Raw genomic sequence first — 120,394 nt, 5'->3', positions numbered from 1 at the left:
AAATATATGTGCTTTCCAAAGAGTCCTCTGACCCAGTTTCTGGCACAGTGATTACTGCTTTCACTTTTCTTAAGTACTGTATATGCAATGAGGCTCACTGTGTTGTGCCAGCACTTTGGGTTTATTACCTGAACACAATGTATAATGTTAACTGTACACACTTACTGAATATGTGAGTTCCCAGTGTTAAACTTTAGATCAGTTTTCAGATGCCCATCTGCTTGCAGTTACTGAAGACGTTTGCATCACCATTCAAATAAATACATTGGAAAATGCAGGCAGAATGATTCATGATAATTCTGTCCATTCAAATTAATAGTTCTTTTTTTAGTATCCCAAATAATTTTTCTTAATCCCATGTTTAAACCCTTACGTTAAATAACATGGGGCTGCCAGCACTCTGATTGTGACACATGAAATAAATTCAGACTATCCATTATGTTTTAGCTGGCTTTGTGTCTTCCGAGCTGAACGTTTGCTTAAACAGAATTCTATTCAATTTGTGTGCACTCGTAAAAAATAAATTGCAAACTTTCTGAGAAAGAGGCCAACATTTAATGGTGAAATCAATGCATTTTCAATAATGAGCATTGAAGGTTACGCATGGCTGGTTTGACTTCACAGGAAGGCATCAGTCTTTGCTGTGCAAGCTGATGTAGAACAAAACTGGCAGTGCAGTTCAGCTCTCTGTCAATTAGATGCAGTGTGTATCGGCCAGGGTTCGACCTTGCTTCTAAGAATGAACATTGATGCAATAGTCAAGCTGGCAGCAGAAGTTCAAAGTCATTAGATGAGGTCTAATTAGGACTGCCAGTCTTTCAGTAGTGAGAAAACACAGCTATAGTATTTGTCTTGACATACACGTAGAACCAAACTGGAGTCACCTGATCAAGTTACCTACAAATATGGCATTATTGTTAAATAATGCTTACAGTTGCAGACCTGTTTGCAATCAGGTTATTAGGAAGTTTAGAGTTTATTTGAATGAAAATGTAAGTTATCTCTATTTTTAGCTTGACAATTCTGGTTATTTATTTAACCAAAGCATTAATTGTTTACATAGTAGTTTACGTTATATCTATATCAGAAATTAATCTTAACAGACCTGGATTTAAAAATGCATAACTAATTCACCAGTTTTTGCAAAGTTAATGATTATTCTTAATTTTCCTCACAATATGTAACTGTCGTTATAATCTAATATGATGCAAAACTCTATATGGTGAATACTTCATAACTCACCAGATGTATAATGTGATGTTGCCATCTTCTGGCAGTGACAGTGAAGTATAAGGTACATGGTCTTAGGAGCGGTTGGATATTTGATGGTATGCAAAAAATGTATACGACTAACAATAGCTTGCTTTCTGAGAAGTAAAATAATAAATGTTGCTTTTTCACATTATACAGTATTTGTAGAAGTAATTAGGATTGTGTTTGCAGGCATCTGTTATCTGTGCTTGCTGAGGGGTAAATATGTGTAGAGGTTATAGGTTCTGTTTATGTCTGCACGGGTATTTACCAAACTCTGTAAGATCAGCAACACAGCATTTCTTGACAAAAATGAGCAAAGGTTTTTGAGTTTGTGTGCCTGTGCTTATTAGAACTGTCAGCAAGGGATGTGTGTGTGTGTGTGTTTGAGTGTGGTACTATATGTGTGTGTGTGTGTGTGTGTGTGTGTGTGTGTGTGTGTGTGTGTGTGTGTGTGTGTGTGTGTGTGTGTGTGTGTGTGTGTGTGTGCAGTGTTTGGGGTTAGGGGGTTAAAAATCACCCATAAGTCTCATTGCCAAATCTGCCATCTATCAGGAAGCCTAAAAAGCACCTTGTTACAACAGTTAACTCTAACAGATGACAGCTGACTTTGGTGACTTGGGGCTAATGGAAAGATTAAGTCAATTACAGCTTGGCAGGGGACTTCGGAAATATTTGAGACATTCCCCAGAATATTGGAACAATAGGCATCCACACAGACGCTGTCACTCGGTGGCAGCACAGTGTGTTATGTTGGAGTAAATCCAACAAAATGTACTTGGTACTTTTTCTTAAAAAATAAATCTTGATAGTAATATAACGGTGAAATGTAATCCAGGAGACAGAAGTACTGTGCCCACATGTGCTGTGTGTGCAGCTTTTTCATGAGCATCTAGTGAATGCACTGTTTCATCTCGATGATATTGTTGCTGACTTAGTCCCCAACTTTAGATCAAACACAGCTGAAAGATAATACATTCAGCTCAGCACAAACTCCAAACTCAGAAAGGGTTGAGACGAAAATAATGCAGCAGAGAGTAATGGCCAAAACGGCAGCTGTAAAGTCCACCACACAGGAAGATAAATTCCTCAAATGTATGGAAACATACACACTAGAATTATATTGTTTGTGTGATGTTTGTTGCTGGAGGTTTTTGGAAATAAAAGCAATTTCCTCTGCAAATGGTAGGTTAGGTTACACAGTTGGCAGTTTAGTAGTTTACCATTAATCACATTAAAAACAACTCTTGATTGATTTTTTTTTCTGCAGATGATGTGACAATGAGCAGATTTCACACAGTGACTCCCACAGCTGAATTCTCATTCCACTTTCCTTTTGCGTACTATAAATGAGTTGAGCCCACAGGGTGGGCATACATGTTAAGTGCCTCTCAGCTTTAAAACTCATCAGGAAAAGGAAAGCCTGCAGGGTATCTAGCAGCAATCCGATTAAATGATGTAACCTTTGGCCTGTAGGCGACCAAACCTCCACAGGAAGCCCAGTATTTTGAGTCTTTAATAACATTAACCATTCTGAAGTCAAAGACACAGTTTTCTGTTCTGGATGAATGAATACTTCTGCTGGTTGGCCTTAAAGTATGGCCTTAACTGCCACCGTATCATTTGGCTAAGTTAGAATATAATAAATGCAGTTTTGACAGTGCCCCGGTGCCCCTACAACTGTTAGCACTGTTTGAGGCTTTTGGGCACAGCATTACACATCCTACTTCATTAAAATCTCTCTGTAACCTGGTGTCCTTACAAGAGTGCAGCAAAAACAAGCAGACAGAAACCATGAGTACCAGACTTGAGTGACTTGAGTTACACAACTTGTTAAGTTGCGGCAGACACTAGATTTGTGAAAAACAACACATACTGGATTCAGGCCTAATTAAATCGATATTTCTTTTGTTCTAGAGAACACATGTAAATACGATTTTTGTCAATTTTAAAGCCGGAATGATTGCTTTTAAAAAAAAAGTATATATGCATTATACAGAAACCACTATGGAGAATCCCAGTAATTTATTTTTCCTGTTGTCATCCTTGGATTTGCCTTACCTCCAATATACCTTACCTCCAATTTATTCTGGCAGTTTTGTGGCAGTTCTTGTATAATTCATACTTTCTTTTTATATAAATAAAATTAGTTAAAAGCATTTCGATTTAAAGCCTACTGAAACAATATTGTCTTGCTGGATTTCCACTGTGTTTGGAAACACTATTATTCCAATTATGATTAAAATCTACATTTATAAATTGATTATCACTTGACAATTAGGTATGCATAGTTCTATTATTAACTACACCTGTTAACCATTTAGTTACTGGATTTAAAATTCCATTTCTACCACAAGCAACTGTTTATGAGGTCTGAAATGGGAAGTCAGTTGAATCCTATTCTGCTTAAATGCTAATACATTAGTCACATTAACACCACTTCATTCAGGGGTTTTACTTTCCATTCTGAAGATACGCCTCAAAGTTCCGAGGTTATGCCCTGCTTTAGATCAACACAATCTGGTCAGAGAGCCTTGACATAAACATACTTCTACATTGTATTCACACATAAATATATATAGATAAATACATACATTGTTTTGATTGTATGTGGATTTCATCTATTTTTGTCTTTGTTTTCTGCAGAGCACAACAATGAACGTTAATGTTGAAGGCATGCTGTAATTAAAGCTAACTTGGCTTCTTTTGTAAGCAGTATGATTGCCCAGCCATACGTTAAAGTCATAATATTTGTGTCCATGCACGCCTAGGGAATTTAGGAGCACATATAAATAATATGATAAAACCTAACTGGTTCTGCTGCCTTTCTGGTTCTGTGGAATCCCAATAGTAACATAAATTAGGGAAGATGGATTTGGCTGCCGCTTGGCTGTGCATTGCATTTCTTCATTTTTTTTTAACAGATTTACGTTTGTAGGGAAGGAGAGTAGCTGCTGCCTGCCATCATTCAAGCTTCAAGCATTAAAAGAATTCTCTCTGACAGAGACGTAATGAACCAAAATAGCCTTAATGAGATCAGTGAGGCCTGGGTTTGTATTGTCTCTAGGGAATTACCACCATCAAAAATAGTCCTGATAAGTCCAAGCAATTGTTAGAGTGGAGTCACTTTAGCAACACTGAAACAAACAGTGGGGAGACAGCATACTGGGCAATTATCAAAAGCATTTTTTAGACAGACGGACACTGCTTTCACAATGTAGGGGAGAACGGGGTAAGTAGGCACACTTTTTACTCTAGTGAGAATTGCTCATCACCAAAACATCTGTCAATAGCCATTCCTACATTAAATTGAAGCTTAAGGTGTTGGCTAGAAATGTGTGTCTCTCTTTTTTTCCAACTTATTGTAATGAAGAAGTAATTTACCATCAAAGACACTCTGACACATTGTGACAACCAACCCCATCAAGGGGTCGGTTGTCGCACACTATGGGGTTGTTTGTCACAATGTTATCTTAATGGGAAAAATCTTAAAAAGAAGGCAAGGAGGCAGAACCAAATTTGAATGTTTAATTGCATTGTCAAGTTGACAAATAGGCCTACATAACGTTCTGTAGCCTTGGCAGCTGGTCTAGTTTGGGATGCACTGGGTTGTTTTGATTTTGTTGCCCTTTTTTCTTTTGCTTGCTAGCTGCCTTTTCCTGCTCTATTCTTTCCTTCTCTGGGGTGTCAGTGAGGATACAGCTTGACAATTTCTTTCGTTATTGGGTTCCTTTTCTGGCTGCAGCCTTGAGATAACATGTGACAACCAACCCCCCAAAAAATTTGACGGCCAACCCCAACTTGAATTTCTTGCTAGCATCAAGGCCAACAACCATCTGACAACTAATTAGCTTGCTAACCACAATCTAAACTATAGTTTACCCTTCACACTTTCTGAGGGTAACAAGTGTTTTGTTATAAACCCATTGTGTAAAAGCCCAGAAGAAAAATACTGAGAAGCAAAATATTTTGAATTTGACATGAAAAACACAAAACATCCTCTCACCTGAAATGCAGCTGTCTTCCTCCAAGGAAGTCTATGTATGTGACCTATGATCCCAATTCTGGACCTTTTTTATATCAACATTTCAGAGCTAGCGCGCTCTGGTGGCGAGATATAACGAATGTGACATCCAACCCATGTGACAAATTACCCCGTTCTCCCCTACAGAGAAAACTAAAACAAAAATATTAATATCAACCCTCGGTGAAGCTTTGCATTATGGCTAAAGCATAAATCAGATTCTCCAATTCCCTGACTTTACAAATGTATTAACTTTATTAATTATTGATACATTTACCAGGGACAGTCCACACTGGGGCTACTTTCCAGTGACGATTCCAAAGTGTCATAGTCACCCTTAAATAGTAGAACATACTGAAATACTTTGTGATACAAGCATGCGAGCAATAAAGTAGTTGTTAATGTAAACAAAGACCCTGCATAGATTAGCAAACAAAACAATGATTGTTCAGAGTTTACCAGATTTTGTCTCAAACTGAACACACAGATGGTCCATCCTGCCAGACCTCATTATCCGTGCACCAGGCTGACTCAATGATGTCACGTCTCAGAAGTGAAGGCACCTTACACGATGTGTATCTCTGTTAACATGGTTTCAATAACAGTGGTGTCACTGACAGCAGGGAATGTAAGCCCTCCAGTGTTTGGCCTGTCAGTGTGTGTGTAGTGATGACAAGACGGCATTCAACATTCAGCATTCAGAGGAAATTGAAAGTTAGCCCTGCTGTAAACTAACGTATATGTCTTATTGTTTTCTTCTTAGCAGTCACCAGAGTCATCACAAATCAAACTGACTTTCTGGGTGCTAGCAGCCACAAAGAAAAGCTAGATGAGCTCCTGAACAAGCACATTTCAAACTGCAATTATATTGTTGTTGTTTTTGTTATATTCTCATTTAAAGTTTTCTCCGCAGTGAGAAAACTTTAAATGAAAGAGAAAACAAAAATAATTTATTTTTATCCTTGTGCATATTTATAAATGTCAATTCCAAAAAAGTGAGCTAAACTGCAGTATTTCACCCTACACCCTACCTGCATCATGTACAATAAATCATCTGCACATAGGGATTGTCATCTTTAACTTAAGAGAGTGACAGTTCTATCTACTATGAAGGATTGGTCATTTACAATAAATCTGATATAAATGTGATGTGACAGAATATCATCAAACTTCCCCTTGCCTCAAAAATAAACCTAAAGGTTTTGGTATGATCCAATTCCCTCTTTGCAATTGCTGCTGTCATAAAGTTCTATTCATCTGCTTTTTCATTTTCTCTTGTAACTAGAAGCTGTCAAGGCCTGGGGGCTTTGCCTTGCAGTTTGCTTGGCTGTATTTATAATTGGACCCTGTCAACAGTGTCCAGTGGTACTCAACTGTACGGTTTGTTATGGCAGCTACTGTGTACCGATTTCAACACATCGTTGCTGTGAGATGGTTCGTATGTCATTAATGTGCAACTATGTAGGTGCGGACACAATTGGCTGCACTTACGACTTTGTGGATGGAATGAAAATCCTCTAAAAGGGATCAAAAGGGGCCTGAGCACAGTTGAAGTCAAATTCTTCAGGCAACATAAAGCTCTAGGGATGCTATGCATTGAGAGGGGAGCAGGTATGTGTATACAGCTAATATATACAAAGGCTGTGGGGCAAATCAAACATACAGAACAGCTGTGCCTGTAGCATTGTAATAGATACCACAGTAGTGTTGGGGAAATCAGATTTTCTTTTTTGAAATTTACTAAAATTTAAGTTAATGTGAAAACAGTACAAAAACAATACAGGAGGCACCATCTTCTGTCAACATATCCAGACTTCCCCATAGACTCACATCTTAACCTATTCTAAAATATATGTGACTCTATTAAAGTGGTGCTCACTGTGCCGAAATCAAACTTACTTGTATTATAATAGTCATTTTTGACCTGTTCTTCTGTGCTGCATAATATCTGTGTGGGTGTCATCTTCAGCAACCCTGGCTCTTTAGATGAGTAGTGCAGAGAGAGGCCGGATCATGACAGGACTTGCCAGGAGTCAGACAAGAAAATCCTCTGCCGGGGGAACCCTCAGACACATGGAGGACCTGTGTGATGAGAGCAGCAGCATTACAGGAAATAGTAGGAACAATAACTCTAGTAAATACAACTTTTGACTCTCTCTTTAAGACTGGAGTGTGGGCTATTTTATTTTGCAAGGTGAAATCTTTCAAAAGGATTAGCTGTATTATGGCCACATCGACAGTGGACACAGTCCAATTCTTGCAACCCACCCTTGCAGTTTCTCCTACATCAGCTCTGGTGTGTATGATTACATAGGCTACACACCTACCACCCCACCTATTCAAAAGGACTTTACTCCTTGATTTGTTCCTTGTCAAACAATACACAAAGCACTCACTGCATAGCCCACTGTATAGGCACTGCCCTTGCAAGGCAGAACCTGTTTTACCTGATAGTTTTATGACAGACCTGGTTTTCATTATGGAGGGAAAACGGTGTAAAATGTCCATAGTATCGAACGTAGTTTGATCTCTCTGCTGGTAATCAAAAGGTGTGCAGTGCATCAGCCTCCCTCCTCAACAGCACAACACCGCGAGAGGGAGACAAAGCTTTTTCCTACTCAGATCATCAGTGAAGACTGTTTTATACAACTACTTCTGATTGCTTTCCCCGGCATTAAGGAATAGGATGCGGTGTGTACATTGCTTTGTTTATTGAACAAATGCACATCATTTCAAAACATCTAACATATAGTATATTCGTTCTGCTTTAGGCGTGTACAATTAAGTATTTCGAACATAATATCCCTGTTGTGGTACCCTGCTGCAGATTATACATCGTTCCTTGTGCCCAAACATCGCTTTATTCGTCTAATATGTCTCACCTTCTCCAACCTGATGAGGTCCAGCCCACGCGGGATCGTTTTGTCTGTCCAGAATGACACAAGCCACGTCCATTTAAAAGCTGACAAACGCATTCCAGCTGAGATATTTGCCAATCGGAAGAGAGGAGGGCGTAACTCTCCTTACTCCGGCAAAGCAGGAGTATGAAGTTTAGGTTATCAGTGTGCAGCTGCTGTGAGAGAATGGTGCACCTTTGTGCCCATAGGTGCGTGATATTATCCAACTCCGATTTAATTTTATTGCAACTTTAACCGCCATAGACTTACTTAGTTACTAGAGTGTACGCAAAGTTTAACGTGTGTTCTCTGCTGTTCAACACTACAAATGGCTTGGATTTCCCCCCCGCAGCTGCACGGGACTGGTGCTGCCTTTATTGTGCTTGCGGTGATTCTGACAGGTGATGCAGTAGCGCAGGTTTTTGACAGCTATGGATTATCATATGGCTTAAGGTCGGAGCTGTCGGAGGACACGATATTGGTTGCCAATAATGGGATCCGCGTGCCTTTCGGGAGATCAGTCTTCATTGATCCAATCAACGATTTGGTTATCCAAGTTCAGCCCGAGGATAGATGCAGCATAACAGTTCTGGACAATGACCCCTTGTCTCAAAGACCTGGACACCTGTCTCCGAAAAAGTTTCCGTGTGAATTTGGCCCCAACGACGTGAAGTATTCTCACTTTGGCTCGAGGAGTCCTCCGAGGGATAGAGTGAGATTACAACTCAGGTATGACACCCAAACGGATACCATTATAATACCTTTTATGATGGAGGTTGAAGTCATTTTCACACAGCTAGAAGTGCTTACCAAAAACATGCCACTCACTGTTGAGAGATTGCTCGGCATAAGTAACCCTATCGATAGAAGAATTTTAGAATTCACCTATGATAACAGTGCACAACAATGCAAAATAGCCTCTCTATCCAGTGGCAGCGTTCTGCCCAGGTATGGGAAACTTGTGGATGAGAACAGCCTGGGAACAATGGTAGACTGTGATGAATTTATTAAAATGAATATCCGTTATCAGCACACTTTTGCTTTGAAGTCACCAAACAGAGATTACATCCCAATGCTTGTGGAGTTACATGATAAGGAAGGCAATTTGCTCAAACAGGAATTTTTCCAAATTTTGGTAAGGATTAAAAATGGGGAGGAGAACACAGCTCCTAAACCCAGCTTTGTTGCCATGATGATGATGGAAATAGACCAGTTTGTAATGTCAGCGATAACTATTGACATGCTGGCTGCAGAGGATGTTGAGTCTAATCCTGACGAATTAATTTTCAACATCACATCCACCTTGTCCTTTGAGGAGGGCTACATAGTGAGCACAGATGATAGGAATTTACCAATAACCTCATTCTACCAAGGAGACCTCAAAGACTTGAAAATTGCCTACAAGCCCCCTGCTGTGGATTCAGACACTGAGCGGATTTTCCAGATTGAGTTTGAGGTGGTGGACTCAGAGGGGGCTGTGTCAGACCCTTTTGCTTTCATGATTGTTGTTAAGCCTATGAACACGTTGGCCCCTGTGGTGACAAGAAATACTGGCCAGTTACTGTATGAGGGTCAGTCCAGGCCGCTGTCCAGTTCACAGAATCTGGAAATCAGTGATGAGGACAATTTAGACAAAGTTACAATCACTGTTATTGATGGGCTGAGGCATGGAGAATTAACTGTTCTTGGCTCAAGGAGGACATTTTTCACCCCGACTGACCTCGACACAGGAGTAGTCATTTATCAACATGATGGCAGTGACACATACAGTGACAATATTATTTTCAGGATGACTGATGGCACAAATGAGGTGGAGTTTCTGTTTCCAATTACTGTTGTGCCAACTGATGATGAGGCTCCCATAATCAATGCAAACACTGGCATAGTTTTATTTAAAAACCAAATGATGCCAGTTTCCTCACTAATGCTCAGTGCGGCAGACATTGACTCTGAGGATTCTTCAATAAAATTCACAATAGAGCCTCCCTTTTCCACAATTGGGCAGGTGTTGCTGCGCCAGTCTGAGGCACCGGAGGACCCATCCACATGGAAGTTTAATACAGAGGATGAATTGTATGAGAAAGTAGTTTCTGAATGGCTGCAGCAGGATATTACTGATGGTAAATTGTTTTACAAGCATATTGGACCTCATAGTACCAGCACAGTCATGGATCAGTTTGTGTTCAGAGTTCAAGATGACAATGACCCACCAAACCAATCAGGGGAGAGCTCATTCATTATCAAAATTCTCCCAGTTGATGACCTCCCACCTGAACTGTACCCTGAAACGACTTTGCAAATGACTGTGCATGAGTATCAAATTACATACTTTCGGAGAAAATTCCTCCGTTACACTGACCTGGACTCAGAGGATCGGGATCTCAAATACACTGTCATCCAGCCACCGACAGATACAGACGAGAATAACCCTGTAGTATTAGGAGCTCTGATATTAACTGAAAAGCCAAACACTGAAGTCACAACATTTACTCAGGCACAAATTAACCACCATAAAATAGCTTACAAACCACCTGATCTTGAGCTTGGAATTACCTCTCACATTTTGCAGTTTAGGTACATTGTGGAGGATACTTCTGGAAATATCGTAGAAGGAGATTTCACTATCTTTTTAAAACCTGTGGATAATAAGCCACCACAAATTACGAACTCTGGATTTACCGTGCTTGAACGCGGTACACATTTCATAACTAGTGCTGAGCTGGACACCTCAGACACCGATACAGACAGCAAACAGATATCCTTCACTATTATTCAGCCTCCACTGCATGGCCATATCCAGTTTACATTCATTGAAATGACAAAAGGAGACAGTTTCAGCCTGGAGGATATTGGAAGTGGCAGAATTTCATACATCCATAATGGAGATGAATCAACGGTTGATTCGATACAAGTAGATGTCAGCGATGGGGTTCACGTTGTCTCAATTACTATAAAGATTAGCGTGAAGCCAATTGATGATGAAATTCCAACCATCATTCTCCCAGCTGGTATTATTGGCTCTTACATAGATGTACTGGAAAACGGAGCAACAGAAATCACTAGTAATGTCATTCAGGGAAGAGATGAGGATACGGATGACCTCCGTTTGACCTTCATTGTGGAGGACCCGCCATCATTAGGTGAAATTCTGGTAAGAGGTGTCCCGTCTGGCACATTCACCCAAGCTGATATCATTAATGGACTGGTGGTCTATACTCATACCAGTGGGGAAATAGGCTTGACCACAAAGGATGACTTTTTCAATCTCACATTGACGGACATGTCGGATGAGTGGACTGTTGGAGGAAATAAGATCACAGGTGTCAGAGTTCACGTAACAATTCTTCCCCTGGACAGCCAGGCTCCGGAGGTCTTTGTGGGGCCACAGTTCACTGTTGTTGAGGGAGAGAAGAGTGTCATTCAAATTCTTCATATTAGCACTGATGATGTCGACACCCCCAGCGATGACCTCCTCTGTACAATCATTGTACAGCCGACCTCAGGTTATGTGGAAAATATCTCCCCAGCCCCAGGCTCTGAGAAATCCAGGTCCGGGACAGCTATTAGTGCTTTCACCATAAAGGACATCAGACAGAATCACATTTACTATGTTCAAAGCATTCACAAAGGAGTCGAGCCAGTGGAGGACAGGTTTACGTTCAGGTGCTCTGATGGCATCAATTTCTCTGAAAGGCACTTTTTCCCTATCTCCATAATCCCCTCTAATGATGAAAAGCCTGAGATTTACATGAGAGAGTTTGTAGTTATGGAGGGCATGAACATAGTCATCGACACTCCCATCCTGAATGGTGTGGATGCAGATCTCCCCTCTGATCAGCTCACATTCATTATCACCAATCCCCCCAAGCATGGATTTATTCTCAATCAGCTCACTACCGGCACTGTCCCTGTCTCTAACTTCACCTTGGATCAGATCAGGGAGACCTCCAGCATTGTGTATGAACATGATGACTCAGAGACCACAGAGGACAGCTTTGATATTGTGCTCACAGACGGAAAGTTTAGTGTAGAGAAGACAGTTATAGTTATGATTATCCCTGTGGATGATGAGACCCCGAGGATGGCAATAAATGATGGCCTTGAAATTGAGATTGGTGATGTGAAAGTCATAAACAGCAATGTTTTAAAAGCTACTGATCTAGACTCTGAGGATAAAACACTGACTTACATAATTCGCTATGCCCCTGGTCAGGGGTATTTGCAAAGGACAACCCCCTCTGGGGAGTTGCAAAATATCACCATTGGAATGAACTTTACACAGAATGAAGTGGATTTGGATTTAATTTTATACATCCATAACGGGCAAGAAGGGATTCGTGACCTCATCAAATTTGACGTAACAGATGGCATCAACCCTTTGATCGACAGATACTTTTACGTCACAGTGGGTGGAATTGACATGGTTTTCCCGGATGTGACCAGTAAAGGTGTATCACTTAAAGAGGGTGGCAGGGTTACTCTAACAACAGACCTGCTCAGCACCAGTGACCACAACAGCCCAGATGAACACTTGGTTTTCACAATTACCAGAGCTCCAATGAGAGGACACTTGGAGTGCACAGACACACCGGGGATGCCCATTTCATCCTTCACTCAGCTCCAGCTGGCTGGAAACAAAGTCTACTACATCCACACTGCTGACGATGAAGTAAAAATGGATAGCTTTGAATTTGAAGTAACTGATGGCTATAACCCTGTGTTCCGCACTTTCCGCATCTCCATCACTGATGTGGACAATAAAAAGCCTGTGGTGACAATACACGGGCTGGTGGTGACAGAGGGAGAGAACAAACTCATCACGCCTTTTGAACTAACCGTGGAGGACAGAGACACCGTTGACCGCCTCTTAAAGTTCACAGTTACTCAAATCCCAGTTCATGGTCGCCTGCTCTTTAACAACACCCGGCCTGTCACCTCCTTCACAAAGCAGGACCTGAATGAAAACATGATCAGCTACAAGCATGATGGCACAGAGAGTGCAGAGGACAGCTTCTCCTTCACTGTCACCGATAGCACTCACACAGACTTCTACATCTTCCCTGACACAGTATATGAGACTCGCAGACCCCAAGTGATGAAGATTACTGTCCTCCCAGTGGATAATGGGACACCACAGATTGTGGTGAACAAGGGAGCCCCAACACTGCAGGTTCTGGAGACCGGTCACTTGGGTTTTGTGATCACCAGTAAAACCCTTAAAGCAGAGGACAGAGACAGCATTCAGAATTCTGTGACCTTTACAATAACTGTTGCCCCAGAACATGGATACCTGATCAACATCGGCAAAGGAAATTCCACAATCACTGTCTTCACACAAGGTAAGAGAGCTGTTTCTTTATAACTCTGTGACATTCTGTACGATTTGTAATATACTGCAAAGACACGCAGCGTGGACAGTTTTTAATTCTCTTGAGCTCACTCTCAAACTCATTTTACATTTACTGTCTTCTCACTGCTAAACGTGTTCTCTCTCATGCCTAAATACAAACGCTTTTGGTTTAACTCAAGAGACTGTCTATTTACAGAGATAAAGTATTCCAGTGCCTCAGGCTTACAAGATCTCACCACAGGAGAGTCTTTTTTAAACAGTGCCTAATGCATTTTACTTTGGGAAAGAAATGATGGTGATTTGTAATACCAGACTAATATTTGTCTAACAGAGGACGAGGGGATTACATGGGTGGTGGTTGTTGTAGTCTGTCTCCAGAAAACTGGCTTTGCACACAAGAAGACAGAAGTTGTATTTCAAGCATACCAGAGGGGTGTCTTGGTAAATGCCAAATATCAGGGTAGCGGGTAGCAGCATCAGCATCAAAGTATTGTATTTACTTAGTCACTCTGAGATGCTTTCCCCATGAGGCCTGTTCACTATTTCAAAAGTGCTCACCAGAGTAAACAGGCAGTAAATAAAGACTCAATCTCGTGAGCATTTAGAAAATCTGGCTATGCATTTTATGCCTTGGTCTCGTCTATTGAAGGGAAATCTTTCCTCATCAAATACTGAAGACAGCAAGGATTTTAATTTAAAAAATCATAATGATCCAGGGTTTCAAAGAATCCTGACTGAATCCTGTGAAGTAGCCCTAACAATCAAGCTATTCTTAATATTCTTTGTCATTCAAGAGTCTGATGGCTCTTGTTACAAGAAGTTTATCTTTTCAGATTCCCTCGATACTTTTCAGTGTGCACAATTCATAGCCTCAGCCTCTAATAATACAAGGGCTCAGAAGTTGTTAGTACTGACCAATAAATAGTCCATCAGGAACATATTGGACTTATTTTTTTCACTTGAACTTTAAGCCATGTAACTTATGTTACCTGTTATCAGCAGGATATGATGGACACTTGTGAAATTATTCTCATTATCTTTTTCAGCTGAAATTGATGAGATGAACATTTGCTATGTTCTAAGGAATAGCGACAATGCTACGAATGACATCTTCTATTTTTCCATTGAGGACAATGGTAAGTTACTCTATTTAAACATCCCCTTTTCAAAAATGTGTTCACAATTAAGATTGCAATGATTAATGCCAAATTTCCGAGGATGAAATATGGAATATTTTTTACACTGTCTGAAGGAACATGGTTTTATGTAAGAAAGGACAGTATGAAAAAGCCTGCATGCACTTGATAATGTTCCCAATTTGGCAGAGTAACTTAGCAAAGGCTGGGTGCACAGATGGGAGATATTGCCAGAATAACAGTTTACACGATTTCTTACTTCAGCATAAGACAATACAGTGAATAAGAAGGAAAGGAAAATGTGTTATTTATAGACAACTTTTGTTTATAATATGCTCTATTGATCTGCAGTCTACCAGTAGTTCTGCCAAAAAGTGTGAATTTCACAGCTTTCACACTTATTAAACATTTATCTGAGCATCATTTTTACTGCATGTCTTACTATGTCCCACACATTTATTTTCACGCAAGGGCCTCCTGATTTAGATGGTAAGTATATAGTAGAACAATTAGTGAAGATCTTCCTTCCACTGTAGTTGAATAATCAGGCACAAGCTCTGTGAGTGGTTTGAGGCAATCATGTTGGTGTTGCCGATTAGCAGAAGCAGCGTGCCTGACAGTCTGTCCTTTTTGCTACCCTTCAGCCGTGATAAGTGAGCACAAAGGACCTCTCTAATAGGGGCCCTATTTTCCCACAAGCACCTCAGTGGGCCCCTGTACACATTTTTCTCATCTCTCAACTCAGGACTAGACTGTGGCTTCAGTTGAATAATAGCCAGGTTAACATCAATGCCAACAGGTGGATGATGTGCAAATGAGTGATGACTATAATGCAGGGGACATGACTGAAAGTGATTTACCTGAGCTTTCTGGCATGTACTAAGTATATGCAGAGCTCTTGTGTGGTTAAGTGAAGTTTAGCTTGTCTGTTTGTTCCTTTCTCAATTGGGTTATTTGTCATGGTTTTCTTTGGACTGCTCTGTCTGTCACTTTCTTTCTCTTTTTGGCTTGCTTGATGACATACTTGTATCCAACAGAGGTAGTTTATTTTCCAAAACTGCAAATTATATTCCCCCTTTTTCAGCCCTTTCTACAATATCTGTCTTTACTTTTACACTTGAAAAGAGGATTCAAAACAACATGTCTTTTTCTGTCCTCAATCATAGTTATGAGCTCAAACAAAACAGAACAGAAAAATAACAATGCAATCCAGACACATCACACATCTCTGGGAATTGTGCTTTATAGTTGCACCTAAAGTGCCTGGCAAATTGATGAAGAGTGTTGTATGGATGGACTCAACACTTACTGCACTGCAGCTTGAGAGGCAGTCAGTGAACATTTTTTAATACAATTTAAGCTGTACTGGTGGCTGCCCTAAATCCCCAGACGGAGCCTCCAGCTCTATGAACAGGCGTGTTGGGGAGGAGCTGAATAGTGTACACTTGCACACAGCTGCACTCTGTCATGTTCAGCAGTGTAAAGAAAATATTCTCATCTTTCCAAGTTCATTGGGAAATTAAACAACTGCATTTAGCAATTATTTTAGGCTGAAACATGACTTAAAATACCACAGCTGCTCGTTGGGATTCCAAGATTTGTCTTATAGATGAGTCAAATAAGTATTTCTGCTCTAGCTTTGGCCAATTAAATTACCTGTTGTCCTGTTGTTTACTTTGCTTTTGCTCAAAGATGAATGCCCCACACAACTGATTGTTATAAGATCTGTCGGCTCCATTATCAAAAATACTAACAACTTGCACTCATTACAGGGCAGGGCACTTATTTACTCTTGGCATGTTTTTCTGCAACAGTAGACATATTGGAAAGTATCTAGCCATTTAGGACACTCAATCTAAATACTTAAAGAGGTTTGACATCCGACCACAAAGTGTGTTTTTTTTAGCTGTTGAAACTGAGATGATATTATCTCTGATGATCTATGTATATATGTATATAGGGCAGGGCACAGTCTTCTTGACTTTCTTAAATTGAGCTGCCAGGGGGCTTAGTTCTTGGCATTTAAGCATCTGCTGCTTGATGCGTCATGTAAACATGAATGGAGTATTCTGATCCCAAATTTAAATCTGCGTTAAACATGACCAGCTCTCACACTGAAAAAATTACCTTTGCTTTAAAGGTCGAGCAAGTGATTCTGGAGAACGCTTGTTGTCAAAATCACTTTTTGTCAAAATCAGTGAATACTCTATATCCTCACGACCGCTACCTGTTCGTACTGTCTGTGCGCTGAAAAGTAATCTGGTGTTAATACTTAGGTGGAATAATCTTCCAAATAAAACTGAAATCCAAAAATAAGCACACATTCTTTAAATTCCTTTTAATAGTTTATTACTTTATAATCATCAAACATTTGTGGACTGCATGCAGGGCTGCTGCTACGCTTTTGGGTGCCCTAAGCAGAAATTGTCAGTGATGCCCCCCCCCCCCCCCACCTCCCCAAAAAAAAAAAAAAACCCAGAAGCTCGCGTCCGCAGGGCGCGAGCAAATTTTTTTTGCCCTTGCAAGATCTCTGCGACTGCTTTTTGGCACATTTGCCAGCATTTACTAACAGAAAGAACAGCTTAACTTGTGAAAAAACTGCCTTTGCAAAGGAATTGAGTGATAGGATCATAGACTGATTATGAGATAATGGGCCCCTGGGCTTACACTCTTAAAGGGCCCCCCACTTGTCCCTATCCAGTCAGGTACACTGAATTTTCTACACGGATACATACAATTAATGGCAAAAACATATTAAGGAAGTCAGTGTTTCCCACAGGATTTTGGGGTATTGTTGGGGGGTGGGTGGAATTTTTTTTTACCTTTTGAAAGTAAAATGCATCAATCTGGTGCACTTTGTGAGGAAATTTTAGAGACTAGAGAGATATCAAATCCTGAGATGCAGAAGGAACATTATTTTTCAGATTTTTCTTAAACAGGTAGCACTCTTTACTCTGCAACTGTAAAAACAGTAGATTGGTCTGCAGACCCATGTTCTATGATGGAGGGGCCCATTTCAACAGATAAAGGGTGGATATGAACAATTTAGAATTCACACATATAAAGTTTATTTGTGTATGTGTGAGGGGGCCTTCAACCCCCTTAGACAGAGCTACTAATGCTGTTGTTTTTAACTTTCTTTTGTATTTCTCCCCTACTAGTTGAGGGGCCCATGATGATTTCTATCTTGTTACATTTTAATGAGTATTTATATTTAGGCTATTCCTTTTTGGACCCTGTTATTGACATGAGTGACTGAGCTCTTTGACTATGCAACATGAAAAGTTACTATCAGTATCTCTGGCTAAGGGCCCCCCTGAGCCCTTGGGCCCCTGGGCCTGTGCCCGGTGTGCCTGTGCAGTAATCCACCCCTGGATAGGTTACACAATTAAGAAAAAACAACGATGGGCCTGTTCATAACTAATTTATATATTGTTTGTAATGTAATGATCATGAACTTTAAAAAATAAACTATTTTGGGGGGGCCCCCGGACCATCTCTTTTTCCTTTTTAATTAAAAAAAAAAAAAAAAAAAAAAATTATAATTTTTTTTTTTTTTGGGGTGCCCCTCCCAGGAACTTGGTGCCCTACGCAGTCTGCGTACTCTGCGTATAGGGAGCGGCGGCCCTGACTGCATGTGTCATTTTCTCCTCTGTTTTTAGTTCAGAAAGTTGCCACCATGCCTTCACAGCTGTACCTTGCCAAAAAGGAGATGACAGAGTTTGTTTTCTCATAGCACTTGTGTGTCACGCTATTTGTCAAGCTTTTGAAACCTTTGAATGAATATTCCTAGGACTGAAGTTACAAATATTTAATCTATGGGTTTTTACTTTTTTGGAGAAACATCACACCTGAATAGCAAAATCATAGACAGATGCTTGGGCCAGAAACCTCTTTAATTTCTAGGAAAATGTCTTGTTTTGAACAAGATTGGTATCTGGATGTTTGTTTATCCGTGCGTGTGTTGGGAAGTGGGCTTCTCCTGTCATTCTAAGTCAGCTAATTGCTGTATTTCGGGGGGTTGACTCTAGCCCTCGCCTTGTCTCCTAAGGATTCGAGTGCATTCAGGTGAGCTTACCTGAACACACAAGCCCTGGCATTCCCAAGCTGTTGTTTGTGGAGCTCAATCCCTGTCTCCCTACAGCTAGTTAGTAAGCATCAAGGATGTACCTACTGACAGACACACTGCTATGCCCTTTGTTCTTCCATCCAGGCACTCACAGCCAACACTCGTTTTTTTTCTTTCACATAGATACAAAGAGGCAGAAAAAGATCATCGATTTTTCAGTTTGCAAAAATGTGCTAATTCTTAGTGAGCCGTTTACTATGTAAAGTACGTCGAGTGTGAAAATCAATCATTCAGATATGGAGTGAAATGGATATTCACAGTAGAGCACACAGCAAATACCTGGAGAGAGGAATGTTTTTTTCTTTCCGGTTTTAAGTGCAAGTCTGCAGTGGCCATCTTTTTTTTTCTGCTTCATATGACAAGATGACTTCACAACAGTGTGTGAGTCCAAGGACCTAATATATTCGCTGAACCATTGCGGCCTGCAGTAACAAATGCCGTGTAAATCTTATCGGTGTGTAATCGCTTAAGACACTGAGTGCATACTTGAACACATCTCCCTTGTCTCCTTGCCTGTCTAATCCCAGGTTAGGAGGGATTATCTTTCTCCCCATAGCGTGCTAGAGCGCAACAAAAATAAGGGGGGGAACATGCACTCACATGCAGTTGTGAGGTTAATATAGACTTTGTATTATTCCCATCTCAGTGCAAGTGATGACTCTGCAGTTTCTCTGTGTGTTTCTACCCTGTTATTAATGCAATTGTCTCACCTACTCTTTTCTTGGGGGGTATAACATTCCTTTGTCCTTGGCACCTGTAGTATGAATCGCAGTATGCTGTAAACTTCTTCAAATTACATAGCTGGTCCTGTTGCTGTGTGTTGAAGAGATTTCAGGGTGTTAAGTTTTCCTCACAGTCCATCTGTGCTGTAGCTAATAAAATATTAGGTAGTCATTTATTGTTAAGGAAAACTATTTTGTGAGGAAACATCTGGGAGTTGATTAGAGGAGCTACTCCTGGGTAACATCTGCTTCACTTTTGGGTTTAAAAAAACTGAATTACAGAGATAATTAAGGTTAGATGGAGAGTGAGTTACGTGACTTACTGGTTCCCTTATGTCCCTAACTTTGAGTCTGCATTGCAATTATACAGTATTTGCAATGTTTAATATGCAAGTACCAGTCTCTATTCAACACAACATAACACTATGTATCTGCAAATGTATTTTCCTTCAAAGTGTTTGAAGAACAAAGAAGACTCAAGTAAAAGCACATCAGGATAGTGCTGCAGTGCGTAACCAAACAATTGAAGAACCTGTGCTCATCGGTGCAGAAATGAAACATTCATTTCTAATCAAATAGACTTCAGCCAAGGTAATTATTCAAGCAAGTCAAAACATTTTGATGAGAGGATTCATTCATATATAATGAAGTGTTCATTTAGTCAGCCAATGAAGGCGTTGCTGTCTTTTCCCCTGGGTGTCCTTGGCTCAAGTTAGTTGTCACTAACTTATCACTCACAGCATGATGTTTCTAAGTTTCATGCTTCTTTTTCCTTTTCCATTGTAGCTTATACTCAAACAGTCCATGCTTACTAAGAAAAGCGATTCCTGCTGTCTTAGATGTGTCTGCTGAGACATATAAGAGAGCCCTAGATGCATTAATGATAGACAGTGATTTAGAATAAGGACACAAATGTCTTATAGATGTGATATAAAATCTGACAGTGATTGTATATCACATAGAATTTGGATGAAGCATGGCTAAGGCGTCTAGAGAGCCTCTCACGCTGAGGTGCCCTCATTTTCCCTCTGTAAAATAGAAGGGAAACCCTGCTTGATGATTCCCTTCGTCCGTCTTAATATGCTGCCAAAGTAAATGTGTGGAGCCAAGGTTAACAAAGCACAGGAAAATTCCCTAAAGTATAGAAAGCCCAGGCCCAGGCTTGTTCCCTGGAGGATGATATGTGTCGTCATACCTGCCTTAGGATATCAGTCTAGCAGAACTGGGGTTGTTCAAGCACTACGTTTGTAGAAGATCCTTTTTTCTTTTGTGGAAAAAGCTTGTATGCTGCAGTTTTTGTTATCAGTTTGGGGTTTTGGCAGTCCCACAAGATTCCCATCAACTCTAGAAACCCTGATGTATACAGTACATGTATTGTATACAAACATTTCTACCACTGGCAACAGGAGGAGATAAAAAGAAAATTGTAAAATGGAATAAAAAACTGAAATATTCAGCAGAAATGAAATTGAGTCGTTTCGCAACTATATTGAAATAAAAATGTAATCCAAGACCTTTAGGTTAGCATTCCATTTGTGTCTTCTTTACATTTTGAATTTTAGTCAAATGCTTTGATCAGACTGTTTTGAAAAACAGCGGGACCTCTCAGAGTGACTGGTGCTACCGCCGCTGCTGTGACATCTCTCTTTTCACAGTAGCCAAGCTTTTGTTAAATTCTGCTAAATCATTTTGGATAATGTGTTTTTGGCCCCAGCATCCCAGCAGTGGGCCCGGAGCTGCTCCTCTCAGCTCAGCTGCATGATAAGCCTTTGACAGCTGGGTTAAGGCTGTAGTGACACAGCGCTCTCCATCTGAGCCTGGGTTGCAAGAATGCAGCCTGATGAGGGGTGCACTTCTTTAAAACACACTTTTTATGCAGACACACACACACACACACACACACACACACACACACACACACACACACACACACACACACACACACACACACAAAGGATCCACTATCTATCCATATGGGGGCCAGCTGCCTGATCCCTTAATCAGAGATGAAGCTGGCACTGCTAAAACGTTGCATCAACTTCAGTTTAATTGATATCTGCTCTGTCTTTGATTTCAAGCTGTTGTCTCTTTTGATTGGAGTGCTATGATGTATGCCAGAAGAAAAAAACGCATGCTGCTTTTATTTTGATACAATCAGCATATCAGTGTGCCAAGAAATGATATACAGAAGTGGGGAGTTGAAAATATTACAGTGGGAAGCAGACTCTCTTGAGAAGGTTTGCATTTTATGCCATCCCCAAGAACACTGTGGGAGTGTGTCTTGAGAGTAACGGGGTTCTGATCTAATTAAAGGTTGTGGATGAAACCCTTTTCGCATTCTGTCTGTGGATCAAACTCCCTCTCACAGCCACCTGCTTTTCTCCATAAGTGTAGCCTGATAGGCAGGATGTGAGAAGGCATCTAGTTGAGATGTGGGAGGGACCAGCAGTCAGAGGAGATGAAAGATAGAAGTGCTCTGTTGGTCCCAGCATACGTGGGGGCAAGGCATATAGCTGCTTCCTGTCGCCTGTAGCGATAAGATAGATGTGCTGATGTGCAGTCCACTCTCTTAAGCACCGTCTGTGTTGGCATGTTTTGAGGGCTCTGTTGTAGTAGTTGAGCTCTGCAGGTATGCAGCTTCATCTACATATGAATAGAAATATTTTGACAATCGATTAGTCTGCGGAAAATACTGTATAGATACATCTTCTTCTTTTTTGCTCCATGTTGCCTTGATAAACAAAAAACTCCTTTTATATGTCTGGCATTACCAGGCAATTTCCCAGAGCTCAGAACGACCCTTCCCCCATTAAGAATACTAAGGAATGTCTTGCTGCCTGAAATTTACTAGACCATGCCTGGGCTTAACTTGGTTTTCCAGGCCATGGGCTCGGAGTGAACAGTTACATATTAGCGAGCAAATGGGATGAGGGAAACAAAGAAAGGCCACAGGGTGCAGAGGACATGTGAAATCAGATACAGCGGTAACATTTAGCCCCCTTAAATCCCCAAGTAATTGGCCGAAGCTATTACAATAACCGAAAAATAAATGTCTGTAATACTTTAAAGGTCGTATCACCGGCCAATATGCAAAAACACTTTTGGTCAGCTAACTGATTTAATGTGTACTTAACTTACCTTCTAAAGAGTGTTGATCATTTTTTAAAGGTCATTCAGTGCGCGTGAGTAAAAATGTCACATAGATTATATAGAGCTTCATGCTAAAATGCAAACTTCTTCACCCCTCTCATGTTTATCCCTTGTGGCATTTAGCTGTTGTCCTTGTAATATTGTTCTGTGTCTGAAATAGAACTAACCTTATCTAATTACTTTATTTCATTCTTTTGACGTGCAGGAGTTGTCCTCCTTACACAAGCCATTCATCTTTGTGTTTGCTGTGTTCACACTCCAATATTGTTTTTTAAAGTAGTTATAATTGTGCCATAGTAATATAGTGCATGTACATAATGACGGAAGAAGCCTAGTTCCATATTATTCTTTGTGGTATACTGTGTGTTCATACAATCCCTGCACACAAATATGTTTTAACTGTTTCTACTTTATGCAGAAAGTCCCATAATTCCTCCCTGCAAATACTGGAGTGTCTCTGACTTTGTGTGAAATTTTGCAAGCATTATTAAGTCATCTCTTTTAACAAACCTGCTCATATTTTTGACCCACTTGTTTGTTCCGCTGCACATACTAATCTGCAGTCCAATATTACAGTATAAGAAGGAGACTATAACAACACTTAATCCTTAGACATTTCCTCACCTCTTTTCATGAATGCAGACTAGCAAGCTTATCTTTAACATGCAGGTTTTTACAGTTCTACTTGAAGGCTCCTTTTTACCAGTCATAAACAAACTAGAACTACAGAAAAAGTAGTTCAATACTTCTTTAGGAATTACCATTTCAGCTTTTCAGGGAGCCTTTTCCTCTCACTCTGGCGAAAGCCTTTCAACATGTGAGGATTTGCAAGTAACAACTGTGAAATGCCGCTGAAACATGTTGTTATGAATGAAGCCGTTGAAGGCAGGCCCTAAGAACAGCTCTGACAAACGCCAGACTCAATTAGTATGGAGCTCATGATTCTGTGGGGCTGGAATGGGGTTTTATATTCTATGGCCTCACACTGCTGCTTTCGGCAAACAGTCCACCATTATTCGGTCTGACAAGAGAGCAAACACTGTGCATTGAAGGGTCAAGAAAAAGCACGTCCCCCTCTCTTTGTCAAGTCCCTTCATCCTGCGTCCTTATGTTGCTTTGTTTTTCTCTCACCCATTTTCACACTCGCCCTTGTATCTCTGTGTTATTTCACTACCTTTTTGTTATTTTGTATTCATTCACCAGCTGCAGTGAAGAGTTGAGGACCGAGGTACATTTAACACATGCACTTCTAACAGTGCAAGTCTTTCAGCTCCTGGGAGAGGGCCCTATTTTTGTGCATGAGCTCATCCCTTCTGTCAAGAAGTGTGTCATGTGACTTTTGTGTTTGTTTTCCAAGATTAGCTAAAATGGAGGGTAGCATTTTTTTATTTATTTTGAATTTTTTAAACTTACCATTCAGATTGAGTTCATATGTGGTGGATGCAGTTTTATTATGGTTCACACTATATAGCTTACTTTATCTTTTTCAGCCGGTCACAGATTTGCCAAAGCCACTTTGGTGACTTTGGCCTCTTGGCGGTCAGGGCCTCCGTACTGTACATAATTGACTGGTAATGAGTGAGAAAACTCTTGGGTTTAAATCCACAGTGACCGTGAATGCCGAAGAAAGCCGTGCAGCTGCTAATTCAGCCTTTTGTTGTTATTTCCCCTGCTATTGAGAGTTCAGGCTTAACTGTTAATTAAGACACTCAAGGCTGTGTCCTCTTTGACGGACAGGAATGCCATTCAAGGGCACTCAAGGAAAACGTTGTCTGATCTCACCTTCAAAATAAAACAAAGACCTCAAAGACTGTTATACCTCCCTTTTTTTTAGAATGGATTCCGAAAGCCAATGTTGGTTAATTGATTGTTTTATTATCATATACAAAGATACAGGAGGATTACATTTTTCATTCTTTTCAGTTTTCAGATGCAATACTCAATACCCTGCCAGACAAAAAAAATATCATTAATGCACTTTTGTATTTAACGATGAGTTGAAGATTTGTTTTAAATCCTTTCAAAGCTGATCTTGTTAACGATCGCAGCTTAACCAAAAATGAGGAAAGACTTTTAAATAATTTGTGCCCACCCAAGTCTGGACAGTCTGTTTTTTCTAGCCCTAATGATGTTGCCATGATCAGGGATAAGTCCTGACCTTGGGTGTTTGGCAGAACACCCTGTGCCCTTGGTTTGGAAATAAGCATCCCACGATATTTTGCAAGAGGTGTGCATCCCGAGTTAACCCCTTTGCTAATCTTTTAGGTGGAAAGATTCTGTTTCAAGTAATATTTCCAAGCGAGGCTAATGGGATTATACTTAAGAACGCAAGATGTTTGCACGTATTGGATGCCAGTTATATTTAGACACAGATAACATGTGTCCCTAGCAAATATTCAGCTGAATATTTGAATATTCTCAACAACAACAAAAAATAATCCCAATGTGTAGGTTCATTGTGAAGTGTTTCCTATGACGGTTGAAAAATGACATCATTTGTGGGAGTGCGTGAGGGCAGTAGAGCATTAAGCTGACTCCCAGGACAGGAGTGTCCTCCCACTTCAATCACATTGTACAGTGTTTCCTGGCACATTTCTCCACTGGGCCGCACATAAGCCACATCTGAAATAAGAGCTTGGGGAATTCCTCACTGCCTTTCCACACAGGCAGGCGAGGGTGCTGGTCCTACTCTGTGACCCAGGAAGAAAGTTATTGGGCAGTTTTCACAAGACCCTTATGCTGCAATTTGGACTCAATAACAGAAAGTGTGGGAACATGATGAATGTTGTTTCGCTTGAAAGGTTTCTTGCAGTCAATCATACAACATTTAAAAGAACACTGAAGCAGATTTTTTTCTGATTTACAGACGGCATATTTAAATAAATAAACAAATTACTTAAGTGCTTTACCTTTAATGACTTTCCGTGAATGTTGGTTGACGTTGCAGCGTTTGGAAATCACGCTCTTGTTCAAATCAGCTATTCCATTTCTGTGCTCAGCCAACCATCACCATTATGTACTGACTCTGAACAGCTGAAGTAATAGTTTGTCAATCAAAAGTTTCACGCTTTGACTGCCAAAGCCTGAAACAGGGAAATAATATAAACATTTATGTGATTTACTTCTTCAACCAAAATGTGGTAAATATTTGATTCCAAAAACCCGCTATATTTTTATTTTAGTGTCATTACAGCCAAAATAGCGAGATAACTATGTTCCCATGGAAATGAAGAAAATGTCACGCAGAGATGTTTTACATAAACACTTTTCTTTGCATTTCCAAACACCTTCTGAAGAGCTTTATGACATGTTTATTCATGATATGTTTACTGAGAATTTAAGACAAGAAAGGAATTTTTAAATTTGGAAAGAGCACTACGAGTGGAATCACCTCGAAAGTTTTGGTTCAGATGTTAATCTCAAAGAACTCTCCCTGCTGAGAGCAAAGACTTACTTGCTTTAAGCTTTGCATGGCTCTCTGACCCAACACTTTTGTTCAGATGGTGCCTTTGGCCTTTCTTTCAAATGTCGCCTGAGAGTGACCACTCTGTCAGAGTGGACACAGAGGCAAGCCAGACAGCCACACTATATCTTGCGGACCGGTTAAATTTATGGCAGACCAGTTCCCTGGTGTTGCTTCTTGCAAGGGGTTTGCCTCTGAGCCTGTGAAATAATAGTCCTAAGTCTTTCAAGCAATGGCCAACTCGTTACTGCTGATACAAGGCTTAGGGTGATTAGACCATATCTCTCTCTTGCCTCTGCCATGTGCTTTCTTTCTTTCAACAGGATTATCATATCCCCTTTCCCTTAATTGGACAGATGAAAAGTACACTGGCATAGTCTGGTATACGGCATGGAACACAAAGAAATCTCATTTTATAGAATACATGCAAATTGGGATGATAGAAGATGTTTACTTTCCATCTCAAAAGTGAAGCTTTATCAAATATTTCCTTTTGATGGTATTTTTCTATTGAATATTCAACGACTGTGATGTCAGTTTGACCAGTTTCTCTTTCATTTCATTTCCTGGAAGTAGCACACGAGTTAAAAATGTAAAGCGTAAAGTTTTTGCTGGGGTTGGTGCTAGAGTCATGAATCATGGAGATCTTAACATTATTTTTTGACATACAGTAGGATTAATCCGGATTAATACAAAGCTTTATGGCAGCCTGGTCAGTAATTGGTGCAATATCTTTCTAAGGGTCAAAATGTTTGATAGACAGAACAGTGACTGAATCCCCCTCTTTGGACCCTGGTGCTCAGGTTTAGGAACCAAAACGAGCTAATTATTTTTTGCTAACAAATTACTTTTTGCTCTTTAGTTTTGTTCAAATGTGTGAGAGTAAATGTGCTTGAAGGAATTGCTTGCATCTGCTTCATTACACTGTGTTGTTTCGGGTGCAGGTACAAAAACTCCCTTTTATCCACATTATTCAATATTTGTAGGCGTGTGAAAAAAATGAAGTATAGAGAAATCAATGCTCCTGAAAGGCATATTTTCACCGTTGTGTAAGGATTTAGTATTTATATAATTTAATGAGTAAACTTTCACTTTAAAAGATAATCTTGTTTTGACATTAGAGCCCACTGTTGATCCTAAAAGCACTCTGCTTACAGACTTTAGCTGTGTCTTGATTCAGAGACCACGCACTTGGTAGGACGCAGTCTCGCGGTCTATGAAGGCTATAGCCTATGAAGGCCGATTTTAAGGCCGGTTTTAAGGCCAACGAGCCTTGTTAAACGAGACGGTCTCCGCAGGTCTCCGTTTACGAGCATTTCCGGTTTACGTAACAAGCCGTTACCTTGCGTGACGACTCGCCGCTCCTGTGCTGCCTAGCAACCCTGATTGCTGCCAACGGAGACAGCCCTGTCAGCGGAGGAAAAAAGAAAAATAAGTTGTCTACCAGACGAAAAGAAAAAAAAGTACAAGAAAAAAAGAAAGGAAGATAAAAGTTAAGAAGATGGAGCAACACGTTGCTGTTTTGTTATTTTTTATTTTATTTTATGCACTCTCTGAAAAAAACGCAATGAATCTTGGGATATGTTGGGCCACGAAGGATACATCTGATGCAGCCTTCAAAACTGCTTCAAAACCGTGAAACGAAGGCTGCATTTCACGACTGCATATGAGGAGCCTTGCAAGGAGCCTTGCAAATGGGACAGCCTTTGCGCGCCGCTATGACGCAATCGGTCTTCAAATGCAGCCTACGAGGCCGGTTCCAAGACCGCAACCCCTGAATCAAGACACAGCCTATGTGATTTGCAGCCTTTAAGAGTTTAGCTAACGATAGAATTGGGTTATACTTCACCAGCATTCAGATTCAACACAGTTATCATTAAATAAATACATGGTAAAATAGAAGGCTCCCATGGCTCTTTGCCTTCCTGTTTTAAAAGCAAAATGAAAAACTAAACTAAAACTAAACTCAAATGTCTGGCCTGGGAGCAAATTGCTGGTCCTGTGCATATCTCTGTAGTATGTTTGGCTACTTTTAAATGCTGAAGTAGATTATAGTTTTTGCGGATCATGGACTTTGTTACATGAAATGTGCAGTATTTGATCATTAAGTATTTTTAGAGGATTGTGTCTATTGAACAGGATTCACAGGCTAGTCCCAATTTATCCGGCCTAATCACTGTAGTGTAGGCTCCCTGGGCGAGGGGCCGCCTGTCTGTCTGCCTGGCTGAATGAACAGAAGATGGTCCATGGGGCATCGTGGCCCCACAATGCTTGACGGTGGCCAAATAAGGGCTGTCTACAACATGTATGCAGGGAGGAGACAGGGGCACTAAGTTGGCACAGTTCAGACTCTCACATTCTTTGGCCTCTTTTAAAAGGCTTCTGTCCCTCAACACAAATCCACTGTGTGAGTGGGCAGAACTTGTGTATCAAAGTGCAGCTACGTGAACTCTACAAGGCTTTTGTGAAAAGGTTAATGTACAATGCTGGTTATGATTAAGTGGTTAAAATTGCAGGGTGCTGACAGATTGTTTGTTACCTTATTTGTAAGAGAGACTTGCACAAACTGGATGAAAAAGCTCAAAAAGAATATGACTAGCACTGCAATTACATGGATAATATTACATTTATATAGCATAATTCATACACAAGGCAATTCTAAGAGCTTTACAGGGGCATTAAATACATTAAAATGAAGACAGAAGAACATATTGAGATTGCATTTTAGAGAAAATAAAACAAACGTGAAAAAGGCAGACTTACAGACCATTCACCTGTTATGATGAGTAGCTCATGCGATTCACTCTACATCGCATGACAAGAGACACCAGTATTGTTCACTAGATTCTGTCTCAGTGCTTTGAATTCTGGTTAAAGATTAACTGTGGTGTTTTCCGTGGGGCCTCTTTGAAGTGGACTTATAGTCCAGGCAAAATAGCGTTTTTCATAGAATAAATTGTAAAAGAATTTTTTTCAGCTCAGATAATTTCTATGAGGTGTCCAGAACAACATACTAAAAGTCCTAAGAAATCCTAGTTGGGAAATATGTTTAATTCTCATCAATCCGAGATGTGTGCCAATAAGGCGAGACACCAATAAATCCCAATGGGGCTATTTTTTTCCTTTAGTCCTATCAAAATGAAACTTTACACAATGAAAGTATCCATGAAAATTTAAATGTTTTGTATTACAAGTTTCTTTGAAAATGTATTTTAATGTGCAAATGAGCTATACACTAATCGTACACGCCCAAAATAAACCCAAATAGGCTTAATTTTTTCCTTTACTCCTACCACAATAAAACTTTACATAGTAAAAGTATACTTGAAAAGTAAAACATTTTGTATTACAAGTTTCTTTTTAAATGAATTTGAATATGCACATGAGCTCCACACTTATTGAATATCCAATCATCGTACTGCCAATGGGTGATGGCGATGCTGCTTTTAGACTGGCCTCTATCCTGAAAAACTGGCTTACTTATAACAGGTGCCTCTCATGAATTAGATCCCCCCCCCCCCCCCCCAGCTAGTGTAATTTTTTACTTTTTTCAGTGCCATTCCCTTTCCAATGCCAAATAGACGAGACGTAGAATCACAGCCTGAAATGGCATGGAGAAAGAGGAGATTGTCACACACCTTGGGACCAATTAACTCGCCTTTTGGAATTTTATTTATTTTGACTATCATTAATTAATTTTGATCAATACCAGTATTTTTTATATGAAATAACAGATTTTTGTTTATCAATTCCACATTTTTCTTTACCGGAAATCAATTGTTAAAACTGATAAAAAATAAATTATTTGACAACTTTTGTATGTGCAAAAGTTTGTGAACCCTAAGCTGCATTGCTTAAATGGAGCAGGTAAACACAATCAGATGGGCCAAATTGAGTGATGAAATGGACCAATGTAATGAGAGATCTTTAGGGAAGTAATTGGGCGGCACCAGATAAAACAGAGATAAAACCAGGTCAGTGTAGGCCCACCAAAGTGAACCCATACAGATCAGACTTGCCAAAAGGGAAAGACAATCTCAGAGGATCTCAGGAAGAGAGATGTGATGTTGCACATTTGTCTGGGGACAGCTATACATTAATTTATTTGGTTCTTGTGCCATAAACAGCTTGTGTGCATTCAGATCAGTATGATGCAACAAGAGTACTAACAAGTCTGTGTCATCACCTACTGAGACTGTGTCTTTTGTTCTGGCAGAGGCAATGGCAGTTTGGACAATGAGCACATCTGCATCGTGCTTTGCATGGTTTGTGATACACCATTTTTTGTCTTACAAGTTTCTTTGAAAATGAATTTTAATATGCAAATGAGCTATGCACTAATCAAATATAGGCTACCCAAAATATATCTGCATAGGCTTCATTTTTACCTTTACTCCTACCACATTAAAACTTTACACAATGAAAGTCTAAATGAAAAGTAAAACATTTGTATTAGAAGTTAACTTATAATGGTCAAGGCTTTCCAGAAGGGGTTGGTCGAACGTCAGAACAGGGGTCACATCATACTGCAGAGCTTGAGTTGCCACAAACCTCAATGTTGAGTATATGCAGGATTCATCACTGGGATCAAGATCAATCATTGGAAGGAATGTTACTGAAGCTCTCCCAGGGTGTTCATCTAGAAGATGCAGGATCTGCATCATACCAGACCATGATGGCCTTTGAGAGTGAAGGAGTAGGGATGTCTTCCACAAAACATCCAGCTGTGATGTTTTGTTATCTGCTGGCAACAGAGCCAGTGGCTGATACACAATAGGTTCACGTATAGGAGGAATCATAAAGTACTGAATGTGTATGCAACCAACCGCAGCAATATCTGCAGCAGTCACTTGGATCTTTAAAGGAAAAAATTAAGCCTATGCGGATATATTTTGGGTAGCCTATATTTGATTAGAGTATAGCTAATTTGCATATTAAAATTCATTTTCAAAGAAACTTGTAAGATAAAAATGGTGTATAACAAACCATGCAAAGCACGATGCAGATGTGCTCATTGTCCAAACTGCCATTACCTCTGCCAGAACAAAAGACACAGTCTCAGTAGGTGATGACACAGACTTGCTAGTACTCTTGTTGCATCATGCTGATCTGAATGCACACAAGCTGTTTCTGGCACCAGAACCAAAGAAAGCAACAAAAACAAGACGGATATGGTTCATAAAGTAGACAAAGGAGTTACTTGGTCCCAAGGTGTGTGACAATCTCCTCTTTCTCCATGCCATTTCAGGCTGTGATTCTACATCTCGTCTATTTGGCATAGGAAAGGGAATGGCACTGGCCTGGAACTCCAGACCTGCCACTAGGCGCTGGCAAATTAAATGTGCTGCGCCTGTTGGTCTGGGCACTCTCCATTGAAGCTCATTAAATATGTCAAGAAATCCTGAGCTGCGTTTTAATTGGTTCTATCTGATATGGGCGGGCCAGAGCCCTATGTATGGTGCTCTGGGGCCTCGACCCTTTACAATTTGGAAGACGGCACTCAAATCTTTCATTAGCAAGTAAGAGGAATGTTCTGTTTTGCCGACCGACCACGGCAAAAGTTCAATTTAACAGTTAACCCCGCTGTTCGCTAAACGAACAGGGCTTAATACGTCACATTGTTCATTGCTCTGATTGGATGTAGTGCTATCAAATTGCGTGCAGTGGTATTTGAAGAGACAAATCTAATTCATGAGAGGCACCTGTTATACCCCTGGCAGGTAAGCCAGGCAGTTTTTCAGGTTAGAGGCCAATCTAAAAGCAGCATTGCCATCACCCATTGGCAATAAGTGTGGAGCTCATGTGCATATTCAAATTCATTTAAAAAGAAACTTGTAATACAAAATGTTTTACTTTTCAAGTATACTTTTACTATGTAAAGTTTTATTGTGGTAGGAGTAAAGGAAAAAATTAAGCCTATTTGGGTTTATTTTGGGCGTGTATGATTAGTGTATAGCTCATTTGCATATTAAAATAAATTTTCAAAGAAACTTGTAATACAAAACATTTACATTTTCATGGATACTTTCATTGTGTAAAGTTTCATTTTGATAGGACTAAAGGAAAAAAATGCCCCATTGGGATTTATTGGTGTCTCGCCTTATTGGCACACATCTCGGATTGATGAGAATTAAACATATTTCCCCAACTAGGATTTCTTAGGACTTTTAGTATGTTGTTCTGGACACCTCATAGAAATTATCTGAGCTGAAAAAAATTCTTTTACAATTTATTCTATTTTTGGCCCCAAAATGCCTTACTTTGCCTGGCCTATTACTCAAACCTCTGCTTATCTTAATTAGAAAGAAATCCAGTGGAGTGAAGTGGTCCTCTAGAAATGAGCACCTTGCTGAGGGCTACAATGCAGCTTTACCAGGACTCCTAAACACAATATATGAACTATTACTCATGATGGAATTGTATATAGTAAAATCTGTGAACATAGTTTGTTTGTTGTTGTATCCTCCTCAGACCTGCTGGATATGAACAATGAATAATTGATAGAGCCACTTTATGTTCGTGAGTACTGTTTAAAGGCTAACAGGTATTTAGTGTGATTCATCTTGAAAGGGAGAGCTGCCTCTTTGAGGCTTAGCTGGATGTAGCCAGTGTGCTCACTGTAAACAATTATTCAAAACACATAACCACTTAATGTTGCTATTGAAATGTATGAAGTATACTTGTGATAAATCCTACTGTTAAATGATTCTAGATGTTCCTTGCCAGAGTGTTTGATTATAGAGACAGGCAAGTAGATGCATTTTATCTATATTCACCATTTTCTAGAATTACGCCTGAGATCAAGAGTATCGGCCGTGTCGTAACTACTATATACAAGTCTGTGCCAACTTGTGAAGTCAGACAACATGCCAAGACCTTCTCTGTTTCCATTACCGCAGTGGAGGATGGGCTCCTTCACGACTCAGAGATCACACATGCAGTTTACCGGTGGCATGCGTGCCATGCTGCTGGCTTTAATCCAAATGGAGTAGGGAGGTCCTGTCATACACAGGTCGCCTGTCTCCAGGAGAAGGATGTGGAACACACAGGAAGCCTAAATCCTACACTGTGGGATACCTCAAGAATGTATCAGTGATACAATTTTATTAAAAAAACAAAACAAAACAAAAAACATGTTTTGTCTTTATTAGCAGTTGATGAAATACAATAGTGAGTCAAACTTTACATTTGCAGTATGTGTTGCTGTAATCACACAGTGTTCTATCAAAAGTAAGTTATGCTACAGTAAGAAGTTTTACATTTTATTGTTTTTTATCGCAACAGATATCTTGCCTAAATATATCTTAGGTAAAGTCATGTTTCATTGACTTTTCACTTCTTTCTTAGTTTTTAACAACTTTACTTCCTATCTGGTAGAAAACATTGAAGTTCCTACATGTGTTCATTAGGGATTAATGAACGTTATTCAACTAAGCGATTCAAATGAGTTGTTGGTTTTATATGAGACAGGGAAAAAAGAGCACTTTGGGCTCCTTGTTGTCCTTGTTAGTTGCTCCGTATTTGTCCTCAAGTCCCAGTTATGTCTCCATATTGTCAAAAGGAATTGATGTCAGGGGCATTAAGACCCTATATTTTGCTCTGTGTGAGGAAATATGTACACTATTAGACCAATGGAAAAAGCTCTGAACAGGTGCAGATAACTTTTCACATTTGCACACACACACACACACACACACACACACACACACACACACACACACACACACACACACACACACACACTCACACTCACACTCACACTCAGACACACAAACTCGTAAATGCATGCACCCTCACACATAATAAAACCCCCTGGGGTGGTGTGTATAGGTCTCACCGTGTCCATCCAGGAAGTAAATGGACACAGTGGAGTAGCCAGCAGGACGCACCAGATTTACTGACCATAACACCCAGGGTGGGGTGGGGTAGAGACTCTCAGTCATGCTGAACACAAAGAACAGCAACACTGTGAAACCGGTGAACAATGTCCCTGCCCCCTTCTGGCACTTTCACTTTTATTCCACCACGTTTAGAACTAGCAGATGTTAAATGGCTTGGTCATCTGTAGCTCACCAACCCAATTCCAGAATAGCAGCAGACAGTAGCTCCCACTGTTTGATGCATGCTGATTTTTAGGAACCGGTTGGTAATTATCTAGACTGCTAGTCGCTGCTTTAGAAATTACACCATTAAAGAGTGGTGTGGTTTCTTTGTGAGTGTGCATCTTTGCGTGTGTGTGTGTGTGTGTGTGTGTGTGTGTGTGTGTGTGTGTGTGTGTGTGTGTGTGTGTGTGTGTGTGTGTGTGTGTGTGTGTGTGTGTGTGTGTGTGTGTGCGTGTGTGTGTGTGTGTGTGGTCAAATGTGAGCAGTGATGCCCTCCAGGACTGCAGCATTGGCCTTTGAATCCAACTTCAAAAAGGCAAGGATAAAATAAACCAGTTCAGACAGGAAACACCTTTTATCTTAATTAGAATTGAAGCAATTAAACGGGCATAAATTCTATGCATTTTGCATAAGGGCTGTGCAACACTCATACCACCCACTGAGCGCTGGCTGTAGTAGTTTCAAAGTCAAGTCCTGAAGGTATCCAAGAAATCATTCTAATAAAGGGTATTGGAAATTCAAGTGCCCTCCCAAAACAAATAGCCTGGTTATTTTTCCCAAAAATGTTTTGTATCTAAGTCATTGTCTTTTCTTCCTGTGTTTTTCCTTACTGTTTGATGATTTATATGAAGACATGCTTTTCTTTAACATAGCAATCAACTGTATTCGTTTACAGGAGGCAACAAACTGAAGAACCAGCAGTTCCGTCTGAACTGGGCTTGGATTTCTTTAGAGAAGGAACACTACGTGGTGGATGAAGAGGTCAAGTTCCTCGAGGTGGTGTTGAAACGTCGGGGCTACTTGGGGGAGACCTCCTTCGTTAGTAAGTCACTTCTAATTATCATTTTAACGAAAGTGTCAAAGTATATCAGTGATTATTGAGAAGTGGGACAAAACAGGGTGCAATGTTGAAAAAATACAAACCCTATGTTTCGGGAAATTAAATTACATGTACTGTATGTATCCAACATATACTAAGCTACTGAGCTAAGCTTTGACACAACCTCCCAGCTTTTTTTTTTTTACCGTCATTGGCCTTTCACCACCGCCAAAACATGAATGTGTTGTAGAAAAACTGTTTTTATTGATATGAGAGATTATTTAGTGTTGCTTTTGATGAAAAAAGCTCTTTTTAATCATTAAAGTATATTTTTAATAGGTTTGATTGCATATGAAAGATTGAAACCTTCTCTGAGGACACACTGTTTTGGACGTCGTGAGAAGATAACAAGTGTCATATATTTGACATAATAATGATAAAATTAAATTTAAGGGGATAAATGTGCTCCAGACATTCTATTCTTAATCCCTAATAACATCTACAATTTTAAATATTTTTAGTTTTAAAAGCCACTTTTTACATTTGCTCCTCTCTAAGGGAGCTAAAATGATTTATCACTCAAATTTACACATTTTCCATTAATTCAGGATGTTTCCTAGAAATGGGCATTAGCAGAATTTTTTCAAGACAAAGGGCAGTGAAAATATGATTGTTTTAAAAAAAGTTGTCATGTGGCTCACTTTACCCCAGCTGTGGGGTAAACTGATCCACTTACTTTTTCCACTCTGAAACTACCATAACAACACATATTGTAACAGTAAGAATCCTGAAAGCTAGCCACACATTCCAGAACTAATGTCGGACTAGTAAAATAATGATGGGGTTTGGTCAATTAAGCAAAGCAAATTTTCTAAACACTTGAAAGTAACTCTGAACAAAATCAAATACAACATATTATAATTCAAAAGGTTTTAATAAGATTAAAACGAAAGATAGAACCAGTTAGATTAGAACACAGTCTGGGGGTCAGAACACAGGACCCTTAGAGCCAGCTAGTGTCTGGGGGTCAAAGCATAGGAAAATCAGAACCAGCGAGAACAGCCTGGAACTCAGAACACATGAGAAGACCCAACTGGATTATAACATCAGCCTGTCATACTCTACAACTAGGCCTACTCTACATTCTAGCCCTGAAGGTTACAGGGAAAGATGAGAAGGTGCTCTTTCTGTGTGGTTGCCCCAGGTCGTCTTCCTGGTGTATTTCCTTGGTATGATGGCTTTTCTACAATGTGTATGACACATTTTAAAATAAAACATATGTCATGTAATATTACATTAAAATATGTTTAAGACTAAACTTAACTTGTGCCTCATGGTGGGGGAAAGTGAGACAGTGGCTCACTTTCCCCAACAGCATTTGGCTCACTTTCCCCCACCACCACAATTTGAGAAAAAACTACCTCTCTTAGCATTTCAGGCTAATCTTTAGTTATCAGCATCACATGGTTTCATATGTTGGTAGTTCATCAACACGTATGATAGAAGTTTTTCTACGTGAATACATTTGCTTTGGCACAACAGTTGATTAAGTTGACAGCAAGAAAATTTACTTTTACATGCAAAATACCTATTTTGGTGAAAAAAACATGCTTACCACAGCACCGTGAGGTCCTCTCTTTCAGGGCCATGGGGAAATGAGAGGGGCTTGAAAACACATATCTCACATGACCACACATGTTTTCCGTTGCCTAGATACAGGGGGTGGCTCACATTACCCGATGCCTCAGATTCCCCCGTTCTCCCCTACTTGATATTTCCCAGATCCACACCACAAAATACTCACTTTTTGTTTTACTCAAGGACTAACTTACCACCAAACTTTATAGATACAGCTGATATCTAATATTCAAGCAGATAAGAAAGATATTATTTGGGATTCCTTCAAGAATTTTTTTTCTTCTTTTTAAACACCTACCTAAGGCAGGCCACTGTATTGATTAGCAGGGTTCTCAACTTTTGGAAATTGTTTAGAGTGAGACAGAATTTTTCCATGCGAGCGCGTGATGCGCGCGAGCGAAATTTTATTGTGTTTATTTATTAATTTAAAGCATAATAATGGTTTTTAACACAAGTTCAGTTCAATATAATTTCTTTGTTTTAGTTAAAATATAGCCTATTGTAGTAATTTTATGATGAAAGTATAACTGGATTAATACCAAATGCCAGACTAGTGAGATGGGTGTAGGCCTAGGGTAGTTGTTCGGGGTAGTTATTTCAGTAAAACTCTTAGTTCAGTTCAGCAAATATGGATACTGGATATTACTGATGCTCGCTGTTGTAGCTTCGAGTGGCAGATTTTGAGGCCTTCAGGATAGGGGTTTTCTGGCTCCCACTTGAAGCACTGTGGCTCCACACCAGCCATTTAGACCATCATAATGGAGGACAATGTTCCTTCTAGGGCTAGTCTGTTTCTGGTGCTGGTGAAGACCAACCATGGAGAAGACTCTTTCGGCGTCCGCATTTGAATGTGGGAGCACTAAAACCAACTTGGCCCCTCAACTAGTAGGTGAAAAATCAAAAAGCAAGTGCAAAACAAAAGCATTATTAGCTATGTCTTATGGGCTTCATGAGGGGACTCTAAGGCCCCCACACACATACAGGAATAAACTTTCTACATGTAAATTATATACTGTTCATAAAAAGTAGCTCCATCATATAACATGGGTCTGCAGACCAATCTTCTGAAATGTTTTTACAGTTGCAGAGTAAAGAGTGCTGCCTGTTTAAGAAAAATAATGTTCCTTCTGCAGCTCAAGATTTGATTTAAATCTAAATTTTCCAGATTGATTTTTCAGATTGATGCATTTTACTTTAAAACTGTACCAATTTTCTTCCAGGGGGGCATGCCCCCGGACCCCCCAACAAGGTACAGGATATCTCCCACAGTATCCCAACATCCTGTGGGAAACACTGACTCCCTTAATATGTTTATGCCAGTAAACGTATGTATCTTTGCGGAAAAGTCAATGTAACTGACTGGATAGGGAGGGGGGCGGGGGGGCTTTAAGAGTCTGGGCCTATTATCTCATAATCCGTCTATGAACCAACTAGTTTCCACAATCTTTTTTATTTTTGCGGGGAGCATGCACAAGCATTATTCATAGAAGAAAATAAAAAATAAATGTGGGGGGCCCCACACAGGGTCTTGAAACGGGCCCCGAGATCGTTAGGACCGCCCCTGCACGCTTGTCGTGTAGCCTGACGAAACGCTGCGCCTTCTCTCTGCCCGCTCGGCTCTCGCAGAATGCATTAGTGGGCGCAACAAACGCCACGGCCCGTGTGAAACGGCCTTAACTACTGAACGAAGGAAATCAAATTAGTTTTCCCCCAAAAAAACAAATGAGTTTTTCCCCAAAAAACGGGACAAATTGTGTCCCGGGAGAGATTTTTCTTTCCTCTGGACAGCTGGTGAAAAAATAGAACAATTTCGGGAAAAACGGGACGGGTGGCAACCATAGATAGTATAAATAAGGTGGCAACACTAGGTGATGGTGGTGAAGGCCAGGATTTATCGAAGCTATAGGCTATATATAAAAAAAATTGTTTGGCAGAGTTATAATTTGCGTGAGAAATGCAAGGTGTGGCGTGGAGCGTGTGAATTGCCTGAAATGCGTGTGTCTCACTCTCATTGGGTGAGGGTTGAGAACCCTGGATTAGACTAACACTCACATCACACAGACACTGCTAGGTAGGCACACCGGAGATAGACACACACACACACACACACACACACACACACAAACACACACACACTTTCTTGTTTTATGACCACTCTGAAGCTGGCAGACATTCTTAAGGTTCATACAGGTCATGACCTGTCTCCAGTATTTACGTTGCAATAACACAATAGTACAGGACAATACCTCAGGGACTGCATGCACACTTAAGAGAGCTCACTCAAAGTTGGTGGCAGAGGAAAGGCGCCGCTCCAAATGTTAGTCCAGGCAATTTACCGGCTGGAACCAAACGTACAATAACTTCAAAAAGGATTTATGGTCTCTAAGGATTTATGTGTGCGGGAATTCTTACTGCTGGCACCAATGGCTTTTGTTGATTCAAATGACCTAATGTTAAAGGTCAAATCCAAGGATCATTCACTCTACCATTGTCAGTATCTTTGTATGCCTAAATGCGACAGACTAATGGAACATCTCTGAGGTAATGTGCAAATCCTGCTGACCTTTATAGTGCCTCACACTGCACAGTATGTCAGTTTTTTTAAGGCAGATCATAGTATACTGTACAGATATGCAGTCAGATATAGTAAATGATAATCTACAGTAAGATATGGAGAGAAAACAAGAATAAACTTAAATGTAGTTGTTCACGATGTTAATAATGTAGAAGAAAAAAAGAACAGAACATGAGAAAATGTACTGGAATGCCCCATGGGGACCTTTTTGCAAATTAATATTAAACAACTAAATATATCCTGTATACAGAGCATAGGCAGACAATCAAACAATTGTCCCTTGTTTGGCTTTTCTGGAGCATCACTACTATTTTATTAATGGTTCCATTATAATTTAAAGAAGCGCTATTTTGAACTTTGGATGCACTGTGTTTATTGCCCAGAGAACACAGGCCCTGCATTCTCATATTGTCCAACATTACTGTTGTGTGGTTACAAGTCCCAACCATGTATTTTTCACTATGCAGTTTTCTTATGATTTAACCAGCACATAATGGGATGATAATGCATGATGGAGAATTATTTACTTTTTAAATCAAAATAATTTTGTGTTACAATGCCTCCAAAGTACCAATAGCAATACGTTTCAAAAGAAAACATTTATTTCTGCGTGCATACAGTAGCTGGTGAAACCTTTTATGTTGTCCACTTTTCATTACATGAAGTGATTCTTTAAACATACACCTCTGTACTTTTTCAGTCCTATAAAAAGCCTTGGAAATATTTATTTTCAGGCTAAAAAAATAAAATAAATTAAAAGTGCATGTTAGGCAGCAATAACTAACTTTGATATTGGCACCCAAGAATTATGGTATATGTTTCAAAAGCAGCAATCCATTTAGATTTACGTGCATCAACAGGCCACCAGAGCAGACTGACGATACAAGTCACCCATCTGCCTCAGTGTTGCGATAAGAAAGTGACTGATCCGAGGCCAGTGCCTTCTCATGAAGACTGGGGATATGTATTCTTGCCCAGCCCTGCCTGATTGAACAGTGATCAGAGGAGCCTATTGGTAGGCTAGTGCTTCACTGGTTCTATGTGCACGGTGCAGGTGGCACCAGTTTGGAAGCTTCGGCGAGCCCACCTGCCATGAAGCCTCAGAGTGACTGCTGTGATCAGTGCCACTCACACATGCATTGTGCAGGAGATAGAGTAAGGAGAAAATCCTACTCTCTCCACTCCTAGCTACTCTTTGAAGACTGCTGATTTTTCAAGCTCCATCGAGCTTGACCATTTTATCTCAACACATATGTGCCGGGTCCTTTTCCGTCTGTCTGTACTCGCAAATCAAAGCCCACTTTTTTTATTTTCATCAAAGAACAGAATGGTAATTTTCTAAAAAGCTCGTTCTCATGCATTTCATAATCTGTGGTCTTTTGAAGATCTTGTGTGTAGTCCTGATGCGATATTTCAGTTTTTCTCTTCTCTTTCTTCCTCTCTCACTTGTAAACAAATAGTTTTTTTCTGGTAGTCCAGTGCTCCATTTATCCAGTCATTTCTTGTTTGCTGCATTTTTGGCAGCCTACGGGTTTGTTTGGGCTTTGGGCAATGCAGCCACGTTCTTTCTATTTACTGCAAGACCCCTGCTGTGTGTTGTGTGGCCATTTAACAAAGACAATGGAGAGGCTATGTGACATTTCACCGGCTGCTCAACAGGACTCTCTGCCAGTGTCACAGCACTAGTGGCTACAGGCCTCATCACATGCTGAAGGTCAGACAATGCAAGTTAGCTGTCAGCCACTGCTGCTGGGACCAGGCTGACATAAGGGGTAATTGGCTACATTCCCTCCATGGTCATTTGAAAAAACTGGGGGTGGGAAGCTGTACCCAGCAAGCCAGATATTGTAATGTAAGAGCAACTCGGACATTGTATTGTCCACAGATGAAGAAAAATAATAGTCTAACAGTGTTTTTTTATTTATTGAGAATATCTGCATAAATATAACCATTCATAGTTAAACATATCAGGATTCACACGGTGCACATACATTGACAAGACATTAGTTAATTAAAAAGTAGAAACATTTATATTAAGGGTTGCAGCTCATAACGTCTATCTATTACATGCCTGATGTAAATCGTATTTGCACAGGTTTAGCAGAAGTTACCTAATAACGATAATAATAACCCATTTCTCCATGTCCTTCCTAAGGTATAGGCACAAAGGATGGCACTGCAGAAAAGGACAAAGATTTCCGAGGGAAAGCTCAGAAACAGGTGCAGTTCAACCCGGGCCAGACCACATCCATCTGGAGGGTGAGGATCCTGTCAGATAGCGAGTACGAAGTGTCAGAGACGTTCCAGATTGTTCTGTCTGAGCCGGTGATGGCAGCCCTTGAATTCCCAGAAATTGCTACTGTGGAGATCCTGGACCCGGATGATGGTCAGTAAAGGTTATACTTTCATGGACCGTATATTAATGAAAATGTATACATTTCAGTGGGATTAAATAAGATCCTTCTTAACTATAATTATAAACAAAAAACAAACAATGGCAATGTATGTTGTGTGCCGTGTGTGCCTAACATGACGTGCCTAACAATGCAGTGGAGCTATACGATTGAAAGCAGAACATTTTACTGCCATAGGAAATATCATTAAGTGCTTGATGTCATGTGTCTTCAATCAAAGATCAAAAATCAAAGATATAAGACACATTACACATTGTTTTGCATAGAAGTTATATTTCGAATAAGGTTCACAGCCTCAATGACCGGCACCCCCATGACGAACTAGTTGAATGCTTTGAGTGCAAGCAACAAAATAACACAGTACATGTGCTTTCAGTGTGGGCTAGAAAATAACAATGTAATAACATTTTTTTAAAGATGGCAACACCTTTGCTTATCGTAACAATGAATGATGAACATTTCACTAAAGTTGGCTTAAAAGCATGTAATACACTGAATTTAACACATCAACGTTGGAGTAAATAAAGCAGAGATCACGGTCTAGTTCCAGGAAACCTCAAGCCCTCATCTGAGTTATATTCATAATGCAGGGAAATGCTTCTGTCCATTTGCCTGAGGGCATCAGAGCACACAATACTTTAAATTCAAAATTATTTTGCATGAAGTGAAAGCTGAGAGGAACTAACAACATCCCTGAACCCATACAGACAAAGCCAACAATCTGTAATGAGTAAAAGCAAACTGCATTCATAGTCTTCATAGCCAAGGTCAAAAGGATACAGAGATAACCACACTGGCCTCCCTCACAAGAGGTATGAGCCCTTCATGAACAGATGAACAGTGTTTCTGGAAACAGCTTGACTGTGATAGAGCTGAGATAGAGAGCTGCATATTATGAATATGGATAATGCCTCTTCTCATCACACTGGGCTTGAATTTGTGAAAAGGAAAGAGTTTGCTGTCAACAATTTATGCTAATTACCATGTTTTAGTTAACATTTTGTTTCACACAACATCAGTCTCTGGAGGGCAATCAACACTTGCAGCTGATCTAACTCCGCAAGAATTTAAATTCTATTTGTTTATGCCTTAAACAGACATTGTCTTCTTACGGCCATATGGCCATTATCATATCTATATACTGTTTATAATATTTAATGTATTTTTGCCTCTCAAGGTCAAATTAACTTTAAAGGCTTATAAAAAGGTATTTTATTCTTTGTTGAAAAATGGAATAGCCCAGAGGCTGCCACCATGAGACTTTGAAAAATAGACTATTTTACACCAGACAGGCTGGAGTGGCTCAGAGGGCACACAGCTTGAGTGTTAGAAAGCAGAAATGATGAGTGAACACATCAACTTATGAAACTGTTTGTATGGTCTTCAGCATAGTAAGAGGTAATGTTTTGTTTGCCTCACCTTCTTAGTATGGTTGAAGAATACAAAAGCTTCCCTCTGTGCTCTGTGGATTTCATGGCCGAAACATTGCAAGCTAATCACCTTCCTAAATTATCATGTGCAGCTCAGAGAAGAAGGGAGACAAAGAGATGGAGAGCTGCCAATAAAACGGTTGAGTAAAACAAACAAACACATAGTTTAACGGGTCTCTGCTCGCAAACAGAATGAGCTCACCTCTTTATTCCAGCCAATTAAGGGTGGGTAACCAACAATAGACAATAATTATTTAAAGGATGCCTTAATCATTTACTTTACAGCCTTATTTTATGTATAACAGTTTTCATCATCCATTTGTATCACTTACATGGTAGATAACCAGCGCTGTCTCTCTGTGTTATTCTCCCCGTCAGTGTAAGCAGGCTCTAGGTTGAAATATTTACTGCAGATAAATAAACAGTAAGTGGTGGGTTTTGATTACACATTGTGGAAGCACCTTCAGCTGAGCTGTAATGAGATCTGTCTGTGGTCCCAGTGAGGATGCTGTAAGCCTTTGTGTCAAAGGTTTTTGAAATGTAAATAATGCCTTGTATCAATTCATGTTTTAGCATTTCGTCATCTCCTATCATTCCGTTCCATTCACTTGATTCAATCTATCACATTCCATTTGAAAGAGAACGTACGCAATTGAATCACTCCTATTCAACTCAAATAATACCACACGCTATTTCCTCCCACACACAACAGAGTCAACAGTGTTCATACCGTCAGCTGCATACAACATAGAGGAAGACATTGGTGAGCTGCTTATCCCAGTGCACAGGAGTGGTGATGCCAGTCAGGAGCTCATGGTCATCTGCTACACCCAGCAAGGTAACACAAAAACTATGTGTTGAAAAGATATGATAAAGTGACAATGAGCAACACGTTTTTTGAGTGAACAAATGCTTAGTTAGTCTAGTCGCCCTCCCGCTGAGTTAAACCATAATTTTTTTTCACATCTTGATCTAGTCCTTCCTTAAAAATGGACTGAGGCTTACATACTATAACTGGTTTAACTTTACATCTGTAAAGGCCACTGTGTGTTGAAGCAGTAGATTGCCAAGCATTGACTTTTGCACTAGTTTTAACCTTAAAAAAGGTTTCCTTCTTGCACATCAAGTGTGTAGGTGTAAAGTGTCAGTTAATCAATGTACATATAAAGTAAGAAGCCTGCTTGTTATTTGAGAACAAACTTAGGTAACATATGAAGTGTATATAACTTAAACAAAAGAAAGTAAATAACAGGGTTAGGGAAAGAAAATTATTCGCATATCATCCCTAATTTCCGTGATATAAAAATTGTTTGTGTAAAAACGTTTTCAGGGAAAAGGGTATCGTAGTTATGTATTGATTTTTTTTTATGTGGGAAAAAGTATACTGTCTTGTGGGCGTTTGGAACCTTAACTTTTTTTTGCTTTCTGTGATTTTGTTTTTCTGCCCACTCAGTTTCGGCCACGGGCACCATCCCCACCACAGTGCTGTCCTACTCTGATTACATCTCCAGGCCCGAGGACCATCACAGCATCCTGCGCTTCGACAAGGGAGAGGTGGAGAAGTCCTGCCGGGTCGTGATCATTGATGACTCGCTGTATGAGGACGAGGAAAGCTTCAATGTCATCCTCAGCATGCCCATGGGCGGACGCCTGGGCTCAGACTTCCCCGCGGCCAAAATCACAATCATTCCTGATATGGAGGACGGTAAGAAGATGACATTTCACGGATCTTTAAATTTGAAACGGAATGCAATACAGCGTCAACTAGTCTGGGGAGAAGATACCACATAACAAAAGGGCTTTTGATTATTGAATCACTTTGTGGCATTTAGAGACAAGTTGTTGTGTCCCTTTTCCTTTAACCTTTAAAGGTTTTTCAGCTTTGATTAATGCCTCAAGAAAAGGCAATGTGAATTATTAATTTATACTCATTATGTAATGGATAGGCACGTTGACGGGAGCTGACACATTTGTTGGAAATCATTTTTTGTAAATTTTCGGCTGCATACATTCATCAAAGGAGAGACATCCAAAGCTAGTGGGCAGACAGATGTGCAAGTGAAATGTGTGTTGAATTCAAGTGAAATTTGAATATTTCTTTCTGTGTGTGTTCGTGCTTATCTGACAATATCTCAGACTGAAAGCATTTGAGTGTGTGAGCCTCTTTCCTGGAGGTGAAGTGTTTATCTCATATCTGTGGGCTTAGACTGGAGGGCCCATATCTCCCTGGCACCTCTTTGTTCCCAAACACCTGACGGCCATGTCTCAGTTCCCTATCAGTCTGATAATCTCCGGAAGCACTGCTGTGTGGAGTCAAGACGGTGTGATTGCAGGGAGGGCAGGCAACACTGGAACTGAAAACCCCAGCATGATTGCAGAAAAGTATTTTTTTTCTCATTCAAACAAAACCCATTCGAAGCTGGATAAATGAGATTATTATGCAGGATTTAATTAATAATTCCATCTAATTGCTTGGTTTAGGCAGCCAAAAAACCATGGCCGTTGGTAAATTAGTCATTGTTTTGCACAAAAATTAAGTATGTTAGCTTTACTGTGATTTATTTTAAACTTCTTCAACTGTTCAAATTACTCAAAAATAGGGGTTTTGGTCAGTGACAATTGTCCCACTCTCCGCACCTTTTCCCTCAGCACGACAACTTCTGAGACAGTAACAATCATTAATGTGAGAATGTCAGTGCAACATAGGCATATCCAGACTTTTATTTCCCTCTCTCAAGAAATGTATTCATCGAATTGTAGTTTTTAGATCATTGCCAAAATTAGCTATCGATGTGACTCACCTGTCCGTGAACCTGTGGTGAAGAGGTCTTGTCTTTGAAGCTCCTGCTGCAGTAGTTTTCAGACAGTGTAACAGGTTTTACTCCCCTTTTATTGCCCGAGAGACTTGAGGCAGACACACTTCCAGTAAATATGTGATTTGTTTGACCTGTTCGAGGACGGAGGAGGTTCTGTTGTTGAAGTGTTTTTCTTACTGTAGCAGTATCCGGTGTAACCTGAGAAAGTGAGTACACAGCCTATTGACCTCTGTTTCTCCTCGGTATTGACTCCAGACCGAGGACCAAGGCAGCTGCTGAGACACACACGTTTTTTAATAGAATGTACAACAGTTCGGTCCTCACGGCATTCACGCTGCTTCACAAAGAAGTGTTTTGCCACTAGAGGTATTACATTTCCAAACAGTGTCACGGTCTTTAGGGATGGCTCTGAATCTAACACAGTGAAGCGCGTCTTTACAACTGCCAGAGAGCTTATTTTAATGGAGAGACATTATTGATTCATCTCTCACAATAACTGTCTCACTCATTCACGTACGGTTGCTTGCCATTTACATTCAGTATGAGAGTCAAGGATTTTTTTAAGAAACAGGGAGGCTGATAAATAATGCACATATATTTTAGGAAGTACTAGAAAGAATAATAGGGTAAGCCAACTTGGAGGTTGCTTTGGAAGTGGTCTCAGGAAAACAAAGGCAAAGCATTAATGGCCAAAGAAAGTTCTCCTTTTTAAGAGTTTCCTGTTAATGATAAATAGCATGTTCATGTTTACGCATTAATGCTTTTTGTTGTGGAATGCAAACTCCATTTAAAGTGGCTACGAGGAACTTTCAGTTTGTGTTAACTCTAGCGGTATTGTTTTTATGACACCAGCTGTTGTTTCTGGGTGAGCGTATACCCGGACAAAGGCATTAAATGAAAATATATAAAAATAGCATTGTTTTCACTGATGGTCTCGTTTGCTGTTACATGTCATTTATAATCATCAGAGGAAAAATGTAACTGTTATAAGATAAGATAAGGGGAATTTGTCTTGCACTTTGGAACATAAAAAAAACATATAAGCACAAGCAGCATAAGCACACATACATACAGACTCAGACAATGATAGACAGGATGACAGACTAATAAAAACAGATTCAAACATATTTAAAAGTTCCTCATAGCTACGTTAATGATTGCCCCTGGTTTTTAGAGAGTCATGTGGCGTTTCAATGTTATAAACAATGACCTGTCCAATGGATCTAATTGTTGTAGTTTGAATAGTCACCATACCAAGAAATATTCTCACTCTACAGATTTGAGACTTCCCGGCTTAGCCTCCATTAGAGGTCCTCAGTGTATTATCACACAGAAACAGGAGAGAAATAGGCCTGGTGCATAGTAGGATTTACTTGACTCAAACTGACAAGCAGTGTTAAAAGCCTGTACTCAGGTTCATTCTGGCTAGTTCCTTGCCTCAGATTCATCAGGGTGGCTAATTGACAATCAGAATCTCCCAATGCATACATAATCAGTTGTCAGAAAGAGCCAAACACAAGGCTTCCCTATACAGCATGATTGTAAGGGTCAGACTACAGCCTGCTTTTCGTTTTATTGTTATTCCCAAATTATTTCGTCAAGACTTTCAGTTTGACGTGAAGAGAAACAATGCCTGGAGCTATTGTCTGACTTCTTGGCTGCTCATTATAATGACTGGAGTACCTGACATTAGATCGACTGCCTGCACACACATATACACTCAAAGACAAGAGCGTGCACACACAATGTGTAAAGTTGGCGCAGCAACACATTCAAAGTATAATTTAAATTAGGAGCCGATGGTGTTAAGGTTGCAGGCATCCACTGAATAAATGGAACGCAAAGAGCCGTAAGAAATAAGACGGTGTCAAACCTTCATATCTCCCTGAAGGAGGTGATAATGAAATTGCTTGAGAACTGATGTTGCAATAAATGGTAAATAGCTTTGAGGCAAGCAGAACAAGCAAGCCCCCTGTTTGGAGGAATAGCAAGGCAGCAGGAGAGTCACTCCCATTTAAAGTTTAGCCATCCATGTTTTGTTTTAAATTAAAGTCTATAATCCAGGCTTTTCCGAACTTCACTATTATTTATGGAAGGGAGGCAAATGAGGACATTGCATCCTTCTCTGTCGCCTCACTTTTAGCAGTAGCTTTCCAGTGGGTGTTGTTCATAGGCGGAAGGAATCAGCCTGGACGAGCACCTGTGTCTGCCCATAAAAGGTTTGATTTTCAGCTTCTGCACTAAGTTGTGGGCTCAAATCGTTCTGAGTAACACACACTATTGCTATCAGCAAAAATGTATGTCAGCAATATGTCCTCTTTTCAAATAGCACAATATGATGAAAATTAGAAGCGGCAGGGTACCAATTTATGCACCCCCTGCTTTGTGCAAACTCACAGTCTTGGTCACGTAGTTATCCACATAAGTGCAGTAGGAGGTGGAGCAGGTATTGGCTGCCAAGGGTCTGATGTTAATCTGATAATTTATGGGAATCTAAATTGAGAATGCTTAAAGCTTTTACACCTTAATGAGTTGGAGTTTACTGCACTAATAACCAGGTATGTGGACCTGTGCCATGGAAGAGAAGGCACGTTTTCCTCTCCAACCAAAAAACTAATTTCACTAATTAGCACACCTGCACCCGCAGAGAGAGAGAGAGAGAGAGAGAGAGAGAGAGAGAGAGAGAGAGAAATGAAAATCATCTTTTTTTAGAGTGAAACCCATCAGAGTCTTACATGGCATTGATTACATTTCTGCCTCAAAGGACTGTGTTGGCAACTGAGGTCAGACTGAAAGACCGGAGACCACTTAAAAGTAAAATAATCAGTTGAATATGTTTCGCTGATCAAAATCCAAAAATCATGATCCACACATTGATGCAAAAAACGATTATGCAAATGTATTTATATCACATCCAGCAATAATTGTATATACACCTAGATATTAAAGGAATGTTTTACCTTGGTGTTTATGGTATATTTTCATTTTGGATGGATGACATAGGTGTCTTAATGGCAAATGCTTTGATATCGGCAAACACGATGCAGTTGCTACATTGTCAATGCAAGTGAATACGTAGTTAGCAGCATGTTACTTTTCAAATAGTGGAAGGTTGAAATATTTGCTCACTGTCACAGAGCTGCCTGTAGATTCACCCCCCAGCAGCTGTGCTTCCAGCCCCTCCAGACTGTCCAGCAAACCCAAATGACTGTCTATACGGATGTGACAGTGGTGAGGGATCATTGTCTGCTCTGCTGATCCCAGCTGGTTACTGCAGGTTGTCTGTTCAGCAGGTGCATGTTCCGCTGTATCTTCCACCACGGGAAAAGTCCGTCATTTTTGGGCTTTTAGCTACACCGCCTTACATTCAAACTCTATGACCATATTGACCGGTTCAACCCGCGCCTCTACCAAAGTCCTTTAATATACAACCCCAATTCCGAAAAAGTTTGGACGTTACGTAAAACGTATATAACAAATTCAGAATGTGATCATCTGTTTATCCTTTTTCACATAAAATCAAGATAAATACAATACAAAGGCAATATATTTTATGTTTTACCCTATCTATTTCGTTGTTTATCGACCCAAAGTCCCAGACCTTGAAGGGATTCTGAAAAACTCAGATCCACTATGTGTCACCTGGTTTGTTGGATAAGATGCACCACTATGCCAAACTTTCAAAAGACACGAGAGTGTGTTCCAGCATACACAATGCACTGAAAGTGGGAGGAATGTGTTTGAAAGGCGGTAAGTATGTCACTATTAGCTCTGGGCCCCCTACCAGGTTAATCCAGTCATGATATCAGAGGAGACACATGAAAACCTAGACACTTATATGTAGATGTGGAAAATGGCATAAACAACTACCATGGCAAAGACAAAAAGGTAAAAAAAGGAAGAATAAAATAAAGAAACTCGTAGCCAACAGAAAAACAATAAAGAGGAGTACTCAATTAGAAAAGCTAAACAGAATCCAAAAACTACAAATAACAAGTAATGGCACAACAGCACTGGCAAACACAATTTAAATAACAGAGTAACTCCACTTTGAATGAAACAATAAACAAGAGGAGGTACAAACTGACACGGTCAATAAGAACATAAAAGGGACTGCGATAATTAGAGGGACACTGTGTGTGTATGTGTCCAAAAAGTTGTAACTAGTTTTTGTTTTAGATTGCTTTTGAGAGATCCAAACAAACAGCCCATTAGGCGTTTGTACTCGTGTTTCTGTCTTCTCATTACAACACACAAAGACCAAAGCCTCCAACTAATACACACAGACTGTTTTCTTTTTTTCTGCATGAAGTTAGATCTTGAGAACTTGGGGTTTAAGACTGTAACATTTAGAATATGTCCAGGCGCTTTACTGCAGCAAACCATCTGCACGTAAATAGTCACATCCTTACAGTTTCCACTCTGGCTTTGGGCTGTTATGGGTTTTGAGAACTTGTCCTTTCTTGCAGAGGTAATTGCTGTTTGATTTTGACTTTACATCCGGAAAAATGTTTTGGTGGTTGGGACTGTAAAGACATGAGAGTGCTTGCACAGCAGGACTTGACTCGTGTATTTATAGTCTTGTGTCAGTCGCCTGTAAATTTCACTCTGGTTCTGAAGCTATGATTATGAGCTGTTTTAAAGGAGCGCAGTATATCCTGGACGGGGATGAATCGAGGGGGAACCCACTCACCCTGTCATTACGTCTCACCTGGATTCCCATTCATTCTGATATAAACAGATGTCCAAAGTTCTTAAGCAAAGGAGGTGCTGACTTTAATCAACAGCCTTGAGACCATCAATCCAGATCCTTCTTTGTAAATTCAAGTGTTTCTCACAGTCGTCAACAGTTTAAGTTGTAGATAATTCTGAAGTGAATAGGCGGATGATTTTGTATGCTTTTGACACTGGAGAGAGAGATATGTTGAACACACAGTAGGCAGATGAGCATTTGCAAGGGCTCAATTGAATCTCACCATTAGAGAAGCCACTTAGCGCTGTGGGAATGTCATGCAAAGTTCAAGTGAAATCAAGCAGTCAGTGGGAGTGTAACAGTCCCCTTAGGGAAGCCTGTGTCTCTCCTTGTGTGCCTCTTATGTTATGTTATGTTCAAACATCAGTACCGTAAATATATTCCCTTTGTTTGGCTTTGTTATAGTTGGTTATAATGCACAATATATTGACGGCCATATTGATCAAACGTCACTTCTACTTAGAGACCGAGTGGCTGATTTATTTTTCATGATTTATGGACCAATAGTATTAATGACAATAGTAATAATAATTTCATAAAAGACTCGTAGAAATCAGATAAAAAAATGTATTTGAAAGTCTAGGCTCATCAATTTTACATGATTTGTGGGTTTTAATCCGTCTCATCTCCACTTACATCCAGGTAACCATATACAGTAGGTGCTGGGTGGCATAGAAGGCTGCTGCAGGTTGGTCTGATTGAGCCTATAGGAGCCAGTGGTTTACCTTTCAGTTAATGGGCCGTAACTCTTTGAAGCTCGCTGTGTGCCTGCTTCACAGACCTTATCTGATTACTGGGCCGGTACAACAGGGTCTGAGTTGCTGGCTGCCAACCTCAGGCTAGTAGATCTGATTACTCCTCCTGTTGGGGGACCCAGTGCAGGCAGCCAAAACCATCTTTGTTTAGTTTCTCTGTGGGGAGAGATTCTGGCAGCTGCAAACCTCTCGATACAGCACCCATTGTCCTGGCTATGCTCTCAGGACAGATTAAAGCGTACACGTTTTTCTCTCCTTTTCTTTGCTCTTAGGAGAAATATTATTTCAGCCACAGAGATGGCTCCTCTGCAATCACAAATCCCAAGTTCTGCCTAATTTCCCTTCTAGAACGTGTTTTATCTTGTCCATATAGATCGGATACTGCAAAACCAAAGTTCTTTAGAATATACAATAGCATCTGACACTCAGATTACTTGGAAAAACATGGATGTAGTGCAAAACAATAGGAAATAAATAATTACCACTTTTTTATGAACAGTTATTGTGCCTGGCAGCACAGTTGACTGACAGTTAATCTCTTTTTTTTCTGCTATTGTATTTGGTTTCATTAGATAACATAATCATCCAGCAGTAACAATATTATGGATTTGTTTTTGTTCGATGTATTTATCACTCAGCTCCACATCCCTGCTCTCTTTTTTCTTTGTGCCTCCGACTGTGTGATGAGAAACAGCTAAGTACCGTTTTGTAGGTGCAGACTTCCATTGTCATGGAAACCACAACTCTGCCCATGGCCATTGCAATTCACTTAATTTATTCATTATTTGGTCACAGTTGCTCTGAAAAGCACACTGTTTTTTACTGCTCAGTAGTGGCTTATTCCCGTTATTCATTATTACAATGATGTAGTTGATCAGTGAGGAGAATGTGTGCATTTTGAAAGTGAGAATTGTTTCTTTGGATCTGTTTCAGCTTCAGGCTGCTCTGGTTATTTCTGTTTTGCTCCAAAGGACTATGACTGGCTCCCTGCAGTGTAAGTCCATAAATAGTCCCTTGATGATGGCAATTCTTACAGCGTTACAGTGGATGACTGCGCCAGCCAAAGGAAACGTATTGAGGTCCAAGCCCTTAATCCATAGTTTCATCTCAGCAGCAAGACATGAACATTGTTGAGAGAAAACAGGGTCAGAAAGGGTTAAAAAGAATAATAGTGGGTGAGTTTGGCTGCAGTGGAATCTCAGCTCATAGAAAAACTAATTGCAGTCAGGCAGGCCTGGGCTGGCACATCGAGCTCTACATCCCCCAGACCTCCTGTCAGGCCTCCTGTCTGCCTCTAGACCCATCACTATCAAAGTCAGATCCACGCTCATAGAGAACAAAACAGGGAAATTTACTTCTGCCTTCAGGTTGCTTTTTTATTTTTATATAGTTGTCACAGATAAATCCCCCCCCAAAACATCATTCCAGGAAGTTGGAAATGCTGTTTAAGAGGGCCACAATTACAGTGTCGACTACCTGCTGGTGTTTTTTGATGGAGACATTCCCTCAATTTCTCCTGTAATCAGAAGTAGCTAGCTATTACAGATTCAACGCTGCAATTACAACAAGCCTTTAGGTATCCTGTTGTGAAACCTCTAAAATATGATTATGGATTACATCCTCCTGTGTGTTATTCTTCATGTTCGTCACTCCTTCCTATTTTGTTCTTTCCAGCTCCCATCTTCTACTTTGGCAACACAGACTACCACGTGGATGAGAGTGATAGCTTCCTGGATGTGCAAGTGTGGAGGACGGGGACTGATCTCTCCAAAGGAGGAACTGTCACAGTGCGCTCCAGAAAAACAGATCCTGTCTCAGCCGAGGGTATGTGCACCTGCGAGGCGCCTTTTCTGACAGCTTTAGCTGGTTAGCTCTTAGAGCAATTCAAACCACAGGAAACAATAGAATGAAGTCGTCACCCTGTCACCCTTTGTTTATCTGAGCTCAAGGGAGTCTAGGGATATGTTAACGCTGAATGTGTTGGGTGGATGACCTGGGGAATGTAAACATTGCTTTAGGTTAGGGGGAGAGAAGTCAGGGCTCTCATGTTGGGCCCTTGCCTTGTAGGCATCAGATATACACAGTGTTGGGAGGATAATGGTGGTTTGAGTGAAGACAGAACTTTAGGAATGCATACTGATTATTTTGCACATTGGTAAGTGCTTTGGACTTTTAGGACAGCTTGCTATCTCCTCAAGCCTTCCCTTACAGCCTATATTATCCCTGGGCCCCAGGCAGTCTTCTCTCCCTTGTAAAGATTCTTTACATCCCTGCTATTTCCAACGTTGTAACCGTAAAAATAACAAGCATCTAATCATATGCAGCATGGTAGAAATGCAAGCATGTAACTGGGTCACAAGTACATGAGAAAAGCCTGCAGGTAAAGGGGTGAGCTCTCAATACCCAGGCTCTTCAAAGAATGGCAAATGAATAACCTGTCTGAGCTTGGGGAGGTATCCGGTAAGGTTACCAGCACATCTTCTTCAATCACGGAACTAATTCCAACTGTTCATTGCTATCCAACACAAGATATACATTTTTAATATGTCAGCAATGCAGGTTATATCCTTTCATCTTATTGCGCCCTTCCTGACACTCAAAAAGGAATTGTGTAGGAAAAGAAGAACAGCTGACGAAAGCACTACAGTCCATTTCTGTTATGCCCGTAACGTTGTATCCCATAATCACTCTATTCTTCAAAACATGCCTGACCCACAGTATATTATTGTGTTGTGGAACAGCTGGTGTGGATTACGTTGGGATCAGTCGGAATCTGGACTTTGCACCGGGGGTCAACATGCAGACCTTTCGTGTGACCATCCTGGATGACTTGGGTCAGCCGGTGCTGGAGGGGCCCGAAAAGTTTGAACTGATACTCAGAATGCCTATGAACGGGATCCTCGGGGAGCCCAGCAAAGCTACTATCCTCATCAATGACTCTGTTTCAGACTGTGAGTGGAAAAGCTTGGTTGTAATCAAAATTCTTTCAAGTGGTTACACCTAGTAATTTATGATGTTTATACTCTAATGTTGATTTATGGGTTTAATTATTTTGTTTAGTGCCAAAGGTGCAGTTCCGTGATGCTGTGTATGTGGGCGATGAGAACTCTGGGCAGATCTCGGCTACTGTGTACCGCAGTGGGGATATCAGCTACAAGTCCACTGTCCGCTGTTACAGCAGGCAGGGGACAGCCCAGGTCATGATGGACTTCAATGAGAGACCCAACACAGATGCTTCCATCATCACCTTCTTACCAGGTGGTGTAGGAAAACCGAACATACACTGCTTTGCATGGTTTATGTTTAAAATAAATTACAAGGATATATGAAGTCGCTCGCGCTCAGTATCTCTTTCCTTTTCTTTTATTTCAGGAGAGATAGAAAAGCTTTGTTTACTTGTACTAGTCGATGACATAGAACACGAAGAAGATGAAGAGCTCCGTCTTGTGTTGGGAAGTCCCAAGAGTGACTCTCCATTCGGAGCGTCTATTGGAATCCAGAATGAAACGCTCATCAAGATAAAAGACGATGCTGACAGTAAGAAGGCTTCAGTTTTTTCTAACATGTTGTTTCTTGCAATATTTCTGTTCTAAGCCAAGACGTGCAGAATTAGCTTATGATTTATGACCTATTTTAATCCTGATGGCATAATTGTGTTTGTGGAAATAAGAAGATAATTAGTTTAGTCTGTGTTTTGCTTTAAGCCCATTCATCTCAGTTTGCCTAGTGTCATTTGAAATAAATTCAAATAAATCAGAAATGTATTAATCGGGCTTGAAAATGTCATACAATGTACATTGAGAATAATAGTTAACTATCACGATTGAATGCATTCTCAGAGGCGATCATCAGGTTTGGAGAAACCAAATTCAGTGTGACTGAGCCGAAGGGAAGTGGCCAAGTGTCTGTGGTGAAGATCTCAGTTCTGCGTGTTGGAGACACCTCCAAGGTCTCTATTGTCCGAGTTCACACTAAGGACGGATCTGCTACGTCTGGGGAGGACTACCATCCAATATCGGAGGGTAAATTATTATCCACAGGAACTATTTTTTACCAGGAAAGCATTTGTGTCAAATTGGCCAGTAAAACATTTGTCAAATCTCCCTTTCCTTCTGCAGAGATTGTGTTCAAAGAGGGTGACAGAGAGCACTATGTGGAGGTGGAGATTCTATACGACAGTGTCAGAGAAATGAGGGAGGCGTTCACTGTGCACCTGAAGCCTGATGAGAACATGGTGGCAGAGACAAAGGTACAAATTAAGCCAAATTACCATATCATTTAACTGTCAAGTGTGTACCTCACTGGCTGACTACCGCATTAGAAGGCAGCAGCAATTTGTTTAACATCCTTCTAATTGCCCTCTCTTGTCAATCAACAGATGAGCAAAGCCATAATCTACATCGAGGAGACGGACAGCATGGCGGATGTCACCTTCCCCTCTGTGCCCATAGTGGTTTCTCTGTTGCATTACGATGACATTGACAGGACCACGGACTCTCTCCCTGTGGCCGGATACCCTGTCATTTGTGTCACTGTATGTCCCACTACATACTTAGTCGCATACTTTTCAGTCATTTACTCTTGCTAATGATTTATTTAGTGAGGCCTTTTGTCAGTGCAGTTTTAAACAGGTCAATTCTGTTAATGAAGTGGTACTTAGATGTGCACTCTTTGCTCCATTATCGGCTACCTTGTGGGCTCATCAGGGGTATATATCGTAATGACTTTGGCTGCTGCGTGGAATTTCAAATGCCTTTCACTCACAAGCATAACTTATTTTCCCCTTTTCAGGCCTGTAACGCAAAGTACCCAGACTTTGACAGAACTGGCTCCATCTGTGTGAGTGAGAACATCAACAACACCCTAACTCGTTACCGTTGGCTCGTTAGCGCCCCCACCGGCTCTGATGGCGTCACCAGTTCTATGAGGGAGGTTGATTTTGACACGTTCTTCACTTCGTCCAAACTCATCACTCTGGACTCAGTCTACTTCCAGGCTGGTTCCAGAGTCCAGTGCGCTGCGAGGGGCGTGAACTCTAACGGGGACGAAGGTCTGGAGCTCAGTAGCCCCATTGTGTCCATCAGCGTATACGAGGGTGAGTGCAGTTATTTCCCTATAGCTTGAAACGTTTGGTCTCTATCCAATGGAAATGGCTCAACACGATAAGCAGCTGCTTGGCTGCATTTTGCCATCCCTAGTTTGCAGTACTTGCTGTCCTTTCTCTGATAGAAAGCTGAAACATAAAAATAATTTTCTGTGGGGGATCTTTTAGGGAAAACATAACGTTTGATGTTTGTTTGTTTACTGCACGGTTGCAGGCATGTGCCAGCCTCGTGCTGTAGGCACAGTGGGGGCCGAGCCCTTCTCTGCCAAGCTGCGGTACACTGGAACGGAAGACCCAGATCACCCCAACCTCATCAAACTAACTGTCACCATGCCTCACATTGATGGTGAGAACAGCAGATGGAATGTTGATCACTTAGAAGGTTGCTGATTTGTAACCACTCCTGATCTGGGGATGTCAAATCTTGGTTCCGTATGTCATTCAAACACATTATTTTAACAAGAAACTACTTGAGTTTTTTTTCCTTCATTTTGAGTTCCTATGCTTGCCCTCTCTAACTGCTTTGTGTGTACCCTCCCTCAGGTATGTTGCCTGTAGTGTCCACACGGCCCCTGTCCAACTTTGAGCTGACACTGAGCCCTGACGGAACCCGTGTTGGCAACCATCGCTGCTCCAATTTGTTGGACTACACCGAGGTCAAGACTCGCTACAGCTTCCTTACCGCTGCCACCAAAAATCCAGAAGTGATCGGCGAGACGGCCCCTTACCAATACAGCACTGCCATCAGGGGATCCAGTACACTACGATTCTACAGAAACCTCAACCTGGAGGCCTGTTTGTGGGAATTCAACAGCTACTACGACATGTCTGAGCTGCTCAGTGACTGTGGAGGCACCATCGGGACTGATGGACAGGTAAGCAGTCTTACCTTTGACCTCCAGTTCACCTCTGACCCCTTTATATCATTTCTAGACATGAGGGGCAAAGTGTCCGTTCACCCCAAGCAGCAGACCACCTTTAAGAGAGGAATGTGCACTCAGAAAGTTACTGATCTGTTCATTCTTATAACAAGTCTTGCCCACATTCATTTCAAAGTATTCCTGCATTTTCAATCCTAATTAATAATTTACAGGCATATCAAAACCTTACTTGCCTACTTGGTTTTCCTTTAGAGATCCTAAAGTAAATACTAGCCTGAGAAGTCATCCATTATTGTCTGGAGACCTATGTTAACCTCTGTAGTAATGACTAACCTGACACGCTGCTTCCTTCAACTCCTGGGAAGACCAGTTATTTGAATTGTCAAAGGGGCAAGTCAATATCCAGTGGTCTCTATATAAATCTATATATGTTTGTTTCTGCTAAGTGCACAATGTGCTGTTTGCAGCAGCAGCTGCTGTATGTGGAGATGAAAGGAGCAGGTCTCAAAGACCTCATATGCCTTGCAGCTTTCAACATTTGCATTCACCTTGGAAACCTACTGTTAGTTTACTTGCAGTTAATTAAGGTAGAGTGTTGATAAAGAAGGGCTGAAAGAGTGAAGAGGGCACGTCATGGTATAAAGCTCCACTACACTCCCTACCGGGGAATATTAATTAAATCCCTATAGTAATTGCAAATATATTTTGTCTGTGTATGTGTACTAGAGTGTACTGTATATTGGTTTGTAATTCTAATGGTGGTTTCTCATTTTACATGGCTTCAGGTTTATTTAATAACAAATGAATCACCCTGGTGATAACAGCCTCTGTCAACACGTCGAACTCTGCTGCCTGTGGGCATAATATCTACATGTGAATGTGCTGAAAATAAACATGTCTTGACAAGAAAGCAGGTTCTCTACCTATGATGTATACTTTACCTTGGCCAGCACTAATACTTTAATGTAAGAAATTTAAAATGCACATACTTTGTAGTCAATGGTGAGTAGAGTGGCTTTGTTGATCAGTGATCCAGCAGGTAATCCAGAAATTGATTTTGATTTTGACCCTCATCCTACTTAGACGGATATCTAGCAATCAAAACGCTATTGTTATCCCTATAGTCTTTCCACCAAGGGGGATTATGGTATACTACAGCTCTTGTTCAGCTCTGTATGTAGATTGTGTTGCTATGGTGACCGTTGAACAGAGCAGATGACGTTATTTAGATGCATAGACTGAGGCGTCACAGGTTCAGTTTCAGGATGTGGTGTCAATGGAAAAAAGCAGTGCCTTTGTTTGTGGGTGCCCTGTGACCCGAGTGCTCCTCTAAGTGGTCAGGAAGGCTGAGCTGAGCCAGTGTCATGTCCCAGTGTAGGGCTTAGTGCCCAGCTTAACAGGACCACAGGAGTCTATTAAGGCCCAGCAGGTTGTGTCAGAAGGCCATTCTGCAAATCATTTGCCTGAGCTCTCAGCGCCCAGAGGCGAAGGCACGTCTCCACATGAGCCCAGAGCCAGTGTAGGCAGGTTCCTCTCACAGGTCAAAGGAAAGTGCGGATACCAAAGAGCGCTCACTCTCAGGACTTCAGGACTTGGAACCCTCTGACCGGTTTAGGACAACTCTTTTAGAGAAGGGACATTTGGAGGAATTCAGTATCCTCCAAAAATATTGATATTTTTTTAATGAGTATTTCTTCTTTTTATGGCGAACTAAAATGAGAAATACATTTTGATTTGGACTATTGAGAATACATTCAGCCTTGCAGCTATAGAACATCAAGTGGACTTAATAATGCCAACAGAAAATGAACATTATGCGGGTGATTTCCCAGGAAAGTGTGCTTTAAGTCCCCTGTTATATGTTTTGCCAAGTCCAAATCAATATGTGTACTTAATGGAGCACTATTAACAACAGAACTTGCCAATACTTGCTGTTCTTTATCACCAACGGTATTGTACATGCACTTTATTCAGTGCCTTGATTTTTTCCTCCTGTTATCTCTGTAACAAGGTTAAGTATGAATTATTGTTTTGTTTGTTTTTTACTCTGACACACCATGTTGGTTTAACTGCAGGTGCTGAATCTGGTCCAGTCCTTTGTGACACTACGAGTCCCGCTCCATGTATCATATGTCTTCCACTCCCCTGTGGGAGCAGGAGGATGGCAGCACTTTGACTTACAGTCAGAGCTCAGACTCACATTCGTGTACGACACTGCCATCTTATGGAGGGATGGTATCGGTAGTCCACCAGAGGCTGAACTACAAGGTAGGATTTTACATTGAGGATTACTTAAAAATGTGGTATGTTCGATAGGGAAGGTATTAGTAAAAAATAAATATAAAATTGTTTTTACTGTCTTTGCAGGTGCTCTTTATCCAACCAGTATGCGTATAAATGGCCAAGGACGACTCGTAGTCAACTTCCGCACTGAGGCTCGATACAGAGGCTTATTTGTGTTTGGACACCCAGGTACAGCATGTCTCATAGAAGTGAAGTAGCAACAGTCTAAATTCTATGTAATATATTATACAGCTTTATAGCATGTTAAGATATTTTGCACACAACTTAAGTTAATGGTTAAGGAATATGTCTAGTGTAGAAGAGAATTACCTCAACCTTTTAACTGGTTACCTGTAACAATGCATTGAAAGCTTTACTTTAATTCTCATTTTTATAGCACATTTATTATAGTAAAAATACATTCTATTTGGTTCTGTTTTTTCAGTTCTGTTTTATTCTTGTTTGTTTTTGCAATATTTTAACTGGCAACACATTATGCTGTTTATATTGGGACATAATTTAGTCTATGTAATTCTCATCAGCTTCACCCCTAAGCTCCATGGTCATGTGTCCGGACCACCCTGGTTTGACCTTTAACCTCAGTCTTGTGAGGAATGAGCCAACCTACAACCAGCCCATACAACAGTGGACATTTGTCTCTGACTTTGCTGTAAGTCGACATGTTCTAGTCCAAGGAGCAGTTTAATGGTTTTATATGTTTTTACACCTAATTCTTACTGAACTTAATTTCCCTCTCAGGTGCGTGACTACTCTGGCACTTACACAGTGCGGCTGGTTCCCTGTACAACCCCTCCCGGTCTGGAGTACACCATCCCGCCTGTCTGCAATCCCAGAGAGCCTCTTACCTTCGACATGGACATCCGCTTTCAGCAGGTGACCTCATATTGTGTAAAATTAGATATTGAAAAAATTGGGAAATGTATTGATCCTTGTGGTTGAATTTAGTAAGCAAAACAAGGATTAAAGAAGAACTGGATGATCCGGTAGATAAACACATATAGGTCAAACAAAGCATTATTATATTCTAGAATTAGGACCATCATAGATTTCTTAGTTACAACATATATTATTATAGCTACACTGAAATGATACATTTAACAATAAGTATATTAAGTCACAAGTTGTACTTGAACTCACAACTGCTTGTTTGAATAGAGACCAATACTGTACAATTTTGAAAGTATTGCCTATACACCTTTTTGTGTCTGCCACATTTCTTGGTTGCTATACAGTCATTTATTTACTTGGCCCTCTCTGTTATCCCATCACCTGAATAATGTACGAGGAAACTCCCTCCTGGTTTACTCCATTTTATCAAGTATACATAAAACTGCAACTCTTCTCTCTTTGCCTGACAGGAACACATCTATAATCAACATCCCCTACTAATTGGTATAGCTAAACTTGCAGTATTATTTATTCGGCTCCAACACCAACATCTAAACACCCAGGCGTTAAAAGACCATCCATAGAGATAATCGCAAATTTCAGCAAATTCATTCATTATTTGGCTATAAATTACCAGAAATGATGACACATCCCCATCAAAATGTAGCCATGCTAAAAGGACATGTCTTGACATTGTGTTTGTATGTATACACATTTAAGTATTACACTGAGTATTGAGTATTACATTTACACTATTGAGCATTTTATCATATTTACATTTACAAGTCTACAAACGAACAGACAAACTGTGCTTATATACACATGTACTGTACATCATTGTTCACCTCTTGTTTATATAGTGAACTTTACTTGGCTTTGTCACTGAATATGGAGTTTGTGTTGTTTCTAGGTTAGCGATCCCGTTGCTGCTGAGTTCAGTCTGAACACGCAGATGATCTTACTCTCTAAACGGATGCTCTGGCTCTCAGACGGCTCCATGGGCTTTGGACAGGAAAGTGACACTGCATTCTCACAGGGTAAGGCAATAACATGCAGTGGTGAAATACCAACTGCTCTTGTAAGATTGTTTAAATCCCCCTGATATGAATATTTTGTTGATTTAGCAGAAATATTCCCCTTTATTTCCGGACTTAAAAGAATACAAATTAATAAAACATGGGGCCATCATGAATTGTTATTTTGACCACTTTCATGTGTTTTCCCATACTAAGCCAGTTGAAAGTCTTTGAAAAGCTGCTGTCAAGGGAGTGTGAAAAGTTGTTGTTGCCAAGAGTGAGAGAGTTGTTTCATATGGGCTGTTCTTCTCAATACTGTAGTCTGTGCAAAATAAAACTATTCGGGACAACTGCATCAGTGGATATAACATAACCCTTTTTAGTAAAAATAAATAAATACAATGAAATTAATTTAAAATAAAAATATTAAAACCACTTGTATGTGCTATGTTTTTATCTCACCACAGGGGATACAATTTATGGTCGAGTGATGGTGGATCCAGTGCAGAACTTGGGTGACTCCTTTATTTGTAGCATAGAGAAAGTGTTCCTATGTACTGGAGCTGATGGATACGTCCCTAAATACAACCCCATCGACTTTGAGTTTGGCTGTCTGGCTGATGCTCCGTCACTACTCCACAGATTCAAGATAATTGTAAGCAAAAAAAATATACTTATTTTTTCCTATCTTTTTTTTCATTTCACATGTGCTTTGTTTTGTCTGTTCAAATCTAAGTGTTCCTTTTTTGTGTGTCATATTCTCACACCAGGACAAAGCCCAGCCAGATACCCAGGCCCTGTCATTTGGGAATATAGCGTTCAATGCCTTCTTGGCAGTGGATGACTCAGACGCTTTAGCTTTAGTGAGACAACCTGGGTCAGATGGTTTCAGAATGGATTCCTCAGCTCTTTTCCAGGTGAGTGTAAATGTCAAAGTAAAAGAATCACATTAATTTCACACCCTTGAACAGTCCACCTTTTCATATTTCACCCATCTGTGATGAATTCCAGAGGTTCTTTTGTGCTGGAAGGTACATTTTTGTTACCCAGCTTGGCTTGTAACTTTCAGTGAACAGGTGTGAACTTGCGGCACCCTGCTGTGTAGAGAGCAATTGGAAAGAGTGAGATATAAATAAGCAACACTTTATAATAGTCACAAAGAGTGACCTTTTTAATAGCTTTTTCTTCCGAACAAGCCGAGAGAAAAGATTCAGTGACCTGACACTTCCCGTGTCCTCATGGAAACCTTGTCTTTTAACTGAACAATCTCATCGCTAAGTGGACTGGCCTTTATAGGGTCTCTGATGAAACCATCATGTGTATGACTACGACTGTCAACCTTTCATTGAGTCCAGATTGCTCCTTATGGTCAGGGAGTCTGAAAAGGTCGGTATCAGAATGTCTACAGGCCTAATGAGTATTTTCAAGTCGCTGAAAAACCTTTTTTCCTTTAAAATCTATTGTATGGTAATTGCCCTAGACTTAAGGTACTATATGTTTGAGGTCATATTGTTTACGTTTTTGGCCAGATTAACTGTACACTACAGAAAAAGTACCATAAGAAAAGTAAAATGGGTCCATGAATAAAAGTACAATTCAAAATAGATGTATTTGTTAATTGTATTTGATAGTGGATAGTACAAAGGTACTGGAGTTCTTCAGAATCGGTTCCATAAAAATCACCTACGCACATGTATTGCTTTTTTGAAAAATAATTCCTGTTGCTCTCTCCAGGTGTCTGCGGGGAGAGAGTGGTTCATTCACACCATCTACACCGTCCGCTCTCGGGACAACGCTAACCGCGGCATAGGGAAGAGAAGCCTGGAGTACCACGCCATGAGCAGTCACACACATCATCATCATCATCTGCTTCCAAAGAGTCCACATCGCGGCAGGAGATCGGCCGATGACGAGCCGGACATCATAGAGGAGATCGGTGTGAGCAATAACCGCGGCACCAACATCCTCCACATCTCACTGGACCGCAGCAGCCAGCGCAGGACCAGCCCGGAGAAAGAGATCTTCACCAAAGGGATCGTCCCCCATGAGCTCAACAGCAGAGACAGCAGTGATGACGGACTAGTGTTGATCATTGGTGTCTTTGTGGGACTGCTCCTCACGGTGCTCATAACCATCGTAGTGGTGTTACTGGTCCGGTCCAAGCGAGAGAAGAAAGACATGCCCAAGTGCTCCAGCAGCGCCGAGCATATGATGACACGAGTCGTCAATAACAGTGACAGCTCAGAGGTCTAGCACACACAGAGACGGATGATTGAGATCTTTTTTTTTTAAGTCAATATTTTTCTTTTTTTTTGCAAGTGCCTCACATTAAGATAAAGATTGAAGATTGTGCGTGAAGCAACACAAACTAACTGTACAAGAGCTTTTATTCTATTCATAAATCTACTTGAAATACTACATCATCGCTTCCACGGCCAAGGAGCGGTGGTGACACTGACTCGGAGATGGACGTTGTAAGCGAATGTTGCAAGGCACTTGTCAAGTATTCACTACTTACTTTTAGACTACTGATTTGCTTTTGATGCCACTTGATCCAAAAAAAATGTGTTATTACATTTCCAAAGGTGCTATAGAAGATGCCTCCTGACTTTGAATGGCATTTGGTGTTTTACTGAGTAGGTCAAGAGAAGGTGGATGTTTTCCATAATGTAGTAGTGCGAGCTTTGTTTGATTTGCTGCGTCAAGACACTACCCATGGTCTGCTTACACTGGTTCAACCTGTCTTTCTTATAGAGAATGATTTGTCCTTAGAAATCAGTGCGTGCCTAAGAAATTACAAGATTTTGAGGTTTTATATTGTGTGTTATGTTTGTCCTGTGATCCGTAAGATTTCCACACAAATGAAAACAATGTGCCACATCGTTTCGTGTGCTAATGTTTTTGCATGCATTTATTTTTTTTTTTAAGATGGTTTGGAATTGTAAAAAAGTCTAGATGCTGATTTAAATGGAAATTTTTAGACGTGCGTTTTATCTACTGCATTTCCACTGGTCTGTATTCAACAGCATGTCTCACAAGAAATTATCAGTGGCTAATTGTCACTTGTGAAATTGCTACACATATTTAGTTGTCAAAACATCATGATTGTAAGACATTTGAATTGACACATGGCACCAAATCAAATAAGAGAAGTAAAACTGTTATAGTCTGTAGTAATGAAGTGACAGCTGGTCTGCAATGTACAGTGTAGCATAGTAGTGGTTCCAAGTCCCCCATTTCCATCAGGAACTATCTTCACTCTTGGCACAACTGGTATGTTAAGTTTTTAAGTGGTGACTACTGTAGCTTAGAAGGGGATGGCTTTGACTCCAGATCCCTATCACAACACAGGTGATGTGTTGATTCTGCTGTTCATTTTTAAATATCGTCTAATAAGTCCGACTTCACTTAAAGGGAATGGAATGTGTTACCCTCAACTACTGTACTCTCCCTGATTCATTAGTTTTAAATGTATTTATTTATTTTTCAATGCTTGTTATTTAGTGCCGACCTAAATCATATACCTTTGCTGTCCCTTTTTTATTTTCTTTAAACCTTTCTTTTTTCACTGTAAGATGTATTTTGATTTCAATATACAAAACATATATACTGTATGTATATGTGCCATGTTTGCATTAAAACATTGTGCACATAAGATGAACATCCTTCAAGCTTTTAATGTTTCAGTGTTTTTTTCTCTCTCTTCCAGATCCAGGCACCGGATTGCCATCAATCTGATTACCTCATACTGCTGTATATCGTATGATAGTGTTAGGTTTATTGCAACTTTATTTTGAAATTTTAAACAATTCTATGCAACCTGTGATATCATACCTTCATGAAATGTTTACCCCAAGTATGATTTTTTTTAAGTGCACAATTTGCTTGCTAATCTAGGTTTGACACTGTATCAATGTACTGTGGTTATTTTATTCCACTATAATGCTTTGAGTGCATCAGTCCTGAGCTTTGTTTATGCACATGTATGTATGTATATACATATGTATTACCTATTAATATTCAATTTGGATGTTTTGGGAATGGTTATTGTTTAAAATGCATACTGTATGTGCTGTAAGTATTTGTAACAGACCAGAAGCACAGCATGGTCTGCAAATAAATAATTTTTCAAGAAAATATCATGAAGATATTTGTTTTATAATTCATAAAACATATGCTGTGTCTCTGAACCAAACCTTTCCTTTAAAAAGTTTGATATATTTATATTACAATTCATCCAATCCAATTGAGCTTCAGACCCTTTTTGGTCAAATATTAACCTAGGGCTGTTGAGAGATGCAAGGTGATACATAATTATAAACTTAACTACCACAGATAGTGGTTGCTCTCTTTTAATGTCAGGATTATGAAGATGTGGATCCACTGTGCCAACCTAAATCATAATATCCTTTTTTACTACCGTTCAGTGATTAAGTTTAATGCGCAATGTCGAACTCAGTGCAAGACAAACATAATAATGAGTGACATTAATTCACAACAACTCAGTAAACCATGTGCTTTTATTACCAGTGCGTATTCATAGAGAAAAAAACAATTGTTTATTTAGGTGTGACACAAACAGTGTTGGGTAAAATTCTTTAGTCAAAAGGTGAGCCTTATACTCTATAAATATGTCTGAGCTCCTGTTTGGCATCAAGTCACACAATAGATCAGGTGCATGAAAAACAGCAGCTTCCTGGTTGACTCAACTGGTGAAGTTGGGCCACATCTGGTAGCTACAGCAACTCTACACACTGGGAAGGGTGAATGTTGTATATATATATGTGTCAATAATAGAATATAATTAAGCACAGTACATTGAGTATGTGTGTCAGACCAGGAAGTTGCCTTCTCCCTGCACCGTCTCTCTGGCCGTGGCATCATTACACAGAATAGACACTAGGGGGGGCAAGAGCAGCAATAACTACGGGAATCGGTTTTTTCTTTAAGTAATGATTTGATGTAGTGCTTGAAAAAACTCAGATCTAACAGTGTTTTGTTAGATAGCTTAAAATAGTATTATAGGCAATAGTATTCTAAAGCATGGATGTGTTTGCTGGCAAATGTCTTCTAATAAATGATCGTACAATAATGTTGTAACTGTTCCTATTTGAAAGCCAAATAACCAAAAACCAGCTGTAAAACAGAAGTCATGTTCAATCCCAATACTTTCTGTAATCTTGAATCAAGGCTACGTTTGCAAAAATTCCCACAAAGCTTCCAATGTCCTTCAAAATCTGACACCATCAAAAGAAATACAAATATATAAAGTTGTCCCACTTACATTGTGATCTAATTTGAAAGGATTTCCTGAGATACGTGTAATCTTTTTTGTAACCATTATGACTTCAACCGAAAGAGGTCTTCAATTGTTGAAGGCAAAACAATCATTCTATGTGCTTATTTTATGAAAGAGAAGCTGAGAAAAACTTTATTTGATAGCATCCCAAATGAAAACAAAGATGGGTTTGTAGCTTTGGAAAAGAGTTGCACATGGGCACAAACATTTGTCTAATTTGTGTGGAGGGATACTGAATTCTGCTTTAAGAAGCGATTTGGCTTCAAGAGAAAGGGAAAGCATGAAGCTCCAAAGAAAAGGAAAAAAAATCAATTTAGAAAAATAATTTTTAAATGGTGAGCTAGCGTACAAAATAAATAAATTAGTTTTAATTAATTTAGATTTTTTCCCTTTAAAACAACATATAAACAAAAATGATAATTGTGCTGCTTACATTAGCAATAAATATGACACTCTTCTTTTAAGCATGTGGCAGATGTGTTTAAAAAGCACAATTTCTAACAGCTGCCATACACACATCTTTAAAATCCTGGAATCCTTTTCTGCTGCCGAAAAGCTGTGTGTTTCAAAATCATAGCACATACATACAGAGTGATCTAATATACACAATATACATTTATGTATATACAGTACATACATCAAATCAATGCACAGGTGGTGGCAACATTTTTATGAGAGATGTTTACATTTCATTGCTGGAGAAGCTAAGCACTGCTGAATTTCACTGTAAGCATTAACTATTTCATAAGAAAAGCAACCCATGGGTACACTGTGTTGTTGCCAAGGCATTGATATAAAGTAAGACGTCATGCATTTGGACAAGTTATGGCTCATTCAATCTTTTTCCTACCCTGTCCGGTGTCAAAGAAAGTGTGGCTTTATAATACTATTATTAGCAGGCTCTAAAACCAGTCCATAGCTATACGTCAATTACTTGTCCGAAGGATGCTAACAACAAACTTTAAAAACAACCTTCAATACACATCATAAAGAGGGTAAACTCAGGTTCAGCGCGGAATTATATCCGGGAGATTATCCGATGTGCACATCAAAAGGCTGGAATCAAAAGGTCATTGCACCCTGTGGAATACATTGGTTGTGTCGTTGTCAGTGCTTGCAGTGCTGGAGAATGGCTGTCTCAGGTCTTCTCTACTGCAGGTAGCGGTAGACCTTGAAGCAGTGGTTCCCAGAGTCTGCCACCGCCACATGCCCATCAGACGTTAGGGACAGGCCCTGTGGACCATAGAGGGGGTCCGCTGTTGTGTTGATGTAGGACAGGAAGGACCCTGAGCTGTCGAATACCTGGTAACACAGCACGGAGTAAAAGGTTGTGTAAGTGAGTGATATTCTTACAAATTGGTTATCTGGATTCAATGTTTTTTTTCTCAAGCTGACCTGGATCCGACTGTTGCCCCAATCAGCAACAATGATATTTCCATTGGCATCCACAGCCACGCCTGTTGGAGCATTAAACTGGCCGTTCCCCTCCCCATGGGAACCAAATTTAAACAGGAACTCCCCATCTGCATTGTACACCTGCAGGAAAAGATCCAACAAGAAAAAGAATTGGAGAATGACTCAGCTGTCACACACAACAATAGACATGATAAGCCAGTCAGGCACAACAGTTAACCTTTTATATTGTAAAATGGGATATATTCATTTTTAGTTTTTTTCTGGGGGTTTTTTTGTGTGTGTTTTGGTTGTTTCTGCCTTTTCTTGCATCATTCAAATAGAAGGATTTTAAATGACGATTTATTTGTATAATTTTATATGAAAGACACAAGCAACGTCACTATGAAACGTTTGCGGAAGTGCCGTCAGTATCATTAAAAATGACCTTAAAAAATAATAAGGGTAGCCATTACAAAGCAAAGAAGATTTGGGGATAGTTTTGCTATATATTTGTCAAGTTAAATTGATTCATATACATATATTTATATACAGTATATTCGTTATGTAAGCCAATTATTCCAAATACTTAAAATGGAGATATACTACAAAAAAGAACATACATGCATACTGTAGGCTACTTGCCAGTCTTACCTTGACTGAATGGTTATGGAAGTCTGTTACCACAATTTCATTTTTGTTATTTACGGCCACAAAGTGGGGACCTGTAAGCAGCAGAGGACACAGAGAGGGAAAGAGAGGAAGGATGAGTTCACTACTTTACAACATGGCGAGGAAATTCCACACTATTTTTGGACTTTGAAAACAAGACAAACAGTGGTCACAAAGAGACTCTGGTCACAAAGTTGACGTGGGACAATGCACGAGACATGACAGAGCTGATCCATCAACATTCACATCCACAGGAAATCATTACTTACTGAAAACAGGGCCAGATTTACTAAGCTTTTGCTCCAGTGCAATGTTTGCACCACTTTTTTCTAAAAGGAAAGAAAAGGTCCAAGTGAGAAATTAAATGGGAAGAACGGGTGAGGCTCAACGGTTGTTTCCGTGCAACAACTGGAGTCAAATCAACGAGGGATTTCAGGATGCAAGCCAACTGTATGAACAACAACTGTGTTGGAGTGAGAGGCAAACACAGATATATCGTCATCACATATACATTTCATGCATTAAGGTGCATTGTGCATTTTTGCCTCTGTAGAGCTTTGTCTTGTACTATGATGATGTGCGTTTTACAGTACAAGATTATTAAGGCAACAATAAGAATCATTAACTTTGTGTTAATGTCAATACTTGCACAAGCAGTTAAACATGCTTACCTTAGTTAAAGTGTGCATAGAAACATGCTGATCAATAAAGAAATAAATGGGATTCGTACAAATCAACAAGTATAAAACTAAACAAAATATGCCAATCTGTAAATCTGGCCCAACCGCATGCCCTGACACATGGAAGGAGTGCTCGCTGTGCATCTTGATTTCCCTATAAGAGACATCATTAATGAAATGGTCATAGGCTCTTGTAGCATTGAAGTAGCACACAGTACCTGCAAAGTGTCTGTCTGATGTTCCTCTGGCTCCGAACTTTGTCACCAGCTTCCCATTTGCTTGGAAGATGAAAACACAGCAGGCCTTGTTATCAACCGTGATGATGTGTCCATTCTTATCCACAGCCACACCTTTGGGTCCCATCAATCTTCCAGCACCGATTTTGTTCTGTTGTCAGCCAGAGGGACAGGGGTTTGGTCATTCATTGGACCATTTTGAATTCATGCAGTGAAAATGTTTTTTCCTATATCTGAGAACAATCACCTTGAACTTGCCATCCGATGAGAAGATGCTTATCCATCGGTTGTCATAGTCGGCAACTATTATGTCTCCGTTCACGTCCACTGTGACCCCCGTGGGGCGCTGCAGTTGCCCTGGTGAACGACCTCTGACCCCAAACCTCAGTTTAAACAGGCCGTCATTGGAGAATACCTAGAAAGAGAGACAATTCATTAATTACTACAAAACCTAAACAGCAGAATGATATGCATTGATTTGCAGTTCTAGACAATGACAGACACTGACCTGGATACACTGGTTGTTACTGTCCGCCACCACAATCCGTCCATTGCTTGAGGTCGAGATGCCTTGTAGGTTGGTGAATTCCCCTTTGTCTCGCCCCCTTGTTCCTGTCATTTCAACAAGACATCACACGTTTAAGTACTAAACATAATAAACAAAATGTACAGTTCTTCTGTACTTGGCTTGGAATATTTCTTTAACTGTAAATCTTTCACTAGGCGTTCAACTGTTTAAAGAGACATAGAAAACAATGTTGTTCCAGGAAAAGAGATTTAACAACTGAATGCTCTGCATCATCAGCTGCTCAAATTATCCAGGGAGACAACTGAGTGCGTGCTGGAGAGAGAAAAACATTAAACAGCTCAGTCAGCAGTTACCATCATTAACAGCAGAACTAGCCAGTTATTCACCCACCCACTCTGTAGATCAGATCATCCTCTATTGGGTTTTCCTTCTTCTTGGTGGTGCTGTACATGCTGGAGGGCCTGCGCACCGCCTTCTGTCTGACGTGGCCTCCTCCTCCACTGGGGGACTTGACTCTTCTCTTCACGTCGTCCGGTGACTGCAGGACATCTGACGGCTTGACGGCACGCAAGCGGTACGGACTGCCCCTCACAGGCTGCTCATACAGCAGCAAAGAGAAGGTGAATTCTCCCTCTGAGCGGATCGTATATCCAACCTCGTAGGTACCATTCTTGTTGTCCACCACCTCGGCTTCAGTGCACACTTTATCTCCAGAGAGGATCTCGGCCCTCAGAGCAGCGTTACCAGTCTTCACTAGCTCTCCATCCTTGTCTTTAGTGGTGACTGTGACAGTAGTGTGTTGGCCAACCAGTGCATGTCGCAGGCCTTCACCAGTGGCCACGCTGGTATGGCCCACGGCCCCCGTTGTGATCAGGACTCCCAGGTTCTGGATGGAGCGCCTCAGGCCGTCCGTCTCCACCTGGCATTCCAGATGTCCGTTGTCATGAGGCTGCTCAGGAAAGATATGTCGCGCCAGGGCACTGACCCGCTCACCCATCTGCTTCTGGACTAGCAGGACCTCGGTGGCGCTGCCGTGGCTCAAAGCCTGCTCCGTGAAGTTGCAGCTGCTTTGGATGTTCTCTTTGCCCTGGAGCAAGGAGGTCAGCTGGGTTTGAAGCACCTGAGAAATGTCAAAAGACATAGAGGTAAGACAGTCAGTGTGGTGCTCTTACTAAAATGTGGAACATAATAGCACATTTTCTTTGTCTCGCAATAAAACAAAAAGTCTGAAAGGACTCTGACCTTCTGCTTGGTGCTGCAGATGTTTTCCACCTCAGTAATGAGAGCGGTCTTGCGCTGGTGTAAGGCCTTCTCCAGCTCGTCGAAAGTGTTACTGATTTCAGTCACCGCCCCGTTCTTTCGGTCCGTAAGCTGCTTTGAGATCTCATTCACAAGCTCAATGGCAGCCGTCAACTGAGGAAGTCTGGCAAAAAAAAAAAAAAAAAAAAGGGATTAGCTCATAAACGGACTGTTCCAAGATTTTCCCAAATGCAAATTCCAATAAATCATTATGGATTTAAGCACTAAAATCATACCTGTTGCGCACAACATCCAGCTGATTTTTAAGCGCTGACTTATGCTGTTCCAGCACATCCCTCAGAGGAACCGTCACATGTTCCCGGTGTTCTCCCTCTGTACACTCCAGACACATGGCTGTTTCACATGACTCGCAGTAGAACTCCATCACCTGCAGGTGGTGCAGTGGAGCAGGAGACAACTCAACATCAGATTTTTCTGGGTACAATTTGCTCAACACAACACATGTAAGAGAAAAATCATGAAAATGATATGTTGCTGTGAACTTGTGATGGCTCTGACCCACTATATAACACCCTTGACCACACCCCCCTCCCCTCTCTTTAGCTTACCTTGCCCTCATGGTTGGGGCAGGAGAGGGGCTGACATGCTGTAGCTGCACTGGCTGTCTCCAGAACATTACAGGCCTCTGGTCGGCTGCACTCCGGATCTCGCTGTAACACCTCCATTAGGTTTGTGATGAAGAAGTTGTTCTGCAGGGCTGCCACGCCCTTCTCTGGCAAGATGGAGGTTTGTCTGCACACTGGGCAGGACAGTGTTAAAGACTGGGGGGGGATGTAGTTCTGGAGACATCTGCACAGAGACAGGATGTAAAAGAAATGAATTATAGGGCTGGAATTGCAATTTGGCACCCACATGGTGTAGAAAAATGCACAACATTTGTATGAGACTTCCTCACAAGATTCTGGTTCTTACAGTTAGCTCTTGATTATTAATAACTGTGCTATCTGGCCCACGTGGGAGCAGCAGTGAGAGCTGTGGAAATCAGTGCCATCTGCCAACAATGCATTGCAATGAAGAATGGTGTCTGTTTTTTGTGTGGCCAAGTTCAGAGTTATTGGTGACCTACATCAGAAGCCACAATGATGAGAGAACGGCTGGCATAAGTGGTGTGATTAGTGGCCATTACACATCATTTTGGAATTTCTACTAACATCCCTCTGATGCATCCCAGTTAAAGAAATGACTGCAGGCAGAAGGAATAAAAAAAACATATTATTATGCACTAAACTGTTTATGTGTTCTTTCTGAATTAAGCATAATAAAGCATACATTCCAAGAGCTTGTCTTGAAATGGTTTAAAGCTGTCTCATCTTTGAATTATGCTTAAAATTACATCATTTTTTCTTTGTATAATTTTTCTCTTAGATTGTCTCCCATTGTTTTGCTGTTTGTCGTACCAGTGTCATATAAATCTTGCCAGTGTGACAACTAATGTTTGATTTAATGATTCAGAACTTACTTCTCACAGAAGGTGTGTAGGCAGGGCAGGACCTTGGGGTTGTGATAATGATCCAAACAAATGCTGCAGACCAGGAACTGCTTGTCTATCTGCCTGACCACAGGACTGGTGCTGCCAGTCTCACGCTTCGCCATGGTGATAGACATTCAAAGAGGGCACAGCGACCACTTGACCTGAACACACACAGAGGGGAAACAGCAGGAGAAAGGTCAGGTCAAGAAAGAACGGAGGAAGTGGGGTGACAAAACCTCACCCAAGTCCTGTATTTATTTTTTTTGTTCTCCCTCCTTTATTAAACTGTGTCAGTAGGATGAGCTTTATTTTTTCACAAACACACACACACACACACATAGCCAGAGGTCGTTTGACTTCACAAGTGAAAAATCCAAATCAATCTCAGACAGTTGAAGCAAAATTAACACCGCAGGGAAAGCACTCTAATCTGTTATAACTATGCAGCCGGGGAGCCAACATGTCTGTGTCTACATTGGTGATAGAAGTGTAACATGTGTGAAATATAAAAAGGCTCTTAATAAAAAATGCTTAAATGCATCTTGTGCAATTGGTGGTGATATTTTACTATACATGATGTGCTCTCTTTCATTTTTTAAATTCCAGATGAGTGGATCGCCTTCTGGCTCTTGGTTTGAATGGCAGATGCTGTTACATGAAATAGTATCACTGGGTCACGCAGAGATTATCTCAGTGTCGTGTGCCAGGACATGTTGTACATCTGTCATATTATACATAAGCAAATAAAGGATTACATGAGCACTAACAACACAGGCACGAAACAGCATCAATCTGCATTTTTATGTAATATTAGGAACATTTCAGCCATTGGTCCAGTATTTTTGTCCAATTCAGCTGTAGCCTATTAGCCTGGTGCTACCAGACCATCGTACTTCATTTCATTTGTACAGAAGGTCTGGCAGTGCTGTAATTGGCAAACGTTCACTCATGGAGGCGGGTGTCTGTTAAAGTTTAAAACTATTGGATCTGCCCAGTGCCACTCTGGATTAGCCAACCAATCGCATAACCTTTGGTCGTCACGTGCGTCATGAGCCGGCTTCTGGCAACTGAAACTGGAGCGCGACTTCAACTTCATCGTTCTCAGCCACTCGCTCTGTTCGCTGATTGGACCGGCTGTCAAATCTCCGGCAAAACTGGGAAATGGGCTGTACACCCAGACTGACTACTGAAGGGAAAATAAAATTTGTCCGGAAGTAGGCGGGCGGGCGGAGCCAGGCTAGTAGCCTATACCATTAGAACACATGAAAAGCCCTCTGTTTAGGGGGGCGCCTTTAGCTCAGTTGGTAAGGCGTCCCCCTCCCGGGCCGGGCCCAGCAGCAGACCCGGGTTTGATTCCCACCCGCGGTCGTTCTCTGCATGTCACTCCCCTTTCTGCCCCATTTCACCTCTGTCTCTCTGCACTATCAAATAAAGCATAAAAATGCCCAAAAAAATATCTAATAAGCCCTCCGTTTCAGTTATTCCCCCAGAGATTAACTGTTTTCAAAGACACTTTTTGTATCAGGGAACTGGAACACAGAAACATTATAGGGATCATATCATTAGCCAGTAATGCTTTGTAATTATCACTTCATGATATGTTTGTTTTGGCGGGTTACTCCCTTCGGTCTCCTCTTTAGCAGGTAAAATGCATGCTCTATAGGGTTTAAGTCTGGCTATTGACTTGGCCAGTCTAAAACCTTCCATTTCTTGCCCCTGATGAACTCCTTTGTTGTTTTTGCAGTTTTTTTTTGGATCATTATCTTGCTGCATGATGGAGCATCTTCCAATCAGTTTGGTTGCATCTTTCTTTAAATTGGTAGACCGAATGTTTCTGTAGACTTCTAAGTTCATTTTGCTGTTGCCATCATGTGTTACTGTGTTGTTGTCAAGATGAACCTTTACCAAAGTGATGGAAAGGCTAAAGTTTGGAGAAAGAAAGGATCTACTCATGATCCCAAACATACAGGCTCATCTGTGAGACACGGTGGAGGCAATATCATGGCTTGGGCTTGCATGGCTTCTTCTGGGACGGGCTCATTATTCTTCATTGATGATGTAACACATGATGGCAACAGCAAAATTAACTCAGAAACATTTTGTCTGACAATTTAAGGAACAATTCAACCAAACTGATTGGAAGATCCTCCATCATGCAGCAAGATATTGACCCAAAACACAACAAAGGAGTTAATCAGGGGCAGGTTTTAGACTGGTTAAGTCAATCTCCAGACTTAAACGCTATAGAGCAAGCATTTTACCTGCTAAAGAGGAGACTTAAGAGAGTAACCCCCTAACACAAACAGCAACTGAATGAGGCTGCGGTGAAAGCCTGGAAAAGCATCACAAAAGAAGAATGCACAATTTTGGTGATGTCAATGGGTCACAGGCTTGATGCGGTTATTGCAAGCAAAGTATTTGCGACAAAATATTACGGTTTATTCACTTTAATTTATTTAAAGTCTATCTGTTCCAATACTTTTGCTTGCCTAAAAATGTGGTGTTCCTTTTCAAAAAATGCTATCTTTTCAGTTGTGTATCAGATCCAGATGTGAATACCTGGAAATTAAAGCTGAAATGTTGATCTATTGTCTCATATTCATCTTTTGGTGTCAAACTCAAATGTTTCCAGTCTACAGCAAAAATAAAGGAATTGGCCTCACTGTTCCGATACTTATGGAGTGGACTGTATATGACACTTTTATGCCTGTTTATAAACAACTGTAGGCCTATAGGCTACCGTTCGTCTGTCTCTCTCTCTCCGTCTCCTCCCCTCAGCCAGGCTTCTACATTAAATATATTTAGGAACTACTAGCGCCGAAAGAAAAAAACAAGCAGGCTAAATCTCTCTCACACACACACACACACACACACACACACACACACACACACACACACACACACACACACACACACACACACACACACACACACACACACACACACACACACACACACACACACACACACACACACACACACACACACACACACACACACACACACACACACACACACACACACACACACACACACACACACACACACACACACACACACACACACACACACACACACACACACACACACACACACACACACACACACACACACACACACACACACACACACACACACACACACACACACACACACACACACACACACACACACACACACACACAAAGGAGGAAAAAAGAAAAAAGACAGGCATATGCTAGGAAGAGTGAGAGGGGGCGGGTGTCCGTTGAGACGATCGCAACTAGCAAACAAAAGTGAGACACAAGGAAGATTGAGAGATGGGCCTACTGTTTTGAACCTACATTGTTAATTAGGCACCCACTAAATCAATAATGCACAGACACTGCGAGAATAACTTAAGACGTATTCCTACCTTCATGTTTATTTGCCCGGAGCAGCCCATAACATAGAGCCCTCGGCCCCTTTCCCCTGCTTCTTTTTTTACTCTTTAATCCCGTGCGAGCCGTGTCCGCAAGATATAGGTGCAGCTCCGCTATCATCTCACCTCTTTTGCATCGGGTCAAAGGGCAATATAGAAGTGCGATTAATCTGCGTTAATTTTTCTGTGATTAATTAATCGAAATTAACGCGTTAATTTGACAGCCCTAATTGCAATGTAATACACCTCAAGGACACAGGAATTCTAAATGGCCAGTGTTTACTGGACCCAGGCAACTGATAAATACTCACTATTACAGTAGTTTGAATGTTGCACAACTACAATAGTTAATATTCCAGTTATTAGCCATAGTCTAGATCAGTGGTTTTCAAACTGTGGGGCGCGCGCCCCCCTGGCAGGGGGGGGGGGGGGGGGGGGGGCGCGGATGAATATGTGAAAAAAATAAAATAAAAAAATTGAGTTTGTGTTTTTGATATTAACATCATATTAAGCAAATGTAACTTATCATACAAAAAAAGGAATACAATGCTTTGGTCTAGATAGTTAATAGCCTAATAATTTAATTAGATCATCATTCAGACTCACTGGACAACATAATTCCTTCCTAACTACATGGACCCCATTCCTGGATTACATTAACAATAGACAGTGACCTAGCATATTCCACAGAAAAGAAAAGAGAAGGGAAAAAAAAAATATATATATATATATAATTAAATAAACGAATAGAATAAAAATGGGTAAATAAATAGATAATAATAAAAAAGATTATAATAATGATAAATAAATTCAAGTGGATAAAATCTAGTCATAACTTAAGTGTACATTACTTACATTACTTACGTAATTTTTTCTTTTACTTATTTTCTTTTCATTGGAGTTTTTCTGTTTATTTATTTTTATTTTTTTATTTTTTTTGTATATTGCTAATTGTGTTCATTGTTTAAAGAGGAGGGGAAAGGGAGGGGGGTGGAGGGGAAAGGGAAAAAAAAAAAAAAAAAAAAAGTGTTGCAGGAAATGATACGCACGCATTGGGTAACATGGGGTTGAGTCGATGATTCCGAGAAAGTTTGTTTTCTAGATGTTTTTTTCTTTTTCGGTTGGGATCAGAGAATGTCTTCTTATGACCCAATACCTGTCCATAAGGTGGGTGTACTAAGGGGTTTACTGTTTACATGCCAGTCTGCAGAGCCTTGACCGTGCACTGACATTTGATTTATTATAATCTTTTTTTTTTTAATATATCTTTTGTTTCTTCTATGGAAACAACTACGGTGTGAATCTGTATAATACATTGGGAAGATCTGTATGTATGTGGACATGTGTGGATGTATGTATGTGTGTATATGTATGTATGGGTATATATATATATATGTATGTGTATTTGTATAGGTGTATATGCATGTAGATATGTGTAGACATATACCGATTGTATGCAACGATTCCCGCTTTGGAGGATATAAATTGCCTGTGACAATAAAAATATATAAATGCAAAAAAAAATTAGATCATCTGCCCAACCCAGAGGACCCTGCATAATATTTAATTTTAAATTAATATTTTTATGGAAAATTCATGTGTCTTTCTTCAATAGCTTAATCCGACTCAGTGTCTCCAAATTATTTGTTCACACAAAATTCCTCATATTTAGCCTCTTAATTTTCCTCTCAAAGTGCACCAGATTCATGCATTTCACTTTAAAAAGGTAAAAAAAAAAAGTCTCCCGGGGGGGCATACCCCCGGAACCCCCTAGGAGGGTCTGGTTCTCTGCTGGCTACTATTTTCACCCAGCAGGACATTGGAGGCACTAGCGAAAAAACACTGGGTGTGTGAAGGACATTTAACAATAATCAAATATTTGGGCAAGTCTGCCTATCTTTCTCACTCCGCTGCACACTCAGTCACTACAATCCATGCTTAAAGGAAGCAGGATTAAAACACTGGATTAAGATGTTCAAATGGATTTTAAAAAACAAAAACACACTTAGATAAAGATGTTAAAATTAAAAAAAAAAAAAAAAAAAAAAAAAAAAACGCACAAAGATGTTTAGAATGTTTCAAAAATGTTTAAAATGTGTAAAATAATTAAAAGATCTTTCAAAAACACACAGGGATTAAGACTTTTTTTTTGGGGGGGGGGGGCTCAGCTGAAATTTGTTCTCTGAGGGGGGGCTTACTCTCTCACACTTTGAAAACCCCTGGTCTAGATCTAGCCATGAAATTACACGCAAACCTTTCCTTATAAAGCAAAGCCAACTCACCCATCACCTCTGGATGCCTCACTGCCCTATGACTGCACAATTATTCAGCTTGGCCTTTTCTCTCATCCACTATTCCAACAGCAGGGTTTGTAATTTCCCCTTTGAAGTTGCATTTACACGACTGCTCTCTCAATCTGACCTGGGATAGGGCTAAATATTATGCCTGTACATCAGCTAGCATCAACAGCTAAAGCTTCTCACTCTGCCTTTTCTGCTCTGAGCACTTCTTTGACAAATATAGCTAGGCCTCTTTTCTTTGAGATTAAGGAGAGGGAAGAGGAAGCTTTAAAATGCCACTCCCCAAATTCCTCCTAGTTCCTTACCCTAAATCTCAGCAGGCTGAGTTCAGGCACCGTCTGTCTGTCTGTCTGTCTGTCTGTCTGTCTGTCTGTCTGTCTGTCTGTCTGTCTGTCTGTCTGTCTGTCTGTCTGTCTGTCTGTCTGTCTGTCTGTCTGTCTGTCTGTCTGTCTGTCTGTCTGTCTGTCTGTCTGTCCGTGGGGAGATGTGGGGTAAAATCAGGGTGAACTGGGAAGCCTGCATCACATGAGTAAGCAGCTGTCCCTCTCTGAAACACAGAGCGGCGAGCTCTAACAATGGCATTCCAGCTCTGCTCACAGCTCACCGCCCCACACCACTTCCCCTCCCTTCACCTATTTTCCTTCTCTCTATTGTCCTCTCCTTTTTTTCTCTTCTCTTCCTCATACATACGTGAACTCGTAGCATCAGCAGGCCTGAGCTAAGGATATCTTGCAAATGGGGGTGTTTTTCAGGGACACAGTAACAGACCCCATTGTTGCATTTTGCCAAATGATTACAAGGCCTACTGACTAAGCAGCCCTTTCACCGTACACACAAGCAGCCCCTTCCCCGACCTTCTTTTGCTCTCCCCCTCCCCTTGTCTCCCCTCTCGTGAGCCCTCCCCTGCCTGGGCTGTCTTCCCTTCACATGGTCTCCCATGAATTGCAGCAGCTGAATGATGACATCATGAGGAAGCTTGAGGAGCCAAAGGCCTCGGGCTCCTCCCCTTTCGGCCATAGCTGGTCGCTGCCTTTAGGGTTACAATATTCCCTCCCCGCCTTGCCTTCCATTCCCTTCCTCCCTTGCCTGTGTGTTCTCTCAAGCAGCCCTCCTCTGCTCAGTACCTCCCACTCGCCTCACGACAGCAAAAGGATCTTTCTTTGAAAACGGTCTCTGGGTAGCTGTGCATGTGCATAAAGAAAAGCTACTGGATAATAAACTGGAAAATGCATTAAAAAATAAGCAGAAAAGACAAAAACAACCTAAACTGTAACATTGCAGATGGTTTCAATGTTTTCAAGTATTTGTTGTGAGATATTAAAAATAGCCCTGATTGACAAATCAACAGTAATTGTGACCAGCGATACCAGGGTCTGCTGTACACTGTTTGAGGCTGCTTGTGACTAGATCCTCTTCAAGGCTCTATCACGGGAACTGCATAATCAGCACTTGATGCAATTGAGGTCAGCTATCCAAGTCAGTATGCAACTGTGTTTTCCTGTTGTGCATATTTCAGACTGGAACATGACGCCTGCAGAAAATTCACTGAATGTGAAAATATTTTTTTTTATATATTCAGCTGTTTTACTGCAAAGAATCACTTGCCACTGACTCTCACCCTGCATTACCCTTAAGTAGCTTGATGTCCTCATCCGGGGTTGGGCGCTGTCTGCCATCTGGATTATAGGTCTCCCAGACTGTGATGACACCATTAGCCAAGTCAACTCAAATCTGACTTAAACCCAATGCCTCTCACTTACTTAAATGTCCTTACTACCAGTTACAGTCATTACCTGTCCATTGACCAGTCCATTAGAACGTTCTGCTTGAGGTGAGATCTTTGTGTGCCAAATACTTCCTTCTTGGAGACATTGACGCCTAACATGAATGGTTTAATTGGATTTCAGCAACATGAGAGCACATTAAGAGTAAACATTGCACTCAGCTTAATCAGCTTGGCTCCCATCTGCTGCAGGAAGGCAGGTAGCCATGTCCCGCTCTCACCTGTACCATAAAGGGCTGCTTGTTGTTTTGTGGTTGCGAGTTGTTTTCTTGGACTGGAGAACCGTCATGCTTTCTGCAAGTTTGCCTATCACTTTGAGGCTTTTCTGTCCGCTATAATACAACATGTTATGACTCGTGTCAGCTTCAAATTCATCTCACTACCTAGAAATGGAGGTCTAATAGTGAAATAATTAAAATATACGTATATTATTTTAAGATTTTCTTTTCTTGTACTTTTTTGCCTTGACTTATTTTCCCTTTGGATGAAATAAGTGAAGTCATTCTTTGGGAATGAGAAAATGTTCCAATAAGGATATTGTAAAAAGTCAGACTGAGTAGATTTCCTCATCCCAGTAATCTAATATTTATAAGACCTTTTTTGGAAAGAACCTACAAAATATGACCAAGTGGGTGTGTCAGTCTACTGGTGCTGTGACTGTAAGTCAGTCTTTGCAAAGATCTTGATAACTTGGCCTATAAAACAAAATGTTTAGCTTGATATTGGGCCTGGATATGATAATTGATATCAATATTATAATGCCAAATTGATGTTATAAGCAATTAACTGTATTCTACTGTCATGCACGTCAATGACATAGTTTGATACACTAATTGTTGATAAATGAATAAATAAGTGGGAAATTGGCCCTTTAAACAGCCTGTATATTGTTATCACAATTTCTTGGTGACCACTCACGATCCCAGGATGTTTGCACTTCAAGGGCCATAAAAGTATCTTACCCTTCACTTCCTCTTACCCTGTTTGAGTAAAAGGCAAGCATAATTTCTTCCAACTGGAGCTGGTGTTTTGAGTCTGTGTTTCAGTATCATAGCTTGTGCATGTGTTCAATGAATGCACCATGATTTGGAATTCTATAACTTCCCAGTGATATCAGCTAAATGTGTCACGGCAGAGAGGACTTCAGACTAAAGAGTTTTCCAAGAGTGTGTTTCATCAGTCAGCTGTGTGCTTTACCGGTAAACATGACCAACAGTCTCAGTGACCTGAAGTAGGAAGTGCTGGCCCTCAATGATGTGCTAGTAGTTTATGTTTCCATCCACATCTGTTGTGTCCCTGCGCATGTGTCATTATGCTGTAATTGTTCCTGCGTACACTCGGCCTGAGCAGAAGGAAGCCTTGTTCCTATTTTCTAATAAACTCATCATTAGATTTAATAATTTTTAAGAAAGCTTGTAGATTGTAGTGTAGAAAAAGAAGTAATGTGTTTAAATGAGAGATATAGGAGTAAAGAGAGTAAACATGAGATAGGCAGGTACAGTCATATGAAAAAGTTTGGGAACCCCTCTCAGCCGGCATTATAATTGACTCTGCTTTCACAAAAAAAATATAAAAGTGGTATGTCTTTAATTTACCAGGAACAGCTAAGTACTGGGATGTTTTCCAAACAAAGATTTTTTGAAAAGCAGTATTTGGTTGTATGAAATAAAATAAAATGTGAAAAACTGGCTGTGCAAAAATATGGGAACCCTTGTGGTTTTGTTGATTTTAATGCCTGTAACAGCATGTAAAACTGATGATTTTAAACACAAAGTTGGTTGGATTATGTTGTTAAGCCTTGAACCTCATAGAATTGTCTGTTTAATCATGAGAAAATGTATTTTAGGTGCCTAAATGCAAGTTGCACTTCTCTTTGACTCTCTGCTGAAGTGAGACAGAATGGGATCATCAAAACAGCTCCCAAAAGATCTTAAAAACAAAGATTATTCGTTGTCATGGTTTAGGGGAAGGCTACAAGAAGCTTTCCCAAAGGTTTCAATTGTAAATTTCCACTGTAAGGAACGTTGTCAGGGAATGGAAGGACACAGGCACAGTTGCAGTTAAACCCAGGTCTAGCAGACCAAGAAAAGTACAAGAGCGGCATATGCGGCGGATTGTGAGAATGGTTGCACACAACCCAAAGATCCCCTCCAAAGACCTGCAAGAACATCTAGCTGCAGATTGTGTATCTGTACATGGTTCAACAATTCAGTGCAATTTGCACCAAAACATCTGTATGGCCGGGTGATGAGAAGGAAGCCCTTTCTGCGCCCACGCCACAGATACAGTTGCATGGAGTATGCAAAAGCTCATTTAGACAAGCCAGCTTCATATTGGAAGAAAATGCTTTGGACTGATGAGACAAAAATTAAGTTATTTGGTCTTTATAAAAAGCAGATGTTTTGGTGCAAATTGCGCTGAATTGTTGAACGATGTACCGATACACAACCTGCAGCCAGATGTTCTTGCAGGTCTTTGGAGGTGATCTGTGGGTTGTGTGCAACCATTCTCACAATCCTCCACCTATGCCGCTCCTGTTTTTTTCTTGGTCTGCCATGCCTGGGTTTAACTGCCACTATGCCTGTGTCCTTCCATTTCCTGACAACGTTCCCTACAGTCGAAATTGACAATTGAAACCTTTGGGAGAGCTTCTTGTAGCCTTCCCCTAAACCATGACAATGAACAATCTTTGTTTTTCAGATCTTTTGGGAGCTATTTTGATGATCCCATTCTGTCTCACTTCAGCAGAGAGTCAAAGAGAAGTGCAACTTGCATTTAGGCACCTAAAATACATTTTCTCATGATTGAACAGACAATTATATGAGGTTCAAGGCTTAACAACATAATCCAACCAACTTTGTGTTTAAAGTCATCAGTTTTACATGCTGTTACAGGCATTAAAATCAACAAAACCACAAGGGTACCCATATTTTTGCACAGCCAGTTTTTCACATTTTATTTTATTTCATACAACCAAATACTGCTTTTCAAAAAATCTTTGTTTGGAAAACATCCCAGTACTTAACTGTTCCTGGTAAATTAAAGACATACCACTTTTATATTTTTTTTGTGAAAGCAGAGTCAATTATAATGCCGGCTGAGAGGGGTTCCCAAACTTTTTCATATGACTGTATCTATCTACCATATCTATTTTTTTTTTTTATTCACTTTCCTAATGTGTTTTCTATACTTGATGTTTTTCATGACCCTGTGAAGCTATATAAATAAACTTGCCAAAGATCTGAACATAGTTTCACCACAGGGGCTCGTTACATACAGTAACACATTAAGTTGAACTTTTTTCCACATAACTGTGAATGTCATGTATCATCTGCATTGCTGTAAATATCTGTTTCAAACATATATAGTTTGAATTAGATTATTTGTTCAACAATTTGTTGCTGTCAAGCATGGCTTACTGTTTACAGGCTGATATTAACTTGAGACTGAGAATCCAGAGAATCTCACTTCTGAAAGTACATGTGTTTTGGAGAATGGTAATGGGCTGTTGTGGGGCCACTGGCCAGTGAAGGTCCCTGGTCCTATGATGCCTCATCAATACTTATTCACCCAACACAAACACTTCTGCTTCTCAAACTAACAAGCTCCCCCTTCCCCTTCACTGCATCAGATCAAGGAATCTGTCTCAATGCATCAGTATCTGCCATGTCAGACAGGTAGTGGTGGACATTGGGTTGCACATAATAAGGGGAAAACAGTCAGTGGACATAATGTATGAGGCTATATCCCATAATAAGGCTTTTGAGTGGAGCAGACTCATACGACACAACTAAGTGAACGACTGCTGTTTGTTTCATATTATATTGGTTTAATGGAGCTCTTCTGATCCATAACTGGGCTCACTATTTGCATTTATATGTTATGCCATGCCTTACTTCCTGAGTCAGATACAGTGAATACATTTGTATTTATAACAAATACTTATACAAAATATCCTGCCTATGTTTAAGCGTTAGTCACACATACAAACTGTGGAAATTGACTCTCGATGTAAAGTGAAATGAGTTACTGTGCTTCAAAAGACTGACAGACTGTGTAGCTGTCTTTCATCTGCCTTTGCCTGCAGAAATAAGATTGATAAAATAACAAGAGAAGATAATAGTGACCACAACATGTCAAGCACAGTAGTCAGCAGAATTTATATTCAAGGAAGTCAGGATACATCAGTGTCTCTCCCTGTGAGCCCACCGTCACAAAGGCTAAGATAATGCGGCATGCAGGCAGTGTGTCCGCAGGCCCAACATGCACTGCAGATTTTAGGAAAGGTCGATCAGTGCACAAGGACAGGCCCCCGCTGCGACCCTAACGCGCCCCACACACATCCTGCGTCTACCTCTGGAGCGCGTCGCCTTACCTTACTGCTGCCTCTCTCGGACTTTTCTCGGACACACATGCAACGTCTCAGCAGCTGCTGCTGCTTGTTGGAAGTTTTATTTTGAAGGGGACACACCAGGAAATGGTGAAACTACAGCGAAAGCTGCCAGTATGAAGTCAATATGACTCTCAGCAGAGTATTTCAAAAATCACTTTACTGATTTATACGGGAGAGAGAGAGGGGGGTGTGGTCGGGGAAGAAGAAGGCCGTAGACACAGATAGAGCAACGGAAAACTGTTGCGCTCATCATGATCTTTTTTTATTTCTTCACTATATTGGATCTCTATATGTGTCATTTATCCAAAAATGAAATGCCAGAACTAATTGAAAATTAGGTTTTGAATCCCTCGGATTTTGATTGCACAATTACATCGTGAAATAAAGGGATTATTTGCGTATACGACTGAGGGATGTTTTATTTTGAAATAAACACACCGGGTAAACGTGTAACTAGAGTGAATGCTGCTGGTATGACTGTCAGCAGAGTATTTCTCTATCAGTTAAAGCACAGAGACGTGAGAGAGACGCGCTGCTCTCAGAAAAAAATAGGCGAGCCTCCTGAGGTGAAGGGGAGCAGCGCTGCAGACGTGCCTCCGACGCGCCTCAGCAGTGCGTCTGAGGTTGGATGTGTGCTCGCTCTACGTTGATTTCACAGTCTGTGACCAAAAGTCAGACGCAGACGGGAGGTAGACGCGCAGTAGAGGTAGGATGTGTGTGGGGCGCGTTATGCACCTGCAGTAAGAGCTACAAAGTGACTGTGACGTTTCATACGCTGACTCAGAAGGCCATGTGATGTCTTGTACACGATCAGAGGCAGTGTGCACATTATGAAGAATGAGCTAACATAACAAATGAAAGTTCTGAACTTATGATGAACTTGCTGTAATTTTGGCATGTTGTTTTTCTTAGCAACACATGCTTAGCTGAATCAGTGTTGAGTGATGTCTACCAAGAATCTGCATCATAATAAAGAAAAAAAACTCAAAACTGTATGTGTGAATAGCCTCATTGTGTTAATTTTACTTTTTTGACTTAATAGTCAAGCTTCTATTGTGTTCTTCTGTGTTCTGAGCTTCAACATGGAAATGGTGCTAATGAAAATTAGCCATGAACAACAATCTTTCAGTGTGTATTGCTCTGCATGGGAAGTTTGCTTTCTACAGACCACCTGTTCAAAGATAATAAAGGTTAAGATAGCGGTATAAAGATCTAAAAATATTTACCAAATTAACCATATTTGGTTTGTACCAATTGTTTTCATGTTAAAAAATAACACCAAAAAAAGTCATAGGCCTCATTTAAAAGAGGGGGTGTAACCTGGATTAAGTCATGGACGATGAATGATCTGGGTCAAAGTATCCTGCTTGATCAAAATATCAATCAATCTTTATATCAATCTCTCTCGTCTTTTTTTTGTGTGGTTGCACAGACAGACCATGGATTTTGACAACAAGAGCGTCCAACTACATCTTTAATACTTCCACATGTCTGTATTCAAAAGGTAGTTTGTTACATCTAAGATAAAGATTTCTGACAGCCAACACTTGATCGTTAGCTCAAGATTTACAACGTTTTGAAACAATTCAGAATATATAGTGGTATGGTCAGAATAGCACCCTTGTTTGCAACACAATTTTTTTGCATGGTGCCAGGACCATCTATATAAAGAGCGCTGGACATTATCTGAGACTCCAAGCACATGTGTACAAACTGAATGAACCCTCAGACCTGTGATCTATCCCCTACTAAGTATCTGGCCAACATCCTGGACTATTGCAACCTTCCTATAACCCAGTGGAAGCAGCCAGCAGAGCAAAACCTACACTCATAAATATGTAACTTTTAAGATAGTTCTACACAAAGATTAGCCATTTTCCAGAACAAAAGGTCAATCAGGAACCTCTGAACCATCTGCTCATAGACCATGGGCCTGAAGTATTGAAATGATGCATTGGCGGCTGCTGCTGCTGCCGCTGCAGTACAATGCAACACAAGGACTCGCAGAATGATATAAGCAGAGAACACGCTGATTCAAATGTGGCTTATAAAGCTATACAGTCCATACAAATTTAGATCAGAAAACCAAACAAAAGATCACTAATCCTCTAAACAAAAGAGCATGTGTGCTTGATTACAGAGCCCAGCCCTCAGACTGCAGCAGAGATGCCCACCTGCTACAGAGCCCTAGGAGCTAAAATGGAGAAGTGTGTGGGCTCAGGCTGGTTGAGGAAGCAATAACAAACCAGAGCAGTGTTTTAGTGCAACAGTTGCTCTTTAACAAGGCTACAATAATCGTTTGCTTTATGTTTTTCATGACAAATGAATTCAAAAATAGAATATAACACACAAAAGACAGCATATAGGCTAATGATTAAGAAGTACAGTCCTTCTGTGATTTACCGATGCACATATGCTGGATAGGATGGAGTAATCAATTATTTATCTGTTCTCGTCCATATCTTATATTATTTAGGACCCCAGACAATGGCATAAACAGGATGAGAAAGCAGAAAAACGATACCATAAAAAGAGGTGAATGGCCAGATTGTACTCACATAAATTCCCAGTAGGAGGGAGTGGAGTGTCAGCATTGCAGGCCGTGGAGAAAGCTTCCCATTGTCAATGTCCCAAACCTCCACAACAATATCCACACAGACCGGCGCGACAGAAAGGAAAGGGCAGGGTCTTTCTGGAAGGAGAAGGGGACAGTAAGGAAGAGAGAGAAGCGAAAGGAGGAGATTAAGGGAGTGGTTTAACATGCATCATTGGTCAGATGGCTGATGGGAGGAGCTTAAGAACCCAATGGCAGCTGGAGGGGGGCAGGGAATATGCAAATTAGTTGAAATCTCAGGAACTGAGTGAGGGATTCAGTCTGTCTGGTGCAAAGGGGTTTGGCTTCATGAGATACCACCCAGTTCCCTAAAAAGGACAAAGAATAGCCCACAGTTTATAACCTTTAAGCTTTAAATTAAAAGGGTGCAAAGAATGTGTGTGGTATGAAGACACAATTATTATGCACTGACTAAAAAAGTCAGGCAATAATCCTGAAACCGATTTAAGTTCAATGTTTTACCGGTTTCATAATGCACTTCATGTTATATTTTCATGGATCTTGCCTCTTGAAGGCCTCAGATTCTTGCATTCTTGCATTCCTAAACGTGAACTGGAAAAATAGCTAATTACTACTAAGTGTCTATGACAGCAGTGAAATGAAAGGGTGCGGGGGAAGGCAGAGAGATGGGTGTGTGCAATCAGTGGGGAAGCCCTGCTTGTTCTAGTATGGATGATACAGTTATTTAGGTGGAGTCATGTGGTGGAATGGGGTTTGGGGTCATTGCCCTTAGTTATTCTATTGAAATGTGTCATTTATAGGCTATGTCTAGAAGGGTTAAAATTAGGTTTCCACTTTATAAGTGCAAGAAATGGGCATTTGAAGAACAAAGCAATTTTCTCAAGATTAATCTCATTGGATGCCATATTTTTTCCCCTAAATGTTTATTCTTAGACGAGTGGGGGATGGGTCCATAAATACTCTAGGTAAAGACTAAGGAGACAAGGGGTGACAGAGATGGATGAGAAAACGAAGGCACTGTGTGGTAATATGTATGTAGGCCTACACACTATGTGAGGCTGCTGAGGTGATGCAGGCCGTGTCGAGTCTGCTGGGGGTGGGGCTTGGGCTGAGAGGCAAACACAGTCATCTCTAGGTTTTATTCTGCAACGTGGTGTTGCCATGGAGACTGCTTCCATCGTAGTTTAGTCAAGATGGCTGCTGCAGTCTGGCAGCAGCAGCAGCATTGAACAGGTCACACACTGATCACTGTAGGTAACTCTCACCACAGAGACTGATTGACTCTTGCATCTTGTAACAGTTAAAATGCATTTTTCTTATATTCATCACCTATTTGTACATTTTAACACATGTACTCATTATAACATCATTGCAATATGTAATTTGGTAATTAAAAAAATGTAATTAGATTTTCTCCATTGCTGCATGTACCAACTGATAACTCCCATGTCCAGTTAACTGGTAATAGATACCTAAAGGTGTGTCACGTTTCAAGCAAATGATTTAACAATACAAATAGTCCTCTAACAATATCTTACATAGCCAGAACCAGAGCCATATTATTGCATCGATGATATAAAACAGGTCCACACCTGTAAAGCAAATTATGTAATTATGTTGGACCATTCCTCACATCAATGGTTTCCTTGTATTGTCAATCACTTTTAATGATATTGTATAGGCTTTTGAAAATTAATGTTATGGTCCACAGCAGAATGGAGATGAGAGGACCAACTCCACACTCTGTCCCCTTTCAGCAGGGTGTTTTGTTCTCTCATTTGGAGTTTGAGTAGGAAAATGCACTGTATTTCTATTGTACTATTATTATGCTACGTCATCACATGAGTGGAATGGACAGACAATAGATGACCCTGAGAATGATTGTAAACCTTGAGACCTGGGACCCTTTATTTTTGAGTGTCTTATGTCATCACACATTACACTGTAGAGCTGTTTAAATATGTGCTTAATATTAGTGAATGTGAATTTAAGATGCAAATACTCTTGGAGAGTACATATTCTCTTACATACTAAGCACAGATATTTATTTACATACCACTCTGATCAGAGATTCTGTAACAAAGGACAATTTGACATTGCACAATTTGTTTCTCTGTAATTGTTGTGGCTATCCAACTCAGTCTTGAAAATATTTTACCACAAAGAAATGTATTTAAATAAAAGTAATAACACAGAATGGATCATTTTCATTACATGTCAGTGATGCCAGTAAATCCTTACATTTGAACTTCCACAATTAGCCCAAGCTGTGGAGCCTGTGGAGAAACAGTTTTTTTTGTCTAGCATTGACCGTTCAGTCTTCAGGTATAAAAGCTGAAAAGATGGTTATTTCTATCAATATAGGCCATCAGGAGTTGGGCTCTCAAATCACAGTATCTTTTCTCAAGTTAATTTGAGATCTGCACCCTTCACCCTGCTACTGACTGTCTATGGTTCATCTGTGTACATATATACAGGCTGCCTTTGTAACACTGACCCATTTAAACCCAAAACAATGGGTGAATTGAGTAATGCCTGAAAGCATCCTCAACCTTCTGCTTGTTTTTACGTGAGCAGTGACAACAACAGAGAAAGGTGGAGGAAAATACGAAGATTTTCAACAAACAGAAAAATAACATTGTTGAATTAAAGCATGTACTGAACAAGTTGTAACTTATCAAAGTATCACAAATAATCAAACCAAGACTTTACATACAGTTTGCTTTCCCTACGCTCTCTTACCCTCACACTAAACATTCATTTACTTTCTCAATACATCTTCCAAGGTTGTATATTTTAATCCAGACAAAGGACACACATTCTGAGTAATTAACCAGATATCCAACTGATGAAAACATATCCTTACTGACAAGGGAATATAAATATGCTCCCGTAACAAATTAGGAATTAATGTTTTGTCAGTCAGTGTGCCTATCGTTCTTTTGTTTACTAGAGACATTCCAGATTGCCTGGAAAGCAACAACACCCTTCTTTTCTCAGCTGCACTTTTGCCAACTTACTGTTTCATTCTGCCACCTTGTGGTACAACATTCAAAATGCCCTTTCCTCTTCAAAAACATTCTCCAACCATTTTTCTACCTAGGACCTTCTCTATATTCTTTCACAACCTCTTAAACAATAAACAACCAAATTCAAACATAATACTACATCTCCACCATGATGAGTTTTTGACAAGTAACGCTAAAGCTACAGGTGCTTCCCTGAATTTAAATGTTTATATTTCTTAAAGCCTATACACTAGAATCTGTGCCTTTATGGACAGTTTCCTTGCTGACGGGCTGTTTGCTCATATCTCCGAGCCGTTTGAAAAAGCTAAAAAATAGTCCAGTTGTTTCAGGCTTAATCCATGGACTTTTGGGGGAAATGTTTTCACTGTTTTTCTGCAAGTTGTTCTCTACAGACTCCATTGATTTGTCCTCTTGATTTTGCTCCCCATGCCCTTCTTCTGGAACATTGGTAACAGAAACATCAGTCTTGCTTTTCTTTTCTGTTGAAGGAGTATGCTGGTCCTCAGATGTTTCTAAGTTGTGAGGTGTTTCAGTAAAGTCAAACACCTGTTTTGAAGGATTGGGTCCAGCACCCTCTGCTGGCGTTGTCCCCTTTTGTCTTGCAGCAGATTTAGGGGTTCTAACCGGAGCAAACAGATTATCATCCACTTCCTCTGTTTTAGGGACTTTGGTAGGGACAGTATGGCGGCGGCCAAGGTTCCGTTTTGAGGAAGGTGGGGAATCGAGCAAAAATTTGACTAAGTCCTCGTTGGTTGGGTCTCCAGGATACCTGTCCGTATCTTCATCGATGGTGCGTTGACGACGAAAGTTTTTGCTTGGATCAGGAGATTTCTGATTTTCCAGAGAATGATCCCCACATGAGACACTGCCATGAGTTTTCTGAAAGTTAAACACTTTTTTAGATGCTTCTCGCAACGTGTGTGCCTCCTCCTCATTATTGTCCTGCAGATCTTCCTCCTCCTCATCATCAGTGGTGGCAGAGAAAGATCTGCTGATGGTCACATTTGCTGCGTGTGTAAGACCTTTAGAATCCTCTTTTCCGGAGGTTTTCACCTCGTCTTCGCGAGGAATGTCAACTGTTGCCTCGTTGTCCTTGATATTAGACTGGGCTGTCTCTTGTGAAGACTTCACTGTGAGTTCAACTGCTGAATTCCACTCTTTCCTGCCGATTCCCTCAGCTAAAAGAGAGACTCCTGTTTTTTGATATGCAGTGGGGAGGTTTGTCTGAGAGATAATTTCTGATAGGCTCTCATTGCTGGGGCTGTTTCTTGTGGGACTTGCATGAAGAGATGTGGGCCTTCCAGGTCTATTCCTGGAGACACGTCTGGTAAGGAACTTATTTAGTATGGACTCTAATGCAACTCCAGTCATTTCCTTGTCTCTGCTGGAGCAAGTAGCTGTGGACCTGCGCTTAGCGGCATTTTGCAATCTGTCCCTGTGCCTCCGCTGCACCTCTGCCACCTCTCGAGCCTTGTTTTCCTGCAAGTGATCACAAAGTTAATGGTTAATTGAACATAAGGGTTTTTTTTTACTTGAGCAAGGGAAAACATGCCATTACACAGGCTTACCTGCATGGCCCGCATGAATCTCTCACAAAATGAGTGGAAAATGGAGCAACACTCCTCCAGTTTGAACTTGTTTGGGTCTTCACAGAAGTACTCCGCCACAGAGTGACTCACTGACTGCAATTCCTGAAGATCTGTCTCCATTTCTGCCAAGCAGGCCTCAGTGTCCTGCATGAAGCATAATTAATAAGAAGATTAGAACATGTATTCGCAATTTAAATTGACACAAACTGGGCTGACAATGGCAAAAAAAAATCCTGACCTTTAGGAAAACCTCCATCTGCGCCTTTAAGTCTTTCTGCTTGGATGTGTCTGCTTTGGCCTTTTTTACTCTATTTACCTGTCTTTGAAATTCTGCTTCAATTTCTCCTTTATTTATTCTAAAAGAACAAAAAAATTATACATTTGCATGGTACAGTATACACAAATAAGGTATTATATGCTGAATGTATTTCAAACAAGATTGCTTACCTTGCTGCCGCTTCAATGTGTTTGAGTTGTTCTGCAAATTTAAGCAGGGCCATGTCTGCCTTCTGAGCTTGCTGTGGTGAAAGTTTTCATGAAAATCAAATTCACAAACATATCTAAAGATACAGGAACATGTACACTACAATGCATCAGACCAAAGACATAAAAGCCACTTGCCATCACCACATAATGCATAAGATTCATCCCAGGTTTATTTGATTTAGTGTCTGCTAACTTCAGCAAAGAAGCCATCCGGAAGCCAATGGCACTGCCCGCATAGCCACCCTGTGATACAAATACATAAAATGAGTCTCAGCAATGCACAAACACAAAGTTATGTCATTTAAAAAGCCAATCACATGTTATAAACTCACAGCATTCATGTAATTTCCAGTCTTCAGTACTAGGCGAATGACAGAATGGAGATGATCCGACTCCAACAGCTCTAAAAGAAGACACACATGGTGAATTCAAAGTCTAAATGTGTTCACATCACAACTCTTTTTAAGTTCAACATCTGTTACGAGTCTTCTGTATTTAAAATCAATGAAAATTCAAACGAACAATACCGTTTCCAGCAGCTGTCAAAGTGTCAATGAATTCTTTCATCTCTGCCATGAGGGGGAAGAATTCCTCTTTGAGCACTAGGCAGCTGAGACGCTCTTCATAGCTATCAGACAGAAGGTTCTCATCATTAGTAAACTGCTGAATGATATTTAATATTTTGCAATACATTGAATAACATTAAGGTAGCTCACCTTGGAATCTTGACCAGCTTTAGCATAAACAGATCTGCTTCGGGAAGAGAAAAATGGTCGCCCTTAAAATTGATCAGCTGCTTTACCTGCACACATGGGAGAAACCAAAAATGATCACATATTGGGTTTTTTAGGTAGAATTTACAGGTAACAAGGTTGTAAGATTGACAAAATATATAGACAGTTACAGTCAGAAGTACCTCTGTGTCTTCTGGCAGCAGCTTGCATAGCTCCCTCAGTTTACCAGAGCCAAAACTGAGACCTCTTCCTGATTTAATTTCTTCAATCATTTCTTTTACAGGCCTGTGAAAAGAGAAGGAGAGACAGATAGTGTTCAGGATTTTTTTTAGGATTGGGACTTCTTATGAGCAGTGTGTTTGTGTTCATAGCATACTTGTGTATCTTTGGGAACGTTTAGCTGCTGATTCAAACAAGCCTCTACCTGCTCAAATAGCTTTGCAAAATGGCAACACATCTGTAGAAGCGCTACCCTGCACCCTACACTGTGTCCTTGCATCACTTTTGTGTGTATTTGTGTTTCAGTTGTTGCTCTCTTCACTTGTGTTTTTTTCTTCTTTTATATTGCATTGTTCACAGGCGCCTGAGGCTTAAGAATTTCATTGCCGATTACTGCTGCTGTAATTGTTGTGCATATGACAAATAAACATATTGAATATTGATACAGCAAAGACACTGTATACTGTACGGGACATTAGAATGATGGAGGTTCCTTTGACAGGACACATGTTTGACATTTTGTCAGTATGCCTTTGTTTGAGTTGTAACACTGTTGTGTATCATTTTTTCCATTTCCTGTTAGATCTGTTGCATATGCCAAATAGCTTAAGGTAATACATTTGCTTCTCCAATTGATTTGAGTGTTACCACAGTGAAGTAACCTGTTGGTGCAGTGTAGATCAGACCTGTCAGGACATGCTGGCTTTCTCATGTTTGTGAGCATGAGGCAGCGGTGTTGCAGACTAATCTGCCTTCCTCATCCAGTGTTATTTTACAGGGAAACATAAGTCCATTATTGTGCAAAAACCATCCCGCCTTAAGAAAATACCACTGACTCACCGCTTGAATTGCTTCAGGAAAATTCCTATATTCATGCTCCTCTTGGAGTTGAGGATAGAAACCTGGGAGTGGAAACAGACACAGACTTGGCTATAATAAGCTTGTCATTTGCTAAGATAATTTCTATATTAGCCTGATCAGTGTATTTTGTATCACAGATACCTCAGCTTTTTAAACAGACAGTTGATTCCAAAGGTTATGAATTCCATGAGTTGATTGTACTGAACAATCAGGGAAAAGATACCATTGTGCAATAGTGTTGTTACATTTTCTCAGGCTCTCACTCTTGAAAAATGGGGAATAGGTCAAAGTAAAGGTTTGGCAACTGATTTCAACCCACTTTGAGTTGGACAAACAACCTCGATTGATCTACAAAAGAAAGACGTTCATAAATAGATATGGGTTTTTTTTAAACTTCAACATCTTTGTTTTGGTTATTTCTGACCTGCCTTGACATTAGATGCAACTTATGATATTCTATAGCTTGAATACAGAGGACAACCAAGCTACTATACAGGATAGTGCCGTATGAGAAAAACAATTGTACTTTCCTTTAGCAAACAGAAGTGAATACTGGTTTGACTCCACCCTTGTATTGAGTGATTCTGAATTAACAAAAGTGTTGCTAGGACGGGCATGACGTTATTATATTTCTTATAACTATTCTGTTAATGCATTGTATTGTGTTAATTCAAAGCAATGTATTGCATTAACAGAAATGTTCAAAGATGTATTACATATATACGCGGAATGAGCTCAACAGAGATGATCCTTCTCATCCAGTTTTGCTGCAATGGTAGAAAAAATAAAAATCAATCCAGGTTGGATCACATGTCTCTATGTCCTAACATTACACAACAAAACAAAATACCAAACATTTTACTCTGTTGCCACGACCCCTATGGGTTAAAGGGTGACTGACGGAGCAGAGTCAGATACCTGTATCCTGTGACCGGTGACTCACCATTTCCCCCCCTGAGGCAGAGGTGGGCAGGCTCCTAAAGCTCTGGCGCTTCAGGGCCTTGAGTTGTTGCTGGCCCTGCTTGTGGCTAAACAGCTCCTCCATGCCATCAGTGTCCAGCTCATATTTCCCATGAGTTGTTTTTTCTGCGGTCCAGATGTTGTGCTTGCCTATGACACTGTGTTTGGGAAGGGTCTCCCAGTTGAAATTGCGCATCTTGGAGCTCCGACGCCCCACCTTGGCCAAGAGTCCCATGCCAGGTGGTGGTGGGGGGATGCCAGGGGCTGGGGGTGGAGGTGGGGGAGGAGGGGGAGGAAGTAGAGGTGGAGGTGGAGGTGGAGGTGGAGGTGGAGGTGGGGGAGGAGGGGGTAGCAGAGCGGGAGGACCTTCTGCTTCCATCTTTTTGTCCAGGAGCTCTCAGCAGGTTTGAGATGCGGCCATGGTCCTCGGTCACAGGTACAGGCAGAAATTCGCCTATAAAGAATATAAGCAGAGGGTATGAAATATGTGCAGTTCTAAACGAAGGATGCATTAATGTGGTGCGGCAGTTGCAGGCCTATACTGGAGGGATTAGTCCAACATGTCAATTGGGATGATGCATTCAGACTGAAGGAGACAAAGCAGGGTGGAGACAGACAGAGTTGGAAAAAAAGTAACCCCACTATGACTACACTATGCCTTTTAGTAACCGTGTTTGGCAATGGATAAATCATTCACTTTCTCCACATTATATTAAAAAGAATGACTGTACTGCTGTAAATCATTATAATAGTCTATATATGATACACTTTGGAATCACATGAGCTACTCCAAATCTTTCACAATACTCGCAATAAGGTTGTGGGATTATAGCCTACTTGCACTATAGAAGGTTAGATAAATTGTTATTAAGCATGCTAAATTCGATCCAGTTGCTCTAGAAACGTATTTAGCAAATAGCCCATTGTGTAAATAATAAAGGGTTAATTGTAGCTCATAAAGGCCTAGCGTTTTATTCTGTATCCAGCTATTTTAATCCATAAACAAAAACCATATTTTGTTCCAATGTTCGTTAATGTTCTAACATTATCCAGAAGTTTACAAATCTAAAAAAAAACACATCACTTACCTGTTTTTAATTCCCTAGCTTCTCCTTCGTCATTGTTTCTTTGTTTTTTGTCTTATTCCTCCCGTCGTACAGATGAAACTTCACCATCAAAAGTAGAGCTTGACAACAACCTGGATAGCGCAACACGGGAGTGTCGAAACTACCTGCGTGTATAGGACACGCCCAGGTAAGTCACTCATGTCCCCGGTGGCAGCCCACACCTACAGCGGGAGGAACTGTATCCCTGCTGAACTCATGTTGGCTTGCTGGCTGGAGTTTGTGGCCACGTTGTGTATTTTGTCCAGCTGTCATGTGAACTTGTGTGAGCAGTTCACTGGATTTTTAGACTCCTTTCGTGTTTTGAACGTCACGACTGATAAGGGAAGAAAAAAATCGATGTCTTAAAGCCTTTGGTTTAAAGACAATATCCCAAATATCAAGACAATGATAACGTTAAGAATAGGCCTACACTTGTTATTATCATCCAGGCACTGGTGTGCTGGATTGCATTACTTTTTTTTCTGATTTACCAGTCACAATGTTATCTGTTTAATTGATGCTGTTCTGCTGGTCAGACTGGCCTTAAACTGTTTGGTAGTCAGGCCCTTTGTCCCAGAAATGATAAGCCCCTGAATGATAGATCTATACTCTATAAAGGCTCTCATCAAGACTGACTTATCTAAAGTAAACTTCAAGGAGAACGAGGGATCTCCTACCCAGTTGTACAAATTATCAAAGCTAATTTAGTTTAGGACCCTAATCTTAGAAAGAAAAAAAAAAAGAAAAGAAAAAGGTCAGGAAAAAATCTGCTTTCTTAATTTTCTTAAAATCAGCTTTGTCCCGGGAATTGTAAGGGCAGGCAAATTCAATCTTCATTTGTGCTAAGATTCCCTGTCTTTAATCAACAACTGAAATGAAATTTAACTAATGCCACTGCACCTTTTTCAGGAATGTAATTTTTCACCTTCCCTTTCCCCAGCAAATGGGCCTTGAGACTTGAAATGGGAAGTCTGTTAAAAGCCATTGTTGGTTACTGTGCATCTATTCAAAGAAGACTGGATGTGGTAACAATAAGGAATATATTAACAACCTTGAAAAACTCTTAATGTAACCCACAAGTACATAGGCTATGTGGTTTTCCGTAATCCCCATTCACTGTGCTAGCATTAACATAACTAATGGTACCATGCATATACTAAGTGTGTACATAAAATGCCTGAAACAAACTCAGTTATGGATACAAGATACAAACAACAGTAAAAAAAAATAGACAACACAAGAAAATTCAGTTCAGTGATGAGCGTGCTTCAAAGTGCAGCTTGCTACAGTTACCCGAAGTCAACCTAAATAATGAATATATCAATTGATGATTATGAATTAAGATAATAAGTCAGGAAAGAGTTTTAGAGATATATCACATTGTATTTTCATAAACATAATTACTGGTGTCATACATAATACATACATTGGTAGTTTTCTGTTCATAACCTGTGAGAGCTTCCCATATGCAAACGGCAGATCAGTGTCACCCGCACAGTTAAGTGAAACAACACCTCCAGCAGAAACGCAGAACGAGACAAAGGCAATCAGCTGACTAAAAAGAAATAAAATAAATATACTTAACATTTCATTTTACAAACCTGGAAATAAATAGCAATACAATTTGAAAATGTACTTATACATTCTGTCCTTTAAGAGACACTGAAACTTGTATAGCAATCTAAAATGCATGTGGTATCGCATCAGTTATGCCGTTAAACAGTTTGTGTTTTGATTGAAACCTGCTAAATGTCAATGTAAATGTAACATCTGTTTTTGATGTTTGTTTCCATGTGTAAACCCTAAAGTAAACAAGATGGGTACTTCAAAAAAATAAGGAGATTAAACTACTGATGGATTGTTCATTACGTTAGAGAAGCTTGCTATATTCGTTAAATATATATATATATTGATATTTTTATCCCTTCTATGCATGTAAACTGTAAACTGAACATTCAGGCAGGTTTTCCACAAAGAGCATATGGGGTAATTATTAAAATGATGCTTCTTCCTTGTGTCTTTGATTTTAAGAATATGGTTCAATCATGCATAGCCTACTCAAGAAAAATACATACATTTCAGTGTTTTTATATTATCCCATTCATATGCTAATCTGATTTGTGGAATACCTCCCATGAAAATTTAAATTACATCTCTTAAGACAACATAAAAAACAACAACAACAACAACTAAATAATGCGTGTGCAAAACTGCCAAGGGATATCTCCACAAAAGAAGACTATACTGTACATAAAAATGAAGTGATAACCATGTAAATGATTGTGCTACCTAAAGAATAAGAAAGTAAAAAAGGTAATTTTGTGATTTAACAAAAAATTCTTAATACAACTGAATTGTTGTTCCATCTATGTAATACATGATACTGAAAAACATTACAAAAGAGATTTCTTGTGTTTTCCTTCATCACTGGCAGCTACTGATCCTACAATATACTCCGTTATGCATTTATTTCTTGCCCATCTAACCACAATGTCAAGTTCTTTACTGACCAGTGTTTCACTGTACACTTCAACCCGCTCTTTACTGCTCCTCCAGCCAGGATGGCTTGTCTGATCCTGGGGGCTTTAACTTAACATTGAACTGTATTAGAGTTTGTTCCAACTGCTGCTGGTTGCCAGCAAAGTAAGCAGAGATAGCATTGTGGAAGAGAAGCAGCTGCTTGTGCATCACCTTCACCTAGGAGAAAAGAGAAGAGGGAAGTTGTGCCCTTACAAACACAGTTTCACGCGTTTACAGGAAAGCACAGCCCAAGGACATCTATTTACATGACATTCACTAGCTGCTCAGATTAGTCTTTGGGAAAGCAACCTGAAAACATCTTGCACTTTAAATTCCTCTATGATGTACTCACACGTGTCAAGCAGGCTTTTAAAGATATTTTGTGCATGACAAGTCTTTCAAACTAACACTAATGTTGTTTTTAATCATTCTTATGTTTAAGTAATCAGGCAAAAACAATCTGTGTTTCATTTAACACAATTACGCACTGTAATTATCTCGCCATGAAGTCTGCCTGTTTCTTTTAGTTTGCATTTGTCTGCTATAATAGATGTATAACAGCAAAGCAGAATGTGCATCAATGTGGAAAATCACCTCAAAACTGCTGCTGAATACATTTAACATCGGACTTAGAGCTTTTTGTTAATAAAGCACACCTAAACACCGTCACTGCAGCAAGGTGCAAAGTTAAACCACTAAGGTCTCTCTCTCTCTCTCTCTCTCTCTCACTCCTCATAAATGTGCAGGCATTTAAAAAATAAATTGTGAACTACAAACCTTGTTTTCGTCCAGGAATTTGAGCTTGATGGTGACATCACTACGCAGCCTTTCGTATTTGTCTCTGTGGACATGGTAATCCTGCTGTGCCATCTCAATGCGGACCATGGCAGCTGCGTCCCGAGGGCCCAAACTCAGCTCCTCCAGATCCGAACGATAGGCATCAAACTCAAGTCTGCAGACGAAAACACAGCTCATTTTCCAGGTGATCAGCCTACAGGAATTCAGATCTTTTTCAGCCAACTCCTAACCAGGAGATTTGTTACCTACCTTGCGTTTTCAAAATGCTTAATGGTCATCAGAGAATCCTCCATTGTTTTGTTGACCAGCGTGTTGATACTGGACACGAAGAAGCTGATGGCACCCAAAAGAGCCTCGCCATTCTTACACAACAGCTTCTGTGTTTCTGCATTATACCCAAACTCGTCCTGCATAGAAGACAACAGACATTTTACCCACAAGTTATATTTCCAGCTCATGTCAAACAGGAAGTTCCGGCAATACCGTACCTGCAACTCTGGGGACTTCTGGCTGAGGTCGGCAAAGGTGTCTCCGAGAGCCTGTTGTGTCTGCACCATGTTTTGAAAGTGTTCGATGAGTGCAGTGGCCAGAGTTAGGATGCTTTCATACTTGCTCTTGGTGTCTCTCAACACGTCAATCTGAGCCTCCAGCTCCAAGTCCACTGTCCGCGAACCTCGTCCAAACTTCTCAGAGAACATCTGCTTTGTACACTGCGTAGTGTATATGGACAGAGATTACACTAAAACCAGCATGAAGAAAGTCAAATACATGTAGTGACTCCAATTTTAAAACATGTGTATGTAGTCACACTTTTCGTTTTTTTGATGGAAAATCAAGAAAGATTGTCCATTTTAGTGAATTAGATTATATACATTTGCTAGTAATAAAATACTTAATATCTCATATAGGAACAATATGGATAAGCTTGGTACCAAAGCATATCAAACTTGTTTACATATGTATTTCAGTGTTGTATTATATCTACATAGAGGACACAATACCTTGAATGTGTTTATGCCCCATTTCTTTACACTGTCCAATTTCTCCACTGCCACACCACGGGAAACTTCTTCAGTTGAATTACCAGTGTTATTGTTTGACGAACCTAATATAAAAAAAATAAAAATGTTCACTCAATTGCATGTTATCCTGGCAAAGTTAACACGGAGGAGGTTTACAGAAAGTGCATGGGACAATGAGTGTGGGCGGTGTGGGCGGTGTAGACATGGCGATGAGGCTGGTGATACCTGGAGGCTGGACTGTGTGTTGGGCAAGTCGACTGGCTGTAGATTGGCTGTGAGGCAAGCCCCTGGATTTCATGCGAATGTCTGAAATGAGCATGACGATGAAAGAGAGTGACCATGAGAAGGAGGTATAGAGTGAAATATGTGGAGCTTGGCAGTGAGATATGAAGCTGAACAGCAGGCAACTGAAAGAAAAGTATTAGTCTCTGTGATGGAGGGGGATGCATAAAAATGATAAGTTGTGGTTAAAGGGGTTTTAGAAATATTCCACCATGCAGGGTTCTCATGCAGAATAAAAGGATTTATAAAAAATAAGATGAAACATAGAAACATAGACAAAACCGTCATCCAAAGTGCATTTCACAACATCATTCTTATTAGATGACCATACAAACATTTCAAGTGACAGCCCTGTAATATCAGGTTAGTGCATCACTCAGTTTCAAGGCGCCCAACACATTTCTTGTTGCTAAAGCTGTGAGTTTAAGAGGTACGAGCAAGGTTGCAATCCACTCCCCTTGGTCAAGCAACACCAAAACCTCTTAGAAGTGATTATATAATACAGGTACATCTAAAAAAAATTGAATATCATTGAAAAGTCCATTCAAAAAGTGAAACTTTCATATATGGTAAATTCATTACACAAAGGGAAATATGTCACGCCTTTCTTTTGTTTTAATTTTGATGATTACGGCTTACAGCTCATGGAATAAAAAATACAGTAACTCAAAATATATACAAATACATAAAACCAATCAAAAAATTGATTTATAATACAGAAATGTCAACCTTCTGAAAATTATGTTTATACTAGCTTCATTTCACTGTATGCGTAATTAATCTAGAATATATGAAAGTATCCCTTTTGAATTAAATTACAGAAAAAAATGAACTTTTCATTGATATTCAAATTTTTGTATATGCATCTGTAAAAGGTTAACTCAGAAGCAAATAAAGGGTCTTCAGAATACACAGCCACCTGGTCCTTGCGCAGGGGCTCGTCTTCTGTCCAGATACTGAGGGTTGAAGCGTATTGCAGGCCCTATGGGATATGGATGTTGAAATATGAACCAGGAGCCTAGAGGTCAGCAGCTCTCTTGTGACACATCAAAATACAAGAAAGACAAGCTCTGTGTATGGTTCCTTTAAGCCACATTAAGGGTGTATTCACACATGCCGTGTTTGGTTCGGTTGAAACAAACTCAGGTGCACTTCCGCCTTCGGTGCGCATCTTTCAGGTAGGTGTGAATACAGCAATCGCACTCGGGGGCGGACCAAACAAGCACTCCGAGACCCAGCTGAAGAGGTAGTCTCGGTGCGTTTCCAAACGCACTCTGCAGCAGTTCGTTTGTGGTGTGAATTTGTCCGGACTCGATCCAACCCAAATGCAGGAGGCACTGTGCCTTTTCTTTCTTTTCTTTTTTAATAAATTGCCGTCAGCTTCACATTATGAGAAAGTGTTGTTGCCGCCATTGTTAGGACGATAAGTTGTGGTTTGACCGGGAGCCCAGAACAATACATTACATTTGATCGAGAGGACGCGTAAAAATGCTGAATGTGTTCAGCGATCAGATGAAGGAGAGGGGAGCGTCCCGCACAGTGCCAACAGGTTCACGCTGCGCAAGAAGTGTGTGTTTTTATTTTGCTTCCCATGTACGGGACCGTCAATACTATCCCCGTGTCAGTTTGGAGCGGAACTGCGCCGAACTCACACCCAGCTGATACACAGCTTAATCAGCTGAGTGTCGGCATGAGCCTATTCTTCTCGCGAGCCGCACGTCCAGCAGCAAAAATACAGTAAAAATTATGTTTCACATCGTAGACTACAAGCCACAGAACGTGGCATTGTCATAGGACTTCATTGAAGCAAAAATAATTTGATATTCTTCTTCTTTATTTATAGGCTAAATGTAGGCCTTTTTATTATTTTTAACCCCATGGTTGCGTTCCGAATCGCATACTTTCTACTATATAGTATGTAGAAAAAAGATTTAGGATGTCCCGATTCTTGTGGCCAGATTTAGGATGGTTAGAATACCCGGATGGTCTACTTCATGCGGCCAAGATTGTTAGTGTTGAAAAGTGCATCCTATTTGGGCGATTCTGACCCACAATCCAGTGCGCACGTGAAGTGACGTAACATCGACGAAGCCTATAGGTCCATGTTATGAAAACAAACGGGGATGCGACGGATATAAAAGCAAGAGGCAAGATCAAGGCGCAATGTTATGATGAAATAAGAGAGAAAAGTATGTCCCAATAGTATGTCTACTGCATCCTAACTAGATTCTTTTTATCGTCGGATGTAGTATGTAGAATAGAAAAAAGAAAGAGTATGCGATTCGGAACGCAACCCATATTATATCAATGATATATTTTGCAGTTAATACTTCGTTCTTCCTGCTTCTCTCCACCCCATAATGTCTGTCCAATGAATGAATGACCTCAGATCACGTGTGGTTCACTTACAAAAGGGGCAATATGAAAGTGGACCACACCAAACAAAAAAAATCTAAACTCTATTTGGTCTGGACCAAAGCAAGTGAACTAGCGGACTTTCCCTGTGTGAATGCACCCTAAGTATCAACCTCTTTCAGTGACTTCTGGCCTCCAACAACATTGACAGATCTCTGGCACAGCTGCGACAAAGCAAAACCTGTAAAGGCTGGCAGTCTGGTGGTTTTCTAGCAGTATACCTTTGATGGTGCTGGTAGGAATGATGCCCCCTGCAGGTCCTCCATAACCTCCTGACACAATGCTGGTTTCATTCAGGTTGGGTCCAGACACCATCACCTGCTGCAAATCCTGATGGATTTTGAACACAATATTGTAATAAATATGGTTTGGATGCCAATAAACATGATCTTATTTAAAATAATCTACTATATACAGTCAAAACAGTGTATTTAAAAAACATTATCACACCTTTATAATGTTATGAAAAGATAAAAAATATATTAAAGGTCAAGAAAGCTGTAACTTTGCATTTTTTAATTATCAACTTAGAGTATCTATGGTTATGATGATAACAGGCGTTGTACAATATTCTGAAATTATAATATGAAACAATAATTTAAGTGTGTTTATATGTGAATAAACTGTGAGTTGGTTTGCTTTTTTGTCATATGTTGTCAACTGAAACTGACTGATCCAAGTCAACCTGCACACAGAGTCCATGCCAAGAATTTGCATCTATACTATTTTATTATTCAATATTGAGGCCCCCAGTATTGCTCTCCTCACATAGAAAAACACATTATTCATGTAGGAGTCCTGGCACTGAAGCTTTCTCAACCCTGTTTGGCTGTACCAGAATTAGAAATAAAATAATGCAGTAGGCCTACAGATATGAATCTGATTGAATGCTAGTCATGCAAAAGATTGTAGAGCTAATGCATCATATCCTAAACAAAATCAGAATTAACTCCTCCATATTCACATCATTCCCAGTTGCAGGTTTTGATGATGAAAGTGATATATTGATATAGTTAATGTAAACAGCTGCAGGCCTGTACATGGTTAGATAACCGTTGGCCTATACAGCCTAGAGTCTACTAGACTGTGCTATCATGAAAAAAAAACAGAGAACTGATGCCAATGCCAACACATATTTAATAAGGACATTGTCAGTGACTTACTGACCTGCTCCAAGCTGTCATCCTCTGGCAGCGTCCCTGTGTCTCCATTGCTGTTAATGGGGATCTCCATGGTAGCAGCCTTGCTCATGATACTGTCAGCCATAATGGAATCTCTACAAGACAGCACCAAACATTGACACATAAAGATGGGAGCACATGTGCAGTTTGCAGTTAATCATACAGCATTGTTATCCACGTCGACACCAAATAACAGCTTTATTACACTGATACTAACGCTAATATCAGCAGTGCTGATGATGTGGCTGGCTAGTAGGCTACTACTTGACAGCTAGCTTTCTCACCACTGAAGCGACTGGATATTGGAGCCAACTCCAGTCGTCCGAAGGAGAAACAAGCCGTGGTTGGCACAGAATTGAGATGTGAACTAATTTCAATATCTAATTGAGCTTCAACGCTATATCCATGATTGTTTTTTCTACTTCAACGCTCACGTTATCTGTCTGCTTCCATGTAATACAGACAGAAAATCCCTGCATCCAGGCAAAACAGATTTAGGAGTGTCACTTCGAAATAAAATGTGTGTGATTTTTATTCCATCGTAAATCACATAAATAGGCTTTAAAAGCAAAGCACTTCGAATATAAGGTATATTCTATGCTGTTCAGTCTTTGATCATTTACAAACAAGAGGCCGGAATCTTATAATGTGAATGGACGCTCTTATTTTGAAGGAGAATACCTTAAACGTAGCATCACCGTCAAACCACCTCCCCCGCTCCATCTTCCACGTCGTAAGTGCTGACGTAGCTTTATCCCCAAACTGCAGTACCGTCCTGCTCCTGGAGGTGTCACTAACAGCCCACTGACCAGTAGGCCTATAGAGAAAAAAGTACATGTCAAACTTATACAGTAACTCTACCAGTGACTCCTCTAGGCGCTGGCCTATCAAATGTTGTGAGTATTAATCATTTAAATGAAGGTTGTAGCGTCCTGCTTGTGACATTGATTGCAATATCTCTTGAAATCACACTGTATAAATACAGTCATTTGTTTTGAGATGCGAAAGGCCTCGACATAGACCTAACCCTAGTAAACTGACCACGCTTCCAATTATGTGCCTCATTTGTTTCAATCAGAGATGTAAGGGGATCGCACATGGTCTCCAAATGGGATTTTTTTTTTCTGTAGGCCTAATTATTCCTGAACTGAACAGAGAAACCAACCCTTCACACCCACCAGCAACTTATTCCCCCTGATTTTTTTTTACATTTTTCATTGATGTGCTGACTTTCTTCACATATTTTTCAAAAACATAAAAAAACTTATGTTGAGAAAAAAACATTTCCCAATTGATGCTTCTTTTCATCCTCAACACCCTCCGCCCTCTACTTCCTCCCTGTTCTGAACATGACTGAATTTGACTCCTGCAACCCCAAGATCAAAGACAACAGAATGGCAAATGATGAAGATGTGTTACTGGTTGCAGCCTAGTTTCCCCTCCATCAACAAATCAACATGTCAAAGTGTATTTGTCTGGCATGATATGTGTTCCGCTTTTGATCCGCCTGCCAAAATCGATAGAATGTTTCAAGGTAGTCGCTGCATTATACAAAAAGTACAAGTTTACATGGCATCTCATTTACCAACTTTCCAAACTAACAAACTTAGAAGTACGCCCACTTCTGACTGTAATTGGCTTGGTGTGAGAAGATAATACAGTATTTGTTGCTTTTGTGATGTATGTGGACATTTAATAAGTATTGACCAGAATTATAATTTGATTTTAACAGTTTATGAAAGTGATGCTGCTAGTATGATATTGAACTAACATCCAACCTTGCACATCAGCATGGTTAGTGTTGAATTCTGATCTGAAAATGTTCCTGAACAGGCTGAAGGTCATTGAAATGAATGGACGAATAGTCACATACTTGTAACGTGACAAGACCTTTAACCAGATTATTTATTCATATACTTGTACATGCATGGTCATACATTTTTACATATAAGTAATGTGATAATATAGCCACTTGTCAACATCAAACGTTTGTACCGTATCAACTAATTTTGGTGATCTCTCTTATTCCAACACTTTATGAAACAATGCCCTATTATCTCTACATTTCCTTGCCTCAAGTATGTCTTAATACCTTTTGTTGAGAACACCATCCTCTGTTCACTAAGGGAGCAGATGAGTAAGACAGGTAATATTGTCAAGAGGCGGACCCTGTGAAGAAATATGTTTTGAGTCATAATACATATACAAATATTGTCAATCAATGGCTATAACCTGTTTATGTATATTTACAGTGGGCAGGAAAAGAGGTCGCAGAAACGTAAAGGTAATGAGGCTGTTGCTGTTACCATCTCCTCAAAGCTAAACATCTGTGTGCGTGGCCTTTAGTTCCAGTTTGGTGAGTAAACGTGTTTTGACTTAGCATTTGAAGAGAGTGACTGACTCAACATCCTTTAGCTCTTATACCTTTGACCTCCACATTATTCCTGGACCACAAACTGCCTGCTGTAGAGGTTGAATTTTAGAACCATTTTTGTTTTGTTTTGTTTTTTTTCCAGAGTGGAGGTATACAGGAAATTATGTGCAGGCAGTTTGTTACTGGCATTCTACAAGATTTCAAACTGCGATGACGTACTCAAGGCTTATTAAAGCAGGGTTTAATCACAAATTCTCTCACGTTTTCTGCATGCTAATGTTAAAATCATCACAGATGTAACTTCATCGCAGTCAACAGTTTTGTGTTGTAACAAAGGCAGCAGTGGGGGGGTTTAATGAACGTGTCAAACTCTCTCTACTCACACCCTTGGATTGAAATTTAAAGACATCAATTCTCACACAGGAGAATGTAAATTTAGTGTCGCCTATAAATTTAGAGCAGGGCCAAATTAAATTTTAAAGGTCTCAAGGCGGGGTCTCCTTTGAGACTGTGCTGCATGTCACACAGCCAGCGTATGTATATGTGCGGGGAGCGTGAGACCTAAACCACATTGTACCCCTCCCCCTGTCATTTTAGAGAATCTCGTTTTTAATGATCATTAAGTACGCTTCCAGATGTTGGGAGGGCAATTCATCCTTAAACAGTCCCCCGTGCTCGGCAGCAGCAAACAAGAGTACTGGAGTGAGACAGAGAAATCAAGAAAAACATGGCAGAACAGTGGTGCCTGCATTCTCACTCCATGGGAATTACAAACAGAGCTCAATTTTACATTAAAGAGCTATGGAAGTTCTTTTTTTATTGTGTCTTTTAGAAGCTATTTTCAAACAGTCTGTCAGCCTTGTCAACCTTTTCCCAGTTGGTGATTAAATCAATATTTCTCTCAGAGAAACAGCAATTCATCATCATAATGGATCCTTGGAAGCTGTGAATGTCGATGGTACAATGTCTGAAAAGACCACACATAATCAAGAACATTACATATTTATACGCTTTGCCTTTATTGAATAATGATCAATAAAGTTATGCTTTGAAAAGGCTTATAGCTTGCATAAAAGGTACAGATATCAGTGTTTGTAAATATGCATGATTTCGAGGAGAAAATTTAAAATCTAACGACAAGAAACATTATTTTGATTGACAGATGTGTTTTCAAATGAATCTCTGCTGAAATAAAGACTCTTTGTTCCATTGACAAAGGCTTTTATTTAAGAATAAACACAGAGCTGTCAAGAGAGTTCCTATTATTTGCGTCCGAAACAATTATGGTAATTCAAATCTTAACACACGAAAACAAAAACAAAAACAAACTTGAGCCAATTATCCAGTAAATGTCACTTTCAAAACATTTTAAAAGTATAAATGCTTTTTATATGGAAGTCAAATGTCTTTACATACTTCCTCTGTGGCAGTGAGCAATGTCTTTGGGTATATGGCGTGAGAGCTTGGCCCCTAAAAATACAGACTCTGCTATTGCTCTGATGTTTCCAATTAAATTCACCTGCATAATCAGAGGGACAACCAGTCAGAGGCCACAAATAAACTGAGGGGGCAATTTAAAAATCGTAAAACCTACAAGGGTTTGTTGGCATGTTCACTGAAGTGTTAAAGCAGTTGTTAATTTTGTTTTCATGAACGCTACCTTTGGTAGGCACACAGAGGCTGCGGTCAGGATATGCACGAAAGGGCAGTTGTTTAGTTTCTTTATACTGTTTACTCACTTTGTCATGCAACATTCTGTTTTGAAGGTCTCCAATTTGCAATCTCATTCATTATAGCTTCCTGCATTTTCTCGAACCATGAATTAGCACTGCTATACGAAAAATTAAATCGGCATTTTAAATGTAGCTATGTATATGTATATATACATCGTATGATATAAATATGACTCATTCACAACAACTTTTAAAAGAAGCTGGCATAATGATGACTAGTTATGATGACTATAGACGTATTTCTTGAAATCAACTCTTGAACCATAAAGCACTTCTTGACAGAACTTACCTCAACATCATCAGTTTGTATAAACAGCAAATGGACAAAAAGAAAACCATGTCTGTGTTTTCTGCTAGCTATCATGGTACCAATTTATTGCTGTCTACAGTATCTGTCTGTCCTGATTCTCTGAGACAGACCAAGCATTTGAAACTTTCATAGTTACATAACTGCTGATGAGCCAGACAAACTGGGGTTTACCAGATTCTTCCTCCTCAGTTCAGATTTGTCGAGGCTGCAGAATGCTTCTGTTTCACTGAATCCATGTAGCTTCAACCAGTTTAGACAGCGGTGGCATGCTGAGAAAAAAACACCAAGGCAATACAAGGAAAGTGTGGTTGTTTTAAATTCAATAAACTACTGTGCAAAAAGGGAAAAAGAAATGGTCAGAAATCTGCACAAAGCAGCGTGATTTGTAGACTTGCAACCACATTTTTATTGACTTGAGTGGTAGTTACGAGAACTTTTTATTTTGACAGAATTTACCATCATTTGAAAATGGTCTTTCTTGTATCTTAAACCTAGATAACATGTTATTAACACAAATGATATAGACATTATAAGCCAAACAGTAAAACATGAGCATTGGACCCCAAATGGAGAATCCCCCAAATGTTTTTTCTCCAATCAACCATATTCAGGTCAGGGTTCCTGTGGTACATTATCGGTCCTATTCACCAGGAAAAACTCTTCCTGCTGTGGGATCCCAAGGTATTTCCTGGTCAGCTGATAGATGTATTCTCTCCATCATGTCCTAGTTCTTCAGCAGGTCTGCTACCAGACAACCAATATGGAGGGCACATCAGACAAATACTACTTCCAGCATTCAAATGTTTTGGTAATTATCGGCTCTGAGCATATGGGTTTAGAATGGAGATTGAATTATGGATCCCTTTGCTTTGTGGAGCAGCAACCTTAACCAGCATGTCATGTAAAGTTAATTTAGCTCAGAATCACAGAGAATTTTTCATTGTGCTCTCAGTAGTGGCAATTCAAGAGATTCCTTCTCAACCTCAGACAACTGGGAGTGCAATAGGAGGCACAGTAAGAATAGGCTATTCAAAACTATTAAAAGCAAGATGAAACAGTAACCAATTTTAAATTAAGGTTGATTATTAAAGACCTACTTCACCGGTTGGAATATGAAGGTGTATTGAATTTGGAGATCCTATTTAGTATAAATGTGCAAAAAAAATTGAAATCAGATCATCCTAGCCTGAGAAAAGGCAGAAAGAGTGTTTTATGGTCTCACTGTCTAACCCTAAATTTTCCTTCTTGTGACATCACAGTAAGGGTTAGGATTAACAGGACAGCTGGGCCAAGGGAAGACTTAGGGAAGACTGAGGGACAAAAAACCTCATTCATTATATTATAATAGTGATTGTATAATGATAGAACGCTGGTTCCGTATGGGTGAAGTATTCCTTTAAGTCAATAAAAAAAAAATACCAATGTTATAATTCCAATATCCTTCACTTATGCAGTACATACCTGTACATTATAGCTGACATTTAATGTGCAGTTAAGTTAAAAGTATGTCCTCTTCAACTAAAGTTATAGCACTCTAGGGTGCCTTATAGACTTCAGGTGAATGTTGATATCTTGTCCATTATCCTTGTCTAGATTACAAGAAAAGGATTGGAGACAGAGCATCCATCTGAAATTAAGCTTGGTAAAATGCTCAAGGAACCATCCCAGATCTGATTCTAAATCGAAAGGAACCAGATAGCTCAAGATCCTGCAGTTCTTTGCACAAAATACTTTGGGGAAATTTGGTTGCAAGCTTTATTAAATTCACAAAACACATGTAGAGAGGATCAGCAGACTCTCATGATGCCTCAGTCAGCCAAGAGAATAAAAAGCACACCGTTCTAGAACGAAGAAAGAATTCAAATTATTCGTTCAAATAGTCGTTTGACGAATGGCCAGAGTCCCCCTCCAGCACTTTGCCAGAGGCTTTCCAAGGAAGATGTGAATCCTGCTAAAAGCTTGGTTAAATACGCCAATCCATTTTTATTGAAAGTATGGACACCGACATTTATGTTGGCCAATTTAAGTGTACTGTTTTTAAAGCCTTGTCACTCTGACAAGAGATTTACAACAGGGAACAATATCTAGAGCATCCAGCATTTCAGGTCACCTCTCATCTGTCAGTGTGGGGGGGGTTAATTCGTCAGGGACACCTGCCAAGTATATGTATTCAGACCATCCTGTCCTGTCTCTTGAATAAGCTTGTTATCCTATATGACACCTGAAATAATATGACCCATTCTGGCTTATCCAATGCATCTGTGTCTCCCATGATTGATTGCCTTGCTTCTATTATACACTCTTGCAGACTGATGTTAACAAATTAGGTTTTATTGCATTTATTCTTGAGTAATTCTACAGCAGGTATCACACAAAGAAGCCCCAAGTTGCAGAAAAAGGCGGCGGCCTGCACAGTAGTACATCTGACCTCTGTTATTCTTTCTTTTCCTGATCACATGGGACACGATTCCTCTGGCATGCACTAAGTGGAACAGCACCTGTAGGCTCCTTGCCCACTAAATCACGGCAACAGGCGAGATGTGTTAAAGCAGATGTGGAGCCGAGCGATGTGTGTTGTGATGAAGATCTGTTTTCACCCTCCGTCACCATCAGCACAGACCTGTGAGGCGCTTAAACCCTGGTACCCTTTACATTGCCCTACACACCAAATACTAACCATGTCACTCATTAAGGTACAAGCTGCTTCACAGATGTGCCCTGTGTTGGTTAATGGCTAAACTACAGACCCCATTTGCACTGCATGAACAGTTAAAGTCCAACTTTTTGCCAGGCTTCTACGCTTTTTATGAGGTACAGTACATCCTGACTGGTGTCTTGCAGTGTTCAAAGCGATATGTAAATGTGTTTGAAATTAGGAATCTGAAGCCTCATACATTTAGAAAGAACCTACTGCATAGGAGACACGGCGAAATACCACTGGTACAAAAAGTATAATACACTACTATATATTAAACAGGAGTAGCCTAACAACGTACAGGATTAAGAAATAATGGGTAGAGAAGTACAGGTACTTTGTGTTCATTATTGTCCCCCATGAATACATCGTCTTTGTCTAGACGTGTTTTCAAAAAGTCTTAGAAAAACTTGCAAAACAAAAAAAGTTGCTTGCAGCTCTACTTTATACTTGCATTCTGATTTGTATGCAGGAAAGCCATTTGAATGAGCCAATTGAAACTGCTTGTTATTTGTTTATTTATTTTACCCACACAGTACTTTCGACCAGGACAGAAATATATCTATCTAAAAAATATATATGTTTATTTGTTCTAACTTCCAACTCCATGGTCTGTGGTAGATTACCCCATATGTCCTTCATGTGCTGCTGTCGTGACATAGAAATGTGTAAGCATGTTGCTAGTTCCGAAGTGAAGATGAAAAGCATTCTAATAATACATTACTTATAACTTGGACTAAAGAACAGGTTCAGCTCATCTTTCCTTGTGGTATCATTGAGGCACCATCAATCAGCTGTATCTCTGGAAATGGTTTTCCAAATAACTGTTTTAATCGGCCGAGTGTCCAACCCACATCGCCAGTCATAAAAAGTCAGGAGCTAGGTGGTTTATTCAGTTTCAATTAAAAGTTTCTGACAAGGCAATGGTTTGAAAATGGTCTAAACATTGGTATTGGAAGAATGAGGTTATTCATTTATTCCCTGATGAATTTAAGGGGAGAATAATGGTTCACCTCCACTCTGTGAATACTGAAGGATACTCTTTGAAGTTATAAACCAGAATTGCAAATTTCTCATCAACCTAAGAGAGGACCACTGAGGCCCTTGACGACTTTAGTAAATTCCATCCAATATCCCAGATCAGACAAAGTACAAAATAAACTCTAGTCTTCTAGTCTATCCAGTTTGATTGAGCCTTTAAAAATATAAAAATTTTCAGTGTGTGCCTTCTTTCAAAGCAACCGGGGTCACAGCATGTTTTAAAAAGAGAAATCCAATTTGACAGAAATTACTGTTTTTAAAAGTATGTCAGCCTTTTGCCGTCATAATAAACACAAGTGGAGTGATTCAGATCTAGACTACACAAAGAATAGAAGCAGAGGTAGAAAAGAATAGGTCCATGAAATACAGGGTTTGTGGTATGGTGATATTCCTGCAGCCATTGCACTCCTTTGCCAACTGAGAATGAAAGTGTGCTCTGCAAAGAATGGGAAAACAGCCCAACCTGCACATGGAAAAGATAACTCAAAAGATCTTTTAGCAACATGACATATCTCAACATCGATCGATCACATGATGGCCAGATATAGCTGACAGTGCAGACTACAGTACTTTGCATGGTCAAAGTTCAGACCGGCTCCTCCACCCGTAGCCTGTACAGTAGCTCAGCTGAGGTCTTGAATGTTAATATATGTTCAAAGCTGCCATAATCAAATCTTTATTCCTGTTTTATATTTCATAAAAAAGAACTTTACATTGCATTATTTATAATTGTTTTACCTTCCTTTTCCTGCATATGCTTTTGATCTGTATCCTGTAGCATCTGCGTCTTGGGTGGAACTGCACTAATGCATTGTACTCCTTTTTAGTTTTGCCAAATGGACAACATGAAAATCAAACCTGACCAGCACTCAAATATGTAGGAAGCACCCATCCTACATTTTCCCAGTTGTTGGTGTTGGATGTATCTCAGTGACACATATTTGCAGGCTGTGTTGTTGCTACCATTGATCATTGCTACTTTTGTTTATGACAAAATGGATAATAGAACAAATCTATTGGCATTGATTCTCATTTGACAAATAAGGTTCTATGAAATTGGATGTTGCTACAGTACTGAGGACTAAAACACTTTCCTCTGGGCCAGGTTCATAGGGAAACATGCACTACTGTATTTCTGGGACTTTTTTTCATGGTTCTGTTACTTCTATATTTACGTATCTGTCCTCCAACAGAACTGGAATCATCCAATCAGCTTGCTTGACACTCACAGGTCAACACTATACCTTGTTGAAATCTGGGAGGTGTATCCATTGGCTCCTCTGTGTGACTGGGCAATCTACACTCACAGATACTTCTGTATGTATTTAGGTTAACAGTGCACTGTGACTCTGCTGTGATTTGACTTCCTTTAATTTCCCTGTATATCACAACACATGTTTGAGCCAATCCATTGGCTGTAACTAGATGGCTTTTTAACGGAGGGTGTTGTTTAAGTTTTAAATTAACAAGAGGCTAGAAGGACGGTTTTAGCGGCTTGGTCTCAGGACACTAAATCTTGTATGTAATTCATGCACATTAGCTGTTCAAGAGATCAATGGCTTGAGCTTTAATACCAGCCACTTTAGTACAGACACACAGTCATAGGCAAATGAAATGGTTTAACATTATCCATGTGTATGGGCTTTTTGTCTGAGATTAAGCTTCAGACTTCATGTGGGTTACTTTTCTGGTAATACGAAAGTCTTTTTCACGTAGGGGACTCAAAGGGACAAATAGGCGATTTCTGTGGATATCAATGACATTCTTGTCTGAGTTTAAAGTTTCAAACTTAAAAGTTTCCGAGAGCAGTAAAAAGTTTTGCAATTATGAGCCATAACTTTTATGAGATGCTGAGTGTGTAACTCCAAAATCCAAGCAGGCCCTGCATAGTGAGTAGCTTATGATGATGAGAGAAAATCTCCATAACATCAATATTTTGGAAGTCAATTGCAGTGTAAAACACATAATCGTCCGCACGCTGTAGACACTATCTATTTAGATGGGGAATCAAAGTGAAAGCAGATGGGACTGAAGGCCTAAATACTTTCCACTTGAAGTAGACCGCTCTTGTTCAGAGCTCTCTCAGTAGCTGGGCTGGTTCCAGACGCCCGGCTGGAGAAGTGAAGTTCAAACTACTTGGCTCCCACCACTCTCACCACACTGTCGTTTGGTAGAGCATTGATTTACGACAGAGGTCCTCCTACTAGACTGGACAAACCCCGGGCAGAGATGAAGAATGGCACCCAAGAATCCAGACACAATAGTATATTTTTTGTGGGTTTTCAAGTATGTAAAGCCATATTGTACACATATACAACTGGAAAGGAAGAACAGAAATTCACCAAAAAGAACATAATGCACAGAGAACTCTAAGATTAAGTTGAGACTTAATCTTCCCTCGTCCTATGGGAAAAGTTGTTGCAGTCTATGTCAGGTTTCCATTTTTGACTTCATACAAATAACTATTTAGAAATGAGTTATGTAAAATGTATAGCTTTTGGTTTGCTGCAAATCCCTGCATTCCTAGAAACCTATTCTCACTAATTCAGGTTAATTAGACATCTGCTCGTGGTTGAAGCCAGCTTCATCAACACAGTCACACACAATGACACAGAAGTTGCATTAAAGATATGTGTGCATTGAGCTAAAATAAGCAACTTTAATTGACCTAAAACCCACACACTACACATTTGACGATTTTCAATGTAATTTCCATTTCAGAGTAATATGTTATGTTTCTCAGAGCTTCTCCTTTCAATGTACAACATTCAGGGATAGTATATCTTTTAATCTTAGAAGTCAGCAAGCTGCCCATTCACATAAAGTACACAAAACATGTGATGTGTGATTGTCTGAAGAAAACTAGAGAGGCCCTTTCATGCTTGTCGGTGCTGACACCCACAAGTAAACATCCGGAAAAAAAATATCACAGCTCCTGACACGACCACAAAATATCTCCAGTATGAGACAAAAGTGTTTTGTAGCAAAAAAAACAAGACAATTTTAACAGAAAAGGACCTTAAAATGCTTACTGGCTTGCTTTTGATTCATTTGTGTTTGCCTATTCCGGGATTAACTTTACATATTTATAATCGGATGACTTTAATTTAAAATGCTGTATATGCAAACATGCATATTGTTTTAGTGATTATAAACAATTCATTTTGCATTAATTTTATTCATTCATTATTGTCATTTTGTTAGTATCCTAGTAAGCAAGGCCTGTGAGCCAGCCAACAGTACACCAGGACCCTAAAACTAGCTCACCTTACTTTAATGCAGTCGTAATGTCATCAGTTACACCTAAGGCTTTCCTGCTATGACATGCACTAATGTCTGCTGTGGAAACGGTCTGTTAAGGTTTGTTAATCATGACAGAAACGTGGAAATATACTGAAAACATGTCGCCAAAAGTGATAAATGTGAACAACCCAATTAATCATGAGAAAAGGTTGGCCAGTTGCAAGTAAAACGGACATCTATAAAACCTAGTTGAAATTATGTGGTATTCAGAGCTAAAGCAGAATGGGCCAATTTCTTTGGATTAAAATTAGATTCAGGAATTGGTTTTCAGTGCTGGTCCTCGATGTCTTAAGTACTAATTGTTTATATAACAAAGAGTTGTTAATTGAAGTAACTTTCATTGACTCACCCCAGGTGTAGCTCACTTTTTGATTAGAAAGAAAAACCGACAAAGCTCTTTTTTGGCTGGACCAGCAGGATAAAGAAAACCACTGGCAAAGAATTGTGTCTATTTCTTAGCTGAGAAAAGTTCCAGAAATCATTGTGCAGTTGAAGTTGGAGTTTGAACGTAGCACTTTTTGTTCACCTTAAATAGTTGAGCTCCATTTTTGGAGTGTACTCAATAAAAATGGCAATGACAATAGGGGAAATTTAAACGCTTTAGCAGAGGAAGGCATACTAATCACAAACTCCTCTGTGACTGTGCACCTTTTCACTAACACCCCCATTCAGTGTAAGCAATCTCACTACTCCTCATTGAGCTGTGAGGATAGTAAGCCCTAGAAAAAGAAAAAAAATACTTGGCAGCTAAGTACTGCCATATGTTCTCGATTCATTGTGTGCACCATAATAAATCTTTGAAGCGGCAGACAGTGTGTATTTGATATAAACATCATCTGGGATCATCATAAATTATAGTTGCCCCTTTTGCCGCAACTTTATTATTGTGCCCACCTTTTTCCCATAGCCAACTATCATATGCAAATTAGAGAAAGTGTGCAGTGACTGATGAGGTTAAGTATGTCAGTCCACTGTTAAAGCCTCGAGGCTGACAGCTATGCTCAAGTCTAGTGGGACCGTGCACTGCAATCCCTCCGGCTCAAAGAAATCAAAAACACAGCAGTGCTTCACCATTCTTTATGCCATCAACACAAAGCAGAAACACAATTATTTAATACTAGACCCTAAAAGGCATGTGGGTCTAAATGAAAATGAAGAAATCTGTTTAATAGTCTGCTAGCTGGGTACAAATCCAAACTGCCTGAAGGTCCCTTTCAGGCCTCAGAGTATTTTGATGTCAGGAGGTGAATTAGCGTCAGGGATTAGATATATTTTATTTATTTCCCTGATCAGGTGGCTGAGGGGGAAATATTGAGCCTTAAATAAGTGTGCTTGCCAGTGGAGCAAGACAGGAACTTTTAAAATGCATTCACAAAAGTTAGTAAGCCTATTGTCAGTTATCAGCCCATTTTTATTTGTTTTTATTAAAATTCTCCATCTGTTTAGATGTCCGTTCATCATCTGTCACAAATGTATGGAACTGTCATGAAAGGTTGACCATGCATTCAACTGGGAACACACACTATACTCCAAGATTGAAAGGCTGATAATAACCTTGAGTCACTTTCAACCTTGTGGAAAGTTAGCACTGATGTGTGAAATAGCAGTTGGAGCTGTCACGACCATACAAAATATGTCATGGTTTTATAAGTAGAAACCAGGCAAATATGAACACGATAAGGTTTTAGACAGTTAACAATGGAAATGTGAGAGCAGCGTGCCCGTCTGCAACTGTAATCTGAAGTATCTGTTGTTGAATGTTGATGGTAAGGATTATAAGATGTTTTCACATTTGGCATCCTGAAATGGTATACGTAATCTTTTGCCCACATGGATGTCAGTACATTCATTCAAATATTACCCAAAGTAAAGTATTGTTTAATATATGTTTGTTGAATAGAGACAAAATGACTCTGAACTTCTTGTGGCTGTCAACACACGTTTTCATTGTCCCAGATTTATGTCTATTCGATGGATTGCTGGAAAGTAGAGGTATCTTTATCAAGCTCTGAGGGCTGAGTTCTTCGGTTAGAAGTTGGACTATTGTTGGTTTATCAGACCAAATCTGTATAGACAGTATGCTTATGTATCACTATGAGGCGACTTTGTCCCTGGATAGTCCTTATCTTTCTCACATAGCACTTGGATTTTCTATAGGAGATGCAGGTTGGCTGACTTTTATATGGAGAATCCTTTGAGATTTCAGTATATTCAATGTTTTTCTCAGGAACAGCATGTGGCTGTTCTTAGCAGAGGTGTACGAACCAGTGAATAAAAGCAGCTGGAGTCTGTTTGCATTCAGTCAATCAATATAACTCTCCAATGGTTTCGCCAAACACTGAACCAGACTAACATAGAGATATCCAACTAAAGAAAATGATCCCAACTCTCACTAACAAGGTTAGACCAACATGGTCAATTATTTAGCTAAAAATGGGACAGTACTGTGTAAGAACCATTTGCAATGTTGCGAGGTTTAAGATTTAATAAATACAAAGTTGAACATCTGATTTATTATTTGGTCAGATTTGTTTCTCTGTTTAAGATCCAATTTAGACAAAGTGGGGTTCTCCATCTCTTTAATCAAATTTGATTTCTCCTATGAAATACAATTGAGAAATGGATCTGATCCAGATCCATTTGATCCTGCTTAAAATATGTCTGACTAATAAAGCACTAAACAAACTGGAGACTCTACCTGTTGTTTGAAAGTGTAGCTGTGCCAGACAAGATGACAATACTAAAATCAATACTAACATCAATATGTTTGTTTCTCCCTTTTTGAGCATGACCATGCATAGTAAAGGCTGTGTGTTTAGGAATTAAGGGTCAGGAAGTACACTCTTTTGAAAATTGAAGGTTTGGCCTGATAGAGCATGGGGAATAATAATAAGGTGTCTCAATCACTGGGTTTATTTAGTTTGGAAGTGTGTAAATGAACCACAAAGTTGCACCATGAGAAGTGTTGCATTTGAGACTTGTTAAGTGTTTAACAAAGAGTTCAAACTTGGATATTCTAAACTGATACTGTACATTACAATATGGCAAGTACTCTCCTGCTGTACAGTATTAAAATAGGAGAAGAGGCTTTTGTTTTGACAGAATCAGTTGAGGGCACAGTGGTTTTCCAAAGTCTCTACAAGAAATTTCCCATCAGAGAGGGAGAATCAGTGATGGGAAACACTTTGTCATCAGTGCAGCCGCACACTGCTGGGAGTCATTATACTCTACAACCACAAAACTCTCCATTTTCATTCATGCCATAATGTGTTGGCCCGTCAGACAGACAGACTGAAGCATCTTCGGCCCAAATTGGCATAATTACGACTGTTGTCATTTTAAACTCAGATTAGTTGTCAGCCTTAATAGCTCTGCATAAAAGTCTTAAAAAAGTTACATCATCAACTTTTTTAATTTATTGCAGCAATTTTTCAGACAAGACACAATGTCATTGTGTAGCCTATTCTTAACAGAACAAAGGAGATCTTAACTTGGCATAAACAAACATCCTCATCAAAAATCAAAGAGGATAACATATGTCAGTTGTAAATTATGCCACATTTATGTTAATTGTGTTGCTGTCAGATTGTGTGGCTATCTAACGTCATCAATGTTTTTTAGTCACAACAATTGCTTCAAAGTAACGATTCAGAATTTGCAATGATATTTCAAAGCACTGGCCTGAGTTAAAAGCATAAGATTCAGAAGTGTTGAAACCCTGTGTTGTAAACATATTGCTCTATATCGAAGCCAAAACAGTGAAGAATACATTTACTTTTGTCAAACAATAAACACCTCATGCATAATTTATTGAATCCTATCTCATCGTTTGTCTCCTCCACCAACTGCTGTATACACAATAACTGCGACAAATCACCACGGCAGAAGGGAATTAAACCATGGGTTGCATTGCAGTAAACGCTTCTGCAGCAGGCCTACCCAACAAAGCCTGTTGAAACTGAATTAACAATGAAGGATGAATTTAAATACAGTAATTTAATCATTGCGAATTTAAGACAAAAGTTAAAAAGGGGCGAAACAAATCAAAACAAAGTAAAGCCCGAAACA

At 40.1% G+C, this 120,394-nt stretch overlaps 4 protein-coding genes across 8 annotated transcripts; 1 reads left to right on the top strand and 3 right to left on the bottom strand.

Annotated features, from left to right (window-relative positions):
* Positions 1-8,494: 8,494 nt before the first annotated feature.
* On the top strand, positions 8,495-65,675 carry frem2b (FRAS1 related extracellular matrix 2b). The gene is made up of 24 exons (XM_080053714.1): positions 8,495-13,511; positions 14,569-14,658; positions 34,901-35,047; positions 41,413-41,643; positions 43,814-43,939; positions 44,555-44,806; positions 53,100-53,249; positions 54,167-54,376; positions 54,486-54,683; positions 54,798-54,962; positions 55,265-55,447; positions 55,544-55,674; positions 55,804-55,959; positions 56,217-56,520; positions 56,744-56,875; positions 57,073-57,404; positions 59,486-59,678; positions 59,778-59,882; positions 60,236-60,363; positions 60,453-60,587; positions 61,513-61,639; positions 62,086-62,273; positions 62,389-62,535; positions 63,353-65,675. The coding sequence occupies exons 1-24, from the start codon at positions 8,501-8,503 to the stop codon at positions 63,869-63,871; spliced, it is 9,360 nt and encodes a 3,119-aa protein (XP_079909840.1). The 5' UTR covers positions 8,495-8,500; the 3' UTR covers positions 63,872-65,675.
* A 464-nt stretch (positions 65,676-66,139) lies between these two features.
* Positions 66,140-87,789, bottom strand: LOC307271540 (tripartite motif-containing protein 3-like). Of its 2 annotated transcripts, XM_080054041.1 has the most exons (13): positions 87,652-87,789; positions 73,206-73,378; positions 72,295-72,535; positions 71,962-72,113; positions 71,669-71,849; positions 70,817-71,546; positions 70,406-70,509; positions 70,145-70,312; positions 69,880-70,048; positions 69,251-69,310; positions 68,964-69,034; positions 68,313-68,453; positions 66,140-68,219 (listed from the first exon to the last, which is right to left on the bottom strand). In XM_080054041.1, exons 2-13 carry the CDS (start codon positions 73,349-73,351, stop codon positions 68,067-68,069), a joined length of 2,316 nt encoding a protein of 771 aa, XP_079910167.1. In that variant the 5' UTR covers positions 73,352-73,378; positions 87,652-87,789; the 3' UTR covers positions 66,140-68,066. The 2 variants fall into 2 exon arrangements, with proteins under 2 accessions (XP_079910167.1, XP_079910168.1); XM_080054042.1 differs by lacking the exon at positions 69,251-69,310.
* Positions 87,790-89,696: 1,907 nt separating this feature from the next.
* On the bottom strand, positions 89,697-96,741 carry fhdc4 (FH2 domain containing 4). Its single transcript, XM_080053613.1, has 12 exons — positions 96,635-96,741; positions 95,530-96,000; positions 94,566-94,627; positions 93,689-93,791; positions 93,489-93,574; positions 93,300-93,400; positions 93,105-93,175; positions 92,904-93,015; positions 92,734-92,800; positions 92,525-92,642; positions 92,266-92,430; positions 89,697-92,176 (listed from the first exon to the last, which is right to left on the bottom strand). The coding sequence occupies exons 2-12, from the start codon at positions 95,923-95,925 to the stop codon at positions 90,920-90,922; spliced, it is 2,538 nt and encodes an 845-aa protein (XP_079909739.1). The 5' UTR covers positions 95,926-96,000; positions 96,635-96,741; the 3' UTR covers positions 89,697-90,919.
* Positions 96,742-98,033: 1,292 nt separating this feature from the next.
* Positions 98,034-105,338, bottom strand: LOC307248590 (arfaptin-2-like). Of its 4 annotated transcripts, XM_080025010.1 has the most exons (10): positions 105,155-105,338; positions 104,857-104,965; positions 103,911-104,019; positions 102,194-102,256; positions 101,218-101,298; positions 100,972-101,075; positions 100,459-100,680; positions 100,220-100,377; positions 99,950-100,124; positions 98,034-99,349 (listed from the first exon to the last, which is right to left on the bottom strand). In XM_080025010.1, exons 2-10 carry the CDS (start codon positions 104,953-104,955, stop codon positions 99,194-99,196), a joined length of 1,167 nt encoding a protein of 388 aa, XP_079881136.1. In that variant the 5' UTR covers positions 104,956-104,965; positions 105,155-105,338; the 3' UTR covers positions 98,034-99,193. The 4 variants fall into 4 exon arrangements, with proteins under 4 accessions (XP_079881136.1, XP_079881138.1, XP_079881137.1 ...); XM_080025012.1 differs by lacking the exon at positions 101,218-101,298; XM_080025011.1 differs by lacking the exon at positions 102,194-102,256.
* Positions 105,339-120,394: the final 15,056 nt, after the last annotated feature.

This window comes from Ammodytes marinus (genome assembly GCF_949987685.1).
Source record: "Ammodytes marinus genome assembly, chromosome: 3".
Taxonomy (NCBI): Eukaryota; Metazoa; Chordata; class Actinopteri; order Uranoscopiformes; family Ammodytidae; genus Ammodytes; species Ammodytes marinus.
The sequence above is the reverse complement of the archived record's forward strand: the minus strand, read 5'-3'. Positions and strand labels throughout refer to the sequence as shown.

What these genes read in the sequence shown, in the direction of transcription:
- frem2b (XM_080053714.1), top strand. Translation starts at nt 8,501, where the DNA reads ATGGCTTGGATTTCCCCCCCGCAGCTGCACGGGACTGGTGCTGCCTTT. An exon ending in CATCTGCTACACCCAGCAAG is followed by an intron (nt 43,940 to 44,554) that starts GTAACACAAAAA and finishes CTGCCCACTCAG; the next exon opens with TTTCGGCCACGGGCACCATC. An exon ending in ATTTGTGTTTGGACACCCAG is followed by an intron (nt 59,883 to 60,235) that starts GTACAGCATGTC and finishes AATTCTCATCAG; the next exon opens with CTTCACCCCTAAGCTCCATG.
- LOC307271540 (XM_080054041.1), bottom strand. Translation starts at nt 73,351, where the DNA reads ATGTCTATCACCATGGCGAAGCGTGAGACTGGCAGCACCAGTCCTGTG. An exon ending in GTAACAACCAGTGTATCCAG is followed by an intron (nt 70,313 to 70,405) that starts GTCAGTGTCTGT and finishes CTCTCTTTCTAG; the next exon opens with GTATTCTCCAATGACGGCCT. An exon ending in CATCGGATGGCAAGTTCAAG is followed by an intron (nt 70,049 to 70,144) that starts GTGATTGTTCTC and finishes GGCTGACAACAG; the next exon opens with AACAAAATCGGTGCTGGAAG.
- fhdc4 (XM_080053613.1), bottom strand. Translation starts at nt 95,925, where the DNA reads ATGGAAGCAGAAGGTCCTCCCGCTCTGCTACCCCCTCCTCCCCCACCT. An exon ending in CTGGAAATTACATGAATGCT is followed by an intron (nt 93,016 to 93,104) that starts GTGAGTTTATAA and finishes TTTGTATCACAG; the next exon opens with GGTGGCTATGCGGGCAGTGC. An exon ending in AGATGGAGGTTTTCCTAAAG is followed by an intron (nt 92,431 to 92,524) that starts GTCAGGATTTTT and finishes TGCTTCATGCAG; the next exon opens with GACACTGAGGCCTGCTTGGC.
- LOC307248590 (XM_080025010.1), bottom strand. Translation starts at nt 104,955, where the DNA reads ATGGCTGACAGTATCATGAGCAAGGCTGCTACCATGGAGATCCCCATT. An exon ending in TCCTACCAGCACCATCAAAG is followed by an intron (nt 102,257 to 103,910) that starts GTATACTGCTAG and finishes CATATCCCATAG; the next exon opens with GGCCTGCAATACGCTTCAAC. An exon ending in AAGCATTTTGAAAACGCAAG is followed by an intron (nt 100,125 to 100,219) that starts GTAGGTAACAAA and finishes TTTCGTCTGCAG; the next exon opens with ACTTGAGTTTGATGCCTATC.